Below are 144,179 nucleotides of genomic sequence, written 5' to 3'. Positions count from 1 at the left end.
GAACATACTCGCGGGTGAATTTAATAAAGTTAAACTTGCAGGTCGGCTGGGCAGCGTCCGAAGACCTTACCACACCCCCACCCCCAGCAGGTGCACAGCTGGGTCTCTACCAACCGGTTCCCCACTTCTCAGAGCAACTCTGCGTGCCCTCGTGTGGACCGCCCACTCCCCCACCCACCACACACACACACACACACACACACACACACACACACACACACGGGTGTTACTACTTCTCACATCCCTCTGAAGCTCTGTGGAGGCAGCGGGAGCCTGTTGGTGGGGGCCAGAGCACGGTGCCGAGGAAGCCTGCAGAAACATTCAGGCCCATTAAAAACCAATAACAAGAAATGGGTTTTTCACCTGGTTTCCTATGGAAAAAATAATGTGGGGGAGGGAGGAAGCAAGTTTAAAATACCCGCGTGGGTGGGTGCGCATGCATGTTCTTACGCAGATTAGAAATTCTTCCAGCCAATAAACATTTCTTGGTACCTACTCTGTGCAAAGCTCTGTGCTCTCTGATACAGACGTGAGACACAGGAGCTCACAATCTAGAGGAGAAAAATGACACATACAAACTAGAAAATCCCAAGTCCCATAATAAAGGCTCATTCATCTATTCAACAAAGATGCACTGTGCACAGTGTGCCAGCCCCGAGGATGAACAAATAATTTTGAGAGCACGGAGGCCGAATGTAACCACCATTCCTCTTCCGAACGTGGAAGGAGGTGATCGGAGAGCCGCCATGCACGCTCTTCAAGGACAGGGTCCTTTTTGCACAACTGTCGCACCTGGCGTGCAAACATCCAGAAAATACTGCTTCCCAAGGATGGATTTCCTGTCCTCTCGTTCCCTAGGCAATTTCAACCCGATGTTTCTTTGCCGGAAGGCTTTCTGGAGGGAGGCCTGAACTGAGTCTCAGAGGTTGTGTGGGAATGAAAACAAGTTGTGTGTGTCGGAGGGACAGCTGGAGAAAGGCGGGAGAGAGGCAGCCCCGGCATGGAGACCGCCACGCAATCCAGCCTCTTGAAGGTGGCAATTCCACATTGACTTTGCCGGAGCGGTTTGCAGTTCAGCAAGCTTTCGGGAGCCAACCCCATTCTAGAGAAGATGGCCAGCAACTAGCCTGCCAGCTTCTTAAGTCAGAGTGGCTCTGGCCCGTGGGCCACGTGACTTTGGAATCCGAGTAGACGCAGAAGGATGCTGAGCGAGCGGGAAATCAGAGCGAGTTGCAAAGTCAGGGATGTCCTCATCGCCCGAGGGCAGCCGCAGTCTCTGGTTCCCACCCCTCTCCACTCCGTACAGAGCAGAGTTTCCAAGAGCTGCACTTTGCTCTGCTCCCTCAGACTGGTCTCCTGCGTCCGTGTCCATACACCACACCTTCCCGCTTTCCCGCCCATCAGTCTGGCTGCTGTCGCCGCACCCCGTGTCCTCCTTCTCCTCTGCCAATCCTGCGTCGGATTGTTTCCCTCTCTGTCCTCTCTCCAGCTGAGATAGCCGATTCAAGTGCCATCAATATGGTCTAAAAATTCCCAAATCCCCATCTAAGGCACAAATAAATAAATAAAATATTTTAAAAGGTTGGGAGGGCAGCACTGAGCCATGAGCATTTGGCAGAGAACAGCAGCGGTCGGGCTGGGAGACCTTGCTGTGTCTCCCACACAGCGAAGCCCTTCACCCCATGTTCCCTTAGTGACAAAGACTGAACGATGATGGATAGAGTCCTGGATGTCAGGCACCAGACCTTTCCACTAGTCTATAGAAACCAATCCCCAGCACTAGGTAAGATGGTTCTGGAATCTGACCTGTGATCCTCCTATAGCTGGGGCTTTGGGGGTGGGAGCCCCTGACTCCAGAGGTTCCAAACAGACCAGGTTCAGTGGCTCCCTCTTTGCAGACAAAATCAAAGGTGGAGAGCAGAGTGAAACAGGAAAGGGATTTATTTTAGCAAGGCCAATGGCGGGAAGACAGCAGACTAGCATCTGAAAGATGGTCTCCAAAGTGCTGAAAATACATCTAGGTTTATATAAGGACAATGTGAGACAAAGGTCAGTGGGTCCGCTCAGGTGGCCAGGGAAGGTCAGATCAATCACTGTCTTGGGGTGGTCATATGGGGTCTTGCTGGCCAGGGCAGTCCCTACTGCTTGGAAGGTACTTGTGGTTCCCACTGGGGGTGTTTGCCTGAGTTAAGAGAGAAGCTGGAGAGAAGAACTTGATCACTTAAAAGGTACACACTAAGGTCAAAATAGAGGTGATCAGAACCCTCGGTACCCCCTCCCGCCCCCCCCAATGTGTCCCTAAACTGACCTTCAACTTCCTGTGTCCCTCTCTAGGTCTTTGTTCCGTGTACTTTTTATCTGCCTAACACCCTTCCTCCTTCCATACCCAGGGAGGAGGAGTCAGTCCTGCCAGTCGGTCCTCCTCCGGTGGGGGCCTTTGAGCCTGCTCCCCCCTCCCGCGCCACCCCTGCCCCGCCGCACCGCCTCCCAACGCCTTTCGGGAGCGGGCTTCCCCTCTCTGGCCATACTCACCCTAAACCCCCTTTCCTAGGCCCAAACCTACCCTCTGACTTGGGTGAGGCATTCCATACCTGGGTCTTGCCACCTGCCCCTGACATGACTGGGAAGGCTGGTGTAGACGCGGCCTAGGGTGCCCCCGCTGCAGCACAGGGAGGAGAGAAGAACCGTCCCGCGCCGCCCATCGGCTTCCCCTGCGTGCTCTGTGCAAGGCGGGAACCGGGACCACGAAGCTTCGGGAAAACCACGGCCCTGGCCACACAGGCAAAGTTCCCCGGCGAAGTCACACCCACCACAGAGGCAGCACAGAAAGGCTGGGAAAGAGGTCTTCTCTGGGAATTGGGAATGGGAGAAACTTCCGCAGGGGGATCAAAAGCCAGGGCTGCAGGAGACAAAGCGCAGGTGGGGGTGGGGGTGGGGGGTGGGGCGTGGAGGGGGCAGTGGCCGGCTGGTGTTCGCGTGCTGCCACCTCCCGGGGGACTTCAGAACTACAGAACCTGGAACAGAGCCGCACCCAGCAAGCATTCATGGGGCACCCGATGTAGGCGGTGAAAGACAAGGTCCCCGACCTGCTGACATCACGGCTTAGGAGGAGGGTGACGGTAGCAGGTCGTTTGTGGTAAGTGCGAGCGACAGAGGGACGTGAACAGGCCAGAGTCGCGGGGCTGTTCCCCAGCTCCGCCCCGTTACCGAGACCTCCAAGCCCGGGATCACCCACTCCTCCACCGCCACTTCTCTCCTCATCCAGACCTCCCTTTTGCCTAGCCTCCTCCCTAAATATTCGCTTTCTTTCCCTCAAGCATCCACAACAGCTTGCTTAAAATCATTTGGTGTTTTGTGATTGCTCTTAGGATGGAGACCAGGTAGGTGGGTGCTCCCTGGGGCCCCAGCAGCCCGTTCTCCAGACAAGACCAGCTCTTTCTTGCCTTCAGGAGTCTGCCTGACTGTCCCTGCCATCCAGCAGGCTCTTCCTTACCCCTCCCCTCTGTCTGTCTAATTCCATTCACCTCTCAAGCGGCAGCTCAGACCTCACCTGTTTACAGAAACCTTCCCAGACCTGCGAGTAACGTCCTTCTGCTAGCTACTCTAGAACATCCGCTGCCCTCGCAGCAAATAGCACGGTTTAATGACATGTGTGCCCATTAAGTGGACCCATGTGCGCTCCTCCCCCAAGCCCACAAATGCCACATTGTATCACCTAGTACTTCCCATGGTACCTGCCATTTACTAAATGCTGAATAAACATGATAAAAGGAAATGGAAGAATGAGGCTACGTGAGGGTAGAATAACCCTAAGGTAAATCACAAGCATCCACTACCCCATTCATGGCATCAGTGCGAGTGGGCCTATGGACTTCCTATGTGGGAGAAGGGAACAGAGAATAGGGCCAGGATTTCCCCCGCCTCTTGGTGGGACACTTTAACCACGGTGGCAACTCCCTGTAAGACTCAGCGTTGTTTCCTCCTGAATGGATGACCCAGGGGGGTGAATGTATAGAAAAGTAGTGGAGAGAGACCATTAAAGTCAGAAGACCTCCAGCCGGGAGGTGCACACATAAAGTGTGCACATAACTTTCTCTGGGTGTCAGAGTGATTTATGACACATATGAAGTGCACACATAACTTTCTCTGGGTGTCAGAGTGATTTATGTTGTGTATACACTGGGGAGAGGCTCCTAATCACCTCCTTGGCATCATACCCTGGGGCTCTGGCTGGTTGCATTCTTTCCTTCTGCAGGCTTTAGGGAGTTCCTGTCGTCTAGGAGGTTATACCCAGCCACGGCCTCCAGAGGGCACCATGGAGGCGCTTCCTGGCAGCCTGTTCTGCACTCAGGAGCTGATCAGTTTCCAGGGTCAGTGGTCCCAGATGTGAAAGCTGCTGAGGTCAAAGCAACGGATTAGGGAGCAGGGTGGGTGGGGGAGTGTGGGACACTCCCGCAGTGTGGGGGAGTGTGAGCTGAGAGTCCTTAAACAAACGTCTCCTTTTGTTGGGTCAGCTCCTTGCAACCAAGGAGCCACGACATGTTATTGTCTCTTTCATATCTCCCGGTTGGCCAACCATAAATGGTGAGTAAAATATATTGTACAAGCCTTGGATGGTAGCTGCCAGGGGAGGAGGTGGCCAGGAGCTCCTGAAAGTGCTCGGGACTCCATCATGGTGCTTGGGGGCTATACAGGTTGGTACTACTCAGGAAGGGTAGATGGTATGGCTGGGAAAGGAATCACACCAACTTGCTGAAGGCGTCTCTTGCCAGTGGGAACGAGCCAAGAGCAGATCAGCAAGGAAGGGTGAAGACAAAGCCCAGAGCACACACAGTCCAGGGACATTTGGGATTGGGGAATGTCCCAGGCACAGATGTGGCCGTGGTGCCACAAAGCAGGAGGTCGTGGGGCAGGCAGATGATAGAGAAAAATGTCCTTTTCTAAAAGGACTCTCTGGCCCCTCTTATGGCCAGATTCAGAGAAAAGCAGACACTGGGGAGGCCCCCCTCCTCTGCGGGAGAAGTCATTCATCCACCACAGCGTGAAGCTCTTCCTGGGTCCAGATAAGCCAGGATGACGCTGGAGTGGGCGTGGCTGTCATCTTCTCACAACCAGAAGGAGCCCTTGCTTCTTCATTTAACTAACTCCAAATTCTGACTCTAGGGTGTGTTTCTTCTCAAAAAAAAAAAAAAAAAAAGAAAAGAAAAGAAAAAGAAAAAGGAATTAAGTGTAACTCCCTTCTACCCTCACGTAGCCTCATTCTTCCATTTCCTTTTATCATCCGAACTCTCCCATGTACGTGCTTTGCAGAAGAAATCTTGGCTGTGCCTCTGTTCTAGAGGCCGTGGTACCCAGACCCTCCTCCCAGCTGCTGAGGGCCGGGAGCTGACAGCCCACAGCAGCCCTTTTGCCTCCCCTTGCCCAGGGAGCTGCCCAGCTGAGAGTCCCAAACCCTCTTCCCCGCAAAGAAGGGGCAGCTCCGGACACTGACTGACGGGGAGGGGGGCACAAACACTGGCCCCTGGCTTCAGGGCAGGTTACATCCCAGAGCACCCCTGCAGCAGCCTTTCCCTGAGACCACTCCCCTCCCCTGAGTTATTCCTTCCCCGGGGACCCCAACTTCACCTGAGTCAGACTTATCTAAGGCCACACCCTTCGCTTGACTTAGACTTTACCTAAGATGGCATTCTTCGCCTGAGTTAGACTTTACCTGAGATCGCCTTTTTCACCTGAGTTAGACTTTACCTGAGATCGCCTTTTTCACCTGAGTTAGACTGCCCATGATCCTATCTTTACCTGAGGTGGAATTTACCTAAGATCGCATTCTTCACCTTTAAGACTTTACTTGAGATCCTATCTTCACCCGCATCAGACCCGCACCCGAGACCACATCCTTCATGTGACTACTTACGTAAGATCACGTTCTTCACCTGAGTTAGTCCTAACCTGAGACCCCCGTCATCACCTGAGTTAGACCTTATCTGAGACCCCATCCTCACCCGAGTTGGACTTGACCACTTCCTTGCTCGGTGCTCCCTTTCCCTGTTCCTATCTGACCTTTCCTTCCTCCCTTACAGGATTTCCCTGAGAATAACCCTAAGGTAAATCACAAGCACCCGTTACCTCTACCTGTCTCGGGCTCTGCTTCCCCCGCTGGCCTCGGGCACCCCTTTGCCGTGGTCACCTGTCCCGCCCCTCATGGATGTCTAAGGGTATCCCCTTCTGCTCCTGCCCTGGAGTCACCAGAACAAGGCAGGGGCACACAGGTGGCCAGGGAGCCAGGGGGCGGATTTGGGAGAACTTTCCCTGTGACGCTGGCAAGATTTGGTGAAGGATTTCATGGGGGGAGGAGGGAAGAAAGGCAGGTGTCATGGATGACATCTGGGTTTCTGGATTTAATAACTGGGAGGGGTTGGAGGAACTGGGGGAGGCAGGAGGGCAGGCTCACCATAGCCTCTGGCCTTCCTTGGAGGTGATACCAGCCATCACCCAGCACATGTGGCTGTCTCTCCAACATGTTTGTGTTCCTTCCACCATTGTCTTGGGCGACAAATGACTCCCCTCCATGACTGGCCCTGTGTTTCCAGCTTGAGTCAGTGTAGGTGACGGGTGAGGGGGAAGGAGAAGGCAGGGCTGTGGGAAGAGGGGCAGGGGGAGGTGGGCAGCGCGGCTCCTGTACGTGGAACAGGTCTTACCTCTGTGTGTTCGGGCTCATCCTCTTTTTGCCACAAGGTCTGGAGGGCCTCAGGGCCTTTGCAGTCTCTTCAGCCCCATTCTCCTCCCCCCTTAATGGCCTCAGTGCATAGAGCACCTCTTCCTGATCACTCCATTCAAATTTGTCTGCCTCTACTTCCCCACCAACTCTGGCACCCCGGCGCCCAGACCAGCAAGAAGGACACAGGGCCCTGGATGTGTTTTCTAGTTCTCTTTCTACCCGTTTGCAAGCTGTCAGCCGGCCACACTTGCCGTCCACCGAGGTGAGCTCCTCTCTGGGACCCTTATGTCCGTTACGGCCAGCAGACCTCAGTTCAGACCAGCCCGGGTCTGACGTGATTCCTTTCTTTCCTCAACTTCTCGTTATTACACTTTACCCAAAGCGACCTGTGAGAATTTGATTTTAATCCTGGGAGATTTTGCAAGGGACTAAGTCAGGTAGGCAAAGGTTTGGCAGAACTTTGAGCAAGAGACAGTGATTGCGACTTTGATTATCTTTTACCAGCTTGCCTGAAAACCTTGTTGAGAGAAAAAATCAAACTCCAGCTTCTCCTGATTAAAAAAAAAATTCTGTTGTAAGCTCCACTCACATCAATAATTCCAAAGACTCGCAGGGATGTCTGGGTGTCTCAGTCAGTGAAGAGTCTGCCTTCAGCTCAGGTCAGGATCCTGGGGTCGTGGGGTCGAGCCCCACATTGGGCTTCCTGCTCAGTGGGGAGTCTGCTTCTCCCTCTGCCCCTCCCCCCACCTCTCTCTCATAAATAAATGAATAAAATCTTTAAAAAACCAATTCCAAAGATTTGCAGATTCCTGTCTTCATTTGTATTCATGAAATGTGTTTGTTGTTTTTTTTTTTTAAGATTTTTTATTTATTTACTTGGGAGAGAGGGAGAGAGCACGAGCAGGGGGAGCGGAGGCATGTAAACAGAAGCATTTGTATAAGGACAAATATTAGTTCTTCCCAGCATACATAATAATTGTTTCCTTGTTGTTTTAATTGCTTTTCCACCAAAATTGGTCTTTTACATTTTTATAGTTATTCTTTTTTTTAAGAGTTATTTATTTGTTTTAGAGAGAGAGAGAGCACAAAAGGGAGAGGGAAAGAGAATCTCAAGCAGACCCCCCACTGAGCACAGAGTCTGACGAGGGACTTGATCTCATGAGCCTGAGATCAGGATGGGAGCTGAAACCAAGATTCAGATGCTTAACTGACTGAGCCACCCAGGGGCCCCATAGTTATTCTTTAAATAATAAATGCATTCACAACAAAGCACTCAAAAGTTACAAAAACTCAGAACCCTTGCTCTAAAGCATCCTTGGCATGGGGGTGCTTAACCAGGGGAAAAAAGCAAATGTCCTTTAAAGAGTTAACACTGAAGAATATCACAGTCACTTAAACCGTGTGTTTCCCCAGATCTTCCGGTGAAAATGAGCCCTGGAATTGGGAGTCCTTGAAAGGACTAGTCAGCTGAGAAAGATTAAGGGACACCAAACAGGGAAAGAAGACATGAGAGACAAAGACCAGAGATATCTCGGCTCACCAGAGACAAGCTGGGAAGCTCCATCGGTCACCGAGGACAGGGCTGAGAGTCAGAGAAGCCTGATCCTTGGAAGTGTCTGTGTCACACCAGATATCAGCACCTGGTCCTGTGCATTTCCTCATTCAGATCTGTCTTTTCCCAACTGCAACTCCACTCATTCATTAATTCAACAAGTATTGAGCACCAACTGTGTACCAGAAAATGCACTAAGTGCAAACAAGCACCCTGGGCACGTGGAATGTACATCCCAGTGGGAAAGACAGACAATAAACAAGTAAATGAAGAGACAATACCAAGATAATTACATATCTTAAGTGCAGTGAAGAAATACGCAGGTGTCGAGATACGTGAGGGAGAACAGGAGCACTTTAGAAAGAGCCATCGGGGAAGTTGTCTCTGAGTACGTGGTATCCGAGCTCTACCTGATGATGAAGATGAGGTCACAGACGCAGAGGGTCTGGCCTCACTGAATTCCTGGAGGAGACAATCCATGCAGAGGGAAAAAAAATTGCTTAAAGCCCAGGAAGCAGGGAAGAGTTTCCCAGTGATGGACGTCGGGCTGGTGTAGCTGAGGAGCAGGGGTGGAGGAGGAGGGCTGTGTGAGCTGGGACCGGTAAACTCAGAGGAGCCAGATCACGTGGGACCCTGTGTTGCTCAGGGTCTAGTCGGGAAAGAAAGCACACCCATAATTTTAACAGGGAGCATTTGGTGTGCAGACTCTTGATTAGGTAACTGAAGAGGCAAAACCATAGGGTAAGGTACCACGGAAGTAGCAAGTTCAGGAAGCAGCTAACATCCCGAGAGCTGCAGGTCCAAAAGGAAGTGCAGCCACTTATTAAAGTGGGTGAGTGTGGAGGACCCCGCCGGCCTGACACTCAGACCTCGGAGAAGGGGGCACAGCTGGGCTCATATCGATGTCTCTAAGCTCAGAAGACGAGTTCCTTCTGCCTGAACCTGGAACTCTGAAGAGGCAAGAGCTGACTGGTCCTGGCATTTCTGTGGGTCATGATGAGGCTGGTACTGGGCGCAGTGGAAAGACCGCAGACTTGTCCCAACGATTGCTATGGGAAGGAGCTACCACTGATAGAAGGGAGTGATGTTCCCAGAACTCTCGCACCCCACAAACAAGCAAACAAACAAACCAACAAGTGCCAAATACAGAAATACAGCTCTTAGAATCCTAAACCCAGCAAAACAACGTTAGAAAAGAAGGATGGGTTTGGAGCTGAGAGACAGCCAAATGACCAGCACAGACCGTGGATGCCACAAAAGGGGAACTTCAGTTTTGTTTTAAAAGCAATGGGAAGTCACTGGTTGGTTTTATGTAGGAACTTGGTCTAATCAGATTTCCCTTTTGAGAATATCACCCTGCTGACCGTATAGACATGAGAGCAGAGGAAGGCAGAATCCACAAGGTCGATCAGGAGGCTCCAGCATTGACTCCCAGGAGACATGGCGGTGGTGTGTTGCGGATGGAGAGACGTGGCTGGATTGCAGACGGGGAACGGATAGGACTCACCTACAGCTCGGAGGCAGGGACGCAGGAATGATGAACTCCTGGCTTTCCTAGAGACTTGGAAGCAAATGTCATTTACAGAAACAAGAAGGCTTGGAGAAGTGAATGAAGACAGGGAAATCCCAGGATAACATTTTGGATCACATCATACTATAACATTCCCACTAGACAAGTACATGGAGAGATCAAATAGGTAGCTTGATGGGAGTTAGACTTTGGAGCTAAGGAGAAATGGTGGGACACTACCATGGGTGACATGACTGGGTAGAAGAGGTCCTGGGACTCAGAGCTGGCGACAGTGTCCGATCTGGGCAGAACACTGAGGGAAGCTTCTGGACTTACTGTACAGAATATTTTTATTTTAAAACTCCATGTGTTATATAAGCTCTTCAACTGCAGGTAACAGAGGTTTACTCAGATTAACTGAGATAATCAGGGTGTATTTTCATCAGAGTCATGAAAATAAAGATGAGGACGTTAGCCCACAGCTGACCTTATGGTAACTCAGGGACACACAACGAGCCATGTAATTTTAATAGAGTTTGGAGGAGGTTAGGAGGAGCTAACACAGCAGAGTAAGGGGAGGATCCTAGACTTCCTTGAACACCCCTAGAGAAATATCAAATCCTTCTATATACCCAAGAAATCAATCTGAGGACTGTAAGAACAAAATACATAACTAGAAGGAGAGAAAAGGCTACACCGTGGAAGGCAGGAGACGGGATCTGGAGGAGAAACGGGTCACAAATGCTGTGGAGAGGAGGGGCCTCTAGTCACAGACCGGGGTGGGGGGTCAGTGAACAGGGGTATGCAGAGGAAAACACTTCCCAAAGCCATCGACTGGGAGAATGAGAGGGGCTGATTATTGGGAGTTGTTACAACCCGTGGGGCTCAAAGACTGGAGGTTTAGAGGTCCAAAGTGTGGCTGGTGTGGCGGCCGGTGGGCACTGTAATGTCCCTGTGGAGAAGGCGAGCAGATGCCCAGGAGAGGGTGGAACGACCTGAGGATCCCCTGGGACGCACTGGGAGAGATGGTTCCCCCTTCTTGAAGCACATCTGGGAGGGGTGGCATTGCCTCTCAGGGGACAAAAGAGCCAATCAGCACCACTGCACTCCTCTGCCCCTTGGCATACGTACAGAGACACCTGCTGAGGGCCATTTGCTGTATTTTGCTCCAAACCCCACACTCCTGTGCTCTGATGGGACCACCCTTCTGGGACAAACCTGCATGAGTCCCAGCATGGCATGACCCTCCCCCAGAGGACCAGCATGGGTTCCTACCAGGCCTGGTCCTTAAAGTTTGGAGTTTTAAAACCCAGTTGGCCTGACTGGGATAAAAACGAGAGTTTCCCTACTCCCCATTCCAGGATGAGGGAGAGGGATGGAGCCATTCCCACTCCCCATCAGCATAAACTAACTTCAGTAAGCAGCACAGTACCAACAATGGCAACCTAAACTGCTTACACCAAGCCCCAGCTCCCAGTGCTCTGCAGGTGCTGTTTTTCTTGGGCAAGTGTGCTTGAGAACCAGAGCAGTGGGCCCCTCTTCCAGAAGACCAGCACAGCCCCCTTGTCACGAATCACACCTACTGATCACAGGGTTCTGCAAAACTTCAGCTCTAGTGGAAAAAGCATCAGATCTCTTCTAACAAACAGACCAGAGCACATCTAGTTGAAACTCACCACACTCTGGCCAAGGGCCAAACACTGCCCACTGCAGGGAAGGAGAAACTCTTCAGAGGACTGACCTGAGGGAAAGAGCAGCCCAAACACAGCAGCGCGGTGCACGCGGCACACAACAGGACACTGCCTGAAGCACCAGGCCCTGGATGATATATGGCCTCTTCATAATAAAGCCATTACAGTATTCTCAGGAACAGGAAACATAACAGGCCTTCCTAACATACTGAAGACAGAGACTTGGACAAAATGTCAAGATTGAGGAATTCATCCCAAAAGAAACCCTTAGGATGCAACAAAAGCAGCTGTAAGAAGGAAGTATATAGCAACGCAGGCCTATCTCAAGAAGCAAGGAAAATCTCAAATATGAAAAAGAAAAAGTCATGGCCAGGAATCTCATTGAAATATACAGAAGTCATATGCCGGAGCCAGAATTTAAGGCACCAATCATAAGGATACTACCTGTGCTTGAGAAAAGCATAGAAGACACCAGGGAGTCCCAAACCACAGAGATAAAACACTTAAAACCTAGTCAGGCCAAAATAAAAATATGCTATAACTGAGATTTGAAACTGACTGGGTGTAGTGAGCACAAGGATAGAAGCAGCAGAGGAACGAATACGTGACATAGAAGGTAAAATTGTGGAAAATAATGAGGCTGAAAAGAAGATGGAAAGAAAGCTCTTGGATCATGAATGGAGACTTGGGGACTCAGTGACTCCATAAAACGTAATAATGCTCATTTCATAGGAGTCTCAGATGAAGAAGAATTTCATAGGAGTCTCAGAAGAAAAAGAAGAGAGGGCAAAGGAGACAGAAGGCTTATTTGAGGAAATTATAGCCAAAAAGTTTCCTAATCTGGGGAAAGAAACAGACATCCAAATCCAGAGGCACAGAGAACTCCAAACAAAATCAACAAAAACAGGCCAATACCAAGATACATTGTAGTTAAATTTGCAAAATACAGAGACAAAGAAAACAGCCTCAAAGCACCAAGAGAAAAGAAGTCCCTAATTTATAAGGGAAGTCACATCAGGTTAGCAGCAGATGTTACCGCAGAAGCTTGGCAGGCCAGAAGAAGGTGGCCTGGTATGTTCAACCTGCTGAATGGGAAAAATAGCTAGTCCGGAATATTTTATCAAGCAAGGCTGCCATTCAGAGTAGAAGAGATAAAGAGTTTCCCAAACAAAAACTAAAGGAGCTCATAACCACTGGACCAGCCCTGCAAGAAATATTAAAGAGGAGTCTTTGAGTGGGAAAGAAAGACCAAAAACAACAAAGACTAGAGATAAGCAGAAATCCTCCAGAAACAAAGATGTAACAAGTAATGCAAGAACACTAAATTCATATCTTTCAATAATTACTCAGTGTAAATGGACTACATTCTCCAGTCAAAGGACATAGGGTGTCAGGATGGATTAAAAAAAACAAGACCCAGGGGCGTCTGAGTGGCTCAGTGGGTTAAAGCCTCTGCCTTCGGCTCCGGTCATGATCCCAGGGTCCTGGGATTGAGCCCCACGTCGGGCTCTCTGCTCAGCAGGGAGCCTGCTTCCTCCTCTCTCTCTGCCTGCCTCTCTGCCTACTTGTGATCTCTCTCTGCCAAATAAATAAATAAATAATCTTAAAAAAAAAAAAAAAAACAAGACCCATCTGTATGCTGCTTGCAAGAGACTCGTCTGAGACCCAAAGACACCTGCAGATTGAAAGCAAGGGGATGGAGAACCATTTCTCATTGCTAATGGATATCAAAAGAAATCCGGGGTAGCCATCCTTAGGTCAGACAAACTAGATTTTAAACCAAAGGTTGTAACAAGAGCTGAAGAGGGGCACTCACTATATAATAATAAAGGGATCTATTCAACAAGAAGATCTTAACACTTGTCAATATTTATGCTACCAACTTGGGAGCACCCAGATATTTAAAATAATTCATAACAAACATAGAGGAACCATAATTTAAGTGGTGGATTTTAACCTACAGCAATGGATAGATCTTCAAAGCAGAAAATCAACAAGGAAACAATGGCTCTGAATGACACATTAGACCAGATGGACTTAACAGGTATATTCAGAACATTTCATCCTAAAGCAGCAGAATACACATTCTTTTTGAGTGCACATGGGACATTCTCCAGAATAGATCACATACTGGGTAACAAGTCAGACCTCAACAAGTATAAAGAGACAGATCATACCATGCATATTTTCCAACCATAACAATATGAAACTTGAAGTCAACCACAAGAAAACATTTGAAAAGACCACAAATACATGGAGATTAAAGATCATCCTACTAAAGAATGAATGGGTTAACCAGGAAATTGAAGACAAAATTTAAAAATACATGGAAACAAATGACAATAAAAACATGACAGTCCAAAACCCTTAGGATGCAACAAAAGCAGCTGTAAGAAGGAAGTATATAGCAACGCAGGCCTATCTCAAGAAGCAAGGAAAATCTCAAATATGCAACCCATCCTTACACCTAAAGGACCTAGAGAAAGAACAACAAATGAAACCTTAAGCCTGCAGCAGAAGGGAAATAATAAAGATTAGAGCAGAAATCAATGCTATAGAAACAAAACAAAATTCAGAAGAATGGATCAATGATACCAGGAGCTAGTTCTTTGAAAGAATTAATAAAATTGATAAACCCCTAGCCAGACTTATCAAAAAGAAAAGATAAAGGACCCCCCAAAATAATCTCATGAATGAGAGAGGAGAGATCACAACCAACACCACAGAAATACAAATAATTATAAGAGAATATTATGAAAAATTATATGCCAACAATTTGCACAATCGAGAAGAAGTAGATAAATTCCTAGAAACATATAAACTACCAAAACTGAAATAGAAAGAAATAGAAAACTTGAAACAGGGGCACCTGGGTGGCTCAGTGGGTTAAGCCACTGCCTTCGGCTCAGGTCATGATCTCAGGGTCCTGGGATTGAGTCCCGCATCGGGCGCTCTGCTCGGCTGGGAGCCTGCTTCCCTCTCTCTCTCTGCCTGCCTCTCCATCTACTTGTGATCTCTGTCAAATGAATAAATAAAATCTTTAAAAAAAAAAGAAAACTTGAAACAGACCCAAGCCAGCAAAGAAATCTAATCAGTAATTAAAAAATCTCCCAACAAGTCTGGGCCAGATGGCTTCCCAGGGGAATTCTACCAGACATTTAAAGAAGAGTTCATACTTATTGTTCTCAAACTGTTCCAAAAAATAGAAATGGAAGGAACACTTCCAAACTCATTCTATGAAGCCTTCATTACCTTGATTTCAAAACCAGACAAAGACCCCACTAAAAAGGAGAATTTCAGGCCAAGATCCCTGATGAACATGTGTGCAAAAATTCTCAACAAGAAGACTAGCAAATAGAATTCAACAGTGCATTAAAAGAATTATTCACTAAGATCAAGTGGGATTTATTTCTGGGATGCAGGGGTGTTTCAAAATCCACAAATCAATCAATGTGATACACCACATTAATAAAATAAAAGATAAGAACCATATGAACTTCTCAATATATTCAGGAAAAGCATTTGACAAAGTACAGCACCCATTCTTGACAAAAAAAAAAAAAAAAACTCAACAAAGTAGGGATAGGTGGAATGCACCCCAACATCATAAAAGCCATATATGAAAAATACACAGCTAATAGCATCCTCAATGGGGAAAAGCCGAGAGCATTCCCTCTACAATCAGGAACAAGAGAGGGATGCCCACTATCACCACTGTTATTTAACATCGTGCTGGCTGCAGCAATCAGACAACAAAATAGAATCCAAATTAGCAAGGAAGAAATCAAACTTTCCCTATTTGCAAACGACATGATACTCTATGTAGAAAACCCGAAAGAATCCACCAAAAATTTGCAAGAACTGATATACAAATTCAGTAAAGTTGCAGGATACAAAACAACATACAGAAATCTGTTGCATTTCTATACACCAATAATGAAGCAACAGAAAGAGAAATTAAGGAATCGATCCTATTTACAATTGCACCAAAAACCATAAGATACCTAGGAATAAACCTAGCCAAGGAGGTTTAAAGATCTGTACTCTGAAAACTATAGAACTCTTGTGAAAGAAATTGAAGAAGACACAAAGACATGGAAAAACATTCCATACTCATGGATTGGAAGAATAAATACTGTTAAATGTCTATAGTTCCCAAAGCAATCTACACATTTAATGAAATCCCTATCAAAATACCACCAGCATTTTTCACATAACTAGAACAAACAATGCCAAAATTTGTTTGGAACCACAGAAGACCCCCAAAAGTCAAAGCAATCTTGAAAAAAAAAAAAAAGCAAAGGTGGAGGCATGACTATTCTGGACTTCATGTTGTATTGCAACACTGTAATCATCAAAACAGTTTAGTACAGCACATGCAACAAAATAGAAAACCCGGAAGTGGACCCATAACTCTATGGTCAAGTAATCTTTGACAAAGCAGGAAAGAACATCCAATGGGAAAAAGACAGTCTCTTCAACAAATGGTGTTGGGAAAACTGGCAACATGCAAAAGATGATACCGGACCACATTCTTACACCATGCACAAAAATAAACTAAAAATGAATGAAAGGTCTAAATATGAGACAGGAAACCATCAAAATCCTTGAGGGGAACAGCAATAGCAACTTCTTACTAGATACATTTCCAGAGGCAAGGGAAATAAAAGCAAAAATGAACTATTGGGACTTCATCAATATAAAAATCTTCTACACAAAATCTTCTGTCCAAGAAAATAATCAACAAAACTAAAAGACAACCTTTGGAATGGGAGAAGATATTTGCAAATGACATATCTAATAAAGCATTAATATCGCGAATCTATAAAGAACTTAACAAAGTTGACAGCCCCCAAACAAATAATCCAGTTAAGAAATGGTTAGTAGGCATGCATAGACATTTCTCCAATGAAGACGTCCAGATGGCCAATGGACACATGAAAAGATGTTCAACATCACTCATCATCAGGGAAATGCAAATCAAAACTACAATGAGAGACCACCTCACAACTCCCAGAATGACTAAAATCAACAACATAGGAAACAAAAGATATTGGGGAGGATGTGGAGGAAGGGGGACCCTCTTACAGTGTTGGTGGGAATGTAAACTGGGGCAGCCACTCTGGAAAACAGTATGGAGTTTCCTCAAAAAGCTAAAAATAGAACAACCCTATAATCCAGCAATTGCACTACAAGGTATTTACCCAAAGGATACAAAAATACTGAATGGAAGGGACACGTGCACCCTGAAGTTACAGCAGCATTTTTCACAATAATCGAATTACAGAAAGAACCCAAATGTCCCTTGACTGATGAATGGACAAAGGAGTGGTCATGTATATATACAATGGATTCTCAGTCATAAAAGAGAATGAAATCTTGCTGTTTGCAGCAATGTAGATGGAGCTAGACTGTATTATGCTAAGCAAAATAAGGCAGTCAGAGGAAGACAGATACTATATGATTTCACTCTTATGTGGAATTTAAAAAACAGAACAAATGGGAGCACCTAGGTGGCGTGGTTGTTTAAGTGTTGGATTCAGTTTCAGTTCAGGTCTTGATCTCAGTGTCGTGAGACTGAGCCCCACATCAGGTGCCACCCTCAGTGTGGCGTCTTCTGGAGATTCGCTCTCTCTCTCTCTCTCCCTCTGCCCATCCTGCTAGTGCGTGCGCGCGCTCTCTCTCTCTCTCTCTCAAATAAATAAATCTTAAAAAAAAAAAAAAGGTGAACATGGGAGGGGAAGGAAAGAGGCAAACCATAAAATAGACTCTTTTAAAAAAAGATTTTATTTATTTATTTGACAAACAGAGAGAGAGCACAAGCAGCAGGAACAGCCAGCAGAGGGAGAAGCAGGCTTCCTGCTGTCCATCCCAGGACCCTGGGATCATAACCTGAGCCGAAGGCAGACAGTTAACGACTAAGCCACCCAGGCACCCCTCAGTACATATTTTTAGAAAGAATGAGAATTATTTTATGTTGCTGATTAGGAATATATCCCAATACATTATTTTATTTTAATTTATTTTCTTAGTGGGGGAGGGACAGAGGGCGAGAACCCAAGCAGGCTCCACGCCAGCGCAGAGTCCAACACAGAGCAGATCTCAGGACTCCTATACCATAACCTGACCCGAAATCCAGAGTCAGACTCTTAACCGACTGAGCAACCCCAGGCACGCCCCGACTATACTTTAATTAGAGGTAGGCTGCTGGACTGACCAAGAGTCTAATCCACAAAGAACGGCCAAGGGAATGTTTGTGGGCAAAGCACACATTATTTCATAGAATAGTTCTGAGTCCTTCCCAGCACAGGGTGACTAAAGGCCGAACTTCTATGTTATGAAATATCATCATGATAACTTTTACCCGGAATTTTCTTTTTAACATGAGGATTAACAAATGTCCCAAATAATAATTACGAAATCTCAATAAAGTAGCCATAAAATGGCTAGGGGCCAAGAACGTCAATTGGCTGTCTGTATCTGGGTGACTTTTTAGACTCTGTTTCCTTGGTCTGTATGTCTTATCATACACCCTACACCACACTGTCTTCATGAGGAGAGCTTTGCAGTAAACATTAAAGCCTGGTAGTGTAAGTCCTCCAACTCATTTCTTTTTCTTTCTTTCTTTCTTTCTTTCTTTCTTTTTTTTTTTTTTTAGATTTTTATTTATTTATTGGACAGAGAGAGAGGTACAGCGAGAGAGGGAACACAAGCAGAGGGAGTGGGAAAGGGAGAAGCGGGCTTCCTGCCAAGCAGGGAGCCTGATTCAGGGCTCTATCCCAGGACCCTGGGACCATGACCCAAGCCAAAGGCAGACACTTAACGACCAAGCCACCCAGGCGCCCCTCATTTCTTCTTTTTCTTTTCTTTTTTTTTTTTAAGATTTTATTTATTTATTTGACAGACAGAGATCACTAGTTGGCAGAGAGGCAGGCAGAGAGAGAGGGCAGCAGGCTCCCCACTGAGCAGAGAGCCCAATGTGGGGCTCCATCCCAGGACTCTGAGACCATGACCTGAGCCAAAGGCAGAGGCTTACCCACTGAGCCAATCAGGTGCTCCTCCCCTTTTTAAAAAATTTTGTTTTTTCATTTCTTCTTTTTCAACTTTCAACTTATTCTAGGACTTTGGGTCTCCTCCACAGATGTTGATATCAACCTCTCCGTTGGGATTTTTATCAAGATTCCACTGAATCTGTAGGGTCATGTGGGAGGAATAGACATCCGAAAAACACAGAATCTTCCAACCCAGGACTAAACTCTCTTTCTCTCCATTTATTTAGGTCTCCTTTAACTTCTCCCGGCAATGTTTTATTATGGAGGTCATCCCATATTTTGTTATATTTATCCAGTGGTGCACCAGCAAAGCAACTTTTGGGTGGGTGTCATAAAACCCCGATTTGTTCTGTGCCAATTTCTGTGTGTAAAATAGGCACACCATGATCAATTTCAAGCGATCAACGTGAGGTCTCTAAGTTGTTCAGGAGAGAGGAGAGAATTTGAGCCAGTTTCTATACACAGTGGATACAATCCTAAATATTTCATGGGTTTGGGGCTCTTTTAAATTCCTAGTATTGTGACTGTAATGTTGTTATCATCTCCTTTTATGGAGTATTAAAGTATGTTTTGTTGGGTGGTTATTTGCAGATGGGGTTGATGATTGTTTGTTTGTTTGTATTAAGACTTTCCTGTCAGGCTAACTCAGCCCTCTTACTGAGGCAGTGACCCTTCTGGGGTCTTTACTCAGTACCCCGGGTGTGCACGCCCAGATTGGTCTCCACACAAAGTCTCTAGGGAACCCCCGTTTCTGGAGCACTTTCCTTGCCTAGCTTCTTCCTCCTCTACCTTCTTCCCCACAAACTGAGAATCACCTCGGCGCCACCCGCCCCCCCCCCCCCATTCAGCAAGATCTGCTAGGGCTCTGCCTGGGTTCCCATTCCCTGCCCAGCAGTGTCAAAATTGCTTTCAAGGCAGAAAGCTGGGGTGATCCAGGGCTAACCTTATTTGTTTCCCTCCCCTCAGGGACCACAGGCTATGTGGCCAAATGTCCCAAAGGCCAAGTGTCCCCAATATCCAAGCACCTGTCATTTCCTATCTTTTGACCAGTCTCCTAGTTGTTTATGCCAGAAAGGAGCAAGCTCCAGTTCAGCGACTCCTTTGCTGCCAGAACAGAAGTTACGGGTTTGCTTTCTAGTCTGAGTCAACACGTGCTTAATCTAAAACATCTGTGTTCCAAGGCTTGTTCTGTTGCTAAGGGCCCTGACAGCAAAACACTCCCCGGAGTTATGGGAGAACCAGAGTGCGTCTTCTGAGTGAGGGGAGAGACGGGGGAAGGCTTGCAGGGGAACATGCTGGAGCGTTCAAGACTCCCCAACTTCCCAAGTCCAGCAGGGAACTCCTGATCTTAGGTCCCCAAACCTGCTCGTCCAAGGCTTCCTGGACACCATGCTTGTCACCCTTCTTTCCCTTGCACCCCACATCCGACCCTTTGGTCCACGAGACCCGCCTTTACACTACCTCCAGGGCCCAGCCAGCCTCACCAGCCCCACCATAGCTGCCCTGGTGCTCGCCCCATCCATCTCTGCCTCACCACCCAGCAGCCAGCATGATCCTTGCAACATGCAATTCCTGGGCTCTACCTGCCAGCAGCTCCTCGTCTCGTAGGGAGTAAAGCTTCATGAGGTCGCCCCAGTCTCTCACTTTGACTTTTGCCATTCTCCCCCTTACCCGTGCTGCTCAGTCCACGGTGGCCTCCTTCCAGGAGCTTTGGCCTCAGGGACTTTGCCTTTGTTCTACACTCTTCCCTGAAGGATTTACTGCCAGACACTCACTCAGCTGGCTCCTTTCCTTCCTTGTCTTTGTTCAAATGTCCCTTCTCTATGAGGCCCTCCCTGACCACTGCATCGAAAACTAGAATGGCCTCCACAGCCTCTAGGGCACCCTGGTCCTGCTCCCCTGCTGCGTTTCTGTCCAGGACACCTACCCCTTCTTGTTTGTTACACGCCTTGCCCCTTGTCTGCTCCATCCCGCCATCACCACCACCACCACCACCACCACCAGGAGGTAAATGAAGGGGGTGAGTATGTGATATGATCAGGAAACTGAAATCAGGGGGATGTGGCTGGAATGAGGGACATGTGGCAATGGGCCCAAGAAGCATGTCAGCTCGCCATGCTGGCATGTTTGAACTTCAGCCTGAAGCAGCAGGTGTTGCTAAAAGGTTCTAAGCTGGCATGGGAGAGAAGGTGTGGAGTGAAATCTGAACATATTAGTAGGAATTTGGTAGAAGATATTGACTTAGAGGTGGTGAGTCTGGACACAAGGAGGCAAGGTTCTAAGATCAACGGTTCAGGTGATGAATTATGAGTACCTGAATTCAATCAGTGGCAGAGTTGGGCTTTTTCAGGGAAAATGGTGGTGGAGTAGGAGGCCCCTAGGCTCACCTCATCCCACAAATACAACTAGATACTATCAAATCATCTTAAATAGCCCTGAGATTTATCTAAAGACTGGCAGAACAAACTCCACAACTAAAGGTAAAAAAGAGGTCATATTGAAGAAGTTAGGACGCTTGGAGACGTGGTTTGGGAGAGAAGTGGATCGTGGCTTTTGCAGCAGGGAGGGAGCCGCAGTCTCGGAGAAGAGCAAGTGACAAACTACAACACGGGGAAGCTCACAGGGAAAATAAACCACAATAGCAATTGGCTTGGAAAGCAAGAGAGGCTGAATTTCATGAATTCTCATCACCAGTGGGGCTTAAAGCTGAGAGTTTTAAAGGTCAGAAGCTTGGCTTGGGGAGAGCTCGGTGGACAATGGGGATACTCCAAGAGAAGGCAAGCAAACAGCCGGCAGATAGAAATCTGAAGAGCACCTGGGCACACAGTGGGGAAGTTAGTTGCTCATCTCAGAGCATGTCTCAGAGAGGCAGCATTCATGCATGGATAGACCCCTCTGGGAGAAAAGGAACTGGCTGTGCCATTTCCCTCCCCCACACCTCAGCATAACCACGGGGCCACCTGCAGGAAGCACTCACTACCTACCTTGCGTGCCCTAAACCCTGTTCTCCCGACACTCTGGTGGAACCACCATTCTCAGTCACGTTTGCCTCACTCTGGTGGAACCACCATTCTCAGTCACGTTTGCCTCAGTCCCAGAGCAATGGACTCCCTCCCCCAGAAAACCTGCCCAAAGTCCTGCCAACACTGCATCTCCTTACCCAGGAGTTTTGCAAGGCCTCATTTCTGGTGGCAGCAGCAACAGGTCTCATTTCACAAACAGACTGGAGCACACCTGGGGGACCAAATACACAGCATTAGCACACATTGGAAGCAGCAGGCCCTGGAGAGTAGGGGACACTACATGGCAGGAGGACATTACCCTCAGGAACAGGAAATGTAGCTTTCCTAACACAGAGAAACAGGCACAGAGACAGACAAAATGAGAAAACAGAGGAATTTGTCTCAAATGAAATAACAGGATGAGGCCACAACCAGAGATCTAAGTGAAACATATATAAGTAACATCCCTGATGGAGAATTTATTTTTTTAAAGGATTTTATTTATTTATTTATTTATTTATTTATTTGAGAGAGAAAGAGAATGCAGCGGGGAGGGACAGATGGAGAGGAAGAGGGAAAGAATCCTAAGCAAACTCCTCACTAAGCACGAAGCCCAACACGGGGCTCAATCTCATGACCCTGAGATCATGACCTGAGCTGAAACCAAGAGTCAGATGCTTAACTGACTGAGTCACCAAGGTGCCCCTGCCTGATGGAGAATTTAAAGCAATGACCATAAGGATAATCACCGGAATTGAGAAAAGAGTGGAAGACCTGAGTGAGAACCTTAACACAGAGATAAGGAATAACATAGCAGAGATAAAGTTCTCAACAAATGAAATGAGAAATACACTTGATGGAATGAACAGCAAGCTGGAAGAAGCAGAGGAACAAGTTAATGATCCAGAAGACAGAGTAATGGAAAGTAATTAGCTGAACAAAAGAGAGATAAAAGAATTATGCAAAATGAGAAGAGATTTAGGGAACTCAGTGAGGCCATCAAACATAACATTTGTATTATAGGAGTCCCAGAAGGACTCAAAAAAGGGGGCAGAAAATTTATTTGAAGAAATACCAACTGAAAACTTCCCTATTCTGGGAATGAAGCAGATATTCAGATCTAGGAACCCCCAACAAAAATCATTAAAAGCAGATCCACACACCAAGACATAGTATCTGTTTTGTTTTGAAGATTTTATGTATCTATTCTAGAGAGAGAATGAGAGAGCATTGGAGTGGGGAGAAGGGCAGAGCAGAGATGGAGAGACAGACTCCATGCCGAGCACAGAAGCCAACATGGGGCTCAATCTCACAACCCTGAGATCATGACCTGAGCTTAACTCACTGAGTCACCCAGGTGCCCTAATGCCAAGACATAGTATAATTAAAATGATGAAATATAGTGATAAAGACAAAATATTAAAAGCAGCGAGACAAAAGAAGACAGTTGCCTACAAAGGAAACTCCATCAGGCCATCAGCAGGTTTTCAGCAGAAACACTGGAAGGGAGGGGTATGTTATGTTCAAAGTGCTGGATGGGAAGAACCTACAGCCAAGAATACTCTATCTAGCAAGGCTCTAAGATTAGAAGGAGAGATAGTTTACCAGACAAAACAAAACAAAACAAAACAAAAATTAAAGCAGTTTGTGACCACTAAACCAGCTCTACAAGAAATATTAAAGAGAACTCTTTGAGCAGAAAGAAAAGACCAAAAATGACAGTGTGAGGGTAGGAAACAATACTCTAAATCAGTAAAAAATCAGTCAAGGAACTCACAAAGCAAAAGGATATAAAATATGACACCTTATACCCAAAACCTGGGTGGGGGAGAGGAATTAAGAATGGGTTCAAACTTAAACCATCAACTTAATACAGATGCTATTTACAGAAGACTTTACATATGCCTAATGGTAACCATGTATCAAAACCACTACTAAATATGCAAGTAATAAAGAGAAAGAAATCCAAGTATATTACTAAAGAAAACCAGGAAAACATGAAGGAAAGACAAGAAATGATCAGAGAAAGTCTTCAGAAAGAAATACAATGCAAGTAATAAGATGATAATAAATACATTACTCTGAGGTGATGAATCACCAAATTCTACTCCTGAAACAAATATTATACTACATGTTAACTAACTAGAATTTAAATGAAAATTTGGAAAAATACTTTGGGGGTGACAGTCAGTTGAGCATGTGACTCTTGATCTCAGGGTTCTAATTTTGAGCCCATGTTGGGTGTATAGATTACTTTAAAATAAAATCTTAAAAAATAATAATGGGGGGGGTGTCTGGGTGGCTCAGTCAATTAGGTATCTTGCTTCAGCTCAGCTCATGATCCTTGGGTCCTGGGATTGAGCCCTGCATTGAGCTCCCTGCTCAGCGGGGAGTCTGCCTCTCTCTCTCTCCACCCCTCCCCAGGTTTGTGTTCTCTCTCTCTCACTTGCTCTCTCTCTCAAATAAATAAATAAAATCTTTAAAATGATAATGATGATTATTACTTTGAATGAAAATGGACTAAACACTCCAATCAACAGACATAGAGCATTAGAACAGATTAGAATACAAGACCCTTCTATATGCTGCCTATAGGAGCCTAATTTCAGACCTAAAGACACATGGAAATTGAAAGTGAGGGAATGGAGAAATATTTTATGACGCAAATGGATGTCAAAAGAAAGCTAGAGGGGTGGCTGGGGGGCTAAGATAGTTAAATGTCTAATTCTTGGTTTCAGCTCAGGTCAAGAACTCGGGGTCGTGAGATTAAGCCCCATGACGGGCTCCCCACTGGCTGTGGAGCCTGCCAGAGATTCTTCCCCTCCTTCTGCTCCTCGTCCCACTCCAGCATGCACTCTCTCTAAAATGAATAAATACATAGAATCTTTAAAAAAGAAAAAAAATCTGGAGTAGCAATATTTATATTTAGCAAATTAGACTCTGAAACAAAGACTGTAGCAAAGAGTCAACCATAGAGGGGACGATCCAACAAGATACAACAATTGTAAATATTTATACACCCAAGTTGGGAGCACCCAAGTACATAAAACAGTTAATAACAAGCATAAAGGAACTCAACAATAAAAATACAATAATAGTAGGGAACTTTAACACCCATTTTCTTCAATGGACAGACCCCCTGAACCAAAAATCAACAAGGAAACATTGACTTTGAATGACACAGTGGAACAGATGAACTTAACAGACATATTTGGAACTTTGCAGCCTAAAACAGCAGAATACACATTCTTTTCAAGTGCACATGAATTATTCTCCAAAATAGATCACATTTAAGTCTACAAAACAAGCCTCAATGAATTCAAGAGATGGAAATCATGCCATGCACCTTTCCTGACTGTGATACTATGAAACTAGTCAACCCCCCCCACCAAAAAAAAATCTGGAAAGAGCACAAATACATAGAGGTTAAATAACATGTTACTAAACAATGAACAGGTCAACCAGGAAATAAAGGAGAAATAAAAAAGCGTATGAAAACACATGCAAATGAAAACACAATGGTTCGAAACCTTGGGTGCCAGCTAAAGCTGTTCCAAGAGGAGGAGTTCATAGCAATACAGACCTAACTCCAGAAGTGAACCAGTGGCAGAAGCACTGAAAGAAAGGGATGGATTCCAATCATATCTAAGAAGCGAGGCCCTCAGGACTTGGTGGATAAACTGGTGTGAGGGGGGTGAGGGGGACAGAGGAAGAGCTTAGGATGACCACTGGACTTCTAACTCAGGTCACTCGAGGGGTGGTCGTGCCATTGGCCTAATACAGATGTAAAGCCATCACACAGCATTTCCAATCGTCCTCCTGTTCCTGGGTCACCAGGGCCTGTGACGCTGGGCTCGACAGCCAAGCCATTCTTTGTGTTCACCACAGGGGAACACCCCACTGGTGGCAGGAAGCCTGACCTGAGTACCATTTCGTCACAGCTTCCCTTCCATCATGAACGACCAAGCCCATAATATAAATATTGCTTCAGTCTGTCGTCTAGGGCTTTGTGGTTTCTCCACCCACCCCGACTGCCCTATGAAGTAACGGAGAAGCAGATTTTGTCTGGGTTTCCCTAAAGAGAAGTTTAGATTTGTAGAAGGGGACAAAAGTACACAGGAGGGATCATCCCACCAAAATCTACCTTGACAACAAATATTTGGGCACAGCACAGTTCCAGACACTAAACTTAGCACATATGCCCTCAAGGGACTACTTTATCCCTCTGCCTTCCTGCGACATTCATTCCATTAACTGGGTGGTGAGAAAAAGATGCTTTGGCAGCCAAGGTTGACTGGTCAACCGTGAAGTCAATGATCACGGTGGTCGGCTCGCCGTTACCACCAAGTCCAAGCCATCTGAATGTCCCTCCAAGGCTGGGACTGGCTGTCCTCCCCAGGCTGCAGGATGAGGAGCCCAGGGCTAACACCCAAGAGGAAAGTGTGAAGCATCTTTTTTCTAGAAGAGAGACCAGCCTGATGGGTGAATGCTGGATCTGAAATGCAGGGGCTATAAGCAGAATTAGTAGAGGGGGCGGGTGAGTAGCAGGGTAGAAAGGAAGCATCCTGGAAAGATTCCCTGAGGGGCTGGAAAAGAGAAGCAGAACCTGTCAATGAGTATGGAGAGAGCTGTTGAAAGCAACTCCCTTGGACTCAAGCAGCTTATACAGCTATGACCCTGCATTTTATGGAATGGAAGTCGTGGGCGATATGGGGATTAGGATAGAAAGGCGTGCACTATAGGACAGTAGAATATTTGCATTCATTTATTTGAAAAGCTTTTCTAAAGCAATAGGTAGCAACATGAGATTGTCACGTTATTGGAATACACAGATTAGAGGCTAGTGCTGTTTAGCCCATAGATAACTTCTAATAAAGGTTATGCCCAATTGGAAGAATGTATATAATTTCTTTTTTTTTTAAGATTTTATTTATTTATCTGACAGACAGATCACAAGTAGGCAGAGAGGTAGGCAGAGAGAGAGGGTTGGGGAAGCAAGCTCCCTGCTGAACAGAGAGCCCGATACGGGGCTCAATCCCAGGACCCTAAGATCATGACTTGAGCCGAGGGCAGAGGCTTTAAGCCACTGAGCCACCCAGGCGCCCTATAATTTCTTTTTAAATGATAATGTCAAAGATGGCAATTTCAAGTTAAGTATATATACTCTGTAAGAGTTTTATCCCATGGGTTTGAAGTTGGTAACTTTTCTTGAACATTAACTGACCCTACTATGAGTTTCAATAAGTGGATCAAGCCAAGAGGTTCACCTTCATGATGTTTTTAAATGATAAGGGAAATAAAAACATTTGTGCCCAAAACAACGCCACAGATCCTTTCCTTCTGCAGCTATTTGAACTGTTGTTTGGAAGAAAGTTAGCTTCCTTGGACTATTGAGAACTGACCTGAGTTAGCGGACAGACATGAAGACAAGAGCTCGTTCTACATGGCCAAGCAGTTCCTGTATGGCTTTCATACTCCAAATGGAAATAGATTGTACCCTGAATATATTGTACCTTGAATATTGAACATATATAGATATATATATATGATATATATGATATGTTTTCATATATATATGAAGCATATATAAGCATATATATATATGAAACATATATATATATGAAAAATGGGTGCTATTCTGTGTTTCTGCACTTACCAACCTGTCTTTGCTTTTATGTTTATGACAAATAGCATCGAAGGAAGTAGCAAGTCACTGCAAAAAGCCCTCTCAATAGACAGAAAGAGACAGAGAGAGAGAGAGAAAATGAGATTGATTGATCTTTTACAAAACAGTAAACATACAGCCTTGCTCACGTACAGCAAAACCCATCTGGGTCACTGAGAAATTTTAAGGTTTCAAAGTTGTTCTCTCTAAATATATTAGTGTTTCAAATAGAACCCTGGTTCCCTTTTTGCTAATGTGTTTACAATTTCTTTAACCAGAAAAGAGGAAGTATTACAATACGACTGAGTTTCCTTAAATAATGACATGGCAAAAATGTGTGACTCTGATAGGAAACGTAAACAATTATAGGGCATCTGGCTGGCTCAGTGGGTTAAGCATCTGCCTTCGGCTCAGGTCATGATCCTGGGGTCCTGCATCGGGCTCCCTGCTCAGCGGAAGTCTGCTTCTCCCTCTGACTCTCCTCCTCAGGTGCTCTCACTCTCTCTCTCTCAAATAAATAAACCGAATCTTTTTAAAAAGGAAACATAAACAATTATGAATTCTTCATGAAATTTCTCGAACTTTCGTGCTGATGGAAGAAAGAGCAAGACTTTTCAAAACTGAGCTTGTCAATGCAGCTCGCTTTGTTTCAAAGGGCACCTTTGTGAACTATATAATCTGATAAATGTACAGGGATTGACTTGAGGTGAAACTATTTCATGAGGACAACAACCTACTAGAAACATCTAACCCTCGCTGTGAAAGTGAATATAGAGCTAATGGGTCAGAAACACGGGAGGGCCTCTACTTCATCTTGGGTGTCGCTCCCGAGGACACAACAGTGCCCTCGGGAGCTTATATTCCAGACAGGTAATACAAAAGAGCTGAGTTTGGGAAAGTGAACAGTGCTATGTAAATACAGCGGCTTTCATGTTAGCTCAAAGGACTAAGCAAGTTTTGAAAAAACACATTTTATACAAAAGGAAATGGATCTGGATTAAAATGAAACCATTTCTGTTCTTTGTAGGCATTTGGCAAGCTCAAGGAGGAGATGAGCAGTGCTGAACAGATTGACGATTTTGGAGTTTGGAGCATGTCAAATGCTGTATAAAGGGATTCTGCTTCTAATTAAATAAAATTAGGTGCTAGCGTTTTGTCCCACCATCCCTGCCAGTTTTGGCATTCTCAGTTATCATCCTTCTAACTCTTTAATAAGCAAGAAACCTATATCACAACAGAGATGGTGAGGCTCACGGGGTCATCTGATCCAGATTCCATGCTCTGACAGATGATCTCATCAAGAATCTTGCAGAGGGATTTGCCTGGAACTTACAGCTCTGGATGCACTTGGCTTCCATGGGCAGAAGCCCAGTTCTAAAGTCCCCGCGGTTAGATAAGGCTGTTGGAATCTTGTGTTGTCTTGATCTGTGTTCCTTGTCTTCCATTACGTGCATTTTTCGGACTGTCCCATGATTGCCAAACCGGTAGGGCCACTTTGGTGTGACGGCAATGGCCAGTCTGGAGACTGGTCTTATGCCACTGGTGGCAACGGGTGGGTGGGGGGTTCCTGTCTGGCAAGGCTGAGCCTGAGATCATCTGGGAGCCTTTCCCTTGAAATAGCTGCCATTGTGTGTATCCACCTTTGGCTTTAAGCTGCTGGGCGATGTGGTGGGGTGTGTGCACCGGTCCTGGGGAATTTTATGCTCCTTCTCAACAGTTCTTTGTGCAGTTGTCTCTCAGGGAAATTCTGGACAAGTTCCTTCTGTAACTTCAGGGTTAGCCTGATTGGCAAGGTTGGGGGGGGGTTCTGTCCAGCTGAGCACAAATTGAAGATACTTGTTCATTCGTGGGCTTGCATCCCTGTTTCCAGGAACAGTTGTTCTAAGGGTAGAAAGTGGAAGACTTCAGAATTTCAGATAATGCCGACTGGCTATCCTCTCGGGACTCCTGAGGGTCTTAGCAAAGTCCCACGTGCTACACTTACCCTGAGTTTCAGGTTTCTTTTTTTTTTTTTTTAATTACCAAGAGTATTCTGCAGGTTTCCTTAAAATAAATGATCAGCTGCTAGATCCCCATTTACAACTTTGATGACTTTCCAAAATTCATAAACGAATAGAACAATAGTTAGCAATGTCACACTAACTTGTTTAAATCTACTGGAATCTGCCAGTGTTCTCTTATGCTCCCCTCCAAAGGACGCCTGATGTTGGAATAAATGATAAGGAAACACTTATTAGAGTAGACCAAAGCCAGTACTGAACCAGGATTCTAGGGGTGCTGTAGAACCTGGCTATTGGGAATGGGGAGAATTGTAGTGGGGACATGCCCCTTCTAGTATGGCCCAGGCCTGGTCAGACAGATCCTTTTGTTAGGTTTTCTTCAGCATGGCTGAAAAAGGCAATACTTTCCCAAGAGAAGTTATTTAATGTGGTATGGGGGAGGGGGGAAGGTGAATCACAGAGAATTAAAAAACCATAACATCATTTATTCAGAAATATTCCTTGAGCATTGAGTATACACCAGAGACACAAACAGTAAACAAAACTTGAGAGAAAACTCCAGTCCCTGCTACCAGCCCCTAAAACTCATAGTTCTTAATACCCTTGCTGATTCAAAGGACCAAAACTGCAAAATATAAGGAGACACATGAAAAAAAAAAAATTTTTTTATAATCACTTGTGCAAAGTAAAGGGACATGAGAAAACACTTGATAAATTTGACCAATGGTCCCCATTCTTGTGGTGGAAATTGTCCTTGGGAAGTTAGACAGTAAACAGGTAAAGTGAACGTGTGTCATCTGGTGCCAGGAAGACACAGCAGGTGAGGGAAGAAAGAGGGAGAGAGGAAGGGGCGTACCTAGTGGGGGACATCAGGGAATGCCTCTCTGAGAAGGCCTGTGGATCTCATTCTATCCCTCTCTAGTCCCAAAAGTTTGGTTCGACCTTGCAAGCACCTCCTGGTTTTCTAGCCCCACCTCATGGACCCGCCTCATGGAAGCTGGTTTTGCAGACAATATGGCGGCCTCCAGCTGAGGACTGGCACTTCTCCGCCACTGGCCCAGGACTCGCCTCTCCATTCTGCTCTCTGGTCGAGGAGCCTGGATTCGTTTTCTAGGTCTGCTGTAACAAATGACCGCAAACTCACTGTCATGGAGGCCAGAAGTCCAAAATCATGGTGTCAGCAAGGCCACACTTCCCCCAAAGCCTCTCTAGGGAGATCCTCCCCATCTCTTCTGGCTTCCGGTGTCCTCAGGCATTCCTTGCTTGGGGCTGCATCAGTCCAATCTCTGCCTCCACAGAGACACCTTCCCTCTGTGTCGTGTCTCTTGTCTTCTTAAAGGACACCAGTCATGTTCATTAAGGGACCATCCTACTCCAGTATGACGACGGACCTAATCACATCTGCAATCACCCTATTTCCAAATGAGGTCACATTCTGAGATAGTAGGGTTGGGACTTCACCATAGCTTTAAATTTTTTGTTGTTGTTGCTATTTAAGTACAGTTGACACACAATGTTTATTGGTTTTTGTACAACAGAGTGATTCAACAGTTCCATACATTACTCTAGCTCAGATAATCAGTGTAGTCACCACCTGCCACCACCCAACGTTATTGCAGTCTTACTGTTTCCCCCATGCTGTACTTCATCTCCCTGACTGATTTATTTTATAACTGGAAGTTTGTACTTTTAATCCCCTTCACCCATGTTGCCCATCCCCCCAACCTGTCCACTGATGGCCACCGGTCTGTTCTCTGTATTTATGAGTCTGTTTCCCTTTTCATTTGTCTGCTCTTTGTTTTGTTTTTTAGTTTCCACATGTAAGTGAAATCATATGATATTTGTCTTTCTCTGAGCAACTAGTTTAGTTAGCATAATACCCTCCAGGTCCAACCACGTTGTTGCAAATAGCAAGATTTCATTCTTTTTTATGGATGAATAGTATTCTAGTGTGTGTGTGTGTACCACATCTTTATCCATTCATGTATCAACGGACACTTGAGTTGCTTCCAAATCTTGGTTATTATAAATAAAGCTGCAATGAAGAGAAGGGAGCATATATCTTTTCAAATTAATGTATTCATTTTTTCTGGGTAAATAGTAGTGAAATTGTTGGGTCATATGGTATTTCTATTTTTAATTTTTTGAGGACCCTCCATATTGTTTTTCACATGGGGTTGCACCAATGTCCAGTTCCACCTACACTTTTTATCCAAATCCTCACCAATACTTGTCATTTTGCGTCTTTTTGATACTAGCCATTCTGACAGGTGTGAGGTGATCTCTCATTGATTAGCATTTCCCTGATGATGAGCATCTTTTCATGTGTCTGTTGGCCATCTGGATGTCTTCTTCAGAAAAATGTCTATATATGTATACTTTTTTATTGAATTATTTGTTTTTTTGTGTGGTGAGTTGGATCAGTTCTTTATATGTATTGAATATTAACCCCTTATCACAGAAATAATTTGCAAATATCTCCTCCCTCGCTCATCAATAGGTTGTCTTTTCATTTTGTTGATGGTTTCCTTTGCCGTGAGAAAACATTTATTTTACTTTGGGATAGACCTCACAGTTTGTTTTTGCTTTGTTTTCTTTGCCTGAGGGCATATATCCCGAGTATGTTGCTAAGACTGATGTCCAAGAGATTATGTTTGTTTTGGTTTAGGAGCCTCATGTTTTCAGGTCTCCCAACTAGGTCTTCAGTTATTTTGAGTTTGTTGTGTGTGGTGTAAGAAAGCAATCCATTTTCATTCTTGGTCATGGTGGCAGCCCATGTTTCCCAACACCATTTATTTGAAGAGACTCTCTTTTCCCTGAAGTATATTTCTGCCTCCTTTGTCATAAATTAATTGACCATATACTCATGGGTTTATGTCTGGGTTTTCTATCTTGTTCCATTGATCTGTGTCAACGTATGTTTTAGGGAAGACACAATTCAACCCAAAATAGACCAAGAGTCCACACAATTATTCCCCAAACAAGTGACTGGGCCAAGAGTGACTGACATCATGACTGATTGCGCACATACACTGAGAATTTCTTAGTGCCTCCATGCGAGGCCGACTTTACGACAACACTTTAATTGTGTGGAAAGCACAATCTTCTTGCAATATGAGTAACACCCTTCTGTCACAGGAGAATGATTAAGGTCAAACTCTCAGTTTATTACTAAATATACGTAGATTGGTAGTAAACAAGGGAATGTAGAATTTGAAGAAATTAGAGGCATCTGCTTAATTTTCTTAAATGTATAGAGATCATAGGAATAGCTAATATTTCCTGAGTGCTTATTAGATTCCAAGTAGAGCCGATTCTTGAACAACGCGGGGGTTGGGAACACAGACCTTTCACATAGTCGAGAATCCACATGTAACTTTTGACTCCCAAAACTTAACCTACAAGTAGACTACTATTTCAAAGCTTTACCAATGACACTAACAGTTGATTAACACATATTTTATTTTTACTTATTTTTTTAAATTTTTCTTTCTTTTTTTTTTTTAAAGATTTTATTTATTTATTTGACAGAGAGAGATCACAAGTAGGCAGAGAGGCAGGCAGAGAGAGAGAGAGAGAGAGAGGAGGAAGCAGGCTCCCCGCTGAGCAGAGAGCCCGATGCGGGACTCAATCCCAGGACCCTGAGATCATGACCTGAGCCGAAGGCAGCGGCTTAACCCACTGAGCCACCCAGGCGCCCCCACATATTTTATATAGGTATTTTATCCTGTATTCTTACAATAAAGCTAGAGAAAAGCAAATGTTAAGAAAATCATTAGAAAGGAGAGTGTGGCAGGGCGCCTGGGTGGCTCAGTGGTTTGGGCTGCTGCCTTCGGCTCAGGTCGTGATCTCAGGGTCCTGGGATCGAGCCCCGCATCGGGCTCTCTTTCCGCAGGAAGCCTGCTTCCCTCTCTCTCTCTGCCTGCCTCTCTGCCTACTTGTGATCTCTGTCTGTCAAATAAATAAATAAAATCTTAAAAAAAAAAAAAAAAAGAAAGAAAGGAGAGTGTGGGTGGCTCAGTTAGTTAAGCGTCAGAGTCTGGATTTCAGCTCGGGTCACCATGTCAGGATCATGGGATCGAGCCCCGCCTCCGGTTCCACGCTGAGTATGGAGCATGCTTGGCAGTCTCTCCCTCTCCTCCTGCCCCTTCCCCTCCACGTGCTCTCTCTCTCTCTGGAAAAAAAAAAGAGAGAGAGAGACACACACACACACACACACAAGTGTTACTACGGACTGATGGTTGTGTTATACAATAGAACAGTTATTAGTCTTTTCCATCACTTTGCAACATGGAAAAGCTATCAGCAGTCGCAGCGACCACACACTCCACATCAAGAAGGTGGGGGAGGTGAGAAGGATCAGTCACTCTGGGAACATGTAAGAATAAGGACATTCAGCTCAGTCAGAAAGCACAGCCCACAGTTCACGTGAGAGAGCTCTGTAGGAGACACTAGTCCCTTGCTTTCAACAGGGATGTATTGAGTCACAGTTCAGGTTCACGTGCATCTCATAGCCTTAAGTTAGAGAAAAATACCACGCTATGGTATTCCTATTTTCATTCTTACTAGCAGGGTCCTTCCTTTTTATTCCTCACTTTAATTTTTTTTTTTTTTTTGAGTTTTGGAGTCACTGTCACCCCTGGAAAACTTTTGCCTATGGTTGTTTCCATGAATATTGGGCTACCATTCCTGAAAGAATCCTCACAGCTGGTCAAAACGAGGGAAGACAACTAGCATTTATTGGACCCGACTATGTGTTCGGCACCATTGTGATGGTTTTACATAGGCTGTATACTTTAAGTCCCAGTGACGACTCAAGCAGGGGCACTATTCCCGCCCCAGTGTCCACATGAGGAGTCCATGCTGAGAGAGGTGCTGGTGCTGCTGAGTTGTGGCCTGAATGACAGGTGTAAGCCCTCAGCCTCCTGCTTCTCTTCGCTTCTGTGAGCCTGTTGCTGAGCTCTAATGTTAGGAAATTCCTCTCCTGGTGGGGTGTGGTGCTGAACTACAACAATAACAACAAAATAACAGAAGAGACAATTATGTATTGTAGTCCTGGCATGTATCATGTGTCCTCATTAACCCCTATAATAGCAGCTCTGCTTAGGTGGTATTATTTCCCAATTTTATTGCTAAGGAGACAGGGCTGGAAGGTAAATCAACACACTGCTTTCTTCACTGAGAAAGTTCCTCTTTAGACAAAGTCTCTGCACTTAGTGATTGATTTCTCATTCTGGTGGAAGCATCGAGTTCCTTGAAGACCTGTCTATGCTGTTTGAAGACCGCGCTTGGAGGCCCGCTGGCTTCGAAAGGTCAGGTAAATCCCTCGGGGTCTCACAGGGAATGAGTGGTAGAGACAGGATTCCAACCCAGGTCAGACCGTGCTCTCGCCCAGCACCGAGCTCCCTTTCCCTGGATTCATGGATCGGGGTGACGGCCGCAGCAAACAACCCTGTAAAACATACTTTGTCTCCCCCATCCCCTGCCGTGATTTAACAGTGAGTATATTACGGCAGAAAAAACAAGGCTTTTCATAAATGATCTGTTAGAATTACAGAAGCATGTATGGGGCGCCTGGGTGGTGCGGTCGGTTGAGCTTCTGACTCTTGGTTTTGGCTCAGGTCATGATCTCGGGGTCCTGGGATCGAGCCTCACATCGGCTCTCTGCTCAGCAGGGAGCCTGCTTCCTCCCTCTCTCTCTGCCTGCCTCACTGCCTACTTGTGATCTCTCTCTCTCTCTCTGTTAATAAAGAAAATCATTAAAAAAAAAAAAACAAACAGAAATTCACACATATCTTGGATAGACTTGACCATCAGTGGGAGTGAATCAAGAGACCGGACGAATCCGTGTGGGTGGGGAAGAGTAGAACGACCCCTACCTCCCTCGCAGGCACCTGGAAGCAAACTCAGGGAGCCAGCCTGGTTGTCATTTCGCCAGCAGAACCCCCATCCGTTGTACTGGCCCTGTCTGGACTGACCTTGCGCTCACATTGGCAGCAGTGAACCTTTCTCCCAGGACAGGAAGTCAGGGGCCCAGAGCTGGCTGTGTTTATCCAGCACAGACTGTCCTCTGTTGTAAGGCCATTGTGAGTCATCAGGCTTCTCCGGCCTGGATGAAATTTCTCTCAAAACAATTCCCCCTTCAAACTCTGACTTCATATTCATCAAGTGATCTTTTATTATTCCATTTCCCGGGTACCTCACCATCGGAAAAGGGGGTGCTCTGGAGAGGACTTACAGGGATCCTAGTTGAAGCAAGGACATATCCACTACTCTAAGCTAATAAATTAGAATTTGGGTTTATATATAAACTTCTAATGAATGTGGTTCATACAAGTCTGTCTCCTTGAGACAGATGAGCTCTGGGAGTCCTGGCATGACCCAGTTTCTGGACCTCCGAGGCTAAGTCTGGAGCCAAAGTCATGGTGCCCTCACCCTGACGGGGTCTGAGGGGCTGTCAAGCCAGATACATTGCTCCTGAAGCTCTTCCTCCGAGCTTCAACGACAAACACAATGGTTGGCCATATAAATGCCTGGAAACAAGTGAAGGTCAGCAAAGTTTTCAGAAGTCTAAAAAGTGACTCAGATGGCACACAAACCCAGAGATTATAGGAGCCACGTAATTCAGAAAAGTGACAAAAGGAAAGACCAAGCTTTGGAAGAGAATGAAAGTAAAAGCGCGTTGTAGGGAAACAGACGGAAAACGCCACGGCGTCCCCATGAGGCTCTGTCATGCAGTGATTTGTGGGCCCAGAAAACATCGGGAAGCACTCAGGTGGCCAGTGCAGGGGTCGGGGTAAGGGGGTCAGGGGAGTCATGGGGCTTGAAAGTAGGGACCTGAGGATGACGCCTGGACTGGCAGGTGGGGGGAAGGGTTTGCCATTTCCACTGCTCACTCTTTTTTTTTTTTTTTAGAGATTTTTATTTATTTATTTGACAGAGAGAGATCACAAGTAGGCAGAGAAGCAGGCAGAGGGGGGGGGTGGGAAGCAGGCTCCCTGCTGAGCAGAGAGCCCGATGCGGGACTCGATCCCAGGACCCTGAGATCATGACCTGAGCCGAAGGCAGCGGCTTAACCCACTGAGCCACCCAGGCGCCCCATCCACTGCTCACTCTTAAAGAGGAAAGAAAATGAGCTAAAACAAGCCACTGGAAACATCTGTATTTATGGAACTATGGCACGGCTTTACGTTTCTCTCATCTTCTGGTGTCTAAAGCTTCTCAGAACACTAAGAATTGAAAATGCGAGTGGTTAGGAAGACCTCCCTGCTTGAAATAAGTCTTCATTCTGAAACCGTGGGGTGTTCCCGCACAAGCCGCATCCAAAGAGCTCCTGTGTGTGGACTGCGAGCTGCCCTAAGAGAGCCCAACAGAGGCTAGGGGTGGGGAGGGAAGGGGTGTGAAGGCTCACCTGAGGTTGGGAGCCACAGTTTGGATCTCTTCTTCTCCAGGAGGCTGACAATATGCAGGTTTGACAGCAAAAATAGCAAAGGAAAGAAACGATTCTAGTTAAGTACCATTAGCAAAGCCACTGGTAACTGTCATTGAATGATCTATGGAGATTTCTTGTACATAATAAATGGTTTCCAAATCAGTTGGAGTCATACCCAGCTCTGCCGAGGTTGGTTTTCATGCATCACTTTGTCCTTTCACGGTTCTGCCCCATGACTCTCCCCGAGCCTTGCAGTATCAGTGGGACTGTATTTGACGCTTTGAAATCTTCATGATCTTTATTTTTAACTTTTTTTAGATTTCACTTATTTATTTTAGAAATAGAATGAGTGCACGCTTGGGAGGAGGGACAGAGAGAGAGACAGAGAAACTCACGCAGATTCCCTGCAGAGTGTGGAGCCCCATGCAGGGCTTGATCTCACGACCCTGAGATCATGACCTGAGCTGAAATCCAGAGTCAGTCACTCAACCAACCAAGCCACCTAGGCGCCCCCTTTATGATCTTTAGTCTTTATTTTTATTTTGGGTGGGGGGGGGATAAATTTTCAAGATCTTTACACTGAGACTCCTATCTTCTTTAATCTTTGAACACTAACTCAAAAAGGCAGGAATTCTTCTATGATGGCTCTGCTGTGTCCCTCCTCCCTCTTCTTTTTCGAAGTTAAAGTTTCCACTGTAGTCCCTGTTGAGGAGCAAGCTCCCTAGCCTTATTGACTAAGTATCTGTCAAGTGTCTGTTTTCCAAAACTGCCCCATTGGTGAGGCAACATATGATTGTCCAATTGGGATTAAGAGATCGCCGGAGTGCTGTGTCAATAGTGCAGAGAGTGTAAAAACCTCCTAAGCACACAAAACCATAAATGCTGTGGGAGCAATGTGCAGCAAGGGGGTGTTTAGTTATTCATACTTTAATCAGAACACTGGATTATATTTAATACCTGGAATTTGCCAAGTGTGTTAAACTTTCATGTCCACAATCTGTGGCCAACAAAATGAAGGGTAGCTTTCTAACTTCAAAATTAGACCCTTTAAAGGGTGACTCAGTGGCTCAGTCGGTGAGGCATCCAACTCTTGATCTCAGCCCAGATCTTCATCTCAGGGTCATGAGTTCATGTCCTGCACTGGGCTCCATACTGGGCAGAGCCATCATAGAAGAATTCCTGCCTTTTTGAGTATGGAGTATTAAAAAAAATAGTAAAATAAAATTAGGCCCTTTAAATAAGAGAATGTAGAATCATACAAACAAAAGAAATCTGGGATTATAGAGCCATCATTCAAAAACATAAAAGTGGCAGGCCTTCCTTAAAAGTGTATTTTGTCCAACTGGTAAGAAATGAGTCTGTGACCCAACCCATTCTTTTGAATACATGGCTTGACCCAAACCGAAAGGTGAAGGTAGAATATTCCTATGACTGACTAGGACACTGAGTGTTCATTATAATTGCCAATAAGATATTTAAGAAAGAGTTGTAGCACTCTTTGATTTCAAAGGAAGGTTTAGGGGTGCCTGGGTGGCTCAGTCAGTTGAGCATCCGACTACTGATTTCGGCTCAGGTCATGATCTCAGAGTCTTGGGATCGAGCCTCCCACTGGACTCTGAGCTCAGCAGAGTCTGCTTGGGATTCTTTCTGTTCCTCTGCCCCATCCCCTGCTAGCACGCACACAAGTGCTCACTCTCTCTCTCAAATAAATAAATATTTTTTAAAAAAAGAAAAGAGGGGCACCTGGGTGGCTCAGTGGGTGCCTTCGGCTCAGGTCATGATCTCAGGGTCCTGGGATCGAGTCCCGCATCAGGCTCTCTGCTCAGCGGGGAGCCTGCTTCCTCCTCTCTCTCTGTCTGCCTCTCTGCCTGCTTGTGATCTCTTGTCTGTCAAATAAATAAATAAAATCTTTAAAAAAATAAATAAAAGGGGTTTTATAAGAAATATTTTAAACAAAAGTTAATTTTCGTTTCATTATGTTGTCCTCAGTGAGTTCCTAAAGGACACAGATACTGGTTTTATCAAACTCTGTAGCCCCAGTGCCTTGAGTAACGGCCAGCCTACTGAAAACATTCAATAAATATTTGAAGGATGGACAAAGTACTGAATGAATGATAGGGAACTGAAACAAAACTATACAGAAAACTATAAACAAAACTATACAGAAAAATACGACCTGAGAGTTCCAATTTAGAATCTCAACAATGACATTTTGATTTTATTAAAGTTCTATATTGTTTTCTTTACTAAACAGGAATTCTGTGTCCCACTAATAAATAATTCACTTCTAAACCCTATAGGTCTTCTACACTTAAACTTATTTTCAGGAGAGGAATGTTCTAGGATATGCTGAATTTTATCCTGGACATCCCATTGCTGGCTTTCCCCCTAGGCATTCTAGTGAACACTTTGTTTTGATTTTCAGAGACACTTCACCATGAAAAATGGATACTGTGCCACCTACACCCTTCTCTAATCAAATCCAACAAATCTACCTGAAGTTTATTAAAAAACCATATAGAGGACACAAGAAGGAGTAAAGATCAGAAAAAGGCAAAAGGGTTGGGGCGCCTGGGTAGCTCTGTCCTCAAGCGTCTGCCTTTGGCTCAGGTCATGATTCCAGTATCCTGGGATTTGCCCAGTGTTGGGCTCCCTGCTCCGCCTCTCCATCTGCCCCTCCCCCAGTTCATGTACATGCATGTTCTCTCTCTCTCCCCAATAAATAAATCTTTAAACACACACACACACATACACACACACACACACACACGCACAGATTTTAAGAAGTAACATTGGGAGAGGACGTGAACAACAAGGAAAGGCAGAGATGGAAATAATTTTAAAGAAGAGATTCATTGTGCTATGGTGTTCACGATAAATACCATAAACGTTCAGAGGGAAAGAAAGAAACTACATGGCTTTTTGGGTATCATTCATGTAAAACATTCTTTCAAGTGCATAAAGACTACAGAAATAGGGACATCTGGTGGGCTCGGGTGACTCTTGAACCGTAGATTTGATTTAATGTTTATATATATTTTTAAAAGAGAATAGATAAAATCCACCCCAAAGTATCCATGGAAAATCATTTGACAATGACAAATGTCATTGACAATGACATTTCCCCATCTGTAAAATGAGCCTAAATATCTCCAGGCTCCCTTTTAGTCAAATACTGCATATTTTGCTTTGAATGGTAAAATCATACATATACACTAGTTCACTAAACAATTATCTTAGCACTAATTTTTATGTTGGCATCATGCCATCTCTGGAAGCATAGCGGGGAAGAAGAAAAATAAGACCCTTCCCTCATCAAGCTAATTGTCAATTGGGAAAGTCAAGGGTGGGGCACTGCTTCTAGCCAATAATCTCTATAAGAATAATGAAAATGTAGCTGTTGAGACAAAAGATTGCCTCTCTTAGAGACAGACAAGCTCCCTTTGTTGTTTTGTTGTTAAAGTAGGAAGGTTCCCTGCCCCCACCAATTTCTTTGAAAAACAAACAAGATCTAAATCACAGCACTTCAATGAGATGCTAAGATCTGTGAAATCACATAGTTGTCTGCTCCCAGGATGCTGGCTGGCATGGTCCTGAAATAGTGCCTCTTAAATAAAACATTCCAAATGGAAGCATGAGGGTCCCCACTAGACAGGATCATGCTGTAGGCTTTTTACCAGAACCAAAACTGTAATAGCAACAACAACAACAACAACAAAACCCCGAGAACCTACTGGCCATATAGGTAAAAAGGGAATGATGTTCTGAGCTGGGCACACACTTCGCTTTAATCTCTGCAAGAGCCCACCAAGGGAAGTGTGTAAGTCACATTCTCCCTTCTTCCCAGAGTAGAGAACAGGTTCAGAAAGGGAAGTAATTCAGTTAAAGTCAGGTTGCCAGAAAGTAGGGAAAAGAATTAAAATTAAAGTTCTTCTGACTCCAAATGACCATATTCTTTTCATGATACATGCTTTCTCTGGTAAGGGAAAGCTTTGAGGCCAGGTTTACCAAGGCGCATTCTGGGGAACACCAATGAGGCCAGATAATCCAAGAGCATAAATGGAGTCCACCGTCAAGTATCTTTGGGAACTACCAAGCATATTAAAGGCTGTGAGGTATTACATAAAAGAAGCATTTGATTTTATTTAATCAGTTTTTCTCAAACTCATTTAACTGCCAAACCTAGATTTTCCCCCCATTTAATAGTTATTAACATCTCTTGGAACTAACAAATAGTTTACCATATGCTTAAATGACTGAAAAAGAGGAAAAAGTGTTGAATGAGAGCTTTAAAGTGAAAATTCACTTTTTGAATGGAATTTAAATAAACTACTAGCAGTTCTGAGGGTCGCATTAAAAAAATGTGAGATGTAGTTTGTTCTCAAGGTGATGGGGGAGGTGGAGGGGATGGAGGGAGTCAGAGGCAAAGAGGGAAACAGACATAGGACCATACATTTAGCATATTTCAGGGCAAGTTCCTAGTAAAGAATGAGGGCTCAAGTTGAAGGGAAGATTTGGGGGAGAAAAGAGGCTTGAGCTAGACCTGAGGGATAGTGAGATTTAGAAAAGGGGAGAGTCTGGGAGACAGTGAAAGGCAGAAGTATGTTTGGAGGATAGTTGTTGCGGGATTGTAGCGTGCAACGGTCAAGGAAGAATTCTTGAGACATTTTGGGCACAAAAGCTGTTTTTATTATAGTGCGAGGACAGGACCTGTGGGCAAAAAGACCTGCATTGTGATTGTGAAGAGTGACTGATCGCACACAGTTTCCCATCCGATGGAAGAGAAGGGGACATTAGGGCTCCAGGAAATTGAGTCTATAGGTTCCTGGAGGTCTATTATTAAGATTGTGTTTCCCTTGTAAATCATTAAGACCTTACAAACTATAGAGGAGTTTCAAGTCTTATAGGACAGTGATCTTTATCAGTTGGCCATTTGTTTTTCCTTTGTTCTTGGGCAGTTACTAGTGCCTGAGGAATACCATATATATCAGATATGTATATAGTATATCCCACCTTATATTATGTATATCTCACCTTATATTATATATATCCCACCTTAAGTTGGGGAGGGGTCATGGGGTGTCAGCTAGGGTTTTGCCCTCCGTTTGCCTTTTGCTCCCTCATCACAGTTAAGAAAGGATCCTCAGAACTACAGGGGGAAATAAAATAGGACAGGTAGGGTTGGTCCAGATTATAGATAACCATACAGAAACCATTCTGCTGATAATGATGAAAGGAAAGATTAAAATCTGATTTGGAAAGCTGATTAATTAATCTGTATCAGTGTGGGGAGAGAGACTTGAATTTTACAACTGGCAGCCCCTTAGACAAAAGTTAACAGAACTCTAACGAACAAATCAGTCAATTCTCTAATCCAGTCCCTCTTGCTCTAAAGATAATGGAAGGCCAGAGAGGTCACTTGATTTTCCTAATGTCACACAGCTTCAGGAGCAGGATACCAGAGTTAAGAACTCAAGAAGTTCAATACGCAGGGATTGAGCACAAAATGGTGCCAAAGAAAGTTAAATGTACGATGGGGAGCAAGGGCACGACACAAATCAGCACATTTGCCAGAGGGATTTCGGTTTGAAAAGGTCTATTTAAAATAATTAAGACAAACCACCAAAACCCCTTTGAACTCCAGGTTAGCGCAACACCTTTGCAAACAAATACGTTGTTATGTTTAGAGGTTGCTGTCAACAAAGAAACACAAATTACAGGAAAAAAGAAATTACATTTTTAAAAGGGAGCGTATCTCAAAAAACACATGGGAGAGGGTAACAGAAAAGGACAAGCTTTCCTGATAACAGAAGCGGCTGCCACAATCTTCCCTCCACCTCACGTTATAATCCTTTTATTTGGTATTTACTATCAGGGACATAGTGGACATCTCCGTGCTTGAAACGCGTTCGGTGCTGGGACTAGCTTCAAAGATACCAACAACAAATTAAAGAAATTCCGCAGTGAAACCCTCAGCGACCAAAACGGCAACTAATTTGGGGTAAAAAGAGGAAAAAGATTAGGCTAGGCGGTGTGACACCTGTGGCCACGGGTATTTAAAAGGGTTTCCCCAGACTGCCACCTTGGGCACGAAGAGTCCGAGCACAAGGAACGAAAACCACCGAGGGTAGACGCGCCCGCCAAGGCAGCAGAGGCCAGCCAGGCGCAGCCAGCTATATCCGCTAGGGATAGACGCTAACGTGGCGGCCCCTCTCCCGCCACAGAGAAACCCTAGCCCCGCCCGCGGATCCCGGAGGCCCCGGCCAGAGATTACCACTCCCGACTCCACGCGCGTACGCGTGCCAGGCCGCCGCAGCGGGGTGGCGCGCAAGGCATCGCGGGACTTGTAGTTTCCTCCCGCACTCCCCCTCCTCCCGCCCCCAGCAGCTCTCTGGAGGCGGGGAGATCCTGCTCCATGTAAATGATCCGCGGTGCCAGGCGGGCTTCCCCTCCCTCCCCCTACCTTCTCCTGCGAGAGTTTGAAAATTCCCGCGGAGCCGGCGCCTAGGCCGGAACACTCGCGAGAACTCAGGTCTCCGCGCCGCGATCCCCTTTCCGGCTGCTGCCCTCCCTCCGCGCCCTCCCTCCGCGCCCTCCCTCGGCGCCCCGCCCCTCGGCGCCCCGCCCCACCCCGCCCCACCCCTCCCAGGCTTATAAGACTTGGTCGGTCCGCCCGCGGTAATGCTTAGAGCAGGCCCGGCGCCATCAGTCTGTAGGAGGCAGAGTCGTAGGGAGGAGGACTTGGAACGGCGGCGCGGGCGGCCTCGGAGTCGCGGATCTGCGCGTCGGACGGCAGCCGGCGGAGGCGCCTCAGGGGCTGTGGGTCTGCCGCGGCCGGCGAGGTCGCGGGCGGGGGCTGGAGGTGCGGCGGCGTACGCGCCCTGCCTGAGGCGGCCGTGTCTCCCGGGAGATGCTGTGACGGACCCGCGCGGGAGGAGCTCGCGCGCGGCCTTGCGCCCCCTGCACTCGGCGGCCGGGGCGGTCTGCCGCCCGCCCTGCGCAGGTAGGGAAAAGGCGGGAGGGGTCGGGCCGGCGCGCGAGGGCGGGTCCGCGCGGCCTGGGCCGCAGGGCCGCGGGCCTCCCTGCGTGGGGCCGGGGGCCGGGGCGCGCGGCGCGGGAGCGGGCGGCCGGGCTCGCTGGGCGGGCGGCGGGGGAACGCGGTTGGCGGCGGGGGAGGCCGCGCGCCGGGGGGAGGGAGGCCCCCCAGGCAGCGGGTTACATAACCACCGGCCGGCGGCACATGGCGGCGGAGAGGCGTTGCGGGAACCACCCCCTGCGCCTTCCGCGGCGCCGGCCGGGCCCGCACGCCGCGCCGGGGGGCCGGGCCCGCGGCATGCCCTGGGCGCCGTGCTCCGGAGTGGTGGAGACCTTGGTCGGCCTGGCCCCGAGCGAGCTTACCGGGCGGTGGAGCCGGTATTTCATCGCCGTGTGCTCCACATGCTCCTGGGCCTGGCTCGGGTGAGTCCGGGCCGCGGGAGGGGTCGGGGCGGGAGTGGAGAGTGCGGCGATTTGGTCAGCACGTCTTGGGGTGGCTGTCGTCTTCCTGGACCCCCGAACTTGAGGATGATCACTTTTGTTACTACTTGACTGCCGGGCTGTGGGGGAGGTTAGTTGATTCTCAGCGCCAACGAGGTCGGTGCTCGCTGTTATCTTTTTTCAAATACCGTTTGAAAAGTATTTGGAAGAACCTGGGCCCTTTAGGGTAAAATATAGGCCTCATGGAAACTTTCAACTTCCGTTTATTCTCAGAATATCCTAAAGAATCGGTAGATTTTGAGAACCTTTCGTGAGCTTTGACCGACTGAGTGGGAGACCAGGAATGACAAGCGCAGTTTCAAGTTAATGCTGGAGGGATGCTCCAGGTGTGTTAAGTGCTATGGGAAGTGTGCATTCTCTCCGTTACTGTAATTTTTGATCCTGTTTTTCAGTAACCTAGCAAAGCGTCACCAGGTCGCAAAACAGCCAGAATTATTTTAAAATGATTTTTAAAAGATCCTTCTGTAGCAATTTGGGGATGGACACGTCTTCATTTAAAAGGAAGCATAACATTGTTCCCTTTTCTCCTGCTGACCATGAAAATTTACAGCACCTTCTAATTTTTCTTCAGAATGAAGTCTAACTCTCTTAGGTTAGGCAAGCAGTTTCCACGATAAGTCTCTTCTGCTTTCCAGACTCAACTACTCACATATTTATGCTTTGCCTATTCCAGAATCCTCCCCATATCCGGGCCCATTTTTCTTGAAGATGTATGTAGGTGTTTCTTTGCTCATGGCCTTCAGCCTGGAGCTCCATCCCTGCTTTATTCAAGTTCTGAAATTTCAAATCCTCCTCACTTTAAATGCCATGTTTTCTAGTCACTCTTCCATTTCCCTTTATTCCACATCATTTATACCACTGTTGCAGCATTTATTTTTGTCTGATATTCTAAGGGTTGATTATATGTATCTCCTTCTGGAAGGTAAACTCTTGAGGTCAGGAAGTGGGTCATCTTAGTGCCCTAGAGTTCCCTGCCCAGCACAATGTTTTAAAAGTACTTGGAGATTAATAAATGTTGGAAGTAAGTTTGAAAGAGCCTCTACTAAAGAAGTTTAACTTAATAGTTTATTAGTAGAAGTTTAGAGTCCACTGACAGCTTACACGTACATCATAATTCTTAGTCTTTTTAGGAGTCACAAAGAAAGTAAAAATGCATAGAGAATGTTCTGTGGAAATGTTTGTTCTGTGTTGTTACAATATAATTAGTGAACAACTAAATGAGAGTTTTTTTGCTGTAGTGGGATTCAGCTGCTTTTGAGGCTGTGTGTGTATCCCGCAGAACTGATTTGTGGTATTCTTTTTTTTTTTTTTTAAGATTTTATTTATTTAATTGACTGACAGATCACAACTAGGCAGAGAGGCAGGCAGAGAGAGAGGGAGAAGCAGGCTCCCTGCCGAGCAGAGAGGCCGATGTGGAGCTCCATCCCAGGACCCTGGGATCGTGACCTGAGCCGGAGGCGGAGCCACCCAGGCACCCCTGATTTGTAGTATTATGTGTTATAAAATCTTTCCTAGTAGTTTTGTGAATTTTATTTTGCTTCTTAGTACTGAGACCATATATATTTAAAAATAAGTTGGACCCCAAACTCTGTGGCCAATAAGAGATTTTTCTTTTTAATAAGTTTATTTTTTTAGAGCTGTTTTAGGCTCACAGCGGAGTTGAGTGGTAGGTACAGAGACTGTAGTTCACACTCCCTGCTTCCACTCAGGCATAGCTTCCCCCCATTATCAACATTCCCCACTAGAATAGAACATTTGTTACAATTATTGAACCTACATGGACACATCATTATCACCAAAGTTCACAGTTTACATTAGGGTTCAGTCTTGGTGGTGTATGTTCTGTGGGTTTGGACAGAATGAGAAGTATCTACTGTTACAGTGTTATCAAAGTACTTTCACAGCCCTAGAAATCCTCTGTACTCTCTCTAGTCATCCCTCACTTACTGCTAAACCTTGGCAACCAAGAAAGTCTTTTTACTTTCTCCATAGTTTTGCTTTTTCCTGAATTGTCCTGTCATTGGAATCATGCAGTATGTAACCTTTTCAAATTGACTTTTTTCACTTAGTAATAATTCTTATTCCTCTATGTCCTTTCATGGCTTGATAGTTCATTTCTTCTTTAAAGTTTTTGTCTGTTTATTTAAGTAATCTCTGCCCAGTGTCTGGAACCTGAGATCAAGAGTCACAGGCTCTCCTGTTTGAACTAGCCAGGGGGCCCTCGCTCACTTCTTTTCAGAACGGAGTGAATATTACGTTGCCTAGACATTCTACCATTTATTTAGCCATTCACCTACAAAAGGACGTACTAGTTTTCTACAGATCTTAGTAACAAGGAAAAGCTGTGATAACATCTGTGTGCAGTTTTTTGTGTGGACATGTTTTCAGCTCCTTTGGGTAAATACCAAGGAGTGTGATTGCTGGATCCTATGGTAAGAATATGTTTAGTTCTGAAAGAAACTGCCAAACTATCTTCCAGAGTGGCCGTACTATTTTGGATTCCCACCAGCAGTGAAGGAGAGTTCCTGTTGCTCCACATCCTCACCAGCATTTGGTGGTGTCAGTGTTCCGGATTTGGGCCGTTCTAAAAGGTGTGCAGTGGTGTCTCATTGCTTTGAAATGCATTTCTCTGATGACCTATGAAATGGAGCTTCTCATGTGCTTCCTTGCTATCTGTGTATCCTCTTAGAGAGTGTTTGTTAAGGTCTTTGGCCATTTTTTAATTGGGTTGTTTGTTTTCTTGTTGGCTTTTAAGAACATTGAGTTTTTAAAAGTCGATTTTATTGCTTAACCTGTCTATTTCTATTTCTATTCCCTGTGGTGAGTATCTTTGCTGTCCTAAAATACCATGTTTTGGATCTGTTAGTTGCAAGGCATTGTGACTCTGGAATTCACAGGAACAAGACATGATTTTTGCTTTTTAGGAATTCATACTATGGGGGGTGGGAGGACAGACAAACACAGATAACAGGTTTCAAAAATAATAGTTATGATTGCTAACCTAAGGGGAAAGGAGTGAGCTCAGAGATGAGATTAAGTGGGAAAGGATGGGTCTATGCAGACCACACTGGGAGTTTAGTCTTTGATGGATGGGGTTTTGGCACATAGAGATGAAAGGGGGGAATAGCGTAAAAGAATGAAAGTGCTAGGCAGTAGCAAACTTCTGGGGAATTTGGGAGACAGCCCTGTAGAGATAGTCTGGAGCTGCCATTTATTGCCTGTGGCTGAGGATATTGGTTTTTATATGCTGTAGGGAGTCATTGAAGGGTTTTGAGAAAAATGATATAATCCTTTTGTGGTATCAAGAAGATGAACATTTTTATTTCACTGGCAGCCAGCATTTTTTTTTCCCCCCAATGTCCTGCTCTGCCTGCCTAGACCTTCAGAAGGAATTGAAACTTTCAGAGGTTGCTGATGTTGACATGTCGTAAAGGCTGGGACTCTACTTAATTTTGTACAAAACTGAGCAGAGCTGCTTAGCGTATATTTGTGAACATACATGTCTATATGAGATGTTCTTTCTAATAGTATAATTTTTCAGTTCTCTTCATTGTGCTTAAAATGTTAAAATTCATACTGTAAATTGTGATTTGAAAGGTCTTGAAGCCAATTTTTGCTCTGTGGATTCAGAGGCTAACTTTGTTTCATTCACTGAGCACTTTTTAAAAACTCTTGTGCCAGGCCCCATGATAAACTAAGAGTTAGAAAGATAGGTATTCACATTATCTAGAAGCTTGGGTGTGACATGAAGACAGAGTAGAGAAGTCCAACATTACATGTATTAGTAAGCAGTAGAACCAGGACTTAAAGCCATTTTAATTCAAAGTTTGTGCCTTTTCTAATACTCTGGATGGAACCTGCAGTTATTGTTCAACTTGCTGTTTCTCAGACACTAAGAGCTTTGAGAAATTCTTTTTCCTCTTGAAATAGCATCAGTTTGAGAACACAGCTCGAAATCCAGAGGTTCTAAAGGGGTAAATTCCTTTAGTTATATAGAAGCTAAGTCTAACTTGCAGGACCAAGAAGTGAATTATAATTGTTATTGTAATCCTAAGAAACAACTGAATGGAGAAGGGAAATGGGGATTTGAAGATAGAGGAGCACTTAGAAGGAAGCTGTGGTTTCAGCCTTTCATTTTTGTGTGTGGAGCATTTTACCAGATGATAAGCATTTAGTATTGGTTGAGTGAATTAAGAAATAGACTCAGAATTGATAAACTGATTATCCATTGAATGTGACAGATTAAACAGATCACTAAGGAAGTTAACAGCTTCAAGGATTCAAAGTTCTAGAGCCTTTAAATTTAATCTCTAAGTTTCTAAGGATAGCACTAACTTAACATCATTATAATCTTAATCTTTTGCGAAAATACTGTGTAGTTGGGTTTGCTATGTGGTGTTGAAGTGGCTGCAGAGCATCTTTTTACTGGCCTGAGGTGGAAGGCGTCAGCTAGAGCACAAGCAACAGTGCTTTGGAGATGTGTGACTGACCTTCGATGTACCTGTACAGAAGTCCGTGTTATGGAACTGTGACTGGGCCTAGCAGAGAGAAAAATCATGGATCAATTTAGGACAAGTACTTTTACAGAGAAATTGGACCACAAGTGTGCCTGAGAACCAGGTAGTGGGCCTCTCCCCCTTGAAGACCAGCACAACCCACCCCCAACGCATACACTGACCATAGAGTGCTGCAGAACTTCAGCTCCAGTGGAAACCGCATCAGGTCTCTTCTAACAAGCAGACCAGAGCACATCTAGTTAAAACTCGCCACACTCTGGCCAAGGGCCAAACACTGCCCACTGCAGGCACGGAGAAACTCTGCAGAGGACTGACCTGAGGGAAAGAGCAGCCCAAACACAGCAGCGCGGTGGCACGCAGCACACGACAGGACACTGCCTGAAGCACCAGGCCCTGGATGATATATGGCCTCTTCATAATAAAGCCATTACAGTATTCTCAAGAACAGGAAACATAACAGGACTTCCTAACATACTGAAGACAGAGACTTGGACAAAATGTCAAGATTGAGGAATTCATCCCAAAAGAAAGAACAAGAAAAAGTCATGGCCAGGAATCTCATTGAAATAGACAGAAGTCATATGCCGGAGCCAGAATTTAAGACAACAATCAATCATAAGGATACTACCTGTGCTTGAGAAAAGCATAGAAGACACCAGGGAGTACCTTAACACAGAGATAAAACACTTAAAACCTAGTCAAGCCAAAATAAAAATATGCTATAACTGAGATTTGAAACTGACTGGGTGTAGTGAGCACAAGGATAGAAGCAGCAGAGGAACGAATACGTGACATAGAAGGTAAAATTGTGGAAAATAATGAGACTGAAAAGAAGATGGAAAGAAAACTCTTGGATCATGAATGGAGACTTGGGGACTCAGTGACTCCATAAAACGTAATAATGCTCATTTCATAGGAGTCTCAGAAGAAAAAAAAAGAGAGGGCAAAGGAGGCAGAATGCTTATTTGAGGAAATTATAGCCAAAAAAGTGTCCTAATCTGGGGAAAGAAACAGACATCCAAATCCAGAGGCACAGAGAACTCCAAACAAAATCAATACAAGCAGGCCAACACCAAGACACACTAAACTTGCAAAATACAGAGACAAAGAAAACAGCCTCAAAGCACCAAGAGAAAAGAAGTCCCTAACTTATAAGGAAAGTCACATCAGGTTAGCAGCAGATGTCACCGCAGAAGCTTGGCAGGCCAGAAGAAGGTGGCTTGGTATGTTCAACCTGCTGAATGGGAAAAATAGCTAGTCCGGAATATTTTATCAAGCAAGGCTGCCATTCAGAGTAAAAGAGATAAAGAGTTTCCCAAACAAAAACTAAAGGAGCTCATAACCACTGGACCAGCCCTGCAAGAAATATTAAAGGGGTCTTTGAGTGGAAAAAGAAAGACCAAAAACAATAAAGACTAGAGCAGAAATTCTCTGGAAATGACGACTTAACAAGTAATACAAGAACACTAAATTCATATCTTTCAATAATTACTCAGTGTAAATGGACTACATTCTCCAGTCAAAGGCCATAGAGTGTCAGGATGGATTAAAAAAACAAGACCCATTTGTATGCTGCTTGCAAGAGACTCATCTGAGACCCAAAGACACCTGCAGATTGAAAGCAAGGGGATGGAGAACATTTCTCATTGTTAATGGACATCAAAAGAAAGCCAAGTAGCCATCCTTAGATCAGACAAATTAGATTATAAACCAGTTGTTGTAATAAGAGCTGAAGAGGGGCACTCACTATATCATAATAAAGGGATCTATTCAACAAGAAGATCTTAACACTTGTCAATATTTATGCTGCCAACTTGGGAGCACCCAGATATTTAAAATAGTTCACAACAAACACAGAGGAACCATAATTTAAGTGGTGGATTTTAACACCCCACCTACAGCAATGGACAGATCTTCAAAGCAGAAAATCAATAAGGAAACAATGGCTCTGAATGACACATTGGACCAGATGAACTTAACAGATATATTCAGAACATTTCATCTTAAAGCAGCAGAATACACATTCTTTTTGAGTGTACATGGGACATTCTCCAGAATAGATCACATGCTAGGTCACAAATCATGCCTCATCAAGTGCAAAAAGATTGAGATCGGGGTGCCTGGCTGGCTCAGTTGGTTAAGCATCCAACTTTTGATCTCAGCTCAAGTCTTGATCTCAGAGTCTTGAGATCAAGCCCTGCGCTGGGCATGGAGCCTACTTAAAATTCTCTCTCCCTTTCCCCTGCCGCTGCCCCTTCACCCTGAGTGTGCTCTCCCCCCCCATCCCATTTCTAATTTTAAAAAAGCTGATTGGGATCATACCATGGGTATTGTCCATCACAACGCTGTTTGTCTTTTTTTTTTTTTTGTCTTTTTTTTTTTTTTTAAGTAGGCTCTGCGCCCAACATGGGGTGTAAACTCACGACCCTGAGATCAAGAGACACACCAACTGAACCAGCCAGGCACCTCTCCAATCACAGCAGTAAGAAACTTGAAGAAATCCACAAGAAAAAAGCTGGAGAGACCACAAATACATGGAGGTTAAAAAACATCTTACTAAAGAATAAATGGGTCACCCAGGAAATTAAAGAAGAAATTAAAAAATACATAGATACAGTGTACTTGGAACCTCTTAACACTTGAAAACAGTCCCTACAGCACTAGGTTCTGTTTCTGATGGGTTAATGCAAATTTGACTTTATTTTGTTGAATTTATTTTGATTTAAGGTAACAGAATAGTAATAAAAATCTACCCACTGATACATTCAAGATAGCAAATGTTTCACAAAACTTTCTACTTCCTTTTACTTTATTTTAGGAGGTTCTGCCCCAGACGTGGGGTTAGAACTTACAACCCCAAGGTCAGGAGTCACATATTCTACTGACTGTGTCTGCCAGGCACCCTTACTTCCTTTTGTTTTAGATTAATTGTGGATTTATAAACTTTACCTTTAAGGTTTTCCTGCAAATTAGGCTGCAAATTATTATATTTTGGAATTTAGTGATTAAGTCAAATGGCTCTGTGTACTCTCTGAGATCATTCTTTTCCCTTGAGTTTTCTCTTTCTAGACCATTGAGTACCCCCTACCCTGAAAGTTTTTATTTCCATATGTCAGTTTTCACCTCAAGATCATTATCTTTTGGTGTTAGCCATTGAAGCAGTTTTTCCCCCCTCAAAAAAGTGTTTTATGCTGTGCTACTCAGAATAATAGTGCTGGGGATACAAAGATAAGGCAGGGTGCCCGAAACTATAGGGCAGACATGGTGTCAGTTTTACCTGAAGATTTGAAGTCTAATTAATGTCCAGTACATGGAAGTTGCTTCATAGATTGTAGCTTCCTTCCCCTCACCACTCATTTTAGGGTGGGAATGCCTTCTGATCTTTTATTCATCTATAATTTCCCATTTCTGTATCATACTGAGGAGGAGGAGTTTTTTTTCTTCCCAGCAGGGATGGCTAAATTATCTCAGGACATTATTAAAATTTTGTGATTTTTCCATCTGGTATCATTTTCACAGTGATTTGAAATGTTATTTTTGTCATAAGTGGAATAGTTCAGTCTCTGGTCTCTTGATTTCATTGATCTGTTTCTCTGTTTTGTTGTTTTTTTGTTTTTGTTTTTTTCTTAATCGTACAGAACCAGCTTTTTGTTTCATGGATTATTTTCAACTATGATTTTTCTGTTTTGTTTCATTAAATTCAGTTCTCTTATTCCTTTCTTCTGTTGATGGTTTAATTTGTTCCTTTTCTAGTTTAAGGTGGAAGCTTAGGTTACTGATAGGAGATCTTCTAGTTGTTTAGTGCTGTGAATTTCCCTCTAAACACTGCTTTAAGCTGTATTACACAAATTTGGGTAGGTCATGTTTTCATTTTCATTCAGTTCAAAATACTCTTCTTTCTGAAGGAACTTATTCGACATTCTTTGTACTTCCTATCTGCTGGTGACTGTCTTTTTCACTCTTGTGTGTTGAAAAGTATTTTGCCTTCATTTTTAAGTGATATTTTCACAGGGGATAGAATTCTAGGTTGAATTTTTTTTTTCTTTCATAACTTAAAATATATTTTTTCACCATCTTCTGGCTTGCATAGTTTTACACCAGAAGTCTCTTGTCATTCTTGTTCATCTTTGCAGTGTAATACTTTTTAAGATTTTCTTTTTCCCTTGCATATGATATATTTTGTTTCAGTTTTAGTATATGTATTGCTGAAGTGAGCCCAAGTATGATGTATTTTGGTGCCATTTCTTCATGTGCCTTGTGGTTGAGTTGTTGGCCTTTTTGGATTTGTGGGTTTATAGTTTTCATCAAATTGGGAAACTTTTGGCCATAAGTTTTTAAATATTTGTCCTTTTTTTTTTTTTTTTTTGAGATTGCTGTTATATATTAGGGCACTTGATATTGTCCCATAGGTCATTGATGTTCTGTTCTTTTCCTGCCTCAGCCTTTTTTTTTTTTTTCTTTCTCTTCCATGTGCTTCGTATTAGATAGTTTCTTCTGTGGATGTTTAGGTTCAGTAATACTTTAAGTGTCTGAATCCCATTCAGTATTTCTCATCTCTCGAAGTTTGATTTGGTCTTTTTTATATCTTCTGATATATCTTCTGTCTTCTTGGACAGAGGTATTATGGCTAGGATAACTGATTTAATGTCCTCATCCAGTAATTCTAACTTCTGTGTTATTTCTAGGTCTACCTCTTTTTTGTGCTCTCTCTCGCTTTCTGTCTGTCTCAAATAAATAAAATCTTTTTAAAAAGGGGAAGGTAATTTTTTTTTCCCACACCACTGAAGCAGTCAGTACCTTTCTGAGTACTCTACTCAGTGCCTCATGTTTTAGGAGGTTTTTCCACTTTGGAGGTATTCCTGGCCTTGTGTAAGCTTTGGGGATTGTTTCTCCTCTCTTTTTCCAGTGATTCATCCCTTGGCTTCTGGTAGTTTATTTCCATGCTTATTACATGGATCATATGAGGTTCAGGGGACCCCACTGCTGATATCTAGAGCTCTTTTTGTGTCTCAGACTTTCTGATCGCTATTCTCCCTGAAGCCTTCTAGCTATAATTCTTTAGGACTCCCTTTAAGGGAGAGTTTATTTGTGGTAGACTGTTTTTGTTTTTTTCTAAAAGCGTGTTTCATATTTAAGGATAATTCCAGGGATACATAATTATATGTTGACAGCAGTGTTTGCTTAGAATTTTCAAGATATTCCAGACTTTTGGCTTCCACTGTTGTTGAGAAGTCATTTCTTTTTATTCTACCTAGGATTCACTGTTCTTCCCAATTCCAGAGAATTGGTGTGGTCTCTACAGATTTGGGAAATACCTTTTAGAACATTGATTCTTCTTCTTCTTCTTTTTTTTAAAGATTTTATTTATTTGTTTGAGAGAGATCACAAGTAGGCAGAGAGGCAGGCAGAGAGAGAGGAGAAAGCAGGCACCCTCCTGAGCAGAGATGTGCAGGTCTTGATCCCAGGACCCTGAGGTCATGACTGGAGCCAAAGGCAGAGAAGCTCAACCCACTGAGCCACCCAGGTGCCCCAGGCTTTTTTTTTTTTTTTTTTTTTTTTTTGTCCTCTTAATAGATTTTATTTATTTGTCAGAGGGAGAGAGAGCGCATGGGCACAGGCTTGGGGAGTGACAGGCAGAGGGAGAAGCAAGCTCCCGCTGAGCAAGGAGCCCAATGTGGGACTTGATACTGGGATCATGACCTGAGCTCAAGGCAGATAGTTAACCAACTGAGCCACCCAGGTGTCCTTAGAATATTGCTTTTTCCTTATTATTTAGTATTATATTTTGAGGGATTCTGAATAAACATGTTAGATCTTCTTCCTCTCTTGCCTGTAACTTTTTTTTAAAGATTTTATTTTTGAGTAGACTTACACCAGTGTGGGGCTTGAACTCAACGCTGAGATCACGAGTCAGATCCTCCACTGACTGAGCCAGCCAGGTGCCCCTCTTGCCTGTAACTTTCAACTACTTATTTCTTTGTCTCTCTGTCCTACATTCTCGAAGAGTTTGGGGATTCTCTTTCTCATCCTAGTTTGCTGTCTTATTTGTTTTTTGAGTTTGCTTTTGTTTAAGTAGGTACAAGAGTACTGTTTGTTGAATGGAGACAAAAGAATATTTGTAAGTTAAAAAGAATCATGATGCAGTGATTACCTGTCTACTCACCATAAAAGTTTTAGAAAAAGGACATTGGAGTTCTTCTGTATTCCTTTCCATTCCAGCCCCTTTCCCTCTTCTCAAAGTAACTACTATTATAGTCCAAGTAACTACTATTACGGTTTTTGTGTTTATTGTTTCCTTGCTTATTCATAGTTTTGTTACATATGTTTGTGTTTTTAAATATTATTTTCTTAGTTTTATAGCCTTTTAAATGTTACGTGAATGTAATCATTTCTGCGGATATTTTTTGCTCCTTTTATTACTATTATTTTTTTAAAAAGATTTTATTTATTTATTTGACAGAGAGAGATCACAAGTAGACAGAGAGGCAGGCAGAGAGAGAGATAGAGGGAAGCAGGCTCCTTGCTGAGCAGAGAGCCCGATGCGGGACTCGATCCCAGGACCCTGAGATCATGAACTGAGCCAAAGGCAGCGGCCTAACCCACTGAGCCACCCAGGTGCCCTGCTCCTTTCATTATTATCACACTCTGACATTTGTCCATATTGTTGCATATTGCTGCAATTCTCATTACTCCTTTGAGGTTTTCTCCCCCATTGAGTTTTTTTTTTTTTTTTTTTAAAGATTTATTTATTTATTTATTTATTTGGCAGAGAGAGAGCGAGCGAGAGGGGGAATACAAGCAGGGGGAGTGGGAGAGGGAGAAACGCTTCCCGCTGAGCAGGGAGTCCAATGTCGGGCTCCATCCCAGGACCCTGGGATTATGACCTGAGCCAAAGGCATAGTCTTAAGGACTGAGCTACTCAGGCACCCCCCACCAATTGAGTTTTAAATTTTATAATTTTTCATTCCAGGAGTTATGTTACTTTTTTCAAATCTACTTGACCTTTTTCATGATAATTTTTAAAGTTTCTTCCTCACTAGCAAGCTAGATCTTTGAGTTCTTTACCATTTTAAACATATTTTCTGTTCTCTGATTTTTTTTCAATATCTAAAATCTTTGATAGATTGATTCTGCTGGCTGGAGTTCCTTGTTCTAGTTTGTTATTTTGACTGAGTCATTTTCTTTGGAATTTCATCTTTGAGAACTCTGAGATTCTGGAGAATATTTGGTGGTGTCTGTGGGTTATGTAGAGCATTACCAACCTGAGAATAATTTATAAAACATTGCTGTCTGAGTATTGTCAAATATCATAGCTTGAATTCTGGCCTCCACTTTGTGTGAAGGGAAATATTCTTTTTCTGAGCAGATACTTCTAGCCATGGCCAAGAGGAGCAGCATTATTGCTCCCTGTCCTGCACAGTGGGTGCTTCTCTCACTGATTTCTCACTGATAAGGCTAATGGTATAGCCTTATGGAGTTGAATGGCACAGGGAGGAGGCTCTTCTTTGTGTGCCTTGGCTCTGTTAGTCCATAGCTTTTTCTTCTGCCTCTATGCATCTCGAGAGTCTCAAAGTCAGAGACCACCAGCATTGGATTTGGTAACCAACCCTCAAGGCCCAAGCCAGCTGAGAGGTTTCCAAAATCCTGCTGTCTCTCTCTCTCTTTTTTTAAAGATTTTATTTATTCATTTGACAGAGAGAGATCATAAGTAGGCAGAACGGCAGGCAGAGAGAGAGGGGGAAGCAGGCTCTCCACAGAGCAGAGAGCCCAATGTAGGGCTTGATCCCAGGACCCTGAGACCATGACCTGAGCTGAAGGCAGAGGCTTAACCCACTGAGCCACCCAGGTGCCCCCCGCTGTCTCTTCATGTTTGGCTCTATCAATTCATTCAAAAAAGTATTTTAACCATCATTTTTGGTTATTTACAATATAAGGATCATCCAGGAATCTAATCTCTATAGTGGAAGCAAAAGATACATTTTGATTTTTTTTTTCTTCTATGGAATTAAAGACACATCCCAGACTCGATTCTTGAGATAACTGTGTTTGGACATTTTTTTATGGACTTTCTCCCCTTTGACCATAGCAGTAATTTTTCTAAAATGCATTAGTTCTTCCTGTTTGTGTGTGAAGAGTTCTGTGAGAGTAGGTCAGGTAATAAGATTAATGGCATTGAACCAGTTTTCAAACAATCTAGGGAATCATGTATGTCCTTAGGACATCTGGCTTAATAAATCTATACTCTCCTAAAGCTGTTGGGAAATACATTTTTAGGTGGGAACCACCTCAGACCCAGAAGCACGTAAAGTGGGTTTTATGATCAGATTTTAGTTTTAGCTTATTTACTTTTATGTGGTGGCTTTTTCTTTTTTTCCTTCTGGCTAGAGATAATCAAGTATATTATAGTACAAATATATCGTAATAATATTATCTTTTAAAAATACTTACAGTGAAAGTATGCGAGGCTTAACAGCAAAAGTGACTAGTGGTCTTCTGCCCTTGCCAGAAGTGAGTCTTCAGGCCCTCGAAGATGAAGTATCAGTGGAATCTGTGCTTCAGGGAAAGATTGCTGCAGGTATGGTAATATTGCTGAAAACTTAGATTTGATTGATTTGTAAGCTAATGAGCATTTATTATAATTTTTTTTACTGTGGAAGAAAAAACAATACTTGGTTATGGTGGTCTTATATAAGTATAGAACATCTACAGTTAGTTATGTAATAACACCTGTATACTCTCAAACATATTTTCACTGAATCTTGGGATGGTTATTTTTCATTTTTCCTTATGAAAAATGCTGTATATTGTATCTTTCAGTGTTGGATATTTATATTTAGAAAATAGAAATACACAGCTGGGGTTTTTTGGTTTGTTTTTTTGTTTTTTTTCTGAGGGGGGTGGAGAGAGCGCACTCGCTTATGTGCACCAGCCGGGGGGCGGGAAGGGAGAGAGAGACTCTCAAGCAGGCTCCGTACCCAGTGCAGAGCCTGATGCAGGGCTTCCATCATGACTGAGCCTAAATTAATAGTTGAATGCTCAACCAGCTGATCCTCCTTGGCGCCCCTGATATTTCTTTATGATCCATCAGTAAGTTTTGTTGGTGATGAATTTGGATTAGAATCTAAATAGTCATTGTAAAAATCTGATTGTAGGGCCGTAGATAATACAAAATACTCAGAAAATCTTGTGGGTTTTTTTTTTTTTTTTAAGATTTTATTTATTTATTTGTCAAAGAGGGAAGCAAGGAGAGAGAGAGCTCAAGGGGGGTGAGTAGCAGGCAGAGGAAGAACTAGGCTCCCTGCTGAGCAGGGAACCCGATGCAGGACTCAGTCCCAGGATTCTGGGATCATGACCTGAGCCAAAGGCAGATGCTTTATCGATTAAGCCACCCAGGCATCCCAGAAAGTCTTGTTTCTTAATTCCACTAATCTGAACAAGATTCTAATGTGTAGTTTGATTATATAATGCAGCAGAAAACCATACCAGAGTAGCCATTAAATTGTGGATTTCAGTCTAGTGAAAGGTCTTGCAGGAGACTTTTCTGAAAATGAATTTCACAACTATCCATCCTAGCAGGTAGACAACAAAACTTATCAGTCATTTAGCTAGTTAGAGTGCTACCCCCTTGATTATTAAAAGTAGTAACAGTGCTTACTGTATGCCAGGCACTGTAACAACTTTTCATTGAGGTATTAGACCCTTACTGTTCTGTGTGGCTAAGAATCAAATATCCCAGTTATACAGGCAGGAAGTGGTGAAAGTGATTTTTGAATCCCATGTATTCAGGGCCTTCATTGTGCCATGCTATTTCCTTAAACTAGGTAGCTGCCCTTACAATGTAGTATATCCAGCTGTGTACTTAGATGCATGGTATACATCACAAATTGAAAAGTTACCACCAGTCATGTAGTTGGTCAAGGGAAAATTCGAGTCTGTTCTTAATTCCTGTTTTACTTACCTTCCCCATATGTTATTCATCAATAAGCCAGTCCTTTTAGTCCTGTCACTGAGCTGAATCTCCACATAAATAAAGTCAATCCACTTGTATTTATTCACGGTCACTGACCAGGCAGAGGGTATTCTCCTCCGGTGTGGACCCTGTGCTCCCCCTTATTATCCATTTTCTGCTTAGCAGCTAGAGTAACATTTAAAAACATAAATCAGATTGCTTAAAAACCTCCCAGTTACTTTATATTTTGTACATAATAAAATCCAGACATGACTAGTAAGGAGTCAAGAAGGGCTTCTGGTATTTCCTATTGTTACACTAGTTATGTCTTCTCAGAGTTTGAACTCTTCAGGGATAGAATCATGTGTTCCACTTCATGAGCGCCAGAGCACCTGATTTAATCCTTGTGGTATGATGCAGTGGAAGTGTGAATTTTGGCATTAGACTCATGATGCACTCTGGCTCTGGTATCTGTACCCATGCTTTTTTTTTTTTTTTTTTTTTAAGATTTTACTTATTTATTGGAGAGAGAGCAGGAGAAGGGTGGGCAGCAGGCAGAGGGAGAAGCAGGCTTCCTGCTGAGCAGAGAGCCTGACATGGGGTTCAATCCCAGAACCCTGAGATATGACCTGAGCTGAAGGCAGATGCTTAACAAACTAAGCCACCCTGTAGCCATACATATTTGAGCAAGTTGTTTAACTGTATGAAATTTTAAATAGGGGTGCCTGGGTGGCTCAGTAGGTTAAAGCCTCAGCCTTTGGCTCAGGTCATGATCCCAGGGTCCTGGGTTCGAGCCCCGCATCGGGCTCTCTGCTTGGCAGCGAGTCTGCTTCCCTTCCTCTCTCTCTGCCTGCCTCTTTGCCTACTTGTGATCTCTGTCTGTCAAATAAATAAATAAAATCTTTAAAAAAAAAAAAAAGAAAGTTTAACTAAACTTATCTCTGATGAGGTGTGACAAGGAATAAATGAGATAATCTGTTTATAGCATGTATAAAGGCACCACATGGCATGGTACCTTTACTGAATGGCTGCTTTATTATTGAGGTAATAGATATTCAATATATTTCACTAATTGGGACCACTCTGTTCTATAAATAGATTTCACTTTGGAGATGATAAAGTTATATCTGTGATGAGCTGTGTATTATATATATAGAAGATCTAACTGCTGTTTAGTTAGGTGGTGTACATACGGTATTAAAATAAGCAACATTTTTTTCCCCTTCCTTCTAGGGAGGAGAGGACTTGCTTGCCTGGCGTGTGGTCAGCATCTGGAGGTAGTGCACTCGCTCACAGGAGAGCGGCTGTCTGCCTACAGATTCAGTGCAGTGAGTCAACAGCCGCCTGTGATCCTGGCTCTGAAGGAATTCTCTTGGCAGAAGAGAGTTGGATTGTTAATTGGATTGGAAGAAGCCGAAGGGAGTGTTCTCTGTCTTTATGACCTTGGCGTGTCCAGAGTGGTTAAAGCAGTTGTTCTCCCTGGAAGGGTAGGTACTGGTTAAGGTCTGTGAGCTTCTGCTTTCTGAGCTGCACTCCTGCTGGGAACACAGGTGTGTTCACTTCGTGACTGTTCACTGAGCTGTACATTTATAATTTGTTTACTTCTATGACAGTGTGTTCGTTTTCATTAGAAGTTTAAGATCGAAAGAGGTTCAAGATAGTATATTATCAAAAGAACATAACACTTAAAATAGAACTTTCTTATTCTTGGTTAGAAAATTGCAGAGTGAAAGTAGGGTTGACATCAAGGGTTCTAACATTCTTTTCTCTAAAAAGTATCATCCGAGTCTTGTTATCCTCGGTTGTGTTTTTCGAGGACACTGAAAGTTTATATTAGAATATTATGTTCATTAGTATGGCATTTTTTGTTTTGTCTTTTTTAATTTGAAACTGTAGCCTTGGAGCACTGTGGAAGATAGGTCTTCCTTGTTTAAGATTTGAATGATATTTAAATAGTGGATTTATTTATAATTTATTAATTCTAATATATGTATGCCTTCCATATGCCAAACATCTTAACCAGTAGTAAGTATAGAAGTACTTTGAATTCAGGTTGTTTCTTCAGTAGGTTTATTCCTGCTCTTCCATATGCTAAGAAAAAGTATGTGCCCTTACCAAATGTACACAGACGTATAAATGCAAAATGATGTAAGAGTAGAATTCTCTCTGTACATAGTGTGGAAAAAAAAATGTAACAAATATTTAATAGCATATAAACACTATACAATATGGATAATATATAAACCATACATAAATAATATATAACATATAAACAAATACATGCATTCATATAAATGTTATATTGTAGTCATAGAAGAGCATTTTTTTAAAGTTAAGAGATAAATGTCAGAATACTATGTTTTTGCAGTTTGGGAAAACAGACTCAGTGGGCAAATATAGCGATCTGAAGTGGTTTATAGCCTGGTTATCTTATATGTACTTGCTAGTGTAGATGTTAAGGGTAGAATTAATTTAGCAGTTTATTGAGTGCTTAGTGTAGATCAAGCTGTGTGCTAAATTTTGGAGATGAGTAGAGACGTAGAACTTGGTCCACACTGTTGAAAAAGCTGATAATCTAGTTGGGAGAAGACAAGTCAGAAGTTTACAGCATAAATATAATAAGTATTTTTTTTTTAATATATATTTTTTAAAGATTTTATTTATTTATTTGACAGAGATCCCAAGTAGGCAGAGAGGCAGGCAGAGAGAGAGAGAGAGGAAGAGAAGCAAGCTTCCTGCTGAGCAGAGAGCCCGATGCAGGGCTGGATTCCAGGACCCTGAGATCATGACCCAAGCCGAAGGCAGAGGCTTAACCCACTGAGCCACCCAGGCGCCCCTATAATAAGTATTTTGATAAACTCAAGCACATGGAACATGGAAACAGATAGGTAATTTCTACTCATAGAGGTTGGACGTTTCAGGCAATGAGACCAGCATGTAAAAAGTCACAGTATATGGAACATTTGAGAACTGAGCTTATTTGGAATGGCTGCGGGAGAGGGGAAATCAGAGGCAGGGTCTAGAAGTGCCGAGCGTTGAGATAGTAAATGACCTTGTTTGTAGTTTGTGGCATCTGCCTGAACTCTCTGGTGAAGACATTTTAAGTTTAAAGCAGAACTCTAGTGTAAGAAGCTCTTTGGATTGGAGTAGTTCGGGCAGATAATAATGGTGAGCTGAACCAGGCAAATGACCTTAGAAAGGGAGAGGATGGGGCAGATTCAGAATATATTCAGAAGGTGACATGGATAGGACCTGTTGATCATTTGGTTAAGAGTAACTGAGAAGGAACAAGAGTTTTTATTTATTTTTTAAAGATTTTTTAAATGGAGTGTATACATGCGCATGAACAGGAGGGAGGGGCAGAGGGAGAGGGAGAAGCAGACTCCCTCGCTGAGCAGGGAGCTTGACATGGTGCTCCTTCCCAGGACCCTGGGACCATGACTTGAGCTGAAGGCAGACACTTTACTGACTGAGCCCCCAGGTGCCTCAAAACAAAAGAGTTTTAGATAAGTTCTTGGTTGCTCAGTTGTGTGGATAGTCGGCATCCCATGAAAGAGGAAGGAGAAAGGAAGCATTGGAAGAGTAGTGATAGATAACCTTCCATAGAAGTTTGGTTGACTAGTTGTCTTTTGGCTAGGGCAGAATATTTCCTTTTAAAGTTGTTTGCTTTTAACTGCCTTACATTAAAATTAATTAAAGTACCATTATCAGTTAATCATAGAGTATTTGTGTGGGGAATACAAACTGAGATAGATTTCTTAACCCCTATCTGAGGGAATTGAAGAGACTGTGCTCTATTATTTATAGACATTATTGCCATAATTTGGAAAAGGAAGACAGTCCATAAAATTACAGCTTTCAGAATTAGAAACACTGTAGAATGTTTTGTGTACCAATGACTCTAGACAGAGTCAGGCTTTTGTCTGTGATAATAAATTACAGCCTGAAAAAAATAAATAAAAATAAATTACAGCCTGAAACAAACTTCTATATTAATGCGTAAACCATTGATAATTAATTTCCTCTTTTCTTTCTAGGACTCATCAGTATCATAGTAGAATTCACTAAGTACTTAATTATCAGATATCATACCTAATTGTGAACTAATAGGAAACAGAAGGAAAGCTGAGTATAAAATAGACTGTTTATTAGGTATAGACATTTAAGATTTGACACATGAGAGGAAAGGTAAAAACATAGTTTTATAATGTAGCTACAGTATGACTTATTAAAAATAACTAAAGTTCTTGTTAAATGTCAGTGATCCAGTCACTGCCAAAGCTTAGTGTGAAGTCCATTATTATATGGCCCTTTTAAAGAAGGTTAGACCTCTTCAGGCTTCAAGGCATAAACAGGACTTTTGTTTTAAAGAGTAAACAGTAAATTTTTCTTGAATGATTTATTTTTACTCTTCCTCAGGAAAAGAGGCTATCTGATTATGGAGTAGTTGGTTGAGAGCTTTGTCTTTTTTTTTTTTTTTTTTAAAGATTTTATTTATTTATTTGACAGGCAGAGATCACAAGTAGGCAGAGAGGCAGGCAGAGAGAGAGAGAGGGAAGCAGGCTTCCTGCGGAGCAGGGAGCCCGATGCGGGGCTCGATCCCAGGACCCTGAGATCATGACCCGAGCCAAAGGCAGCAGCCCAAACCACTGAGCCACCCAGGCGCCCCTGGTTGAGAGCTTTGAAGAGAAAAAATCTAAGTTTGAGTTTTACACTTAATGTCTGTGTGACTTGAATAACCCCAGCTAAACTTTCTAAGTTTCAGCATGGTTTCATCTTTGAACAGGTAGAATTATATGTGATCCAGTATCCAGGGTTATGATGAATGTTAGTGAACCAATTAGTGCAAGGCCTGGCATACAGTAAACTTGGAGTAAACACCGTTATTATTCCAACTGCATGATTTGTTTTACATTGAAATAACGGTGTCATTTCTATTTTATCTGAAGATTTCATAGTGTTATTCAGATTTACAGGTATCAAATGCAAATTTATAATTCTCTAATAGAAAATGTTTAAATCCACGATAACTAAAAATCTGCTTTAACTTCCAATTTGTTTGTTGAGTTTTTTAATTGTATTTTCTCACTTTGTATAAGAAAAACAAATGCTTTATTCTGCTTTTCTAGGTGACAGCAATTGAACCCATAATTAGTCATGGAGGAGCCAGTGCCAGCACTCAGCATTTGCACCCAAGCCTGCGATGGCTTTTTGGCGTGGCCGCAGTGGTGACCGATGTTGGGCAGATTCTTCTTGTTGACCTGTGTCTGGATGACATGTCATGCAGTCAGAATGAGTTAGAAGCCTCAGGTAATTGTTCAAAACCCAAAACTGAGCATCTGAATATTCTGATGCAGCGGATTGGTTTGTTTGTTTGTTTTTAAAACATCTTTTTTAAAAACATCTGAGCAGAGAGCCAGATGCAGGGCTTGATCCCAGAACCCTGAGATCATGACCTGAGGTGAAGACAGAAGCTTTAACCTACTGAGCCACTCAGGCGCCCCTAACCTAAAAATCTTAGAAAGTGTATGTGTTACAATGTTTCAGGAAAGGACCATTTGATCTTGAAGACCGTCTTGATAGTTAAAGCAATACTGTAATATTAGGGCAGAGCTGTTCCTCTGTAGATCAGCTAAGAAAGAAATGATCATTATTTTATCCCAGTTTATAATGAGCATAACTCATAAAAATTGTCAGTGCATAGTAAAACTGTTTAAAACTGCAAGTAGTAAAAATTGTATTTTTACCAAAAACTCAAGAACCAAGTCAGATTTCTGAGCAAAATTTTAAATCTGTAAAATGCGACTTGAAAAAAAACTTGGCAGAAATAAGTGGGTTAAGCCTCTGCCTTTGGCTCAGATAATGATCTCAGGGTCCTGGGATTGAGTCCTGCATTGGGCTCTCTGCTCAGCAGGGAGCCTGCTTCCCCCTCTCTCTCTGCCTGCCTCTCTGCCTACTTGTGATCTCTGTCTGTCAAATAAATAAATAAAATCTTTTTTAAAAAAATGCTTGAAATTCTCTTTATGGAAAATTGATAGAGGACTTCAGTAGTCTTTTTTTTTTTTTTTTTTTTTGAGGACTTCAGTAGTCTTGATGAAGTTTTGTTTCAGAGTTTTTAGATAATATCATTCTAGATGTAAGGCTAATTAAAAATGCTTGTATTCATAATTAAAACTCTTCAGATCAAAATAGTGGAGTTAAAACATCCTTTATAAAATCAGAGGTCAACAATCAATAGTTGAATTCATCACAAGGATGATTTTATAATGGAACTCTTTGGATTGTGATCAGAGATCAGAATCATTTCTCAGGTATAAGATTTACAGAGCTGTTGAATAAAAAATTGGGGTTTAATGCAGAAGTTTTTATGATAGTAATTTATGATTACAATTCTTTGCACTTCACTGTAATACACATAACACAGAAAATGAAGTTTTGGGGCACCTGGGCGTCTCACTCAATTAAGCATCTGCCTTCGGCTCAAGTCCCTAATCAGCTCAAGTCCTGAATCGGGCCCCTTACTCAGTGGGGAGTTTCCTTCTCTGCTCTCTGACCTTCCCCTGTGCACGAATGTGCTCTCTCCCTCTCTCTCTAATAAATCTTTTTTTTATTTAATGAAATTCCCGATATTTATCATACTATACTGTTTTATACTTTTCCAAACTTGGTAGTATTGTACATCTTCCCACATCAATACAGATAGTCTACCTTACTCTCTTGAACAAGTGTACAGTATTCCATTGTATGAAATATTTATTTTGGCAGAGTTTAATCCTTGCTTTTTATCAGAAGCAGAGGGATTAGGAGAGGGATCAAGTACAATATATGATTTTCCCCCTCTTCATAACAGCATTGAGGGAATCTGCCCTTGTATGTGGTTATATCACTATATGGGTCTGAGTATTTTTCCTTTTAATTGAAGATTTCAGAGATCTTCAAGTAGACAGAATATATATATTAGAACTCCCACATATCCATCATCTAAATTCAAGTTTAGTTTTCAGTTTCAAGTTGTAGTTTGGTTTTCAGAATTTACCATATGTGCATCTTTTCTCTTTCTTATCCCTCGTCACCCTTTTGCCTCTGCATTAATTTAAAGCAAATATTGGCTGTGCTACCATGTAATCGTAATGCCATGATCAGCCCTAACTATATTAATAATAACTCCTTGGTGTAGTCCAAAATGGGTCTGTAATCAGATGGCTGTGATTGGCTCTAGAGCATCTTTCTGCATTGGTATTGTTTGAATCTCGATCTGAACAAGGTCCACACATGACACTTGAGTTATGTCCCTGTCTCCCTGAAGGTGGAGCGGACCTCCCTCTGTCCCCTCCTTTCCTATTTATTTTTAGTTCTTCTGACTTGCTGAAGAAGTTAGTTTATTGATAGAATGCCCCACATTTTGGAATTAGTGGAGTGTTTTCCTGTGGTGTCACTTATATTTTGTATTTTTTGCAAATGAAAGTTAGCTCTGATTAGGTTCAGATGTGACATCTGGCAGGGACACTTCCAGAAGTGCTGGATATTTCCTGCTGTATCACATTGAGAGGCATGTGGTGTCTTGTTTCACCTTTAGTGATCAGTGGGTCCAAACAATGACACCACGAACCTTCCTTGTTAAAGTTTCCCGTCTGCCTTTGTACCAGCTATTCTCAACCAGGGCTGATGTTTGCCCTGTAGGGGATAATATCCTGGGGACGTTTTTGGTTGTTGCTCCTGGAGGGAGATGGTGCTTCTGGCATCTAATAGACCGGCCAGGGCTGCAGTTCACTATTATGTAGTGCATAGGACCATTCCCCCCAGCAAAAATTTATCTGACCCAGAGGGTCTGTGGAGCCAAGCTTGAAAAACCCTATTTAAATTGTTTCATCCATCGAGATCGTTACCTAAATCTTTTGATTCAGTAGCGGATATAAAAATGATTTTGAAATTCTCTTAATCTAAAGAATTTTCTCATTAACTAGGGCTGTTTACCCTGAGATACAGTTTGTTTGGAAGAGGCAGGATAAATGCTTACTATTTCTTTAAGTAGTAATTTTCGAGGTAAGGAGCTGGTACACGGTTACTTAAAATGATTCAGTAAGATCTTTTGTTGGTGAGGACAGGAACTCAGGAGGTTTTGTTTACTTCATGTGTACTTTTACATTCATTATTGTTTATTGATGTTCAAAAGAAAAAAATTTTTTAAACTTATGAGAACACCTTCATGTAGTCTGACAAATCCCCTTTAGATGTTGATAGTTTCCTAGATTTTTGGCACACGATGTACTAGGCTCATCTTAGTATTTTCTGCCCCAGACGGGGACTGGCCATTTCTCCAAGGGGAATATTTAGGTTCTTAGTTCTAAATTTGAATAAAGAAATCATCAGCTTTTTTTTTTAAAGAAAACCCAGTCAGCTTTGTTTATGATTATTAAGGAAATTGTGTAATCTTTTTAAAAAAAAAGTGTACTTCAGATAATATTTGAGATGTACCATGAGGTTTTTTTTAAAAAATCACACAGTTAAATGTATTTTGAAAATTAGAGCATTTAACTAGGCATGGTTGGCTGTTTTATAGTTCAGTGTGCTTTGTTATCACTAATTTTAATTGACCACAGTAGTCCTCAGTTGCAGCTTGAATAGTGGCTAAAATGTTTGCTTTTATGGTTGTTGTGATCTGTTAATCTTACTTGTCTTGTTTTTCTAGACCTTGAAGTTGTAACCGGCATCCCAGCCGAAGTGCCGCACATCAGGGAGACCGTGATGCGTGAGGGCCGCCACCTGTGCTTCCAGCTGGTGAGCCCATCGGGCACCCCTGTGTCAGCCCTTCGCTACATCAGCAGGACGAACCAGCTCGCTGTGGGCTTCTCTGATGGCTATCTAGCTCTTTGGAATATGAAAAGCATGAAAAGAGAGTAAGTACAGCTTCTTCTCTTACTTGATTATTGGTAGTTTCTTTCGGAATATAACTTTGTTTTGTTTTGTTTTTTAAATTTAATTTTATTTTTTTAGTGTTCCAAGATTCATTGTTTATGCATCACACCCAGCGCTCCCTCTATGCAATATGTGCCCTCCTTAACACCCATCACCAGGCTCTCACAATGTCCAACCCCGCACCCCTCCAGAACCCTCATTTTTGTTTCTCAGAGTCCACAGTCTCTCATGACTTGTCCCTCTCTGATTTTCCCCAACTCACTTCTCTCCAACTCCCAATGTCCTCCTCAATTATTACTATTTTAAAATTAGCATAAAGAGAAAAGGGTATGGTTAAAAATAAGATTTTTTTTTTTTAGTTTTATTTATCTAAGTGATCTCTACACTCCAGATGAGGTTCTAACTCAGGACTCCAAGATCAGAAGTTGCATGCTCTTCCAACTGAGCCAGACAGGTGCCCCTCTTCTTCTTCTTTTTTTTTTTCTTAAATAAAAAATCTTTAAAAAATGGCTACAGAAGTGACCCTTAATTGAGGGAGGTAGCAGCTCAGCATTATAAACTTTTGATCTCTTTGAAGAGTTCAGTAGATGCCTGTTTTTCTTGTAAGTTGTCAGTTTAATATTCATTTTTTCCCCCAAGGCATGCTGTATTTATTTATTTATTTGTTTGTTTGTTTATTTATTTATTTACTGACTGACTGACTTTGTTTATTTATGGCTAAGTACCAGGCTGAAGCGGCAGTGCCAGTCCCTAGTAGCTCCATGGGGCGAGTCCACCCTACCTCTCTTTGCTTGAGAACCTTTTACCAGCTCTTGTCTTTGAACTGCTGCTACGTGAATGCCCAGGGAACCTGGTTTCTGTAGTCTTTCCCCTGGCGCTGTCATCTCTTGGCTAACTGCTTTTTTCTATGTGGTTTGTGGGAACTCTTTGGATTCTCACTCACTGGGGTGTCGTGATGGGGAAACCTAAGTGCAGGGAGCTGAGATGAGAGTGTTGTGTCCGTGTTCGTCTTTCGTAGGGGGTCTCTTGCTGGTAGCAGTCCACAGTGGCCGACCCTCACCTGACAGGAGGGGCTGGTTTGCACACGTGTGTGTGTGGGGGGCACGTTAGTAGTTTTGGCCCTTCCCAAGGCCGTGTCCATTGTCTTGCCATCCTGTGTATGTTACGATCAGGTGATTCTCACACGAGACCCCTTATTCTTTCTGCATGAAAATATAACTTAAAAGTATGAACTGTGCTACTTCTTGTGCCTGTTGTAGATACTACACGCAGCTGGAGGGTGGCAGAGTTCCCGTGTATGCCGTCACTTTTCAAGAACCTGAGAACGATCCACGTAATTGCTGTTACTTGTGGGCTGTTCAGTCGACACAAGATAGGTCAGTGTGACACGTGTGTTTTTTAAAAATACTTGTCAAGGGGCGCCTGGGTGGCTCAGGTGGTTAAGCCGCTGCCTTCGGCTCGGGTCATGATCTCAGGGTCCTGGGATCGAGTCCCACATCGGGCTCTCTGCTCAGCATGGGGCCTGCTTCCCTTCCTCTTTCTGTGATCTCTTCCCTTCCTCTCTCCTACTGTGATCTCTCTCTGTCAAATAAATAAATAAAATCTTTAAAAAAAAAAAATACTTGTCAAAGATGAGGCCACATTTCATTTTTGGGGGGAAAAGCCTTGTAGTATACTTTTTTTTTTTTAAGCGAAAACCGCGTAATTCAGTGAATTAGCAAGTGGTAGTTGAAAGGATTTTGAAAGTTAAATGTTTCTACATGGTTGAGTAAATTCTGGGATATCAGTGAGAAAAATGGTACTTGTTTGACTTGCTTAAATGCTCTTTTGGAGTAAGCCAGTACAGGTGAGTGGGCAGCCTCTTACCACCTTAGACAATTTTTATGGCCTTCTGTGTTCTTGCACTCCTAAGATTTCCTTTCTTCTCTTTGTTGTGTATGTCTCTCTCATTTTTATTTACCCCCACTCTGTTCCTTGGTCCGCCTGTTTGCCTTTTTCAGTATATTCTTAGCATTAACTTGGTTAATTTTTCTGTCATAACGTTTAATTTTGTCCCAATTATAGCTAGTGAAAAATCTTTCAACTGAATTCTAACCCATTAAGTTTGTTCAACTAGAGTAGTGTAAGTATTGATTTTGTGTTATTTTTCTTTGGTGTTTTGTTCTTTCTTAGCTGATGAGTGAAACAGTTGAGCTTGTGGTATAAATGCCATGATGGTGATAATGTGCAGTTCCCGGTACTTTCTCTTCCCAAGTCCTTCCTACTGTGGGCTTGAGGTACCTGAGTTATGGTCAGTTTGGTTTTTTTGGTGTGTGTGTGTCTTTTTTTTTTTTTTTAAAGATTTTATTTATTTATTTATTTGTGTGTATGTGTGAGAGAGAGAGAGAGAGAGAGAGAGAGAAAGAGCACATGTAGAGGAGCAACAGGTAGAGGAAGAAGCAGGCTCCCCACCAAGCAAGGAACTTGATGTGGGACATGATCCCAGGACCCTGGGATCATGACCTGAGCCGAAAGCAGACGCTTAACTGGCTGCCAGGCCCCTGGATTTTGTGTTCCATGTCCCTACTTGGTGGTTTGGCCTTGATTTTCTCTGTAGTAAGTCAGGAAATGAAATTATTTGCCACTTTGAAATTTGTCGTTCCTGGAAACATACTGAAATGAAGATACAGAGCCCACTGTTGGGCTACCCCTTCTTAAGTCAAACCCATATTTCCTTTCATCTGAGTGTAGTGGGGGACAGCAGCAGCTGGAGGGATGTGCCCTCTGAGGGCTCTGGATGGTGGGCAATGTGAAGGGACTTTTATCGAGACAGTTGTGATATTCTGCTCATTTTTCCTCCTAGAATTGTCTCTTAGGATAAGTTCTATTGATTTTTTTATTCTTTATGTGGGTTTTGTATTTTTTTCTGAATTTTGCACACTAAATTCTAGAGTGCTTTCCTCTTATTTTGGCGAATAAGACTGCCTTTTTTTTTATCATGCCACTCTTCATTCTTGTAGTGTTCTCTGTAAGTGATGCCCACTCTGTTCTTATAACCATGAAGCTTATCTGAACATTCTGTGTTCCTGATTTTCTTTTGTAAAATTCCTGTGAATTGTATACATTTCTCTTCTTTCTTTTTTGAGGTAGTTTTCAGAGCTCTCTACAGCTGATTCTTGAACAGGGTGGGAGCTGGGGCTCCAATCCCCCTGTGCTGTCAGAAATCCACGTTTAACTTTAGACATCCATCCTGCCTCCCAAATTTAGCTACTGATAGCCTGCTGTTGACTGAAGCCCTACCAATAAACATCAGCAATTAGCACATATTTTATGTGTTAAATATATTACATAACTATATTTTATAGTATTGCCTTTTGGCTTATTGTTTTCAGTATATCTGTACTGTGCAGTTCATCTGCAGGTTTTCTCAAATTGTCACAAATCTCCAAAAAATTTCCCGTTTGTATTTATTGAAAAAAAATCTGCATACAAATGGACCCACACATTTGAAACTTGTGTTGCTCTAGAGTCAAGTGTATTTGTGTTTGAACTACAAACGAATCATAGATTAAAATATGGGCAGTATATACTGTTCTCTGTTTCTCTTACGGTGATGCCCAAGGTTTACTTCTCTTATTCACAACATACCCAGTAAGTAACCCATAGGAACAATTCTCTAATTACTTTTAAACCACTTAGTAGTACTGTATATAATATTCTTTTAATAGGACAAGGTCAATTTAATTGGTAAGTTGGGTTATTTATTCCTACATGGTTTACTTTGTGTTTGTCACTATTATTGATGTGATGTACTTTTGAGATTGGTATTTTTGTGGGCTTCCAGTCTTTGATTTGGGCCCTTCAGTTAGTTTGTCGTGGGCCTCTTTGAGAATCTGATGAAGGCTGTGATATATATCGGTATGTGACTGTAACATGATTTAAGGCAGAGTTCCTCACCTGTGGTCTGTGGGTAGACCTAGAATGGTCTGTGAGCTCCCTGAAATTATATATAAGATTATTTGTGTTTGTTTACATATGTATATGAGCAATACATAATAAAATATATGTACATCTATACAAATAATATGTGTATACATGTATAAATAATATTTATACACATGTAAATAACACATATATAAGTAATACTTATACACATGTTGGGGTATGTGTGTGTGTATATGTAGATGGTATTGGTATTGGTATATATAGATGATATTGGTATTATAAGTAGATGAAAACAATACAAGCTCAGATTAGAAGTCTAACTTAGAAGGTGATGTCATCCTTCTTTTTCCCCATCAGAGTGATTATTTAAACAAAATTTTAAAAAGAACAAAAAGAATCACTGTAGACTGATTAAACCACCACAGAATTACATAGGTATAGATTTTAAATTATTGCCATAGTGCTCATCAATTATAATAAAAACCACATTAATTTTTAAATTTATTTTTATTTAAATTCAGTTAATTAACATGTATTGTTTCAGAGGTAGAGGTCAGTGATTCATCAGTCAAGGCACATTAATTTTATAATATAAGAAAGTAGATGAAAAAACTGACTGCTTTTCCCTTTATTGCTGTCTGCGGTTTATCCTGTTTAATATTTGGTCTTTTAGAGGTTATTCTTTGTTTCACAACCATGTGTTTATTCATTCCACACACTAATTGAGTGTTTATATGTACTAATGATTGTTGTGGAGAATGGAGCGCTGCATAATGCCAATAAATTTCTGTTCTTCTAGATGTTCTCTTTCAGCAAGTATATTTCATAAATATACTAGTGCACATTTCATATAATTTCAGGTAGTGATGTTAAATACAGAAAAATAAAGCTGGGAGAGGAGATATAGACTATGTAGTAAAGGGAACTGTTCTTTTAGATAGTTTAGTTGGGGAGATTTGAATAAAGTCAGTTGGGGCGAGTAGGTAGCAAAGCAATGGGGATATCTGGGAGAAAGAATTCAAAGGACTTAGAAAAATATCTCAAGGAAAGCTAGAAGAGTGGTAAAGGGTAGAATGCAGACTGGTCGTAGATGAAGTCAGAAGAGTGGAACTAGTTTATATAGGGCCATGGAGGCCGGGATAAGGTAAGTATATGAGTTTGGCCTGACTAGACCAGGCCAGTTAAATCAATTTCTGGTGGTAGGGTCTGAGCATTAGTATTTTTTCAATGCTCCTTTGGTGATGCTAACAATAAGCAACCAAGATAGGGAACCACTAGGCCAGAGTTAGACTAGCTAGAGAAGAAATCTGGGAATCCTGCACATGGAGATAATTGATGGTGGAGAAGGAGAGGGTAGAACAGCCAGCAGAGGACTGCGGGTCGTGTAGTCTGAGGAACATGAAGATCTTGTGGTATCCTGGAGATCAAGAAGAATATGTGTACTAAGAAAGATCTGCCAGAAAGAATAAGAATTCACATTCAGTCTGTGCTCTTAATACCTAATGAACGCTGTCCTTGAGCAGAGAGGAGTTGATTAGGGATCTTGGCCATATATTCATACTGTGTAACCCTCATCCTGTGGCCCTAGGCAGATCTTCATTTTAGGTAGAAGCCTCACGAGATGGCGGAAGAGACCAGGAAGAAGGAGCAAAGGACATGCAGTCCCCTCAGGATGGTTTTCTGTAGTTGCCGTGGGATAATTTGGTGTGCATCCTTTTGGCCAGAATGGGGGCTTGTTGCGCCAAGCTCAGAGCACACCTGTTGAAGATGGGGCGAAGCAGTGTTGGGTAAACCACTGTAGGCTCTGCTGCATACGGGCCCACCTAAAGTGTACAAATGACATCGGCTTAAGCAAGTTAGAATCTGTTAAAAATAAAAATCAGTTATTGTTTCAAAGGACTGCATTTTGTGAAAACAGCCAAATCCCTGGAATTCCTTTACATTGACCTTAGTTTTGTCGTGTGCACTCAGTATTGTATACTGGGCAGTAAGAGCTGCTTGATATATCAGTAGGATCTTGAGTGTTTCTTCTCAGCTCGTTTCTGTTTCTTTCAGTGAAGGGGATGTGTTGAGTTTACATCTACTTCAGCTGGCCTTTGGTGATAGAAAGTGTTTGGCATCAGGACAAGTCTTGTATGAGGTAAATGGTACCGGGAATACGGGTTCATTCTGACCATTTTATTGTTGTTTGACTATTTTAGTCTTTGTTTTAAGATATTAGCATATTGAAAAGTCCTTCTATTCCAGTTAATACTGTATTCACAATGTAGTAGAAGTGTTAGATTAGGGATCAGAAGATGAGCAGTTGTGTCAGCTTAGCCTTCTGAACTTCCCCATATACCATTTTCATCTAAACTGAGGGGATTGGACAAGACTCATTCGTGACTTCATTGGTACCCAGGAAAAGGAGCTCCATTTTGTTGCTCTAATATGGCAAGCAGTAAGCCATGGGGTGACTTTATAAACAGTCTTGGGGCACCCGACTGGCTCATTTGGTGGAGCATGCAACCCTTGATCTCAGGGCTGTGAGTTTGAGCCCCATGTTGGGTTAGACATTATTTAAAATCTTTTGTTGTTTGTTTTTTGTTTGTTTGTTTGTTTTTTTTTTTTTGGAAAAAGAGAGTGCAAGTAGGTCGGAGGGCAGAGGGAGAGGGAGAGAGAAAATCTTAAGCAGGCTCTACGTTCAGCATGGAGCACAATGTGGGGCTTGATCTCACAACCCTGAGATTATGATCTGAGCCAAAATCAAGAGTCAGATGCTTAACTGACTGAGCTACCCGTGCCCCACTTAAAAATAAAAATATTAAATAAATAAGTAAATACAAATTTTTTAAATTAAAAAAATTGTCTTGCCACTTATAAAAAGGATAAATGCGTTAGTCTTTTAGGTGACTGAAATTTTTGCCAGCTGAATTCTTGAAGACAAAGTGGCGTGCTGCTAATACCCACCTGGTCAGCCCCTACTTCCTTTCTGTAGAACAGGCTTTCTTAAGCTGGTGTTTGAGGTTGTATGGATGGCCTTTAAAGAATCCATAAAGCCTATGAATTATCTGAGACATTTTTATGATTATGCATTTTTCTGGAAGAAAGTTTCATAGTTTTTCTTAGGTTCTTTTCTTTCCCTCCATAGATTGATTGATTTATTTGGGAGAGCGAGCATGTATGCACAAGTGGGAGGGGCAGGGAGAAGAAGGAGACTCCCAAGCAGACTCTGTGCTGAGTGGAGAGCCCAATGTGGGGCTTGATCCCAGGACCCTGAGACCATGACCTAAGCCGAAACCAAGAGTCCGACACTCACCCAACTATGCTACCCAGGCGCCCTGGCTTTTGTTAGATTCTTAAAGAGATTGATGAGGGGAGAAGGGGGGGGGCTGTTGTTCCAGAGCAAGAATGTCACTCTGAACAGAGGAGCGGGTTTGCTGGCCTCGTGTGTCTTTGTGCAGAATAGTGATGGTCAATCCAGTTCACACTCCAGCCCCAAGTACCTGAAGGTTCCCACGTTTGATAACTGCTTTAGAAGGTTTGTTGGTCATTATTTTCGAGAGACTAAGTTTATCTGTGTTTTATACTACATAAAATTTCAGAGGCCTTTTCAAGTGATTTGTTCTCTTTGTAACTTTTTTGTGTTTTCTTTGTATCATGTGAAAACTTTAAATTCAGAGAACATTTAAGTTTTGAATGACTTCTGGCTTAGAGTTCTATGAAGATAGAGATTTGTGTGCATTTTCTGTTTCAGGGGTTAGAGTACTGTGAAGAAAGATACACACTGGACCTCACGGGTGGCATGTTTCCTTTGAGGGGACAGACTAGTAATACCAAACTGTTGGGATGCCAGAGTATAGAGAAGTATCGATATCATGGCGACAGAGAGGAAGGTATGAATGAAGGTTGGTTAAAAGCACTCTTATATGTCATGTGGAATGCTTGCTTTTGATAGTTACCTTGATGGAAGATTTATGACATCCACCTTGATGGAAGATTTATGCTTTTTTAGAGTTCATACTCCTGGCAGTTAAAAAATTGGAATATTGATTATGGAATTTCTTTTAGGTCCGTATGAGACCGTCGGTATTCTTGCTGTGCAGAACTCAAGCGTCCAGTAGCTTGAGGGACCCCCTTGTATTTTAATCCAGCTTTTTAAACAGACAAGAATGGTCTCTAGTTTTGACTAGTATGAATAGTCTGTGAATAATGGTTCCTTCTGCGTATTTTTTGAGACCTCTGGCAAACAGACCTTGCTTGTCTTTAATCTTTCTCTTTCCTTTTAGTATCATCCCTTCTTCCTGGTAAACAACCTTTGCATGGTCAAAATGGCATAGATTTTGGAATCCCTCTTGGCTTCAAATCTCAGCTCTGTCAGTAGTTGTGACCTTTAATGAATTATTTAACATTTCTGAGCCTCCCTTTCCCCATCTGAATGGAGTAACGCAGTTGGACCTTTTGCAAAGGGTGGCTGTGAGAAGTAAATGTGATGCCGGTGGAGGTTCGTTCGGCTCTGGGCGTGCTCCCTATAGCCGTGCTTGTGTGTGTGCTTCCTGGGACTCATCCTCATGGTTAGGCCCTTCATCTGGGCGTGTCCTCTGTGCTCGTCCCACGTCGGTTTTTGTGGCCCAGTCTTCACGTCCAACTAAACATGCCCAAAACACAGCTCTTCAGACTCTCCCTCTTGTATTCCCTACTCCCCTCTTCTTTCTGGGTTTCCCATTAGTTGTGTCTCAGATGTTTACTTTTTCTCTCCTTGGTGCCTCTTACCTTGTTCCTATCTTTCCATTCCCCGCAACCATCATCCAGGTACTAGTCATCCCCTCTTTCCCATAGAGCTGGATCAGCCCTTCTCAACTAGAATCCTCTAAAGAATCAAGCCCTGTGCCTCAAGGCGTCCATTTTTGGTATTGATATTCTCTGTGTTCCCTTGTTGGGAGAGTATGCCATCAAATAACGAATCAAAATAAATAAATCAAATAAATTCCTACTTTTACCTTCAATACCTCAAAGTTGCCAAAGTGTTAAGTGAAAACAAGCCGCACTATAACTTTCCTGATGAGTATTTTTTTTGTAAAATCTTCTTGAAATGGAGAGACAGTAAAGATATACTGAATGAAACCCTTCTTACAGAATGCGCCATAGAAATGCTTTTTGACATATCAGACGTGATAAAACTTAATTTATGACAAGATGTTGCTGAAATTTTATTTGGGGTAGTTTTAGTTTGTGATTATTTATTCAATTTATAAAAATTATATTCTTTTCTTTTAGCTCTGTCTCCTGACACTAGTGTTTCAGTCTTTACCTGGCAGGTGAATATATATGGACAAGGAAAGCCTTCTATGTATTTGGGGCTTTTTGACATAAACCGTTGGTATCATGCACAGATGCCGGACTCGTTAAGGTAGGACTTCGCACTCTCTCTCTTTCACATTTGTGTGTGTAGCAGCTTGGTCAGTTAATGATTTTGTAACATTTTCTTTTAGAGCAGGAGAATATCTGCATAACTGCTCGTACTTTGCATTGTGGTCACTGGATTCCGTTGTGAACAAGACTTACCCGCATTACATCTTGGATATACTAGTTAATGAGAGAAGCTTAAGTAGAGGAATTCCCCCTTCATATCCACCTCCCGAGCAGTTTTTTAACGCAAATATTTACAACTTTGGTATGTGTTTCCTTAACATTACCTCGAGAAAAATAACATGCACAAGTATATCTGTGTGGGTGTTTGTACGTGTAATATGTATTTGTATAGTATGTGTGGTATCTATGTAGTGTGTAGCATGCAGGTATATGTGCTTACCTGTTCATGTCTCGTTACTGTTAGTTAATATATGGGTAACTTAGGAAATTTAGTTTGATATGTACACCAGAAAATTAATACTTAGGTATTTTATAAAGATACTATGACTTATGAATTCGCTAGAAAAGATAAGTATTATTTATGTTAAGTTTGGTATCTTGTCAGAATGGAAATATTTGGAAAAGTTATTTTAAAATTTATTATATGTAATTTGATATCTTGCCTAACAGTCTGTTAGGATAAATTTTGTTGTATTAATGCCGTCTATGATATAATTCGTAAGCAGATTTTATTTTTTTTTTTTTTACATCTTTTTTTTAGATGCCACTTGTTTGTTAAACTCAGGAATTGTTCATATAACTTGTAATGGCTTTCAAAAGGAGGTAGGTAACAACTAACAATGTGGACAGAGTATCTTAATAAACTGAAGTCAGATCATGGATTTAAACTTTATTTAGTGTTAATTATATAAACTGTTGTTTCAGCTTAAATGGTAGCTTCTGCTAGGTTTGTGATATGAGCAACTAGTAGCATCAGTTACTGATGGCAGCGTGCCAGAAGATGTATTGGGGTTGTGTGGATGTTAGCTACTTGAACCGTAAGGAAAAGAGCGGAAGTAGGTCAGTGCCTTCGCCGTATCTCTTTGTATCCATACTCTTCATTCTCCTCTTTCTTCTCAGGAAGCTTATGAATGAGGCAAGTAATGCAAAGAAGATACCTAGCACAGTGTCTGGCGCAGAGCAGGCAATGACTAGATGTTGAAAAAGACTTCTCCAGGAAAACACAAAATGACAGATTTTGAAATTGATAACCGGCTAGATGTGCCTGAATGCCATATTTATACTTCATATTGGATCTCTCTGACATTAGATCAGGAGAATAAACTGCAGGGTGTGTGTGTGGGGTGTGTGTGTGTTCATTAAGACCTGTCACGAAGTCTGTCAGCTGTCAGCATTGGAGAATGTAACAGGGTTACCCATCAAAGACAGAATGCCCCCCAAAGTATCTTCATCAGTAATATTACTTTTAACTAGCATGCATTGGTTTAGCTCAAGAACTTGTAAACCCGTTTCCTTGCAAGAAGTGTAAAAATGGAGTCTTAAAATTTCTATTTAGTGTCTTTTAGCTTTATTCAGAATATTAAGTACAAAGTAGATGATAAGTTTATTCTTAAATTTGATTATTTGAAATTATGTATTAATGTTTATTCATCAATCTTTATAGACTTTGAGGTTTTTAAAGAAATCAGGAGCATCTCTCAGTGAATTCATACCTGATGGCTATAATCGATGTCTTATGGCTGGCCTTCTGTCACCAAGACTTACTGATACTCACCCTTCCAGTTTAAGTCAGGTGAGATGATTTATAACACTGTTGTTTCTTTTGTTATTAGCTTTCTATTATAGTATTACATTATTATAGTAAAAGTCTACTAGATAATTTCTGCAAAAGTAGATTCAGTAGTATAATGCTCATGCTTCATGATCAGTAACTGTGGTCTTAGGTTTGGCTTAGAATACATACTACCAGGACCCAGTAGGCCATAACTTGGCACGAGGTTCACTTAGCTGTATAGAAGGATTTAGGACAGAAGCCACATTGTGGCGGCCCCAGGCATGTCATGAGTAGAAGTAGTAACAGGCCAGGAGCCATTTTCCAGCCGCTGTGAAAAATGCGTAGGTACAAGTGAGTAAGACCTCATGAGTAAAAATCATCTTGACTCAGGTGGATTTCATGGTCTAGAATGCCAGTATGTGATCATTGGCATGAGTGTCACTGGGAACTTGTGCTGTCATAGGACTGTTGAATCGGAAGTTCTAGGAGTGGAACCCCGCACTTGGTGTTTCAAAAAGCCCTTGATGTGGGGGCGCCTGGGTGGCTCAGTCAGTTAAGCGTTTGACTCCTGATTTCAGCTCAGGTCATGATCTCAGGTTCCTGGGATTGAGTCCTGCTTTCCCTCTCCCTTGGCTCCTCTGCCTGCTTGTGCTCACACACACTCTCAAATAAATAAATCTTAAAAAAAGAAAAAGCCCTTAATGTGATTCTGATGCAGTGTTCCAAGAACCACTGCTTTATAGAAACCGGTATCTTCTGAGAGCCTGTGAGGAGATTCCAAGTTCCTGCAGAACAAGGCCGTTCTAGAAGTGAGACTCACTCATGGAAGCCAAAATCTCAACTTCCTAGTGGAGGTTTATAATCCAATCAGTTTTCCTGGTCCCAGTACATTTTACCTACCAGGGGACATTCTAACAGTAAACAGTGTTGCCTGGGGACAGCTCATAATTCACATTTAATTTAACTCATTATTTGTTAGTAAAACACGCTAGAATAAAGTAAGCTCCATTTTCCCATGGAGAAAGAGAAAATGTTAACTCTCCCTAAGTAGTGTTTGGATAAACTTATTTTAAAAATTACAGATATGTGGGGTCCCTGGGTGGCTCAGTGGATTAAAGCCTCTGCCTTTGGCTCGGATCATGTTCCCGGGGTCCTGGGATTGAGCCCCATGTCGGGCTCTGCTCAGCGAGGGGCCTGCTTCCTCCTCTCTCTCTCTGACTGCCTCTCTGCCTACCTGTGATCTCTGTCTGTCAGATAAATAAATAAAATCTTTTTAAAAATTACAGATATGTAACTATGAATTGCTGGAAAAAGAGCCTTTTAAACACCCATGGGATATAAATACTACCACTCATGGTTTAACATTTACGGTTGGATTTTAATACTTAATTTCATGGAATAAGTGAAATATTCAATACCATTATCACTGGGAGATTCCTCCCTCCTTCCTCTCCTTTTATAGTTTGGTACCTATGTAAATATTAACCATGTGGTCATGTCGTGATCATGGTCGATGTTAATGTTCTTACTACATAGCTTGTTTTTTCCTGGAGTTTCTAAGTGGCCTTTAAAAAAAAAAAAACACAAACACCTTGCCTAGTCTCACACAAGCTTAATTTTTTCTTCCAGTTACTTTTTGCTTTTTTGTGGTGCCCCTTTAGACGAAGGGTCTGACCTTCTGTCGGATTACTTCATTGCCCACTAATTTGTCGCCTTTGTCTCTGGTTCTGTTTTGGGGGAGATTTCTTCATCATCTACCTGGCTTCCCATCAACTTTTTAAAAATTTGACCCTCATATAAAATTTCTGTGAGTACTTTTTCTTTGATCAGTCTTTTGTTTCTAGTATTCTGTTTTATGGATGACTAGCTGCTGCCCGTGTGTGTTCACAGTCTTTCTTGATTTTTGCACTGGCTCTGTTTCCTCTGCAGTCTAGTTTCTTCGTCTAGTCTCTTTGATGGCAGGGGCTCTCCTTATGCATTTGGTGGCCGTCATCTGTTCATATGTAAAGTGGGTCAGTAACAGATGATACACTGTATTTTGCAATGGTATAGTTCATGGAGAGGAATCCTTTTCTTGAGAATAGTAGATGGGACATGCACCATTTCAGTGGAGCAAGGCCACACTTTGGGGGAGCCATTCCATTTTCCCAAAGATCTGTGATTCATGTGTCCATGGTTCTTCATTGCAGGGTCCTAAGGGGGTATGGCTGGCTGTTCCATAGACTAAGTGTCCACCGGTTGCTTATTTTTAGCCCAGGTCTGACCACTCTTGCCCCCCCTCCTCTGTACCTGGACTCTCCACGGACTTAGCCTGAGGGCTCAGAGAGCTAACTTGACTAGATTCTCATCTGTAGCTCCCGTCTGTGAGGACCTAAGGATGCAATTTCCCTCACACTGCTGAGTTCATCACCTTTCCTCATGACTGCCATTCATGGATCTTGTTGAGCTGTCTCACCCCATGATGCCTTCTCTTTTCTTTGCCCTCGTTGATTGATACCTTTCTCTGCTATTTACTACTGATCACTCACTGGGGTCTGGTGATGATACCAAGGCAGCAAGTAAATGGCTGTGTGTGATGTTCCATCTTTATCCATAGGTAACAAGAATTTTCTTTTTTTCAGGAAAGGCTAAAGCAGTTTATAAGGTTGCTTTTGTCTGTTGTGAGTAATAAATGGTCTTTTTTAACCCATCTACTTGATCAGAGTTATGGGAGAATTGCTAATATATTGTGCAGAAGATATCTATTCTTTCTGTCTAATGGCCCAAGAATACTCTTGAGGGCTTTGTTTGATAAAACGGCATCATCACACTCTGGGCGGTTGATTTCCAACCATATGCATTCAGGGAACACCTTTGCTCAGTCTTTCGTTCATAGTACTCTGTTTTATAGTGTCCATTCAGCTGCCCTCAAGAAGACAAGGAGAAAAAGCACCAGATTCAGAGTGGTTTCCTCCCGGAACTTCGGCCCCAGTGGCCCTGCCCACCCTACTGTCAGGAACTGGAACTTACTTTCCGGCCCAGTGCTCCAGCTTCCTGACCGCAGAGAACTCACGGCTCATCATCTTCAGGCCTTGGGCACTCCCAAGAGCTCCATTTAACTTTCTCACTTTAGGGAACTTGATACAGATTCTTTTTTTTTCCTGATTATACACTGTCAAATTTAGTTAAAGCAGTAATACCTTAAAAACGTGAAAAATAACTTGTAATTTAGCCACATGAATAAAACAGCATTTAATGTTTTCCGTGATTAAAATCTGGTATCCACCCCATTTGGGTTTTTTTTCCCCCAATTACATAAATAATACATGAATAGTTTGGATTTAGAAAATCGCTATAGGGTATTGAGGCATGTAACTATTGGCATTTTGTTAACCATCCTTCGTGTGCCCTTTTTTTAAAACTCCATTCCCAGAACAGGTCAAAGTAAATTACATTGTTTAGCAATGCACATGTAGAGCTAAAACAAAAAGAAAAGCAAGAACATGATGACTTCAGAAGGCAGGAAAGGGGTCGTGGTTGCCATGGGAGATGAGAGAGGTGGGTGGGATTTGTTTTTGGTCAGGTCCAAGCAGACACAGCTTCCAGGTTACTGCCACATATTCTCAGTCTAAACCTGGGTGGTGGTCTTGTCAGTGTCCCCTTCATAATCATTTGTTTGTATACATGGTGCATGGATTTTATGTATACTTTTCTTTCATGACTCTCTTTGTATCCCTTCTTCATATCGGGAAAAGGATGATACAGATGCAATTTCATATTTTCATTGGGTGGTCAGTGTTCTGTTAATTACATTATTTGCAAGTTTTACCCTTGTTTTATTGGGTCTTTTCCCTCTTGATTTCTTTTATGGTATCTTTTGCTACATACAAATTAATATTTTTGTAATCAAATGCTCCTGGCTTAAAAAACCTTGCTAATCAATGCTTCATTACCATTTAAGGCTTAGTTCATCTGTGTTCATCAGGTAAAGGTTGCTTTTCTTTCTCCTGGATGAGGATGAGTACAGCTGTGCTATACCCCTTACAAAACAGAGCACAGAATGTCCTTTTGTCAAACTACTGAGATACCACATTTATTTGATTTCCTCTGTCTGTGTACTGGGTTCTGTTTCTGGGTTTTTTATTATGTCCCATTAATCTGATCTATTTCTATGCCATTTTAATATACTGCTCTAATATTTGCTGATGTGGCTCTTTTTTCCCTATAATTGTCAATTCATAGGCATTTGTTCTTTTGTATTAATTACAACATGATTTTATCCAGCACTCCCATTGGAACTCTTCTTGAAAATTTGTTATAGTCATGTATTAATTTTGGAGAGAATATTTTTATCATCATTTCATCCAAGTCTTAAATAGTCTATTTTCTCATTTATTCAGGGTTGGTTTTCTATCTCAACAAGATCTTATAGTTCTTTTCAGTTCTTACAGGTGTCTCTTGTGCTTTTATCTCTTAAGTGCTCCATAGTTGTGCTGCTTGTGACTAGAACGTTTTTCCTCTATTAAATTCTGGGTGGTTATTGCTGGTACATAAAAATGCAGTTGGATCCGCAAATCAGTCCAATGTGATACAACACATCAATAAAAGAAAGAACAAGAACCATATGATACTCTCAATAGATGCTGAAAAAGCATTTGACAAAGTACAGCATCCCTTCCTGATCAAAGCTCTTCAAAGTGTAGGGATAGAGGGCACATACCTCAATATCATCAAAGCCATCTATGAAAAACCCACCGCAAATATCATTCTCAATGGAGAAAAACTGAAAGCTTTTCCACTAAGGACAGGAACACAGCAGGGATGTCCATTATCACCACTGCTATTCAACATAGTACTAGAAGTCCTAGCCTCAGCAATCAGACAACAAAAGGAAATTAAAGGCATCCAAATTGGCAAAGAAGAAGTCAAATTATTACTCTTCGCAGATGATATGATAATATATGTGGAAAACCCAAAAGGCTCCAGTCCAAAACGGCTAGAACTTGTACAGCAATTCAGTAAAGTGTCAGGATATAAAATCAATGCACAGAAATCAGTTGCATTTTTCTACATCAACAGCAAGACAGAAGAAAGAGAAATTAAGGAATCAGTCCCATTTACAATTGCACCCAAAACCATAAGATACCTAGGAATAAACCTAACCAGAGAGGCACAGAATCTATACTCAGAAAAAATTGAGGGGCTATAAACTGGGATCGAGTACTCATGAAAATAAATAAATTAAAAAAAAATTGAGGAAGACACAAAAAAAAAAAATGGAAAAATGTTCCATGCTCCTGGATTGGAAGAATAAATATTGTGAAAATGTCTATGCTACCTAAAGCAATCTACACATTTAATGCAATTCCTATCAAAGTACCATCCATCTTTTTCAAAGAAATGGAACAAATAATTCTAAAATTTATATGGAACCAGAAAAGACCTTGAATAGCCAAAGGGATATTGAAAAAAGAAAGCCAAAGTTGGTGGCATCACAATTCCAGACTTCAAGCTCTATTACAAAGATGTCATCATCAAGACAGCATGGTACTGGCACAAAAACAGACACATAGATAATGGAACAGAATAGAGAGCCCAGAAATAGACCCTCAACTCTATGGTCAACTAATCTTCGACAAAGCAGGAAAGAATGTCCAATGGAAAAAAAGACAGCCTCTTCAATAAATGGTGTTGGGAAAATTGGACAGCCACATGGCAGAAAAATGAAATTGGACCATTTCCTTACACCACACACAAAAAAAGACTCAAAATGGATGAAGGACCTCTGTGTGAGAAAGGAATCCGTCAAAATCCTTGAGGAGAACACAGGCAGCAACCTCTTCGACCTCAGCCGCAGCAACATCTTCCTAGGAACATCGCCAAAGGTAAGGGAGGCAAGGGCAAAAATGAACTATTGGGATTTCATCAAGATCAAAAGCTTTTGCACAGCAAAGGAAACAGTTAACAAAATCAAAAGACAACTGACAGAATGGGAGAAGATATTTGCAAATGACATATCAGATAAAGGACTAGTGTCCAAAATCTATAAAGAACTTAGCAAACTCAACACCCAAAAAACAAATAATCCAATCAAGAAATGGGCAGAGGACATGAACAGACATTTCTGCAAAGAAGACATCCAGATGGCCAACAGACACATGAAAAAGTGCTCCATATCACTCGGCATCGGGGAAATACAAATCAAAACCACAATGAGATATCACCTCACAACAGTCAGAATGGCTAAAATCAACAAGTCAGGAAATGACAGATGCTGGCGAGGATGTGGAGAAAGGGGAACCCTCACACTGTTGGTGGGAATGCAAGCTGGTGCAACCACTCTAGAAAACAGCATGGAGGTTCCTCAAAATGTTGAAAATAGAACTGCCCTATGACCCAGCAATTGCACTACTGGGTATTTACCCTAAAGATACAAACATAGTGATCCAAAGGGGCAGGTGCACCCGAATGTTTATAGCAGCAATGTCCACAATAGCCAAACTATGGAAAGATGAATGGATCAAGAAGATGTGGTCTATATACAAATGGAATACTATGCAGCCATCAAAAGAAATGAAATCTTGCCATTTGTGACAACGTGGATGGAACTAGAGCGAATCATGCTTAGCGAAATAAGTCAAGCAGAGAAAGACAACTATCATATGATCTCCCTGATATGAGGAAGTGGTGATGCAACATGGGGGCTTAAGTGGGTAGGAGAAGAATAAATGAAACAAGATGGGATTGGGAGGGAGACAAACCAAGTGACTCTTAATCTCACAAAACAAACTGAGGGTTGCTGGGGGTAAGGGGGTTGGGAGAAGGGAGATGGGGTTATGGACATTGAGGAGAGGGTATGTGCTTTGGTGTGTGCTGTGAAGTGTGTAAACCTGGCGATTCACAGACCTGTACCCCTGGGGATAAAAATATATGTCTATAAAAAATAAAAAAATTAAAAACAAAAGATACCTTTCAAAAGACCTAAAAAAAATGCAGTTGGTTTTTGTGTATTCACTTAATATCTATTTATCAAATCAGAATCTCTTATTAGATTTTCAAGGTCTGGAGTCATCAGCAAATACGGGCTTCTACTTTTTCCATTTTTGTTTATCTTCTCACAGCGTTTGGTAGAACCTCTACAAACTTTGGAAAAACAGTGGTACCAGCAGACATTCTTGTTTTGTCCCCAATGTTAATGTAAATTGCTTTACTGAGTCTCCATTTAGAATCATGCTTTTCTTCATTTTGAGGGAGTCTTTATCATAGTTAAGCCCCTCTGTTCCTGTTCGACTCATCTGTTTTTTCATTCAGTTCTTTTAAAAAAGTTTCTTGTTCTAATGAATGAAATTCATACGTTTCTTTAATATTCAGCGTGATTTATAATGATTTTAAATAAGGCTTGTTAAGACACAGCTATATCTTATAGTTACCTGCTTACAGTGATTTTTAGTAAATCCATGGAATTGTGCACCTGTCTCCACATTCAGTTTGAGAACATTTTTCTCACCCCCACAAAACCCCCATGTTCTCCCCCCATTTCCCAGCTTTCAAACCACTCTGCTTTCTGTCTTCATAGGCTGCTTGTTACTTACAGTTCATCTGTGTGGTATATGCATCAGCCCCTCATCCCATTCGTTCACCCATTCTTCAGTTGGGGGGCATTTGGTTTGTTTCCAGTTTGGGACTATTATGAATGATGTTGTTCCATGTATAGTTTTGATGTGGGCTTGTGTTTTCATTTCTCTTGGGTATGGAGTTGCTGGGTCATGAGGTAACTCAGTATTTAAGTTTCCCAGAGTGGCTACCATTTTCCATTCCCACCATCAGTGTACAAGGATTCCAGTTACTCCACGTGGCCACCAGTGCCTCTCACTGCCTTTGTGTTTATAGCCGCCTAGAGAGTCATGAGTTTTTAACTCCTTAAATATTTGTATTTTTAAAATTTATTAATTGGTTTTAAAGAGAATGCCTGTGGGGGAGGGGGAGAGAGAGAACCTCAAGCAGACTCTCTGCTGAGCGTGGAGCCCCACACAGGGCTCAATCCCAGGATGCTGACATCATGACCTGAGCCAAAACCAACAGTTGGATACTTAACCCAACGGAGCCACACAGGTGTCCCTAAGTGTTTGTATTTTTATAGAACTTGCTATCTCTGAGACTGTGATCAGATATCTTCTACCCTCATTTCTTACTCTTTTTCCTTTTTTTAAATGCATGGTTCAGGAAGAACAGTTAGAAGCTATCTTGTCAGCAGCAATCCACACAAGTTGCCTGGGACTTCTGACTGGATGTATCAAAAAGTGGACAAAAGAAGGTAAGATTATGGTTTTTAACAAATAAAAAAATCACTTTTATATTTAAAATTTTTTAAATAATTAATTTGGGGGTTTAGTTAAACTTTATTTTGAGCTAATTAGATTCACATTGCTATTTTAAGACATTGTGTACAGAGATCCTGTGTTACCCTTTATCATCACCTTCCCTCTGCAAGATCTGGTAAGCTTCTGGTACAGTATCCCAGTCACGATCCCCATGTTGTCCTTTTTATAGCCACACCTATGTCCCCCTACGCATAATCCCAGGGAGCCACCAGTCTATTCTCTATTTCTATAATTTTGACATTTCAAAAATGTTTAGAAATGACATTATACAATATGTAACTTTGGGATTGACTCTTCAGCAAAATTCTCCGGGATTCATCCCAGTTGCTGTGTATCCTTCTCTTTTAAAAACACACATGCTACACCCCCTTTATTTTTTTATTGAGTCATTCGAGAATAAGTTGAAGGCATCAACATTTCTCTTCTTGTAAGTAATTCAATATTATTTCCAAGACCAAGAACATTCATTCCAAAACCACTTTATACTTACAAAATTCAGAAAAACATTGATACATGCTGTTATCTGATCCCCAAACATTACTGGAATGTTACTAATTGTGCCAGTAACGTCCTTGATAGCATTTATAGGGATAGAGAATCCAAAATGGAATCCAGCATATACTTTGTATTTAGTTTTTATGTCCTTTTAATGTCTCTTAATCTCATATAATTCCTAGGCCTTTATCTTTCAAAAAATTGGCTTTTTTTTTTTTTTTTAAAGATAAGCCTATCAATTTGCAGACAGTCTTTGAGTGTGTGTTCTTAAGCTTTCCTCCTGATTAGATTCAGAGTTGACATTCTTCACAGCAGCACTGCGTAAAACAGTGTGCTCTTTGCTGTGTTTCGTACCAGTTTGTTAGTATTGACGTTCCCACTGCTCACTTGATCAGTGTGGTCTTGGTCAGGGTTCCCCACTGGAGCTACTGATTTTTTTGTTTGTAATTAATAATCCTTTATTTTTTTCCATGGATATTTACTAATAAGAACAACCAAATTCTGCGGCCAATCTTCGCTTTGTTCTTGAGTGGACGTGGAATAAAGTGGTTTTTACAAAAGAGGAATTTGACAGACTGTGTAAGTATTATATTAAAATATTAACCTCGATTTGTGTTTTAAGTACATGACAGTCATCATTTTTAATCATTTTGAAGTTGTAAACTTGTTTTTTTTTTTAAGATTTTATTAATTTATTTGAGAGAGAGCACAAGTCGGGGGAAGGGGCAGCAGGCAGAGAGGGAGAGGGAGAACCAGGCTTCCTGTGGAGCGGGGAGCCCAAATCGGAACTCCATCCCAGGACCCTGCGATCATGACCTGAGCTGAAGGCAGATGATTAACTGACTGAGCCACCCAGGCGTCCCTGAAGTTGTAAACTCTTTAAAGAAGTCTCAGAGGAAAACTTTTCTTTTAATAGTAGGGTGGCAAAATTAGTATTATTTTTATGTTTGTTTTTAAACATTTTATTTTTAAATAATTTCTGCACCCAGCATGGGGCTCGAACTTAAAATTTCAAGTTGAAGAGTCACATGCTCCACCACTGAGCCAGTCAGGTGCCCCGACGAAATTTTTTCTTGAGCAAGACTTTGCAATCGATTGTTAAACTGGCAATGTGTTAACATGCCTATAATACCAACTTTCAGAGTTGGACATTTTCTTTGATCTTAAGAGATTAAATTATGAAGTTTGCGGATGATGGAGTCAGGGGGGTATGCCAGTTGACCTCAGAAGGTTCCCTTCTTACTCATTTTCTGTTCAAAATATTTATAACCAAAAAAAAGCTAAAGAGGAGGGCAAAAGGGGCACCTGGATGGCTCAGTGGGTTAAGCCTCTGCCTTCAGCTCAGGTCATGATCCCAGGGTCCTGGGATCGAGCCCCATATCGGGCTCTTTGCTCGGCAGGGAGCCTGCTTCCTCTTCTCTCTCTGCCTGCCTCTCTGCCTACTTGTGATCTTTGTCAAATAAATAAATAAAATCTTTAAAAATATATATTCTTAAAAAAAAAAAAGGAGGAGGGCAAAAACTCATCACCTCTGTCTTCTGCTAGCAGGTGACGTTATCAGTCATTTGCAGTAATTTTTCTTCTTGTCAGGCTTATTCATTCATCTGTCGTTAATCTGAGTTTTGAGGTGTCCTATAAATATCAGAAACCCATTATGTACAAAAATAATGTGATTGCCCTGTACATGAAAGTATAATTTAAGTTTAATTAGAAGTATATATTTTTGTTATTTCTATCATTGTATCAATGATGAATGAATTAAATGGACTTTTTAGTTAAGTTATTTTTAGTAGAGAATCTACTGTTAGAGACATGGGGTTTTTTAGTATTTTTAGGTCATACTTACAAAACATAAATATGAAATAATTATAAATACTTAAATAATTGAATAAATTATTTGAATAGTTATTAAATATTTAATCACTTAGTTAAAGTCAGGAGCAAACACCTGGTAATTGAGAGTTAGGGCCACAAAATATATTTTTTTGAGTGGAAAATATATTCAGGACTGGGTTATGTAATTCATGTAAGAAAAGAAAAAAATTCAGATTGGTTCATAAATTATATGCCTTTATTACACTTTGAGCATAATCTGGTACATCAGGTTTGAACATGGTAACTCAGCCATTATTGCTGCCTTGAGCTGCATTACTGGTTAATGGAGTTCTTTTAAAAACCTAAATGTAATAAAAACACAAAGCATAGTATTTTAAATGTATGGGAAGTGAAGCAAATCAATTTGATTTGAGGAAGGATTTCTAATTAAGATATGTTTTCTAGTTTCCAGTTACCCAGTAAATATTAATGTGATTAAATCTTAACTAAAACATGTAATCAGTAGCAACTAAAATACCCATTTTTTCCCCAAAAAAGGATTTGAAAATTCATTGTTGAGTTTAAAATGAAAGGACAACCAAGTCTACAGTGAATTATAACAAGCACGTAGTTTTATTATGTCTTTATCTGAGTCTTAATGTCTCACTTTGGAGCACTGGAGATGGAAAAGTGCTCTTATAAAATAATCACAAAACAATGTGGCATGTAAAAGATCTGATAGGAAAGATTTTTACTTGAGGGGGAAGCATTTAACGAATAGACTTATTTCTAGTCAGTCTGAAGTTGACTCTGTGTCCCCTTCCTCTGCTCACATTGCTTGTTCCTTGTTCTGCATCTTAAAAAACTAGGAATTTATATTTGTCCCTTCGGGGTTTCTTAAGGTTATTTGCCATTTCAAAGTCTCATAATGTGTAGTCTAACTCTGTAGTTAATAGGAGTTTGAGAAATCTTGCCTTTATGATTTTAACTAACTCGGATTTATTGTGTCAGAACTAATCTGGTATTTTCTCCTGGAAAGGTATACCATTATTTGATGGCTCGTGTCGTTTCATCGACCCACAGACCATACAGGCTCTCCAGCAGTGCCACTTGCTTCTCAGCAACCTTAATTCCGTCTTAAATTGTTTCACCACAGAGGCCCAGGAGATCACGGAGAGAGGTGTGCTCTTTGTCTCGTATAAATGAGTTTTTGTTTAAATTTTACTTCAAGGAAAAATAAACTTCCTTGTCTTCCTTGTCTTAGATGCATCATTGTGCAAAGTACGAAGAGACTTATTTTATTTTTATTTCTTAAATGGAAACTGCAGACTATTACTAGATGTGCCCTGAGCCCATGCTTAAACATGCTTGGGAAATCTGCGGGTTAAACTTACTGTTAAGGTAGCGTACGTACTTCCAGTAGAGTTTCAAATTCTTCAATTATATGTAAGTTTTTATTCACAGAGGTCATTGTAAATGTTTGTCTTTGTTTTGCCATTTAAACAAAATAGCCAGTTTCACGTAAAGGCCCGGTTTGAACAACCTACAGGAATATCCCTGTGCTGGTCTGTGTTACTGGCTGCGTTTGACTTGGAAATGCAGCATAGGCGGAAGCTCATGTAGCTCAGATGTCTACTTAGTGAGTCATCCCCTTTAGCATTGTGGAGATTTTCTGTTCAAGCTAAGTATATTGAAGAATCCACATACGCTGTTAAAAGTTTTGAGAACTGGGCAGGGTCTTGATTCTCCACACGGTTGAAGCACTGCACGTTACACGGCCGGTGTTTATCTCCGCAGGCCTCATGGACTTGCACAAGAAGTGCCTGATCACGCGGCTCATCAGCCAGTACACGCAGGCGGTGCTCTGGTTCTGTCACTCGGGGCTCTTACCCGAGGGCTCAGGTAAAACACGGACTTCAGCTGCGGATATTACTGGAGACTTTCTGAAATCTCTGTCATTTGAGGGGTTCTCATTTTCGGGTTGCCTTTTTTCCACCATCCCTCTTCCATTAAGAGTTGTTTTAATATGCGTATTAACCGAGATTATTTGCCATCAGTCGAATACCTCTTTTCAACTAATGTATGCTACCAAAAATTAGATTTGACTTTTGCTCTGGCTTGTAGAGAACACTTCTAAGTCCTCTAATTTTCTGCATTTCCAGGGCACATGTTAGATTCTATTGAGAAGCACTTCTGTCCCTTTGCTTAATTGCTGTTGACCTTACTCTTTCATTATTCTCTGTGATTTTTACCTAAATAGTGAATACTGCTTGCTTTCTAAGTATATGAATGATTAAGGATTAAGGGGATGGAATTATCTCTGGAATAGCTTTTCCAGAGTTTTAAGCCTACATCCTTGTTTTTTACCAACTGTTATGAGAGACTCTTTTCTTGTTTGTGTATCTGTTAATAAAGGGATGTGTATTTATTACTTAAATTTAGGAAGCCTGCAGACTAAACAGTATCATGCAGTTATAGTAAAATAATGTGGATGACCTTAGGTATTGTTAGGATGTTTTGGAAATATTACTAATTTTCCTGATTCTTAAAAAACTCTAGATGATGCTGTGCAGTTGTCCAGGTTGTACTACAACTACCCTGTAATTCAGAACTACTACACCAGTCGTCGACAGAAGTGTGAGCGTCTGGCAAGGTACCTTCCAGAATTTTCCAAAACCTCTTAGAAGTTATTTTTGTAAGAAGTCATCTCTTTCTCAGAACAGAATTCATGAGGCTACAGAAAGATGAAATGTGTGGAATTCTCAAGTGACAGAATTTGTTACTAGCATTATTATAGTTGTAACATTTGCATGTTTGCCTAGATCTGTTACACCTCATTTGATAATTTGAGTGTGGCTACTCGTATTTCCTAATTAAGAGTTGTTACCACAGTTGATTTATTAGAAGAGATTCTGTCATTTAAGCATGTATTTTTCCTGAGGATTCTTATTTATACTTTTTAAAGATGTTATTTGTTTATTTGACAGACAGAGATCACAAGTAGGCAGAGAGGCAGGCAGAGAGAGAGGAAGGGAAGCAGGCTCCCCGCTGAGCAGAGAGCCCAATGCAGGGCTCCGTCCCAGGACCCTGGAATCATGACCTGAGCTGAAGGCAGAGGCTTTAAGCAACTGAGCCACCCAGGCACCCCCTGAGGACTCTTATTTACTTATTTATTTTTATGAACATATAATGTATTTTTATCCCCAGACGTAGAGGTCTGTGACTCTCCAGGTTTACACACTTCACAGCACTCACCATAGCACATACCCTCCCCAATGTCCATAACCCCACTACCGTCTCCCAACCTCCCTCCCCCCAGCAACCCTCAGTTTGTTTTGTGAGATTAAGAATCTGAGGATTCTTATTTAGAAAATGACTAAAGGCTCCCAATTCATCAGAAAGCCACAAAGCATACCTTCAGTTAGGCTTTTTATGTTCTTTCCATTAACAGTTGCTTTTCAGGCCCTTCAACCACTGTGTTCCTGTTTTCTTTGTCTTATTTCCTTTATTTTTCCTTTTTAATATACATGAATGTTACTTTCATTGGTTTCTTTGAAATAATGAAGCAGAGGTAATAGAACAAAGAGCAGGGATTATATAGCCTTGTTCCTCGGGTGGGAGTGACGCTTGCAGCACAGCATGCAACATTGACAGTGGTGGTTCACGAACATGGACGTCAGGTGTGTTGTCAGAATCCCCCAGAAATCAGTCCTCAGAAGGCCATGCTGTCTATAATTTGGTATGTGGCAAGTTTGGGGTCCGGTCCTTTCGAAGAAATAATCTTGGAGCCTAGGCACCAAGGTGGGAGATTGATTAGGCATATTATATTTATTTAATTTTTAAAGATTTTACTTTATTTGAGAGAGAGTGCACACTTGAGCAGAAGGAGGAGGAGAGAGAGACTGTGAAGCAGACTCCCTGCTGAGTGCAGAGCCCGCCGTGGGGCTCCATCTCACAACCCTCAGATCGTGATCCCAGCTGAGCCACCCGGGCGCCCCATCAAGCATATTTTAAAATCCTAGATCTGTTAGTTCCTAGATCTAATTCTAGATATGTGTCCCTGAATGGCTTTGCTACGTTTTTCTAATCCTGCTTGTCACGTAAGACTCGCAGGCCATGTAAATAAAGGTGGAGTGGTCGGTGCGGTGCTGACTGTCAGGGGGAAAGCTCAGGAAGGAGGAACTGCCACCCACCGGGCTGTTGTAGATGAGGCAGGGACAGGTTCTGCTGCCCACTGCAGGCGCTCGGGATAGGTTTTTGAAGGAATCGCTGGGTCAGAAGACTCAGGTGGTGAAAGGGAACTCATAGCCCTTTGACTGAACTGCTGGGTGTTTATACCCGACTGGCTGCTGTGCTCTTGGGCAGTTTGCTCTGGGTGGTAGAAGCAAGCTCAGGCATCTGGCGGCTGGACCGCGCTCTCCCCCTGGGAACCTGTGTGCACCAGCTTCCTGGCGACCAAGCCCGAGGCCTCTGCATCTAATTCTTGTTGGTGACTGGACTTCACGTGGTGCCAAATGGGGTCCTGTTCTCAACTCTCTTCTCCTTTGGATTGTGGGGATCACAAGAGTTTGGAATAAACATGAATGGCGAATAATCCTGAATGTTGCCCGTTTTGCAGAGGGAAATGGAACCCCGATTGCCTGATTATTGACGAAATGGTATCTCAATTGGGAGACGGCGTTGAGAGGTTGTGGAAGCGGGATGAAGGAGGCACAGGAAAATACCCTCCATCTAGTCTGCACGTACGTTTCTGGCCACGTGCTCCCCCTGAAGACTCTGCGGTTGCTGGGGGTATTGTTCCCGCCCGGCACGGGCTTGGGAGAATCAGGAACTGTGAATGAGTGAACATACAAAAAACACTGAATTTTTTATCCCTTTTACAGGCACTGCTTGACATATACCTATTGGATGACGTCACTGAAATAAGCAAACATGCTGTTGTATCCTTTAAACACTGTCAATTCCTGTATTACGTTCATCATAAAATTTGAGAGTAATAGGAACCTCGAACGTCTAATCCAATCTCAGCTGCACATTTGCAGTTTTTTTAAAGGAAGGTTAACCCAGGGTCTGTTGTTTGGGTTCCAATGGTCTATGGCAAATCTGAAACTATGCAGAATTTTGTTATAATTTTCTGGGGTTAGGATCCACAGCTGTCATCAGATTCTCGTGTGTGTTTGTGTGTGTGTGTGTGTGTGTGTGTGTGTGTGTGTGTGTTGGACATCATCAGAGTTACCAACATACCAACAGCAATTCTGAAACATTGCTGGCCAAATGGTCTTTCTTTTTTTCTTTCTTTCGTTTTTTTTAAAGATTTTATGTATTTGTCAGAGAGAGAGAGAGCGCACAAGCATGAGTGGCAGGCTCCTCACTGAGCAGGGAGGCCGATACAGGACTCAATCCCAGGACCCTGAGCTCATGACCTGAGCCAAAGGCAGAGGCTTAACCTACTGAACCACCCAGGCATCAAATGATCTTTCTTAATGAGGTTAATTTATGTGTTCAATACAAATACATAATAAGTTAGTTTAATATTATGTTAGGCCTTGGGCCTGAACCCAGTCTTATTTGCAATAGTATTTTTGTGCTGATGTCAGTTTCTGAGTTTAAAAAGTGTGTAGTCCAGGGAGGGGTGGCTCAGTCAATTAAGCGTTTGCCTTTGGCTCGGGTCATGGTTCCAGGGTCCTAGGAACGAGTCCTGCATTAGGCTCCTTGCTCAGCGGGGAGTTTGCTTCTCTCTCTCTGTCAAATAAATGAATAAAATCTTTTTTTTTAAATGTGTAGTTCCATTCATAAATTATAAGTTACATGATGTGTTTGCTTTAGCCTTTGGCTTTTGCCGATAACTGGAATTTTGTCTGTACCTCTGCTTCTTCAGTGCTAATAAGCTACTGACTTCATGAGGAAAGTGGGCTTTTGTTAATCTCTTTTGCAGTGGTACTTACTACTGAGTGTGAATTTGTGAATTTGCATCTAGAACTGGCTGCACAGTTATTTAATAACACTGCCACACCAGGGTAATCTGTTTAGGCTTTCGGAATCCTGAAAGCAGCCTCTTTAAGCCTCTGGTGCTGTAGTCTCTTGATCCCTAATACAAGTAGATATGTAGGAGATTTTCTTCTTGTTACTGTCCTTAATTCTCTTTTTTAAAGACCATTTATTTGTTGCTCGATATTATGTATTCCTTCCCAAACAAAGCAGATACTTGCATTGAGTCTTTTCCCACTGCCTTTGCCATTCCTTGGGGCCAGGTGAAACTTATTCAAGGCTTTTGGCTGATAGATCATAATGACTATGCGGTAAGTCTGTTCGCTGAGAATGTAAGCTTTCATCAGCTGTTAGAATTTCAGAAAGAAGTACGTAGCTGGATTAATTGTGATATTAAAGATACGACTCAGTCTACTTCTGGAGTAATTTACGGACTCAGTTCAGTCGATACCTTTATCAAGCAGTGTCATCGGCAATGAGAATACAAAGATGCAACACTTTAGGACCTCAGGGCCCACAAGGTCTAAAGAAGGAAATAAGTACTAGTGGTGCACTAGTGGTGCAGATTCGGCCATTGTTTTGTTAGAGACCCGCTTGGTGTGTTGCCATAGAAGGCAGGACTTGGTATTGATGTGTGACCTTGGTGGCAGAAAGATTTTACGTCAGATCTCAACCAAGCCTCAGAAGAATGGGGCTTTTGATAGGCTTTTATTTAAAATAAAATGTACCATGGATTAAAGTAGAACTTGACAGGTTATGTTTAAACTGTTGTTTGTGGCTGTAGTGTCCCCTGTCTTTTTAAAGGCTAGGTGTTTTTGTCCAAGTGCATCACATTTTATGTGCATGTAGCATTTTTTGTGTTTTCTTTGCAGAGTGGCTTGGATCTTCTGTTCCACCCAGCTACTGTAAAACCTGTGTCATGGCAACACTCAAAGATTATTGAAGCCTTCATGAGTCAGGGGGAGCACAGACAAGCCCTCCGATACATTCAGACAATGAAGCCCACGGTGTCCAGCGGTGAGGATGTTACCCTTCACCTCACCGTTTTGCTTTCCAATAAGTAAGTACATGTTTTGAAAACACCGTTGAAGCCTTGATCATGTATGTTAATAAAATGGAATTGATGAGACTGTCATATAAAATACTTTGCTTTGGTTGCGTTTACATCCTGTTCTTAGGATTCTTCATTGTCAGCGTTAAGAAGAATATAAAAAACCTTTTATCTTAGAATAGGATGAAGAAGGAGGACTCTTGAGTAAAAGGGGAAGCCAAACTGAGCTTCATTCAGAATTCTCTCTCTTGCTAAATGGCAATGTGGGCATCTCCCCTGTGGGCAGTTGAGGTTTGGGGGGGGGGATTGGGGGGAGGAGCCAAAGATACAAAGGAAGGATAAAGCCCTATTGAGTTGTAAAATCGGGTTTTGTATCTTAAATACCTGAACCAAACGGGATTTGAGCAGGTGGGGATTTGAGTAGGTCCTGTCTTTACATTGTTCCTTTTCTTCCCTTTGCCAGTGTTAGTGCTCTCTAATCAGCATGCTATATATAGATCCGTTCATATTATAGCTGTATATGTATATTGCTGTAGTTACTTGTGTATGTGACAACTATGACAAGTTAAAGGCATGATTGGAAATACAGTTGTCTGGTAATTTGGGTTTTCTTGTTAACCATATGATTTGGGGAAATTGCTTGGAGCTGTTACTTCCTATGAGATTGTAACTGTTTTATACAACTCACTTTTTTTTATCAGTTCTGTTGGTTGGTCATTTTTATACTTTTAGAAATTCGTTTCTTCACTCACCCCAGATTGTTTATGAACCAAATGCTACTTCAGTATCAGCATTTGCAAAGTTAAGCTTTCTTTGTTCTCAATGTATTTCTGAGAGGAGAGGGTTGAATCTCTAAATTTCAGGTAGAAGAGGAGTTCTGTAGTATGGTAATGGGTTGATTAGATAGGTAGGACACTGCTAGTGTCCTCGAAAGGAATAAATTAGGAAGTACTTGTTGAAATGAAATAACTTGAATTAGCCACAAACATTTGACTAGCTGAATAAATCTGGAATGAACGTAAGGGCAAGACAAAATTTAAAGAAGCTAGCGGCGATAGAGGTTTAAAAAAATGGGTTAAGAGTCCCAGTACTGAGTAGTCAGGCAGCATGTAAATTATTTTCAGTTGCATAAAAGCTGTTCAGTCTACTGACTTGAAAGAGGTTGTCCTTAACCACTAATGCTGACATCGAAAAAACAGATGTTGGAATCTTGGAAAAACACCTTTGAAAGGTTGCTTGTTTTCCTCTGCGATCCTTGTTATCTGTTATCCTTCAGTTCATTCACAACACATTTTTGTGGTTTGCTGGGTAGATCCTGATGAAGTTCTAGAACCTAGGTGAGGTTCGGTGGGCAGGAAGAGCATATGAAAACTCCCGTTGAAACCTCCCTTCTCCTCCTCTTCCCCCAACCGCGGGGTATATAACATGCTGACCCTCACAACCCCGGGCAGCAGCTCTTCCTGCCCACGGGTCCTGTCCCCGTGCTTTAATAAACCACCATTTTGCACCAAAGATGTCTCAAGAATTCTTTCTTGGTCATCGGCTCCGGACCTCAGCCCACCGAACCTCACCTAGGTTCTAGAACTTCATCAAGTAGTGGAGTATGAGGGCTTTCTTATTTTTAAAATTTACGTCAGTGTTGGCAGTGGAACAGGCTTTCTTGAAGTTGGAGATAGTGTTGTCTCCTGCTAGAGGGGAAATGGAAAAATACATTATCATTTGCCCTTTGCCTTCAAGTATACTCTCCTGGTAGATTAATATTCGATAAGTCATAATCTTACTCTTACTACATTTGCTCAATTAGGAGTGGACATCATACTTTGAATTGGAAAATTTCCATGGACTGGTGGATGGAGGGTCAGGAATTAGGGTTGGTTTTTCTTTTGTTTTGTTTTTAATTTTCAATAGTAAAATACTTACATGCTTCCAAAAGGTTCAGGAGGATACACAGTGAATTTCCAGCCTGCTACGCTGCTTCTTGGTACCCATCAGTGTTAATAATTTCTAGTGGTGGACCTATGTAAGCAAGTGCATGTATGTTTCTTCCCCCTCCTACTTAAACTCCCACCCCACCTTTTTGAAAGCACTTGCTAACATTTAATGAACCTCCCTCTGTGTGGCTTCAAGCTACTAGGATGCAGGCCCCAGCCCCGCCATCACACACACCCTTCATCTCCTCAGCTCTTCTGCTGAAGAAGTTCGCCCTTCGTGATGACGGGCTGTTTGGGGAGTGTTCCTTTCCCCAAAGCTTTGTAGTAGTCCCATCACAGCACATTAGTGATGGGAGCAGCTCCAGGCTCATTTCTAGCAGCATTTACTCTACCACCTCTCCCTACCACCCCTACACAAACAGTGCTACAATACAAACAGCACACTCTATGTCTTGCTACAGTGTACTTTTTCCTGTTTAATTTGGACTTGATATCTTGATAGGACAAAGAGACTTTCCTTACTTTTGACAGTTACGTAGTAGTTCCTTGTGATGTGCTGTGTCAGTATTTATCGAACCAGCTCGCCTCAGCGAACATTTAGGTATTTTTCAGTCTGTTGCTATTTTTACCATTGCTGTGAGTAACCATACATTTTACACAGGTGCGGATTTCGTTTGTAAGACATAAAATCCTAAAAGTGGAACTACTGGGGGAAGAGACATTTGATAGCTCACGGCACACTGCCCTCTGGTGGGTGAAAGTGGTAACAGAGTAACCGGTTTCATCTCACCAAAATAATAAGAGAATGCACCTTTTCATAAAGCTGCTATTTCCTGCTTGTGACCTGCCTTTTGTTTTTGTGTGTGTTGTTGAGATTATTCTTCCTAACATGTTAGAGCTTTTTGTGTGTTAGGGATAGTAATCATAGGGTTTTTTTCCCCTCTTGTTTGTCATTTGTCTTTTTACTTTGTTTTAGAATGGATTTTGTTATGTTGAAAATCATGAAATCAGAATTATCAGTATTTTCATTTGACTTTTGTGTTTGTTTTTTCACTTTAATGTCATTTTTTGTTTTTAGTTCTCTTCATGGTATCTGCTACCACTTTTGTGGTTTTTGTTTTATCATTTAGGTATTGATTTATCTGAAACATATTTTGGTAAAAGCATTTTTAAAAGAAGATTTCAGTGTATACAGAAATAGAATAGTATGGTGAAGGTTCCATATACCAGTCTTACATTGGATTCTACAAATAGATTATGTCCTACCTACTTCAACTTTATGTTCATATGGTTTATTTTTAATTTATGTTGATATACTTATTCATTCTTCTTGTTTATTTTTCTGTCTATAAAAATGTGCTCATTTTAATACTCCCATATTTTTTAGGCAGGAAAAAATTTACCCCCCTAAGACACTCAGGTTTATAACAATCATACTCTCCTCCCTGTCCTGGTATGGGGTGAAATACAAGGCAGTTTTAGATTTTTAGGGAATACCTGTAAATTTGTTAGTTATCTGGGTTCGTAACCTTTGTAAGTCCTGCAGAGTATGTTAAAATATTCTAGTCCCAGAACAAGAAAATGAACAGTTGGCCCTGCCTGGCCTGTCAGCACAGGGAGCCCTTTTCTTCCCTGAGGAACTTTATATCCACAGGAAGCCTGGCTCAGTGCTGTACAAGTTATTCTTCCATGTATTTCCATGCTGAATATTAATCGACGTGACTTAGTTCACATATTCTGTGTTTCTTATATGTATCTTGGTTATTTATTAACAAGTTTTTATGTCAGTATTTGTGACTATTTCAATAACCACAGCTAAAGCTTTTTTATGAAGTTGTCCCTTGAAACCAAAATTATGTGTTGACTTAGAATTTGGTAAATGATGGCCTTTTTAAGAAAAATTATTTCCTGGTACTCATATGTACTTGCCATGTATTCTACCTCTCACAGCCCTGAAAGTTTTCAGCCCCTCCAAAAGTTCTGACAATTTTAGTGTATATCTTTCAAGACATTTTGTTACCTATTTAAGTAAATAAGTACATAAACATGTATAGGCTTTATTGGTTAATTTTTTTTACAATTATAGTCACTGCTGATACAGTTTGAAGCTTGGTTTTTTGTTTTTTCAAGAGTATGTTATGAGAAACACTGTTGATGTCTCACTGCCCACAGAAGACAGTGTCTCATGCCCCCACATGGTGTCTGAAACTCCCTAATTTAACCCATGTTTTCCAGTCAGCTCTTGCTTATAGATCGGTCAGAATATTCTTTGACTGAGATAAGCCCGTCAGCATCCCTTAAACACAATGGTGCCCGGGTAGGTCTTTGCTCCCTTCCCCTTCCACTGCCCTCCTGCCTGGCGTGCATCCGTAAGGGCCCGGCTTTCTCTGCCACACCACAGTGATGCTCGTTCTCACGCCCTTGTATGCTCTGTGCTTTCCTGTCCTGTACTCCAATAACGACCCAGAACAGCCTCACACGAAGTCTGCTCGTGAGATCAGCAGACGTCTTGATGCCGTGACGTGTGTTTAAGAAAAGCTCAGAGTTCTCCAGCGTTACAAACCCAGAGTGTCACTGAAATTCTGTAGGTGGGTCGCTCGTTTGGAAAGCTTCCAACGGCTTTCCTAACACTAGGTCTCGCGGAACGCTGTTTCAGGTACATGGTGGAGGCCTGGACATTCCTGCGGCAGCACTCCACCAGTCTGAACATCGAGCATCTCCTGACGCACACGTACAGAGTCTGCCAGGAGACAGGCCTCATGGAGGACTTGCTGAAGCTGCCTTTCACAGAACTCGAGCAGGTAACAATGCCCCAGCACGCGCTTGTCGGAAATGCAGGAGAAGGGAGTAGCTAACAAGTGTTTTGGTTCTTCCTAGGACTGCTTGGTGAGATTCTTGCAGTCCAGCACCAATGTTCGGAATCACGAATTCCTTCTAGTTCACTATCTGCAGCGTGCCAATTACGTCTCTGCCCTGAGGCTGAATCAAACTCTGAAGACCAATTTTTCGGTATATAGTGAAATGTGTTCCATTATGGGGGCCAAGAGAGTAAGGAGAAGTGGTAACTGTTGTGTGAGAGTTTCTAGCTCAGTAACCACCGAGGCTCTTCATATCCCCTCGACCTTGGAGATGCCTCATCTGACCTTCCCTAGCACGTTGGGAACAGGACATTCTTACCTGGGTCCATTTACATTGGCCATTTCTATTTAGATAACTGCCCACAGTCCTGCCAGACTAACCACTTCACTTAGGGGGAGCTAGAGGAGGAGGTAGAGGAGCAGTGGTAGTTACGTGGTTCGAGGAACGTGGACTTCAGGGCTCAGACAGATGCTCTTTTGTGCCGTGCTTGGAACACATTCTTGGAGCCTTGGTTCTTCCATCAGTAAAATGACAGTATCTGTTTGTGGGGATGTGCATGATGTGTCAGAGGTGACCTGTCGCCTGACCCACGTAGAAACTTGGTACGTGATGACCATTGTTAGTCGTGGAGAAAACTCAAGCCTGGACGGGGGAGGGGTGGAACCCAGGACAGATGGGGACTGATAATGCAGTCAGGTGTGTGTCCGAGGTCCTTGGTTTGGAAGAATGGATATCGGAGAAGGAAGATATTGTTAGGTATTCAGAATTCTGTTTTAAATGGTAAATACATAAACATAAACATAGCACTTTTGAAGAATAAATGTTTACGGTTTATGGCATGTTTAATAGAATGACCGTGATCCTTGTTTGCGGGAGAGATCAGAGGTTCGAAATGCTATAGTAGAGCAGTATGGGAAAGTCCTTCCTAAAATCCAGCGAAGATTAGCTGTTGAGCAAGCTAAGCCTTACCACCTGTCCACATCACCAGTTCTTCGAGAAGGTAAGATTTGATTGAATACTATCATAAAAACATATCTTTGGTGAGAAAGGACATCAAGCAATTTATCTCATGAAACTGTTGTTCTCACATTCAGCTCATTTTTGCTTTTTTTTTTTTTTTCTGGTGGGTCGCTCTGCTCTCCCCAAATGTAAAGTTTTCTTAGAGGTTTTTATAACTGATTTATTAGGGCAGAACAGAATAAAGGATCTCGTTTTATTTCGTTTGGACACTCCCGTCCACCTTTTAGAGAACACATACAGTAAATTATCTCCACCTCTCAAAAGTCCCAAGTTCTATTTCTGCATAGATGTTGCTGAACTAAGTATAACCTGTAACTGCTTATCTTGTGAGCCCTATGTCCTAGTCACTCATATTCATCTTCTGGTAAAATCCTGGTTTAGAAAGGAAAGTAAACCCTGAACTTGCGTTCTTTGTTTTACAGTTTCTAGACCCCAACCATTATCCACTGTTACAAAGCAAGCTGCAGCAGGGGCTGTGTTAACAAGATCTGCTTTCATCAGTAATGTGTTGTCTAAAATCGGAGAGATTTGGGCATGCACTGAACCTAAAGGTGGCACCTCAGCCTCAGCCTCCAAGAGGTACTCTTCCCTTAACACCTTATGGTCTTGCCGCTCGTTTTTCTTTCCCTGGTATCCGAAGCAATCATGAGCCATTCAGTCTTAGAGTTTATTAGTCTGTGCAAAAAGGAAAAACTCTATGTTGACTATTTTGATTGTAGGAAAATTGTTTTGTCTTTAAAAGCAGTTATGTTTATTGTTATTTGTAAATAAGCAGAAAGGTACAAAGTAAAAAGTGAAAGCCCTCCTCTCCTACCTGATAACGCCTTTTGTAAAAAGCATAGTTTAATACTCTCTGTAATACGTACTGAGAAGTTACATTTTTATTTTCTTTGTAGTCCTAAAAGAGAACCCTCTCCTCTGCCACATCCGCAAGTGCCTGAGGCATTTGTTGGAACACCAATTTTAAAAGCATCACAAAAAGCTTCTAGGTAAGACTTAGTTAAATCATTTTAAAGTCACAGTATTAGATAATAATTACACTGTCATTTTCAATTACCTTTAAAATGTTGCAGTATTTTAAATTCTTGAATGAGTTTTAATACTTTTTTAATGCTTTTAATTTTTTATTTATTTATTTATTTTTAAATAATTTGGGGGGTAGCACAGTAATTTTAGCACCAGCTGCTAGCCTGCTTAGAATTTTGGCTTAATGGTTTCAGATGCTTAGAGAAAAGAAGTGAACTTTGTTTTATTAAAAATCATGAGCAAAATAAACTGGTAACTTCTTTTAATACAATTTCCTTGTTGATTGATCCTGAGCAAAAGTTATTTTTGGAAATCGTTAACTAATTTTGGCTTATTGAAACTTCTGTACGACAGAGCCCAGTAAAATGCCTTCCGTGGCTTCAGATCAGTAATACTTGTACAACTTAAACTGTAATATTAGAAAAGTAAATAAATAGTAAGTCAAACTTCTGTATCCAAGATGAAATGGTAATTGTATTTCATCTCAGAATATTGGGTAGTTGAAAAAGATGTTCATATTCTCAATAGCAGAGAACAAGTGTCTCAAAACATGCTTATGATCGTTATAAATTTGTTGTTTACATTTTATCAACAACAAAATTATGTTATTTTTTGAAAATAAAATGATCTGAATTTACAATAGAATAAGGTACTCAGAATAAGTTAATAATTTACAAACGGAGTCAAAAGCTGTTTAGAGTGGGCATATTTTCAAAGCATGAGAAGGTTTTCTGTTTGGGGGGTTTGGATTTAATTAGATTGATGTTGTTTTCCTTTAATTACCAGGAAGATTATTTCAAATAAAAGTCATTATTATTATCATTCTGTTTTCCTAGCAGTAGTTCCAATTTTTTCCCCACAAGTCACTTTTTCTCAGTCCCTTTGTACTTTAATAGATCTGGGGTTCAAGAAGGGAGCAATTAATAAAAGTTTTCAGACTCATGACTAATGGCCTAAGGACCTAAAGAAAAAGAAGTATAATGAGAATCCTTCAAAGCTATGATTAACTCAGATGGAAGAAAGTCAATTGAGGTGTGAATATTTATTTTTATAGAAATCATTCTGTTCCCTAATACTGTGTTTCAAACTGGTTTGCGTTAGTGGGTAGTGAGTAAACTCAATGGCTTGTGACTGGCCCATCTTTCGGTGGAATAGCCGAGGTCGCATCCCTCGGTACTGCGTACAGTAAGGCTAGTGCTGTGCTGTGCAGTGTGTGTTGTGTGTGTGTTTGATATGAAATGCATTACTAATGTATATCATGCCCAAAGATTTGTGGAAATCTTAAGATACGATGAAGTATTTAACATTTTTAAAGAGGATATAATAAAAACAAAATATCATAATCCAAAAATATTTTCTTGATAATTGTTTTAGTATAATTTAGATACATTGTCTTATAAGAATTTTGCTTTTACTCAGTAGGTACCTTTGTTGGACAGGCCCTGCTTTTGAGAAGGAGTCCTTGATAATGATTAAACATCTTGAGCAGGAATACTAGCACAGTGCAAGACAACTAACAATTCCAATTTGGGATAGTTCAGTATAAAAGTGAGCAAATGGTTTACAAATAACAGATTTTGAATATAAGTGAAGTAGAGAAGGAAAAGAAGAATTCGACAATAGAGAAACAAGTGTTAGTGGCCTGATGGGATATTCTTGGTTTGGTGGAAATCTCTCCAAGCTGTGCTTAGTACAGAATAAGCAGCAGTAGGATTAAGGAAATGCTTCCAGTAGTATTTCCCACCGGGCACCAGGCTGGGTCTTCAGGCACCCATCTGGGCTCTGTGCTCCACTGTCCCACCCGTGAGGATCTCATTTGAAGGTAGAGGATGGGACGGCGAGGCACAGCCATGTGGTGGTTTCATGCCCAGGCGTGGGGACATGCTGGACCTTTCTGGTCATTCTCAGCCGAACCAGAGTCACTTTAGGGAAGTAAAAATACATTGTTTGTATTGCTAGGAAATGGTCCGTAAAATAGACTATTCGTTAGGAAATTGCCTATGCAAATGGCCCATTAGAAATTGTAACCTGAAAATTTCACTTTAAATTCTTTATCTGTAAGTTTTTAAACTTTTGGGACTATGCATATTTAATACAAGTTACTGATGAGGTTAGTTTTATCATTTGCATGAACTGCATCAGGACTTTATAGAAAACCAGCAGATTCTGGAGATTCCATTTTGTCATTGAACTCTTTAATTTGAAAAAATTAACTTTTTGTGTGTGTTGGTGCTCAGTCTTTTATTGCAATAAAAACCATAAAGGTAAAGCAAGCCAGTATTCATTATGTATATCACATGTAGATAAAATGAGTTTTAATGTGTTCATAAAAATGTATTTATTTTATAGTAATTATTGGTAAAAGGGCGGGGGACTAGAGCTTTCTTTTTTATCGTTATCCAGAATTCCTAATTCTTGGTTTTACTACTGAATTAATTTTCTGACTTTTTTTAAGTATGATATTAATATCCTCACTGAACTTACAATTTCATGTGGTTACCCTATTTTAACAGTGAATATGGAGTCTAATGGTATACTAAATTTTTTATGTTTTCACTGTCACCTGGATCTTTTTGTGTACATGTGTGCGTGCTGTGCTTACAGGCCACTGGATCTGGTCGTCCATCCTGTGCGCCAGCCTTGTCAGCGTTTGGGGTTTATTCAGCAAACCCCCAAAAGATCTCCTGTATACCTAGCATCCAGTTCATTGTTGAAAGGATCACATCACAGTCCCTCTAGGACTGTAGAACTACATGTGCTTGAAACTCCTTTTGTGGTGAAGGTGAGTATTATATACCTCATGTTCATAGTAAAGCTAGGAAGTTCTCACTTGTCACACAGCAGGGAGAAATAAGCTATCTCTGATATCTCTGGATAACTGACAGCTTTAAGCCTTTGTGGGGTGGGGGGGAGTACCTTTTTTTTTAATCTTCTTAAATAAGACTTTACAAGACTTGACCTGTGCTTCCCTGATGTTATACTCAAGGTTAACAGTTACAAATACATTGTTGTTCGGAGAGTAATCCAAGTCTCTGGTTATTACAAGTTGAAACCTTAATTTTAAACCTCTGAAAAAAGTTTTCACGTTCCTGGGTTTGCCCCCGCCCCATGCCATTTCTGCTGCCATTTTGCTGTTACTTCTTCCTTCTGTCAGAAGCTTTTAGTTCTCTGGTTTCTTTTTAATTTACATTCTCTCACTCCTTTGATGAAACTGCACTCTGTTACTCCTTCTTACTAGCAGTAAATCTGTCTTAATTTCTTTTCCTCCACCATCTCTGATAAATAATTAGTTGGGAAACCACGAAACTAGACTTGTGGTGGCAGGGTGCAGGCACCTTTTCCCATCCCGTTGTCAGAATGGTTTCATAGCAGTTGTGTGCACTGGCTACCTGTCCAGTGTTGTGGATTGAGTCTTGGAGGTGCCCTACCTTCATTTCTTTCCATTGTTTCTGGATATTCCGCATAGAAAGTGAAGCTAGGGGCTTCTTGCTTTTTCTTTCCTCCTCCTTCTTCTTCTTCTTCTTTTTTTTTTTTTTTTTTTTTTTTATTTATAAGAGAGAGAACAAGCAGGGGAGGAGTGGGAGAGGGAGAGGGAGAAGAAGCAGGCTCACCTCTGAGGGAGCTGACACGAGACTCAGTCTCAGGACTCTGGGATCATGACCTGGGCAGAAGGCAGACATTTAACCAACTGAGCCACTGAGGCATCCCAGATTCTTACATTCTGAGGTGAATAAAAGATAGTTCAACAAATGTCAGTCCTAAAATAGTTACTGAAAGAAGTGGAAGAGAAGGTTGGTGAGTGCCTGATATTTACTCTCCAGGGCTGTGATTCCAGTTTTCATCCATTAAAAATAAATCACATTTTGTATTCTCTAAATCAAGGAATAATTTTGTGTCTGCTACCCAAAGTAGTCTTGAAAAAGAATCAGTATAACCTAACAGATACAATGGAATTTGGTGATCTAATGGGGTACAACCATCTGCGTTGCTAGTCCTTCAGAGGAGAAGTGAAGGGAAGGGATTATTGCAGCTTTAAGCCTTTGTGGGGTGGGGGGGAGTACCTTTTTTTTTAATCTTCTTAAATAAGCTTCTTATAAATAAATAAGCTTAAAATAGCTTCTGTGCTAATTATTGTTACTCTGGTAAATCAGGATTCTCATAAGTCATCCATCAGTTACTGGTGGACTTATGTGATGAAATTGTATTTCTTATAAAACATTCTTAAAGTCAGGCTTATCATTTTGTATTAATTTGCTGTAATTAAGCTTGGTTTTTTTATACACATACTGTCCTTTCTCTTCACCTAACTAAAGTTTTGTAGGGACCCATTAAATAATTGATCTCTGCACCTTTATTAACATATAAAACTGGGAATAACCAAGACCTTAAGAGTGATTGTGGGTATAGTTTTGTGTTTTGTAGCCTTAGGTATAGAAATCTCTTGGGTAGAATTTTGTATTTTCTTTCCAGCAATCTATAATAAAACCTTTTACTGATGTGTTTATTAGAGTTGAGTATATAGGCACCATTGTGACTCAGTTGGCCTTCTCTGTCCTTAATGTAAGTGGCTTTTACAAATACTAATGGTGGAATTCTATACGTTTGTTGCAGAGAGCGAAAACTTTGGCCATGTCAGTTACTTCTTCTGGATTTGCCGAGTTCACTCCTCAGTCCATCTTAAGGTCTGGACTTCGAACACCACCTTTACCCTCTCCCTCTCTGTCACCTGGAAGATCCATTACCCCTCCTTCACGACTTAAGGAAACTAGAATTTCATTTATGGAAGAAAGCGTGGCCACAAAACGGACTCCTGGAGTAAGTTTGACAATATTTAGAACAAATTAAGACTATATTAGTATTTACAAGTAAAAAGATAAATCGATTTGCAGGGGGTGGGGAGAGAAAGAGCATGAGCCAGAGGAGGGGTAGAGGGAGAGGTGGACTCCCCACTGAGCAGGGAGCCTGACTCGGGGCTCTGTCCCAGGACCCTGAGATTATGACCTGACCGAGACAGATGCTTAACTGACTGAGCCACCCTGGTGCCCCAGATAAATCAATACGCTTATAGATATTTAAATACAATCTCATAGATAGGCATGAAATCAGAAAACACTGGTTCAGAAAAAATCTCCTGGCACTAACTAGCCAAGCCAGACCCATCATTTACAACTGAAGTTTTAAAATAGGGCCCAGAAGACCAAGTAAATTGCCTATAATCAAACGGCTAATTGGTGGCAGAAGTGGGACTTTAGTCAAGATCTCCTAATTGCTTTTTTTTTTTTTTTTTTTAAGATTTTATTTATTTGACAGACGGAGATCACAAGTAGGCAGAGAGAGAGGAAGGGAAACAGGCTCCCTGCTAAGCAGAAAGCCCAGTGTGGGGCTCAGTCCCAGGACCCTGGGATCATGACCTGAGCAGCTTTAACCCACTGAGCCACCCAGGCGCCCCTCTTTTCTTTTTTTTTTTTTTTTTAAGGTTTTATTTTTTATTTGACAGGTAGAGAGCACAAGTAGGCAGAGCAGCAGGCAGAGGAAAAGGGAGAAGTAGGCTCTCCATTGAGCAGGGAGCCCAATGCGGTGCTCAACCCCAGGACCCTGGGATCATGACCTGAGCCAAAGACATATGCTTAACCAACTGAACCACACAGGCGCCCCAAGACCTCCTCATTTCTTAGTCTATGTGTTTTGTTTTGTTTTGTTTTGTTTTTACCTTATATTGTGTTGCCTGTCTTATTACTATGTTCTTAATTGGGTGTCTCTTGAGACGGTATGTAGTCAGAGTTCCATTGTGGGTTAATAGGAAACCATTTAGTGGTAGTGGGTTGTCTTGCCTATTTTGTGTTTGAGTCTTTGAGAAATACCGTTTTATTCCCAATCAGGGAAACATTAACAACCATTAACTTTCATGTATCTGGAGAGAATGGATTTATAATAAGTGAGTTTTGACTGAGAAGAGAATCTAGAGAAATACCAAACATGAAAAGGTTGTAAGTAATCAGTTACTATTGATTGGAGATGGAGAGCTTAGACTCGACTGATTTCTCCTAGTAAATTATTTTTTTCGAAACCTTTTACTTGACAGGGTACAGATGACAGTAGGACGAAACTGTCTGTTACTACACCTCTCCATAAATGTGGAGGTCCAGCAAAAAGTGAATGGCTAAAGAACAAAGCCAAGACAACAGCCTTTTCCCTGAGTAGTCCTGAAAAGGACCATCAGGAAGTAGAATTAAGGTCCCAGGACGCCCCTTCCCAGAGTTTGGAGAAACTGGATATGAGCCAAGAGAGTAGCGGAGCCTCCACCAGGTCAGACCAGACGACCTTGGAGTATCAGGATGCACCTTCCCCGGGAGACTTGGAAGACAGTTTCGTGGCCCTGAGGCCAAGGCACTCTTCCACAGAACTCATTATCAACTTAACTGAAGCGACTGAGAAGGACAGTGATAAAGATGTGCTTGAATCCGAAACGAGTCCTCCAGACCTGGAGAAAGAAACGGGTAAGAACTCCTTTCTAGATATTTAAAAAATGTGTAGTAGAAGTCTTCCCACCGTGCACAAAGCTTCAGGATTAAATAATACACAATCCCAGTGTACTATATTCTAGACGCAATGCATACATCTGCCTTAAGGCCCTCTCTTACAGCTGTAAGAAGTAATAATACTGACTCTACAGTCTAGGTTGTTGTTATAGTTTCTGACTTGTCCAGCAACCTCAACTTTCTGGAAGGCTGCTCAGAAACCAGATCCATCATTCTCTTCATCATCCCTAATTCCAGAATAATCACTAGACAAACCAGATACCCAGAGGCCCATGAATTTAGAGTCTTTATGTTTACTTCTATATCAAAAAGATTTTGAGCTCCTAATGTCTGTGGAGAACCGGCGAGCCCCCCAGCGAGTGTGCTCCCTGTTGGGGAGCCTGCCGCTGACTGCAAGTAATTTAGAGCCTAGGGGACTAGCTATATAAACAAATGAGCACTTACAGTGTAGCTGGAAAAACACTCCGGTAGGAGGCAAGGAAGGGGCCAGGGAGGCACCAGAGAGCGGGGAGAGACTTGGCCTAGAATCAGATCAGAAAATTCAGTCCGTTTTTTGTTTCGTAGCCCTGCACAGGTTTAATAAGCATATTTAAGGGTAACTCCTAACTTAGAATCTGCAAAACTAAATCACTTCAATAAGTATCTTTATCATACTGGTTTCTTTAGGCCTGTGATGTCTCTATGTAATAAACACAATCGTTATTGCCCTAAGAGCCTAGGACTCATGAACAGCCTCTGTCTACAAGTGTACATCAGTCCAGATGTGCTCTAAAATGATAAAACGGAGGAGAATGTTCATGACTTTTATCTTCATTGATGATTCCTAAAAAGAGGAGGCAATCTCAAATAGAAACTTTTTATTGTTTTCATGGGGGGTTATATAGCACAAACTATAGGATAAAATAGGCTAGAATTGCATCTCAGCTACTTAGTAGGCCTGGGATAGTGTATCTGTGTGCTTCTGTGTCCTCATCTGTAAAATGAGGATAATAGTCCTCCCCACTTTGGTTGTCGAGGACTGAGTCGACCTATGTATAGCATCATACATTGGGCCCCGACTGAGAGAAGTGGTAGGGTACGGGGGGTTCCCAGACTGGGCTCAGACTATTAGAAGGACCTGTTGCCGTTCTGAGGCCAACAGAGTAAACCTAAAAGTACAAAAAAGCAGATCCAGCAGCTTGTTACAAGTAATCATCCAGGGAAGATCGGGAGTACTTGGTAACATTTGGCAGAAGTGGTTGTGACTGTTGCTCATGCATGATTTGTAGGCACTGTCGCCGATCTGGAGACGAAGGACCTCTTGATTGAAGAGGAGGTACCCGCAAACCTCTGTCCCTTGCACCCCATTCCAGGAGGTGAAACTTCCCGCTGTGCTCCGCCAGACCACGACGGGTAAGCTAGTAGGGCAGGCTTCACGTGTGCACAGAGTGTGACGAAGTGGTGAGCCGGTAGCTTCGTATTCCACGCGTAGAGGAGCTTTTATTAAATATTTAGTTTTATTTTATTTTAGTGGGCATTCCTACTTTGGTAGTGGTTTCTGTTACGAAGGACCTTCATTTGTATGAGCATGTGTTATAGAGTAGTTGCTGTGAAGTTTTAGATTGATGCTAGACATTTCTGGAACATACAGTCGTGATGAAGTAAGGCAGATCTCCTATATTCTTTGGGGATCGTGTTTCTGATGAAGCCGTGCATTCCTCTGGCCCCTCCTGGGTTCAGTGGTTTTGGGTAGATGAGGTGAGTCTCCTGCAGGACCAAGGTGGAATGTGGGGGCCATGGCTTGGAGGCAGTTTTGCTCCCTGCCATTTGGTGAATACAAGATTCCAGCAAGGGTTTTCATTTGCAATGACTGCTTGAACTGTTATGCTCCTGGTTGGTTTTATTCAGTGTCTGTACATTCAGGCACTATACTGGACCATATGAGGTCTGCCAGCCTGAGGCCAGGTCCCAAACGGTTTATGATCTGCAGCAAGGTCATAGATCTTAGATCAGGATCATAGGGCAGCTTGTGTTAGACTATAAACCACTACATCATTCCTTTCCTGAAAGTCAGCTGAGCTCATCAGTGAGGTGACTGACGGCCCCTCTGGCAAAACCCCCTCCTCCCCTTGCAAGGCTGGATGCCTTGTGCCTTGGCACTGGGGGCAGTGCTGTTGAGAGGATTCAGAAAAGTTGCAGCTTTGATTATTATGAAGTCGTAAGGGTGATTTACTGAGGTTAATCCATATATAACACGATCCTTTAAGATACCCTAAGTGGTTCAGTGCTTTGTAAGTCCTGAGGGGGTTCACACCCACCCACAGAAATCACTGTTGTAATAGTCACGTCTCACACATTGACCTCCATCATGTGCTTCCCTTCTGAGAAGACAAATCCTGATTAGCTGGTTGGAATCTTCGCCAGGCCTCCAGAGAAAAAGTGGGAGGAAACAATATTATAAAAGCATTATGTAGATTGATGATTTAATTCTAATGTTTCTTGAATTTTAATGAAAATACTTTTGGCAATGGGTTTGACAGAGAATTGCAACAAATTGCAAAGCAGAGAGTAATCACCTGACAACAAACGTTGTGGTTCCTGGTGATCTAGGTAAATAGTCACCATCGTGACAAGCCTAGGTCCTTTTAAAATGTAAATGTATTAGTTGTTGCTTCTTGGTTATCCTAACATCATGAAACAGATATAAGTCTTAAAAATACATCTCTAAGGGCATCTGCCTTCAGCTCAGGTCATGATCTCAAGGTCCTGGGATTGAGCCCCTCATCAAGCTCCCTGCTCAGTGGAGAGTCTACTTCTTCCTCTTCTTTCCCTCTCCCTGCACATCTATAAATTGGGTATATATTCCAAATGTATGTTTTTTTCTTGATTTTACTTTATAATTTTATTTGTCCCATTTTTTAAAAAAACGAGCATGCTTTTTATTAGGTTTTGGGAAAGGGTCTGTTCAGAATAGGAGGGGATTACTGTGCCCATATTTCCAGAACTTATTTACACGAAGTGGCTTAATGCAGGTACCACTGGTCTCCTACTGTGAGTCTTTTTTCATACTCTTTCCAGATAATACTAAAATATTGAACCTCATTTTACTGAGTATATAGGAAATACTCCATAATATCTGAAGACTTAAGAATGTGCCCACAGAAAATTAAAAACTGGCATAAGTGTAATCTATATTGACGAGCATTTTAAAACAATTTTATTTGTAGTTTAAGGCCATGCATATTAGAAAGTGTGAATACCAAATACAGTTTTATTCACTTACAAATGTTATAGTGTTACTCAAAATGAACTTGGGTGGTATTAAGTTCTCCAAACTTTGATTTTTTATTACCAAAAATGACAGGTAGCAGAGAGAGTGGGGTTAGAGCAGGGAAGAGCAGGTGGATCTTCTCAAACACTAACGCATGTGTTTCTGTTTCTAAAGGAAAATCCTTACCCTGAAATCCCAGGTACCAGTTTTAGACGAAGGACTAGTATCCATTGAGACCTGCACCTCTACAGTTAGAGCAGGTAATAATCAATGTGTATATTATTTTGACTTTAGAATTACTTCATTTTAGGGGTACCTGAGTGGCTCAGTCGGTTGAACATCTGACTCTTGATTTCAGCTCAGGTCATGACTTCAGGGTCATGGGATAGACCTCCCTTGCCAACTTCCAACTCCCTCCCCCACTCTGGCTCACGCATGAGCACATGCGCGCACCCTCTCACTCTTGCTCTCGCTCTATCCCCCATGCTCCCCCCAAATAACCCCCAAATAACCAAAAAAAGAATAATTTCAGTTTTAGGGTTTTATGTGATATAGAATATATATATCTATATATATATTCTATATCTATATAGATAGATCTATCTATATATTCTATAAGAATAGAACATAGAATAAGAATATTTTAAGTGTTCTATTCTTATAGAATACATATATTCTATAAGAATAGAACACATAAAACACTAAAATTGAAATTATTCTCAGTTCTTTCTCTTCAATCAGGTTCTGTAGCTATAAGTAACCTTGTGTTCTAGGGAGATGTATCCACTATCAGAGCACTGAGTTGCTTGTAAGGCACTCGGAGGTCTAATAGTAGACGTCTTAGAATGGTTTTTGTGGACATATTTTCCTTTAGAACATTAAAGAAGAGTAAAATTAATTACCAGTCCCCAGCCAGATGGCATATCGGCTTTTCGATCTTCTGGGACTCCGATAGCTACATGGGGCAACTTCTGTTTTTTAACTGAAGACCAAGATTGGTTTTTTATTAGTAGAAAAAATAATTACAAACAACTGCATTTACTCTAGGGAAATTAACGAATATGTAGAGATCATTTGACTTTTTTTTTTCTTCCTGTTAACACTGATAATTGGAAGGTAAAGTGTGTGTTTTCCCATTCCTCTTTGCCACACGGACAGGTGAAAAACTTTCTTCATTTTGTTTTATAAGCTGTTTTTGTATATTATGGATACTAGCCCCATTATCTGTTAAAAGCATGCAAATGTTTTTTCCTAGGTTTTTTTTTTTTTTTTTTTTTTTTTGTAACTTTTGACTCTTTTTTAACTTACGGGGGTTCTTGGGTGGCTCAGTCTGTGGCCTTATGGATACTTTCTGCCAAAAGAGAACTACCTAGTCCTTTTCACAGTGAGATATGGCCCAGACTGCAGGTCCCTTTTGCTATTGTACACCTGCTCAGCAAGGGTAACTGCTGGCCACTTGTCAGTCCCCTGATAACCATGATTTCCAGGTTCAGTGAATAGGGAACAAACATTTGAGCTCCTCTAAGCAATTGTTCTCATACTGAAGTTTCGCAGTAAGGGTGGGAATTATACCTAAGTTAAAGAAAAAAGCCACTATTGTCATTTTTAAATGTAAAACTTACCTTCATGTGTTTGTAGAAAGCAGATACATATTGTTTAAACTGAATGGATACTGAAGATATGGGTTTAATATGTAAACCCTTGTAGGCTTTTTCCCTGTAAGAAGTTAGAAACTATTGGGCAGTAGGACAGGTTTTTCAAGGAAATGTTCTCAAGTGCAATATGGCCTGTGCCTTTCTCTTGCTTCTCAGTGTATGTGTGTGTGTGTTTTTCTTTCAGCTGTGGCCGATGTGCACAGTGATAGCAGAGACTCTGGACTTGCTGCTCCTGAAAGTCCTGGGGTCTCTGACCATAAGCGTGACCAGGAAATAACACTGAACTTGCAGCAAGAGCACAAAGTAGAACTTGATGTCCTGAAAGCAAGTGTTGACTTAGCGGAAGAAAAACCTCCCGTTTCTGATGCTCCTCCTGATCCTCAAGAAATTCATGTAAAAAACTAATTTTTTACTTCGTTGTTAGTTTTGGTTTAGTTAGGTTTCAAACCATAGTTTAAACCTAATGAATTCACTTATTTTGACTGCTGTATAAAAACCTCTTTATAATGTCCATTAGAAGAAAGCATGTAAATATTTTGTGGAATATAAAAGAACACATCCTTTAAGTGAGAAGAGTGTTTTTCGTGAGAATCAAAAAGTTATGTTAAAGAAGTCAGAATTGTAACCATTAATTTCTGCTTAGTATCTGGTTCAAATGACAGTTCTTTTAGCCATGAGAAAACAGATACTGGCTACTGCAGAGACCAGTATGACAGCGAAACTATTCAGAGCATTTGAAAATAACTGAATACAGTTCGAGAGGATTGTTCCCCCAAGCAGACTAGTAGGAGAGTGCTCAATAGCTGGCTGGGGTTTAACTTCTATAACATGAGAAGGGATTTCTTTTCTTTCTTTCTTTTTTCCTTTTCTTTTTTTGTACTTAATATGACTTACGGTTTCTCAAAATTCCACCACATTTCTTTTAATATCAACAGGCAACTATATATGATAAGTGAATGTAAGATTCTAAAAAAAAAAAAAAACCTCTTAACCTCTTCTAATTTATAGAAATGTGATTGTATAGTATTTGGAAAGTTTCTTAAATCATAAAATGTCATGGCTGTCCATATTCATTTTCATGAGTATTCTCACTGTAAAATGGATGGATAAAGTCCCTATTCCTTCAGCTGGGAAGCTAATAAAAATTGTGGGCGTGGTATGAGTGAGAATCCTCATTTCTGGGTATTTCCAGTCTTCATCTCACTGAATGTGGGGGGAGTGGGAAAATGTCATTGTCTAGGTGGGCGGTAATGTTCTACCTTCTTGGTCAGGAGATCTCTCTGTTACTCTCTACCTCCTCCTTTTTCTCCCCCTCCCTTACCAAAAGGTAAATGCAAGGACCATTCCTTCTTCCACCAAACCCTTGCAGGAGAGGTACTGAACTTGAAAGCCTTAGGAATTTCATGGTTTATGCAGCCCCAGCAAAGGGAAGAGGATTGAGTCTAGCCCAAGGGAGCTTATGTAGGTGAATTCTTCTTCAACCTTATGGGGATGATGCTGTTTAGAAAAAGTGTGGTTAGTTAGGGAATTTGGGGATTACCATTAAAACAATTTGGGGATTGTCTTTTTCTCCAGTTAATGTTTTTTCTCGGGCGAGAACAGATTTAAGTCCTTAAATTAGTATCATAGTAATTTTCAAGGTTTTATAAGGACTGTCTTTTTTAGCTAGGGAAATGTGAAATTTCTATTTTAATTCCATTTAGAATCTCAAAATCTTTTTCTGTCTAGTTATTTTGACCAAGTAATAATGTCTGATTGCTTAAAGGGATATTTTTTATAAAGTAAACCCATAAGTATATGCCATATCAAATGTAGTTTATGTTTAACAATTCATATGCCAAAGATGAGATGATTATTAAAAAACTGTATGCTTTAGGCTAAAATAAATGTACACATTAAAATTCTTTAACCGGTCTCTTATCTTTAATTCATTGTAGGTGACTGAACATGAAAAGCTCGGAGTTCAAGATTCAGGACACGAGGCTAGGAGTCTTGCATTTAACGAGTTGTATCCCTCAGGGACTCTTAAGCTCCAGTATAATTTTGATACCATTGAGCAACAGTTTTGTTACTTATCTGATAATAAAGACTCTGCTGAGTGTGACGTTCCTGAAGTAGATGGGGAACTTTTTGGGGCACAGAGCAACTTTACCTTGATATTGGAAGGTGAAGAAGGAGAATTAGAGACCGGTGATTCTGCAGCATCTGATGTGTTAGCTCCAGCAGCAAACACGGCAGCTGAGGAAAAACCCATATACAGTGGGGAAAACGGTGGACCTGGTGCAGAGTTGGCAACGGTCATAACTAGTAATCAGGAGTCCCAAAAGGTAGAGACCTTACCATATGTGCCTGAACCAATTAAAGTAGCAATTGCAGAAAATTTGCTAGATGTAATCAAAGACACAAGAAGTAAAGAAATTACTTCAGATACAGTGGAACAGCAGTCCATTCATGAAAACATACCTTTAATAAGCCAGCAGGTCGCCACCAAGGTAGTCAAATCTACGTTGAAGACTGTTCAGGAAACCAGTACAATGACTATAAATGTGAGCCAGCTTGACGACACGATTTCCTCCAGAACGCGCAGAAGAGTACGTGTACAAAACCCAAGCGTCCTATCAGCACAGCAGGAAGAGTCCACAGCTGTTGATACTCCTGACACATTGGGCCTTTCAGGTAGGAGGACTCAGAAAAGAAAAGAAATTTCTGGGTCTTCTGAAGGTGCTTCTTCTGATGTCAGAGTTCTCTCTCAGAACCAGCAAATACCTCAAAACCCTGGGACTCCCAGGAGAGGAAGGAAAAGAACAGAAGATAATCAGGACATGTTAGGAAGTGATCATCCCATGGAACAGGACGTAGAGGTTACTCCAGCTGGCAAACTAAGGAGGGTGAAACCCTCTCAGCTGTTGGAACCAGAAACTGAAAAAAGTAAGCTTTCGTCTGTTACCAAAAAGACTCCTAAAGGAATTAAAAAATCTGTGGACTCTCTGGAAAGCGTTGAAATGGTAGAAATGGTAGATCTAGATCTGAAAGTTAGTAAAGGAGCACGTCCCAGCGGAAGTACCCGAAAACTGAGAAGTGCCACTCTAGAATCTTCTAAAAAAACAGGACATAGGTCAGTTGGAGAAACTAAGCTTTCATCTGTTACCAAAAAGACTCCTAAAGGAATTAAAAAATCTGTGGACTATCTGGAGAGTGTTGAAATGGTAGATCTAGATCTGAAAGTCAGTAAAGGAGCACGTCCCAGCGGAAGTACCCGAAAACTGAGAAGTGCCACTCTAGAAGCTGCTGAAAGTAGAGGACATAAACCTGATGGAAAGCCCGTGGACCAGGCACTGCCTGCCGAGCCTGGTAGAAGTCCTAAAAAGAGGGAATGTAGCACACTTGATGTCACAGAAGACTCCAGACTGGATTCCTCACAGCTGAGTCTTCAGGCAGAGTTTGGTAGACCTAGAAAACGTGGTAGACCGAGAAAAGTTAATCCATCTGAAGATGTTGGGTCCAAGGCTGTCAAGGAAGCAAAAAGTCCCAAGAGGAGGTCAGGAACTCTCAGCAGCCAGAAGAGGTCGACAAGAAAGACCCCGGCTAAAAGAAAGACTGATGTTGCAAAGACAGCTTTAGAAAAATTCGTTTTAGTGCCAAACGAGGAACTTACTCTGGTGACAAGCTCTAAGAAAAAGCTTACGAAAAGGACTGGAGATCCAAGCCAGACGAGTACATTAGGCCCAGTATCAGAAAAATACACCGATGAAGGAACGACAGCCATGGAAACTGACAACCCAGAAGAGAGGGTGCTTGCCCCAGCCACTCCACTGAAATCGTCCCGTAGCACGAGAACTCGATCTAGCAAGGCCATCTCGTTTCCCGACCTCTCTGAACCGAAAAATGAGTTTGTATTCTCTACTCCCATGTCAAAGGTTCCAAAGAAAGAGAAAGGTACGTTTATTTATATTCAAAGCACAGTTTTCATCTTGCTCAAAGTCTTCAGCTTAAGATTCTGTTGTTTAAATCACAATTTGATTCAAGACCGTAATTATTTCTCCTAAAAATGATTAGTATTTACAGGGAATTCCTCCCCCCCCATAAAGAAAACACGCCTTATTTTTAAATAGTAAAATTTAGAGATTTTATGTTTCAAATTTTATTCTCAGATTCAGGAATTTTCTTATTCACTGTGACTATTGAAGCCTTAGAATTCCCTTGACATGGGTTTAATCTTCTAGGATAGTATCATTTCTCTTCATTCTGCCCAGACATAAGTGACTTAATTTCTCCCCAGATAGAATCAGCTTTTTTTTAAAGATTTTATTTATTTATTTAACAGAGAGAGATTACAAATAGGCAGAGAGGGAGACAGAGAGAGGGGGGGAGAAGCAGCTTCCCTGCTGAGCAGAGAGCCCGATGTGGGGCTTGATCCCAGGACCCTGGGATCATGACCTGAGCCAAAGGCAGAGGCTTTAACCCACTGAGCCACCCAGGCACCCCTAGAATCGGCATTTTTAATCTAAGTGCCACTGTGTTTAGCTCGTGTTCCAGCAGATATCACCACCTCAAATTGTTTGAAAGGGAAGGAGTAGAATTTTATTGAACAGGATACAGAAATTATTTCAGTGCCTCTTCCCTGTTGCCCTTAAATTGGCCCGACTTCCCATCTAGCCTCCCTCGTTGCCCTGAGGAGCTCACAGCTGTATCACTGGGTTGGTATAGCACACACCTTCCTTCCCGGCAGGGGCGACGTGTCTTCCCAAAGGGTGAGAATATCTTATTCTTTATCTGTGCTATTAGGATTTGGAGGGGGGATGTTTCAGTGAAGTGGCCAATTAGGAGGAAGGGTCTAAAAGGTGATGATGATGAAGGAAATCTTGAGACACTGGTGTAGCTGAACAGAACCTGTTTAGGGTCGTTCTTGGCAAATGTGATAAAAATGGTTAGGTGTGCAAAATGTAGTCGTTCACTTAAGGCCTAAGATTGGAATTTCAGCAAAGCAGCTCAGGGACTCATAAGTAAAGTATGTGACTTTGTTGTATTTATTTAAACCTTTCAGAACTATTGAATATACTTCTAAAAGCATTAGTGAACATCCTGTAAAGTTAGTTGCCTCATGACTTGAGGAAGGCCACTAGAAATGTAAGCTGCTAAAAAATATTCAGACTGAAAATTTTCTGTATTCAGCGTTCACTCTGCAAACACCTGTACAAATGTGCTGGATTCTGCAGTCATTCGATTTAGTTACATAGCCGGAGCCTAGGGAGGGACCCTGCGCCATCAGATGGATTGTTTGTTTTACAAAGTAACTTGTAGTTGCAGGAGGTCCGTCTTCCTGCCCCCTACCCCAGTTTGTTAAAAATAGATCTTTGATTTTGTAGTGCTGTAGGATTCAGCATGAGGAAAGGGAGGTCACGGCCATGCTCTCCATGGAACCAAATGCAGTGACAGGAGTATCTGAATTGAGCTCACTTGACTAAGCTGCTAGATCAGATAAATTTTAAATGAAATGTCATAGGGTGAGTAGAAGGTCATTAACACAATCCTATTTCATGCTTTCCTTGTGACTTAGAAAAGTGTAGCAGACACACAAATTGTGTTAAGAGGTGTCACTAGCATCTCTGATCTTCGTCGTCTTTACGTATTTGGTGTCTATATGCCCGTGGACTAGTTTTACTTGTTTCTGGAGTAAAATACGTGCCAGCCATGGAAGATGAGAAATCCCGTGTCTACGGTCATCAGCAGGACCGATAAGCAGCGTTCCCGTTTCCTTCCAGCTGTGTGTCTGGGGACGTACTCTGCTGCTTCTCCCGCCTCACTTCAGGAACATTTTCTGATCCTCTCGAATACTCTTCAGAACCGGGTGGGTGTTCCTGAGTCTGTGTGGCTCGTGGCTGCCCCACATCTCCCGGAGGGCCGCACACGCTTGTACGCTCTCCTGTTACCTACTGGAACTGTTGTCAGGTTCTCTCGCATTAAAAATAGGCACCTTGTCGCGGTAGAAGTGGTGAGAAATTGGGGACTGAGCTCTCTCGTTCCTGCCACTCAGTAGCTGGGCAGCCGGTCCTTTCCGTTTGCCACATCGGGCTTCTCACTTGGACCACAAAGGGGACAGCGCCAGCCCCACAGCCTCTGGCCACAAAGCCATCACCAGCATCCAGGGCCGCCTGCCTCTCTCGCCCTCCTGCATAGAGTCCGCCCCCCTCCCCTGCCCGTCCTCGGCGTGTCCTGCCAGCAACCCCAGAGGGCAGGAGGCACCGCGGAGCGGGCAGGTATTCTCATAAGACGGGAAGGCGGTCAAAGAAACAGCCGTCTTAGAGTCTAGTTCAGGGTGTTTTGCGGGTCAAAAGAACGGGAAGCTTTGCCGTCTCTGTGGATTTGGTCTACTTTCTGCTACTCAGCAGCAGATCATGCGGAGGGGCCTGCCGTGGGCCGGAGGCCGCGCTGGGATCAGTGTCTGTCAGGACTCTGCTGCGGCGCAGTGAAGTGTCGCTGCTCTTCCTCCTGCCCCAGTGCGGGGAGGTCGAGGCTCAGGGAGACGGAGCCCCCGCGCCGCGCAGGATACGCAGTGGCGTCCCGGAGCCCGCGGGCTGCCCGGAGTCGACGCGGCCGCGGACCAGTGCGTTCCTGGCCCCGAAGCTGGCACTCGGGAGCGCCCTTGAGAAGCGTCAAGAAGTGGGGGAGGAATGGACATGGCCAGCAAGGATCACAAAGTCTTGTTGGGCTTAGGAGAAGCACATGTGGGAGAAACGGGGGAGGGCGGACCTTTTTGCCCCGGAGTGGAGGGGTCCGCGTTGCCTTACTTGCTCCGTTGACGTGGAGGGGGAGGCGCGGGGAGGAGTGCGAGGGGTCCGAGAAGCCAGAGGGGCTGTTGCTCCCGGTGGCCCGGAGAGGAAAGACAGCGTGTTTTTATTCCCTAGAAGGAACCTAGACAGCTTTCTTTTTAACGACCGAAGGGCAGTCAGTCACACCAGCTCCCCCGGCTGTCGCCGAGGCCGCCCCTTACCCGCCAGTAGCAGAGCGGACTTCGATTTCCGACCTCGCCTCGGTATTTTCTTGTAAGCATCATGTGCTTTAAAAGCAGAATTGGACGTCTTAGAGAAGTCTTGATTGTCTGATGGTCTCGCTGGGACTAGACTTGGAGAATTTTATTTCCGGACTTAAGTTCTTGAAGTAGTAACCTCCTAACAAATGCCGACATCGCTGGAGCACTCCCCGCGCACCGTCCACGCTGCTCGGATCCGCTCGTCTTCGCGGTGACGTCGTGGGTCCCGTCACTGATGGCATTTTATAGAAACTGAGGCACAGAGGGGTTTAACTGATTTGCCGCCTGCAGAAGCTAGGACTAGCCGGCGGCAGGCAGCCTCACCGGCTGCTTCCACAGGCACAGGGCTGCTTGCCCTGAGTCCGGAGACCCCGTGGCGAGAACAAAATCTGAGATGAAGTCTGTGATGTTTTTAGTTACATACTTTGAACCAGTTCTTAATTCAGCCATTTTTCTTTGTCTTTGAAGTATCTTCCTATCAGCCGGTTCTTCCACATTCAGTACTTTCTCTGCTGCTTTTTTCCTTTACAACGTGGACTTTCTTCCGTTGTTGCTTTGACCCAAGCAACTACCTCTGAACGAGCCGGAAGGAAAGAACTTTGGAGTGTTCTTTGAAGACAAAATTACTTCTGTAAACTAAAACCTTGTCTCTGGAATAGGTGGGCTTACGAAGCAAACTAGCTTAGCTTATGTACAAGATTGATGCTTCCCTTCCTAAGAATGTTTGAGGAGCAGTAAAGATTAGAAGTTGGGGTGTCTGGGTGGCTTGGTGAGTTAAGCCATTGCCTTCGGGTCAGGTCATGATCCCAGGATCCTGGGATCGAGTCCTGCATCTGGCTCCAGCAGGGAGCCTGCTTCTCCCTCTGCCTCTGCCCGCCTCCCTGCCTGCCTGTGCTCTCCCTGGCAAATAATAAAATCTTTAAAAAAAAAAATAATAAAATCTTAAAAAAAAAAAAAAAAGATTTGAACTAGTTGACTGATACAGTTCTGAGTATTATAGGTTTTATTTTTCTACTGTAGCATTTAGTTTGAGGCATTAGATGTTCCTGAATGTTGGGTTTGCCCCATTGTTCTTGTCCTCCTGGTGCGGCCACTGTGTTCAGATGTTCGTGTCTTCCTACCGTGTGTTGTTTGTTCCAGGCTTTAAAAAAACCATCATTAACTGAGATGGATATAGATGGGCGTGGATACATTGTGTGTTCTTTTCTCCCTGCCTTGCTTTAGGGAAGAAAATAGAGGCTCCGGCACAGCTGCAAGAATTAGTTTCAGATTTATCTTCTCGGTTTGTCTTCTCGCCTCCTGCATTAAGGACCAGGCAGAAAACCACATCTAACACATCCAGAGCGGGAGATGAACTGGTAAGAAGTGCAGTTTATTCATATGCTTATTTAAACATGCTCTGTACTCCGTATTGGCCATGTTTCCTAAATAAACCTCTGGTGAAAGCACAGATTTTTAGACCAAAAGCCCCAGATCCTTGTCTGCACTTCTGTGGGCTGCCCTGAGAGTACAGTATGTCACCGATGGTGTGTTCCTGGCAGCTGCGGTTTAGATTACCCATTAGGGGAAAGGCTTCTAGCTTTCAGTGTCGCCTCAGAAGGATCCGGATGTATTTATCTAGATTAGAGGTCTGAGGTCCCTGAACTCCCGGGGTATCACGCACACCCCACACTTGGAGAGAGCGTGTTTCAGAGGTGACTGTACCACCTGACTGCACATAACCCTAAAAATCAAAATAGCTCTAGGGCTGAGTGGGAGACAGACCCAGATTTTAACATTAATCTTAAACATTTCTTGAACTATCTACTATGAGCCGGTTACTGTTGAAGGACAAAGACTTGCACAGAAATCACTTGGGCAGATTCCTGGTCTTGCAGGAGCTCAGTTTAATTGGGGAGGCTGAAGCACGTAATTGTTTCCCGGTGTGGTGGGGATTATTTATGCTTAAAAAACCCTATCGACGGAAGGCAAAAGGCACCACTAGAAGAGAAAACTGGATCGCAGAGGCACAGGCCTGGCAGTACGCGGGGGTGGGGCGCTGCTTACAATCGGGTGAAGAGCACATTGAAGGAGGAGGCCGTGAATTCTAGGGAGGAAAACTAGTCTCTGGTGGCCTGTTCCCTTACGAGATGACGAGAGCCTGGATGTGGACGGAGGCAGTGGGGACAGGAGGGCACAGACAAGGACGTGTTCCCCGTGAAACACGCGGGCCTTGGAGAGGAACCGGATGTGTGGGGATAGGGCCCTGGATGGCCGTAGATGACCAGAGTTCTACTAAAGATAAAAGGGGTGCATTTGGGACTTGTGGCGTCTGAATTCACCAGCCCTGTTTGGCCATATTCCTTGACTCAGGATAGAACTAATCCAACGCGGATTTTAAGTATTTACTTGCGATTTATCTTCTTAAATTTTTAACACGTAGAAAGATAATGCTCCGTCAGAAACCGTGGGAAGGCCAAAAGTGAAAACAACCAGGACATCAAAGACAAGACAAACAAGCAGGTATGACCTTTTAGATGCTGTAATTTTTATCCAGAGTCATAAGTTAGAGAAATGAAACTCTTCAGGGAGCGGTCATTCTCAGGGGCATTTGTGCACACTGGCTCGTGGTGATGGCTGGGTCTCCCTACATAGCAGTGAAAGCCCATCCATCCTTTTTAAAGAAGGTTCGAGAGGGCAGTTCCGTGCCTGTTGGGATTTGGTTTTGGCAGTGGGTGGGGGAAGGCAGTTCGAGGTTTCAACCTTTCCTTGGTAAATGTAGATAATTACTAATAAAAATAATTGTAACTTAAAATTCTTGCACTTATTCTACTAGTAACAATAAAACTTCCATTTGTGGAGAAATTGAAATTTCTCTTGGTATATTGACACTTAAGCATGATTGAATTTCATAAAAGTACCAAGTAAATCCACTCGACCACCCTTTAAAAACGGACTTCATGAGACCTTGGAGGCCATATGAGACCAAAACTCGTAACACCGTTGACATGTCATTTGGCTTCGTGTATATTTGTGGGAAACGTTCCTATGACAAAAATGTGCACGAACTTGCCAGTTGCTGGCATGTGAGAGCTGATTCTCACGCACCTGACGGGCCTGCTGGGCTCTCAGCCCACTGACATGGGAAGACTTTATACAGCCTCCAGCTGCCATTTGTGACCGGATGCTTCTCTTCACTTCTCAAGATAAAGCACCAGGAAAGGGTACTGCTCATAGAGGCTTTTTCCTCAGTGTAATTGGGAAATGGATTCTAGTTTATATTATAATGTGTTTATTCTTACCTGAATTATGTTTTGTTTTCAGAAGCAAAGAAGAAGATAATTGGTCACCTCCTCCTGTGAAAATCCGGCTGATTTCTCCTTTGGCAAGCCCAGTGGACGGAGTCCAGATCAAGCCTCGAAAAGCGACAGCAGTGGCGGGAAGAGCTCCGGGAAGGGGCAGGAAGAAGCTGTCTTCCTTTCCAAAGCAAGTTTTACGCAGAAAAATGCTATAATTTTTTTTCAAGTTTTTAATGAACACCAATTTGTAAAATCATCCTAATTGTGTGGATTATTAAAAATCATCTAATTTGGGAGAAAATAATTTGTATAAATTACTGTAAATTTTTGTAAACAGAAGGTCTTCAATAAGTATAATAACTCCATTAAGGAGTGTGATTCTTTTAGTCTAGGCAGTTTTTCTATTTTATATTAAGACTTCATACATTTATATAATATGTAAATATGGCTTATTACTGGAATGTTAAATAAAGTGTATACTTCATGGTAGTTTGTGTCTGTTAGATTTTTGAGAGGGGATTTCTGTTTTAATAATGATTTTATAATGCGAGTAGGCATTGGTCCCATTTTCTTTTGCTACAGTTCAAGGTATTAGACCAGCCTTAAAATGAAGATGATTGAAGAACTGATTTTTTTTAAAAGTTGCTATTTTATAATTTATGCACTTTGCTCCTATGGTTGAGATTTCTAATCATAAAATGTACATATATCTATTTTTGCCTGTTACTATGTTGAAATTGAATTATGGGCATGTAATTTTGCCGCATTTTGTAGTTGAACAAATTTTGTATATTCTACCTCAAATGAGTCCTTTTCCAAGCAATGCATTGGTTAAATACAATGTTGTCATTTCTTGTTCAGCAAGCTTAAAGGCTCTTTACCTTTATGGTCTCTTCATTTTTCAGAGACTATTATCCAGATTAGAGTGACCGGTTCACTGCTCACTAGCCTCTTGGAAAGGTTTGAGAGGAAGGGAAATGTCGAACAAATCTGTCTCATGGTTGCTCGGTGCACCTCGTGTGTGCCTAGTCTCGCTACAATAAGTCTGAACAAATTTTATTATATTCTTGCTGTGAAGGAGCTTGCTATAAAAAAAAAAATCACAGAAATCCCTTAATATTCAGGTTTGAAAACTGACGCATTTTCGTAGGACCTCAGGCACAGACTGTTGAGGACGGGGATCGAGTGTGAGGTGGGAAGGGAAAAGAAACAAGACACTTGTGTGCAGTACGACTGTGCAATTCAGTGGGGACGCTTGATGTAGCCTGGGAAACTCATCCCGAAGTTAGTGCTGTAAAATAATTTATAACAGGTCATCGGATAGTGTGTAACGAATGGACCATTAATAATTGATTGTCTAGAAACAAACTGCTTGTGTTGGCTAAGCTTGTAATGTGTTAGTATGAAGCAGAAGCACTGTGCTTTCCACCTTATTTTCCTACCAAATCAAAACCACCAGAGCTGGGAAAATGACGACCCCTCTGCCGAGTACGGATGGTGTGCGGGTGGCTGTGCGCGTGCGGCCTTTCAGTCAGGTTAGTGATGAATGCGATGCCGCCTGGTTGAGACTCTGACTAGATCTTGCATTTTATTCCTTGTTCTAATGATCGTTATCAAACGTGTATTCAAGCTGCTTGTCATTGATGGAACATTAAACTTCTTTAAATGAACTTGTTAAACGAGTAATTTAACGATCGCAACATAATTAGTGAACACGTAACCTCATTCCTTTGCACAAGTAGCTCAATAAAAAAATAATTGATGAGAGAAACGTACTGCAAGTTAGTTTTTTCAAACCAGTGTGAGTTGGTGAATACAGATGCATGCTCTTTTTAACAAATGTCCTTTTCCTCCCAACTGCTCCTTCAGCTGTGTTGCCACTGCAATGTAGGGTAAAAGAGAAGGGATACTTGTCCTGGGACCCCGTAGAAACCTCTCATTACCAAGGCATTAGTTACAAGTTTTCCGATAACTGACTGCTGTGGATCAAACGCAGTCCTGGAGAAACGGTGCATAGCAGTTTGCAGTCTCGTTACGTAAGTAATTGGTGACGGAACGTACCACAGTGGTGAGGCAAACAGCTCCCAGAGATGGATCAGGTCTAGTTCATTCTGCCTGGCTCGGTCATGAAGATTCTGGAGATGGAGGCATTTCACATGACCCAGGGGCCAAGTGAGATTCGGACAAGGATATTCCAGATGGAATGATGAGCAAGGGCTGTGTCGGTCCCGAATGGCATACAGGGAGCGTCATGGAGACCATACGTGAGGTCTTCCTTCCCATTTGGACCTTGTTCAACCTGATGCTCTCCTCACTGGTCCATTAGTATTCAAGATTGCTTTGCACGTTTTCCGTCAGTGTCTGTGATTTCTACTCCCTAGCATTCATCTGTATCACAGCTACCAGGTGACTTGTCACAGGATAGCTTTCTACGCCCAACTGGACAACTTCAAGTGCAGGGGCTCATGGGGGCTTCTACAGAGGCATGGCTTTTCAGGCCCCCGACTGATAAAAATAAAGGATTTTGTATGCAGTTTAATGTCTTAGCCAAGAAGAAGGAGGAAATAGTCATTTTATAACCTAACCTGTCATAAGGCTAAAGGTAGTCCAGGGGTATTTTTCACTGGCCTTTAATACTGTTAGAGTAACTACAAGTTTTGAACAGGATGTAGAAAGTAGGCACCTTAGTTCCATGGCTTTTAGGACCCCTCATCAAACAGATGGCATTTGATCATATTCCACCACCAGTTTGGGCTAGCTTATACTGGAACAGTAGCACGGAGGAAAGTGGGCCAACTCAAGAGGTGACAAGGGTGGATGGTTCTGGGCAACTGGTGCCCCTTGGGAGGGGGAACCCCGACTCTCTGACTTCCAGTCTTTATGCTCATGGTGGGGTCGGAGCACCAGCTTGGTGAGACTGACTGTGTTTGAAGATACAGCATTTTCTTAGGAGCCCTTGAAGTCAGATGAGCTTGACTTTCTCACTCACCCACTATGTGACCTTGAAGGTTTTAAGCTCTCTGAGCCTTGGTTTCCTTCCATACAAAATGGAGATGTTGTTAACTTACGAGGCTTACTATCACAAAATTAGATGAAATAATTGTTAATCAACACAGTGCCTGACAAGTAGTCTTGATATTAGCCTCTATAATTTTTTCTTATTTGAGAGAGACCAAGACGATATTGGGGGGCTGGGGGGTGTGCAGAGAGAGTCAAGCAGACTGCACTGAGCGCTAAGCTCAGTCTCACGCACCAAGATCAATCCTGTAACACCAAGATCATGACCAGAGCCAAAACCAAGAGTCAGACACCCAACTGGCTGAGCCACCTAGGTGCCCCTTTACAATCTTTTATATAAGACAGTTCACCTACTATAGGGTTCGCTCACTTCAAGTGTACAATTCTGTAATTTCTAGTATATTCACAGATTGGTGCTGCTACCAGCAGTTTCAGAACTAAAATATTTATGACCTCAAGAATCAGTCACTTAGCTTCATCATCCTTGTCCCTCTGGTTCTCAGCAGCATTAGTCCGTCCGTCTATTCCCTGTTCTGCCCAGGTCATGTGAATGCGATCAGTCTTTTGTGACTGGCTTCTTCGACTTGGCATAAGGTCTTCAGGGTCCATCCACGTAGCACACACCAAAATTCCATTTCTTTGTGGGTGGATACTGTCCCATTCTATGGATGTACACATTTTGTTTAATCCACTCTTCAGTGGATATTTGAGTCGTGTTGGCTTTCTCCACAGCCTTACTTTGGTTTCTGCAAGAAATTGAGTCGTGTTGGCTTTCTCCACAGCCTTACTTTGGTTTCTGCAAGAAATAATGCTGCTATAGACACTCGTGTGTAAGCTTTTGTGTGGGCACATGTTTTTTTTCTTGGGTTTACACCCAGGCATGGAATTGCTGAGTCATACAGTAACTAGTTTCATCACTGGAGGAACTGACTTTTCCAAAGCCAGCTGTACTGTCTTGTGCTCCCCACAGCCAGTGCACAAGGGTTCTACTTTCTCCAATCCAATCTAGCTATGTGACTATCCTAGCCTTTCTGGGTGTGACATGGTACCTTGTGGTTTTGAATTGCAGTTTCCTGATGACTAAGGATGTCAAGTATCTTTTCATATTGTTGTCCATGAGTGTATCCTCCTCAAATGTCTCTTCAGATCTCTTACTCATTTTTAAATTGGATTATCTTTTTACATGGAGCTGTTCTTCTGGATACAATTCCTTATCAGATAATATGATTTGCAAATTTTCTCTCATTCTGAGGGCTGTCTTTTCACTTTCTTGATGGTGTCCTTTGAAGCACAATCATTTCTAATTTTGATGAAGTCTTACTTTTTTTTTGCTTTTGGAATTCATGCTTTCGGTGTCATTAGACTCTGTCCAATCCAAGATCATGACTATTTACTCCAATGTTTTCTTCTGTACTGAAATCTCTTACATTTAGGACTTTGTTCCATTTTTTTAAAAAAATTTTATTTATTTTTTTGAGATAGAAGCACCCAAGCAGGGGGAGTGGCAGAGGCAGAGGGAGAAGCAGACTCCGCACTAATCAGGGAGCCCAGTGCAGGCTCAATCCCAGGATTCCGGGATCATGACCTGAGCTGAAGGCAGATGCTTAATTGACTGAGCCACCCAAGGGTCCCTCGTTGGTCCATTTGGTGTTAATTTTTGCATAAGGTATGAGGCAAGGGTCCAAGTTCATTGCTTTTGCATGTAGCTCTCAAGTTTTTCCAGGACCACTTCTTGCAAAAGCTATTCTTTCCCCATTTTTGGCAGTCTTGTTGACAATCAGTTGACCATGGAGGCCTGGGATGATTCTGTATGCCTATCGCTGTGCCCGTATCATGCTGCCTTGGTCACTGTTTGGTTTGTACTAAGTTGTGAGATTGGGAATTGTGAATCTTACTTTGTTCTATTTCAAGATGGTTTTGGCTCTTCTGGGTGCCTTCCAGTTCCATGGAAATTTTACTATCAGCTTGTCAATTTCTACAGAGAATCAGGTAGGATTCTGATAGAGATTTCACTGAATTTGTATGTCAGCTTGATGAGTTACCATCTTAACAATGCTAAGTCTTCTCATCTATGAACATGGGGTCTTTCCAATTTTTAGATCATCTTTAGTTTCACTCAACAATGTTTTCAGAAGATATGTTTTGTATTTCTTTTGTTAAGTATTCCCAAGTATTTTGTTCCTTTTGACACTACTAGAAATGAAATTTTTCCATTTCATTCTTAAATTCTTCCTTTCAAGTGTATAGAATTGATTTTTATGTATTGATCTTGTATTTTACAACCTTACTGAACTAATTTATTCGTTCTAATAGTTTTTTTTGGAGAGTTCCTTAGGATTTTCTTTAAACATGGTTTCCTTTGGTTCCATGTGCTTATAATGCTCACAGTCTGGCATCTGGTCACTGATAGATAATTTCTGTTGCCTGCCGTTTTCCCAATATATGGGTCTTACTCTCCTGTTTCTTTGCATACCTTATCATTTTTTAATGGAAACCTGACACGAGATAATATGGTGTAGCAAATCTGGGAACTGATTCTCCCACCCCCCGTATGTAGCTTGTTACTGTGGCTTATTTGTTGGGTGACTGGTTGGACTATTGTAGCACAGTCCATCCCTCACCTCAGGAGGGCACAGCTTTGGGTATGCCCTGGACACCCTGGGTGACACTGGTTTGGGTTGGGCTCATTCCTCTCTTGACATCAAATTGTTCGACTCCACGGATTGCGGCTGACTGCTTTGTTGTCAGCAATTCCTGGAGGCATAAATTACTCTGCTAACTAATGCAATCAAATTCAGGTTCCTTTAAAAGGAACAGTCTCTGAGAACACTGACATATTTTTCAGGACTCCAGGGGGGTCCATCCAGCTACGGTGTTTCCCAGCCACCCCCATCCCCTCCTTGCCCCCGCAACTTCTGCAAACTAGAGGGCCTATAATTTAGTCCTTATCAAAACAGACCTCTCCCAATTCCCTTCCATCATGACTTCCGTTCTTGAGTGTGCCCTTAGGATCCAGCTTCTCTAAGAGGGCAAATGAAGTCCGTGACTTTGAGAGGACATGAGCTGCTATCCCCCTGGGCAGGATGTCTACACCTTGGCTCCAGACTTGGCGGTGGGGACAATGGCAAGTTGCCGTTTTAGAAGCCCAGCACTTGTTGACTGTGGAACAGCTGCTCGAGATCCTCTCAGCTTCTCTGTCCTGGCGTGGACCCACCACCTCGGGGACTGGGCAAGGATGGCCAATGCCCTAGTGTTCTCAGCAGGCTGATCCAAAGTAGAGCCTCGGTAGCACACCGGCTACAAGAAGGAGTCCCTGGGCACCTGCGTGGCTCAGTGGGTTAAGCCTCTGCCTTCGGCTCAGGTCATGATCTCAGGGTCCTGGGATCGAGTCCTGCACCGGGCTCTCTGCTCAGCGGGGAGCCTGCTTCCCTCTCTCTCTCTCTCTCTGCCTGCCTCTCCATCTACTTGTGATTTCTCTCTGTCAAATAAATAAATAAAATCTTTAAAAAAAAAAAAAAACAAAAAAAAACAAGAAGGAATCCCACCTCTCACCAAGTCTCTCCCAGGACTTAGCCTCGGCAGCATGCAGATGGGGGTAGGATGTGAAATGCTGAGATCCTGCTCCTGCCAAGAAGAAAGCCCTCCACCTGCAATCTGGGGAGAGAGGCAGCCTTGTGGTGGGGGCTCCAGCAGTCTGGGGGAGTCTCTGCCTGGCTGAGCTGGCGGGAGAGAGGAAGGGAATGGGCTGGCTTCAGATACCAGACTCCCCTTTCTTCATAACTATGCTACACTTCCTTGAACAGATGTTTTGTCATTGGCCATCTGCCCTGAGGACTGTTTCCAGGGTCCTGAAATGGTTGTTTTTCCTTTTTCATGAAACAGGGAAGCTCTCTGTTGCCGTAGTCATTGCTGTTAGCATAGCTGGGTGTTAGGCTGGTCTCAGAAAATTAACATCACTAGAGATGATGATGAATAACTGGTAAGTGCCCGTCTTAATTCCTTAGGAGGTATGTATCAAGACTTGCCAAACAACTTGGATGACAAAAACTACAATGATGAACTCTGAATTTGTAATTTGACTATAGAGAGAGAAGAACTCTGGGAGCAAATGTGTGATTTCCATGCATTCCGGGACCACCACAACCATACAAGACCCTAAGAACCCAGAACATAGGAAGACATTTATTTTTGACCTGGCATATTGGTCTCATGATGGATTTCAAAAGGACCAAGATGGTGTGTTGATTTCAGCTGATCCTAGCAGTCAATTTGCAAGCCAGGTAACTCGCTTTAAAACACAACTTCAAAGGAAAGGTGGTTTGTTTTGTTTTCTTTTTTTAAATGAAGTATTAATGGTAGAACAGTATAATTTTTTAATGCAAGCATGCTCTGGTATATACTTCCATTTGAGCGTTTGATTTTAAATTTTTTCCTTTTTCATGCTAAACATGAGGTCCCAATGTACAGTTATTGCCTAAATAATTTTTAGGAACTCAATCAGTTGAATTACCATATGTTGTCATATTTTGAACAAGAAGTGTCAGTCAACTCAATTATATCTTGCCTCTCTGAAATAAGAAAATAAGCAATATTTGTGATACACTCAGCATTTGAGAATTCTTGTTTTACCAAGTATTTCACATGTGCCAAACATTATTCCCTCCTGGGGAGTTAGATAGGCAAGTGCTTTCAAAATGTTACATGTTCTAGGATAAGAACATGGGATGTGATGGGGTAACAATGGAGAGGAGGTCATTTCAATCTGGACAAAGCTCATGGAGTTTCTAGGATCTGGGTGTGTGTAGTTTCCATCAAATTTGGAAAAGTCTCAACCATCATTTTTTTCAAATATCCTTTACCCTGACCTACCTTATTCCTTCTGTGATTCCAACCAGGCTTGTCCACAGGTCACTGAGGCTCTGTTCATTTCCGCCTAATCTTCTCTCTCTACTCTTGTCTGCCTATTTGTCTTTCAAACTCAGCTGAAAGCTCACAGCTTTTATTAAACCACTCCCGAAAACTCCCCCTGTCGAATACTTCTGTCCTCAAAAACTCCCTAAAAGGATCTCATGGACCCTGGAATGCTCTTGAGAACTGCCATCCCAGAGTAATCAATTAAAAAAAAAAAATCAAATTAAATTTTGTAACTAGTCAGTCAATTGTGGGGAAATGGGATTAGGAAGCGCTCCATCCAAAACACAGCAGGAAAAGAGGGGGAAAGTAAAAAAGGAGATGGGAGGAGTAGAACACAAATAGTGAGCAGGTAAACTCAGTGCCAGCCACATCACTTACTACAGCAAATGTAAATAGACGTGCCAATTACAAGTCAGGAATGATTAGATTTCATAGAGAAAATGGGATCCAACTCTGATTAGAGAAACCCCACTTTACATTATCATGTAAAAAGTAAGGAAAACTATAGAGGCCATATTTACATCACATAAAGTAGATTTCACCACAAGAAACACTCCATAATCATAATCAATTTGTTAAGGAAACATACCATCCTAAATGGGTATGTTCCTAATAATAGAGCTTCAAAGTACATGAAGGAGAAACTGCTAGAAATTGAGGGAGAAACAAACAAATCTACAACTGTCATTAGTGATTTCATCACTCCTCTCTGAGTAATGGATAGAACAAATAACCCGAAATCAGTACTATACAGAAGACCAGACCAACACCATCAGCCTAACTGGCCATTATGTATTAGAGAACTCCACTGCTACCCACCACCCAACCACAGCAGCACACATCTTTACAGATGAACACAAAACTTCCACTACAACAGACCATATTCCAGGTCATAAAACTAGTATCAATATTGTGAGATAACTGAAATCATACAAAGTACATTCTCTGTCCACCAAACTAGAAAGAAATTAAAGATACTGGGAAAATCTACAACTATTTGGAAATAGCAGAATTCTAAATAATCCATAGGTTAAGGAATAAACCATAAACAAAATTAGCAAATACTCTGAATAAGAAATTTAGGGGTGCCTGGGTGGCTCAATCGGTTAGCATCTGCCTTTGGCTTGGGTCATAATCTCGAGGTCCTGGGGACGAGCCCCACATCAGGCTCCCTGCTCAACAGGGAGTCTACTTCTCCCTCTTCCTTTCCTCTCCCCCATACTCTTGCTCTCAAATAAATAAATAAATAAAATCTTAAAAGCAAAAATTTAAAAATTTTTCAAAATTTGTGGGTCATAGCTCAAGGAGAGGCTTAGAGAAATTATATAGCATTAAGTTATTAGAGAAGCACAATCTCAAGTCAACATTCTAGTCTTCCACCTAAGAATTCAGAAAGGAAAGAGCAAATTAAATACAAAGCAAGCAGAGGAAGAAATAAGAAAGCAGTAATTAATGCAAAACAGTAAAAGAATAGGAAAACCGATGAAACTCAAAGCTAATTTCCTCAAAAGTTCAATGAAATTGAACCTTTAGCCAAACCAATCAGGAAAAAAGATACAAAATACCAAGATGAGAAATGAGTCATCATGGCAGATTTTAAAGACATGTAAAAAGGAAGGGAATATTATGAAAAACTTATGAAAAACTTATTGCAAATAAATTCAGCAAGTTAGATGAAATGACACAAGCCACTGAAGGTCACACAAAAACAGATCATTGAACTAGACTGAAAGGAACTGAATTTATAGTTAAAAACCTCACAAAGAAAACTCTATGTCCAGATGCCTTTGCTGTGAATTCTACTGAAGTAAAAAATAATGAGAATTCTTAAAACAAAACAAAACAAAATCCTAGAGCTGACAGAAGAAGGAACATTCATTTTTTGAGGACAATATTACACCAAAACCAGCCAAAGTTTATGAAAACACTACAGGCCAATATCTATCATGAACGTAAACACAAAAATTAACAAAATTTCAGCAAATAGAATGTAAAATATTTTAAACAATACATTTCTATCAAGTAGGACTTTACTGGAATATAAGATTGGCTTAATATTTGAGGATCAATGTAATTCATCATATGATCAGAATCCCGGGGGGCAATATTTGGTCAGATGCAGAAAAAACATTCGACAAAACCCAATCAAAATTAAAACTCTCAGTAAACTTAAAATAGGAGGGAACTTCCTGGAAATAACCTTCCCTGAAATACATAGGTAATATCATATTTGATGCTGAAACACTGAATGTGCTCCCCCTAAGATAGGACAAGGCAAAGAGGACCAATCTCATCATTTCTATACAACATTTACTGCAGGTCCTAGCCAGGGCAAGTAGGTAATAAATAGGAAATTAGTGATATGCAGATTAAAAAACGAATAAGTAAAACTATTTTTAGATTACATCATTATCCATGTATCTATCCATGTAGAAATCAGTAACAACAAAAAGGGTTACTACAGTTCATAAGGTTGTTTAGCAAAGCCAATATACAAAAATCAATAGTTTTTCTCAATACTAGCAGTGAACAACTAGAGAGTGAAACTTAAAATATTTACAATAACACCAAAAATATGAAATACTTTAAGAATAACTTTAACAAAACATGCAAAAGCTGTTCACTATAAAACATTATTGAAAGGAAGACGGACATGCATTAGAAGACTCAATATTATTTTTTTTTTTTTCCTTAGAAAAATTTATTACCATTTTTGTGGCTGCTATTGATTTTCATCCTGACATATTACCATCCTTGGTAATATTGCTTTTTCATCATTGACATCTTAACAGATCCCGACAAAGAAAGATCATATGAGTCCTTGTTAAATTTCTTCACAATGAATAACCAGCTTTCTCCATCTCACTCCTGTAAGGCAACGCTAGTCTTTCTGTTTGCTTGTTTTCATTTTGGTTGAAATGGTTTGTTTTCTAAACATATATTTTTATCCCCAGGGGTACAGGTCTGTGAATCACCAGGTTTACACACTTCACAGCACTCACCAAATCACATACCCTCCCCAATGTCCATAATCCCACCCCCTTCTCCCAAACCCCCTCCCCCCAGCAACCCTCAGTTTGTTTTGTGAGATTAAGAGTCACTTATGGTTTGTCTCCCTCCCAATCCCATCTTGTTTCATTTATTCTTCTACCCACTTAAGCCTCCATGTTGCATCACCACTTCCTCATATCAGGGAGATCATATGATAGTTGTCTTTCTCTGCTTGACTTATTTCGCTAAGCATGATACGCTCTAGTTCCATCCATGTTGTTGCAAATGGCAAGATTTCATTTCTTTTGATGGCTGCATAGTATTCCATTGTGTATATATACCACATCTTCTTGATCCATTCATCTGTTGATGGACATCTAGGTTCTTTCCATAGTTTGGCTATTGTGGACATTGCTGCTATAAACATTCGGGTGCATGTGTCCCTTTGGATCACTACATTTGTATCTTTAGGGTAAATACCCAATAGTGCAATTGCTGGGTCATAGGGCAGTTCTATTTTCAACATTTTGAGGAACCTCCATGCTGTTTTCCAGAGTGGCTGCACCAGCTTGCATTCCCACCAACAGTGTAGGAGGGTTCCCCTTTCTCCGCATCCTCGCCAGCATCTGTCATTTCCTGACTTGTTGATTTTAGCCATTCTGACTGGTGTGAGGTGATATCTCATTGTGGTTTTGATTTGTATTTCCCTGATGCCGAGTGATATGGAGCACTTTTTCATGTGTCTGTTGGCCATCTGGATGTCTTCTTGCTGAAATGTTCTGTTCATGTCTTCTGCCCATTTCTTGATTGGATTATTTGTTCTTTGGGTGTTGAGTTTGCTAAGTTCTTTATAGATTCTGGACACTAGTCCTTTATCTGATATGTCGTTTGCAAATATCTTCTCCCATTCTGTCAGTTGTCTTTTGATTTTGTTAACTGTTTCCTTTGCTGTGCAAAAGCTTTTGATCTTGATGAAATCCCAATAGTTCATTTTTGCCCTTGCTTCCCTTGCCTTTTGCGTTGTTCCTAGGAAGATGTTGCTGCGGCAGAGGTCGAAGAGGTTGCTGCCCGTGTTCTCCTCAAGGATTTTGATGGATTCCTTTCGTACATTGAGGTCCTTCATCCATTTTGAGTCTATTTTTTGTGTGTGGTGTAAGGAAATGGTCCAATTTCATTTTTCTGCATGTGGCTGTCCAATTTTCCCAGCACCATTTATTGAAAAGGCTGTCTTTTTTTCCATTGGACATTCTTTCCTGCTTTGTCGAAGATTAGTTGACCATAGATTTGAGGGTCTATTTCTGGGCTCTCTATTCTGTTCCATTGATCTATGTGTCTGTTTTTGTGCCAGTACCATGCTGTCTTGATGATGACAGCTTTGTAATAGAGCTTGAAGTCCGGAATTGTGATGCCACCAACGTTGGCTTTCTTTTTCAATATCCCTTTGGCTATTCGAGGTCTTTTCTGGTTCCATATGAATTTTAGAATTATTTGTTCCATTTCTTTGAAAAAGATGGATGGTACTTTGATAGGAATTGCATTAAATGTGTAGATTGCTTTAGGTAGCATAGACATTTTCACAATATTTATTCTTCCAATCCAGGAGCATGGAACATTGTTCCATTTCTTTGTGTCTTCCTCAATTTCTTTCATGAGTACTTTATAGTTTTCTGAGTATAGATTCTGTGTCTCTTTGGTTAGGTTTATTCCTAGGTATCTTATGGTTTTGGATGCAATTGTAAATGGGATTGACTCCTTAATATCTCTTTCTTCTGTCTTGCTGTTGGTGTAGAGAAATGCAACTGATTTCTCTACATATAATAGAGAATATATAATGCAAATATGCCTTGATTTTATATCCTGACACTTTACTGAATTCCTGTATAAGTTCTAGCAGTTTTGGAGTGCAGTCTTTTGGGTTTTCCACATATAGTATCATATCATCTGCGAAGAGTGATAATTTGACTTCTTCTTTGCCGATTTGGATGCCTTTAATTTCCTTTTGTTGTCTGATTGCTGAGAAGACTCAATATTATTAAGAAATCAAAATGAGTGGGGTGCCTGGGTGGCTCAGTGGGTTAAGCCTCTGCCTTCGGCTCAGGTCATGATCCCAGTGTCCTGGGATCGAGCCCCATATCGGGCTCCCTGCTCGGTGGGAAGCCTGCTTCTCCCTCTCTCACTCTCCCTGCTTGTATTCCCTCTCTAGCTATGTCTCTCTCTGTCAAATAAATAAATCTTAAAAAAAAAAAAAAAAAAAAAAGAAATCAAAATGAGCAATCAATTCAAAGCAATCCCAACCCAAACCCCAGCAATAAGGTTTTGAAGTAACTGATAAGCTATTTCAATAATTTACATGGAATGGTAAGGGACTTACAATAGCCAGAATTATTATTTTTTGAAGATTTTATTTATTTACTTACTTACTTATTTGAGACTGAGAAAGTGAGGAGGGGAGCAGAGAGAGAGAGGAACAAGTAGATTCCATACACTGAGCACAGAGCCCAGCATGGGTTTCCATCCCCTGACCCTGAGATCATGACCTGAGCCAAAATCAAGAGTCAGATGCTCAACTGACTGAGCCACCCAGGCCAAAATTAATTTGAAGGACCATGAAACCTGAATAATTTAAAACCCACTGGAGAGCTTCAGTTATCAACACAGAGTGGTACTGGCTGAAAGATAGAGATAACAGATCAATGGAACAGAAAAAAGTATCCAGAAATCGATCTTCATATATTGTCATATTTTTATGAGGATGCTCTAATGGGTTGAATAGTGTTCCCCCCCAAATCTAGATCCACTCAATACCTTAGAATGTAACCTTATTTGGAAATAAGATATTTGCAGAAGTAATTAGGCCATAGTGGATTACAGTGGACCCAAAATCCAATTCTTCTCTGATGAGGGAAATTTGGACACAAAGACACACGGGGAGAATGCCATGTGACTATGAAGGTAGGTGGAATGATGTAGCTATGAGCCAAGGAATGCCAAGTAATGCTGGGAGTTACCCGAAGCTGGGAAGTAGTAAGGAAGGATTCTTTCCTAGAGCCTTCAGAGAGAGCATGGCCTTGCCAGCACATTGATTTTGGACTTTCAGCCTTTGGAATCATGAGAGAATAATTTTCTGTTGTTTTTAGTCACCTGTTTAGTGGTAATTTATTATGGCAGCCCTAGCAAACTAATACAGGTGACAAACTTCTTCAAAATTAAAGCCTTCAAACAAATGATGCTGGAGATATTAGATATCCATGTAGAAAAGTATGACTTTCTTATTCTTTCCTCACACCATATAAAAATGAATTCAGAATGGATCAGAGACCTAACTGTTAGAGCTAAAATTATACAGCTTCTAAAGGAAAGGAGAAAATGTCTGTGACTTCAAATTTGAAAGATATCATAGGACACAATCTTAAAAAATATTTTTTAAGTTCAAGTATAATTATGATAAGAGAAAATAATAAATGAGACTCATTTGAAAAAAGCTTTTGCTCTTTAAGACATCCCAGTAAGAGCATGAAAAGGCAAGCTATGAAGAAAGAAAATAGTTACAAGACAGATAAAATATCCAAAATATATAATGAGAACATAAGTAGTAACCTCTTTTACCTCAGCCATAGCAACTTCTTCCTAGGCACATCACCAAAGGCAAGGGGAGCAAGGGCAAAAATGAACTATTGTAACTTCATCAAGATCAAAAGTTTTTGCACAGCAAAGGAAACAGTCAACAAAACCAACAGACAGCTGACAGAATGGGATAAGATATTTGCAAATGACATAGCAGATAAAGGGTTAGTGTCCAAATCTATAAAGAATTCATCAAACTCAACACCCCAAAAATAAATAATCCAATCAAGAAATGGGCAGACAACATGAACAGACATTTCTGCAAGGAAGACATCCAAATGGCCAATAGACACATGAAAAAGTGCTCCACATCACTTGGCATCAGGGAAATACAAATCAAAACTTCAATGAGATACCACCTCACACCAGTCAGAATGGCTAAAATTAACCAGTCGGAAAAGAACAGATGTTGGCGCAGATGTGGAGAAAGAGGAACACACCTACACTGTTGGTGGGAATGCAAGTTGGTACGGCCACTCTTGAAAACAGTATGGAGGTTCCTCAATAAGTTGAAAATAGAGCTACCCTACAACCCAGCAATTGCACTACTGGTTATTTACCCCAAAGATACAAATGGGGCATGTGCACCCCAATATTTATAGCAGAAACGTCCATAATAGCCAAACTTATAGAAAGAGCCTAGATGTCCATTGGCAGATGAACAGATAAAGAAGATGTGTTATATATATTCAATGGAATAGGATGCAGCCATCAAAAAATTGAAATCTTGCTGTTTGCAACAATGTGGTTGGGACTAGAAGGTGTTATGCTAAGCAAAATAAGTCAATCAGAGAAAGAAAATTATCATAGGATCTCACTGATATGCAGAACTTGAGAAACAAGGAAGAGGATCATAGGGGAAGAGAGGGAAAAATGAAACAAGACAAACCAGAGAGGGAGACAAACCGTAAGAGACCCTTAATCTCAGGAAAAAAACTGAGGGTTGCTGGGTGTTGGGGGAGATAGAGAGCTGGGTGATGGACACTGAGGAGGGTATGTGGTATACTGAATGCTGTGAATTGGGTAAGACTGATGAATCAGAGACCTGTACACCCAAAACAAATAATACTTATATGTTAATAAGTATATATAAAATGAATTTTTATAACTTAATATTAAGAAAACAAGTCAATTATCATATGGTTTCACTTATTTGTGGAGCATAACAAATAGCATGGAGGACATGGGGAGTTAGAGAGGGAAGGGAGTTGGGGGAAATTGGAAGAGGAGGTGAACCATGAGAGACTATGGACTCTGAAAAACAATCTGAGGGGTTTGAAGGGGCAGGGGGTGGGTGGGAGGTTGGGGGAACCAGGTGGTGGGTATTATAGAGGGCACAGATTGCATGGAGCACTGAGTGTGGTGCAAAAATAATGAATACTGTTATGCTGAAAATAAATAAAAAATAAATTAATTAATTTTAAATAAACAAGTCAGTTTTTAAAGGGAAAATAATTGATCAGAGGCTTTGTTAAAGTAGATACCAAAAAACAATGAAAAAGTGTCATACTTTATTACTTGTTAGCAAAATGCAAGTTAATACCACAATGAGATAATACTATGCATCCATGAGAATGACAAAAATTAAAAACTGACAATATGAAAGGTTGACAGGCATGTGGAGCAACTGGAACTCTAATGTGGTACTTACGGCAGTGCAAAAATGTTGAGTTATCTTGGAAAAGTAAGCTCTTTAAAAGACATAAATACATTTGACCATACAACCTAGCAGTTCCAAGAGAAATAAAACATATGCTCTCACAAAAAAAAAAAAAAAAAAAAAAAAAAAATTGGCAAGTGTCCTTTGCAACTTTATATATAATAGTCTCAAACTAGAAACTCACATTGAGAAAGGTAAGAGGGTCAGAGATGCAGTGGGGAAACAGACCTCATGCACAGCAACCCTCACATAAGAAGGAAAAATCACGGTGCAGAAATTCTCCCCATGGATTGAAAGGATGGAGTCCTGCCATGGGTATGCCTAGCCCTGGGTACCCGAATGGTGAGAATGGGCCCCCCTAACACGTGGCTTTGAAAATCAGCAGGCCTTAACTCTGGGAGAACCTGAGAGCTCTAAGAAACTGAGACTCCATTGTTAAAGGTCCAGCACACAATTTGAGACACTGCACAGCAGCAGGAGTTCGAAAAACACTGTATGCAAAGGTATATTGATTAGTTTTAGGTAATGTGCCAGAGGGTTAGGGATCTGTAGGAATTTTATCCAGGAACAAGAATGCTGGTCGGTGCCATTTGTCTTGCCGTCCTTCAGCCTAGCTGGCCGAATGCTTGCAGAAGCCAGTTCTGATGCTTTCTGTCTACCTTGTTAGCACTGTTTGCCCTGACCCAGCATTCCCCAGACTGCCGCTACTACAGGCAATCCCTCCAAAGCGGCTCTCTCCCCACCACAACCAGCAGGCAGCTTTGGCTTGGATTGGAACCTCTCCAAAGTGGTTCCTACCCCAGTGGGGGTAAGCAGCCAGCCAACCAGCACATTGATACAACTACAGCCAGGCCTATTAGTCATCCATGCCAGAGACCAGCCCTAACTCACAGTGCACCCACAGCAGCAAGTCTCAATAAGAAGGTACATGCAGCCCACAACAACAGCCTCCCTAGAACATGTGATTCCACTAACTGAGGCAGACTGTGCTGCTGGGCCCTACAGGACACCTTTTATATAAAGCCGCTACTTTCAAGACCAGGAGACATGGATGACCTACCTAATAAACAAAAACAAACACAAAGGATAAGACAAAATGAGAACACAGACAAATATGTTCAAATGGAAGAATGAGACAAAATCTCAGGGAAAAAAAAATTAAATGAAATGGAGATAAACAATCCACCTGATAAAGAGTTCAAAGTAATGGTCCTAAAGATGCTTACCAAACTCAGGAGAACAGATGAACACAAGGAGAATGTTAAAAAAAGAGATAGAAAGTATTTAAAAAATCAATCATAGCTGAGTAATACAATAACTTAAATGAAAAAGACACTAGGAGGAATCAACAGCAGAGGAGAGGATGCAGAAGAACAGATCAGCAATCTGGAAGACAGGGTGCTAGAATATCCTGAACAGCAATTATTTAAGAAAAAAAGAAATTTTATTTTTTATTTTTTTTAAGATTTTATTTATTTGACAGAGAGAGAGTGATCATAAGTAGGCAGAGAGGCAGGCAGAGAGAGAGGGAGAAGCAGGCTCCCTGCTGAGCAGAAAGCCTGATGTGGGGCTCCATCCCAGGACCCTGAGCTTAAGGCAGAGGCTTAACTCACTGAGCCACCCAGGTGCCCCAAGAAAAAAAGAATTTTTAAAAATGTGCATAGGTTGTGAGTCCTCTGGGACAAATCCAGTATACTAACATTTGCATTATTGGGGTCCAGGAAAGAGGAAAGAGAAAGTTTCAAAAAAAAAAAAAAAAAAACTTATCTGAAGAAATAATAGCTAAAAACTTCCCTAACTCTTGGGAAGAAAAGAGACATACAGGTCCAGGAAGCCCCAAACAAGAGGAACCCAAGGAGGTCCACATCAAGACATTTAATAACTAAAATGCCAAAAATTAATAATAAAGAATCTAAATAATAGCAAAAAGAAAGCAAAATGTTTTATACAAGGGAAATCCCAAAAGGTTATCAGCTTGTTTTTCAGAAGAAACTGCAAGCCAGAAGTGAATGGAGTGATACATTCAAAATGTAGAAAGGAAAACCTACAATCAAGAATACTCTACCTGGCAAGACCATCATTTAAAACTGAAGGAGAGAGAGTTTTCCAGAGAAAAATTAAAAATGAAAGAAAGTTGATCAGCACCTAACCAGCCTTACAAGAAATGTTAAAAAGACTTAGTGGAAAAGGAAACACCATAAATAGGAGAAAATTATGAAGGGAAAAGTTTCATTGGTAAAAGCAAATATATAATAAAGGCATTAGATCAATTACTTATAAAGCCAGTATAAAAGTTTAAAAAACAGAAGTAGTTAAATCATCTATATTTTTAAAAATCAGTTAAGGAAACACAAAATTTTAAAAATGCAAAACAGAGTGTTGTGTACATAAAACATATGGGGAAGAATTTAAAATTGTAGGGCTTTTAGAATGTGCTTAAACATAAGCAACCATCAACTTAATATAGACGGCTATATATATCAAATATTACATGTGATTCTCATGTAGCCACAACAAAATCCTATCACAGATATACAAAACTAAAGAAAAAGGAATCCAAACAAAACACTAAGGAAAGATATCAAACCACAAGAAAAGAGAACAAGCAAGGAACAGAGAAGAATTAGGAAACAATGGCCAAAATAACAAGAAGCACATACCAATCAATAATTACTTTAAATGTAAATGGACTAAATGCTCCAATCAAAAGATACAGGGTGACTAGATCGGTGAAAAAAAAAAATGTATATGCTGACTACAGGGGACTCCACTGTAGACCCAGACACACCAACTGAGCACTTTTTGCTTTCAGTCACAAAGTCAGAAAAAATATTCCATGCAAATGGAAGTGGGGGGGGGGGAAGCAGGGTAACAATGTTTCTATCAGACAAAATAGACTATTTTTTTTAAGTTATATTTATTTTAGAGACAGACTGAGCACACGCAAGCAAGGGATGGGGCAGAGACTGGGAGAGAATCCTTAAGCAGACTCCCTGCTGAGCACAGAGCCCTACTCAGGAACCAGGTTATGACCTTGAGATCATAACCTGAGCTGAAATCAAGAGTTGGGGATGCTCAACCAACTGAG

At 41.8% G+C, this 144,179-nt stretch overlaps 1 protein-coding gene across 10 annotated transcripts; it reads left to right on the top strand.

Moving 5' to 3' along the window:
- Positions 1-43,269: 43,269 nt before the first annotated feature.
- On the top strand, positions 43,270-126,554 carry AHCTF1 (AT-hook containing transcription factor 1). 10 transcript variants are annotated; one of them, XM_045084675.1, is made up of 38 exons: positions 43,270-43,622; positions 46,635-46,746; positions 57,123-57,247; positions 59,855-60,108; positions 63,751-63,931; positions 67,311-67,518; positions 68,797-68,913; positions 73,517-73,601; positions 75,198-75,348; positions 76,718-76,850; positions 76,933-77,114; positions 77,574-77,635; positions 78,477-78,605; positions 86,790-86,880; positions 87,932-88,021; positions 90,297-90,437; positions 91,055-91,159; positions 91,817-91,910; positions 93,876-93,999; positions 94,141-94,197; positions 95,410-95,556; positions 96,118-96,305; positions 100,884-101,028; positions 101,105-101,236; positions 101,936-102,086; positions 102,529-102,685; positions 103,003-103,095; positions 105,737-105,914; positions 107,744-107,947; positions 109,215-109,629; positions 110,940-111,063; positions 113,096-113,181; positions 114,761-114,969; positions 116,514-117,618; positions 117,811-118,512; positions 122,831-122,964; positions 124,029-124,108; positions 124,910-126,554. In XM_045084675.1, the coding sequence occupies exons 1-38, from the start codon at positions 43,301-43,303 to the stop codon at positions 125,097-125,099; spliced, it is 7,203 nt and encodes a 2,400-aa protein (XP_044940610.1). In that variant the 5' UTR covers positions 43,270-43,300; the 3' UTR covers positions 125,100-126,554. The 10 variants fall into 10 exon arrangements, with proteins under 10 accessions (XP_044940610.1, XP_044940609.1, XP_044940608.1 ...); XM_045084678.1 differs by adding an exon at positions 44,369-44,481 and having other exon boundaries at positions 43,534-43,622; positions 116,514-118,512; XM_045084673.1 differs by having other exon boundaries at positions 43,271-43,622; positions 75,198-75,336; positions 116,514-118,512.
- Positions 126,555-144,179: the final 17,625 nt, after the last annotated feature.

The sequence above is a fragment of the Mustela putorius genome, unplaced genomic scaffold, assembly GCF_011764305.1.
Source record: "Mustela putorius furo isolate JIRA1106 unplaced genomic scaffold, ASM1176430v1.1 tig00000785_pilon_pilon_pilon, whole genome shotgun sequence".
NCBI lineage: Eukaryota > Metazoa > Chordata > Mammalia > Carnivora > Mustelidae > Mustela > Mustela putorius.
The sequence above is the reverse complement of the archived record's forward strand: the minus strand, read 5'-3'. Positions and strand labels throughout refer to the sequence as shown.

Coding starts and splice junctions, on each gene's coding strand:
- AHCTF1 (XM_045084672.1), top strand. CDS start 43,301: ATGCTTAGAGCAGGCCCGGCGCCATCAGTCTGTAGGAGGCAGAGTCGT. Junction 94,000..94,140: donor ACCCTCCATCTAGTCTGCAC/GTACGTTTCTGG, acceptor TCCCTTTTACAG/GCACTGCTTGACATATACCT. Junction 94,198..95,409: donor AAATAAGCAAACATGCTGTT/GTATCCTTTAAA, acceptor TCTTTTTTAAAG/ACCATTTATTTGTTGCTCGA.